The following is a 144,179-nucleotide window of genomic DNA, read 5'->3' on the forward strand; positions in this document are numbered from 1 at the left end:
GTACATCGTAAGAGCGCAGGGTAAAAATTTGGCTGAACAATTTTAATGTTGAGAGTGTGGTGCTGGAAAAGCACAGCAGGTCAGGCAGCATCCAAGGAGCAGGAGAATTGAAGTTTTGGGCATAAGCCCTTCATCAAGAATAAGGCTTGTGGGCTGGGTGTCTGAGAGATTAAATGGGAGGGAGATGGGGCTGGGGCTGGCGGTAGCTGAGCATGCAATAGGTAGATGAAGGTGGGGGAGAAGGTGATAGGTCAGAGAGGAGGGTGGAGCGGATAGATGGGAAAGACGATGGAGGGAGGACAAATGAGGAAACTGGTCAAATCCACATTGATCTCGTGTAGTTGCAGGGTCCCAAGGCGGAAGATGAGGCATTCTTCTTTCAGGTGTCCAGCAGTTAGGGTTTGGCGATGGAGGTGGCCCAGCACCTTCACCTCCTGAACAATTTTAATATCTGTTAGAATGTTTCTGTTATCAAACCTTGTTTTGCACAAAATCGTGAAATATCCTAACTTCCCAAGACAGAATCAAAAGTCTTTCATCTTTAAAAATGAGCTGAAGTATCAATACAATAAAATCATTTCTAATGCATTACAGAACACTTATATACTTTATAACATCTTTTGTTTCATTGCAAGTATCTAAGCTTAACTAAAATTGCACACTAAATGTATAGCTTTGTATACGTTAGATGCACTGCTTACCCAAGTAGTTTGACTTTTCTAACTTAGTGCTCAAACATTCAAAAAACTCATTTGAAGAGGCTAATATTCTTTCACACTTCAAAAAATGGACCAACTGTCGCTGAGTCAAAATCTTGGAATTCCCTCCCAGAGGGCACTGTAGGTCAACCTACAGCAGATGGACTGCGGTGGTTCAAGATGGCATCTCACCACCACCTTCTCAAGGGCAACTAGGGACGGGCAATAAAATAGTGGCCAGCCAGTGATGTCCTCATCCCATTAGTGTCTCAGATTGTAGAAATATTGCTAGGACAAGCGAGAACAAATTAGCAGCAAATAAAATTGGTTCCACCTGCCTATCTTTTCCTTCAAGTAGTTTTAAAAGAACTAATTAAATGAGATACCCAGTTCTCAGTGTAGCAAGTTTGAACTCAAATTAGAAATTAAATAAAATTATGAATAAGGGAAATTACATTCACTTCTTAAACAAATCTCAGCAAAATTGATGAAGGTTTCGAAACTAGGAGGAACTTTAATGTTTGTACTGAAATGATGGATGGGGAAGTATGGAGTCATAGAATCTCATCACAGAAGATGGCAGACCACATGTCCAGGCAGAAATTAGATTAAAAAAAAAACTGGAGTATAACAATAATTAAAACGTCTTTTAAAAATTGGATATGGCTCAAGTACTAAATTCTAAGTTACGTGTGATTTGGGATGCAATTTTACGACATTAATGTTTGTGCTCGAGAGAGATTTATAAACTTTATTAACTACAGATCTACTCTGTGCAAAATGATTTTTTAAAAGTCCATATATTTAATATTAGATAGCTTCTGGAGAGATATAAATAAATACTGCGAATTCTCCAGGGATAAAGTGCAAAAGTAATTGAAGTGGAAACAAACTGACAAGATGATTTGTAGAGGAACTAAGAATGTTATTGCAGACTGCTGATACTCTCACTTGTGACACCAAAATGATTAACGCAGCATTCAGGAAGTTCTACTCTGAGCTGTGCAGGTCAGAGACTAGAAGGACAGATTGGTGAAGATGGAGTTTTTTTTTAAGACCCTGGACCTCCCAGGTGTAACTTCAGAATGTGTCTCTTTTAAATCCCCCTCTGACAATTGAAGGAAAACAGGAGGCGGTGAGGTAGCTCCAGAGTGGTAAAGCGCCCTGCCCAGACAGATTTCAAAGTGAGTTTTACAAGGAGTTTATAAACATGCTGGCCGGGCCACTGTTGGATATGTACAATTATTCATACAGGACTACCTCCCATCCTCTCTGAGAGAAGCAAATATTTCTCTTATTGTCGAGAGGGAAAGCCTCAGAAGATTGTACTTCATACAGGCCCATATGGTTATTGAACATGGATTTTAAAGTTTTGTCAAAAATGCTGGCATTGAAGTTGGAGAGTGTTTTATCCTTCTTCATAAAAGAGGACCAGACAGGTTTTATTAAGGGGCACAGGTGTTCTAATAATATTAGAAGAGTATTAAACATGGCCCAGGTACATATACCAGCAAGGGTCAATTCTGGGCTTGGTAGTCTCCCTGGCTGCAGAGAAAGCATTTGACTGAGAGGAGTGGCTGTACCTCTTTTATGTACTGGCGGTTTTTGCCAGGTGGTGGCAGTATGATATAGTGACCCGAAAACAGCATTCTCACTAATGGTATATGGTCTGACAATTTTAGTACTGGTAGAGGCAACTGACAAGGGTGTCCCCTTTCACCGCTACTATTTACATTGTTGATTGAGCCATTGGCAGAGACCCCAATAGAACCACCCCAGAGATAGGGTCAGGCAGGCATAAGATCACCCTTTATGCGGATGACGTTCTTCACTTTTTAACTGATTCAATGATATCTGTGCCCTGGTTAATACGAATGATTGAGTTATTTGGTTCTTTGTTGGGATATAAAATCAATTTCATGAAGTCGGAGGCCATGCTTGTGGGGAAGCTTTATCAGAATATCTGAACTTGTGGGTGGAACTCATTTCCCTTTCAGGTGGTCACAGGGAGGTATCTTGCATTTAGGCATTTTTATCACCCCACCCTTCGATCAATTATATAAGGCCACCTTTGTGCAGTCGCTACAGAAGATAAGACAGGACCTTCGGCGCTGGGAGGATCTTCCGATAGCCTGGTTGGGTAGAATGGCTCTAGTCCAAATGAATGTTCTCCATCGTTTATTATATCCCATACAAATGCTCCCTTTGATGCTGCCCAGTCAAGCGCTATGGAGGCTTAATAGTTGGCTCGAATTTTCATCTGGCATTACAGGTGGCCTCTTATTAAGCTTGCCAAATTGCAGCTTCCGTGGTGTAGGTAAGTTTTGGAGCACATCCCCCTGGACTTCCTTAAGAGTATGGTGCAACAGAAAATGAAGCTTTTCTTGGCCTATATAGATGCAGACCTGTTGGCTATATTGGTTGGAGCCTTTGTGTAGTCATGAGGGCTATGTCTGGCAAGCCAGGGGCTCCTGGGAGGAAGAATTCCAAACAAATACAGGTAAGCCTACTGAAGCTCCTGGTGTTGGAGAGCTTTGCTGGGATTGCGCGGAGTCTGGTAACTTAATGTAATTTAATTTGCCTTAGTTCAACTCAGTTTAATTTAGTTTTTTTTAAGTTACTTATTGAATTATAGTTGCGTAGATTTGTTTTTCTCAGTGGTTTGTGGAGAAGAGTAGTTTATTTACTGTTATTGTTGTTAGAATAAGATTATTATTATACTGCTTTGTAGTGATTTTATAATTTTGTAAAAAATTTAAAATCTTTTCTCAATAAAAATATTTACAAAAATTGTTACTTGCTTCTTAAGCATTTCAAAAATTAAAATAATAAACTAAATTCACATCTTTAGTGCTTTATGCCTCTCGAAATATCCCAAAACACCAAAATCATTAAGTTTCCTGGAGTGAATAAAGCTTGTATGTTAATAAATACCATAAATGTTAAAATTAATAAGGTTCACACTTCCTAACCTTACATTAATTATTGAGGTAATACAGTACACAAAGTTGCTGCTTGGATAATGGGTAAATCCAGCAACACATTTCTGCTGAGCAGTAAACATGAGCAACAGGAAATCAAGTGCTGCCATAAAATATATTGGAGTACAAAATGCATTTGACCTTCATGGTTGATACAGCCTTTATCAAAGTCTATTACCAATATAGATTTGGGTTAGCAGGTTATCTTAACTTTTGATCACAGTGCTTCCACTTTGAACGCTATGTGATTTTCAGTTTCAGAGCACTGACATAGAACAAGAAAAAAATTTTTGAATGTTTTGAACTTTCAGAAAAGACAAATGCATATGAAACATAATAGTTTTCAGGAGACCTTTATTAGATTAATGACATTTTTCATCTACTTTTCTTCATAGTACAGCAATGAAAAAGGTTGTATGCAATAGAAAATTATCAAATAATATGTAGAGTCGTATGTGTTCTCTACTTTCAACATTCCAAGTATTGCTTAAATAGCTGAAATGGAGTAAGACTCCTCTTCGATTTCACCCAGTGGTCTTTTAAGTTTATAAGCAATTGCCTTATCTTTTGCGAAATCAGGTTGAAAACAATAAGTAGTACTAGTGAGAACCACTATTTAAATTATCGACTAATCCGATGACAACAGTGACTTTGCATTTGCAGAGGTTACACTGTACTACAGAGACAGAGACAGAGACAGTCTTTAACTACCTCTAATTGATGTGGTTACAGAAAGCAAAAAAAAATTATCTATCCGTGGCAGTGTCCATCCCCTTCCCATTTTTCTATTGTCTTCACTGGCTGTTCTATATTCATCCAGCATATATAATTCAAATTGTCAGAGAAGGTTAGATCACCAAATTCACAGTTACAATTCTGCAGATACTAAAGTTAACATTAAACCGTGATGATTGCATTGCTTGCACACATTATATGTGGCAATCTTCCATTCCAAATTAACCCACAAATTGACTACCACCAGCAAGGTAGTAAGCTAATTTTCTCATTTATTATATATTTATTAAAGTTTAAATCATAAAGGACAAGGTTTCATTATTGTGAAGAATGCATGATAATACTTCAATGAACAGCACAGACTGTTGTGACTATTATTTGGTTTATTTTCGAGTTTGCCTGAACAATGTCAATTTTATCCTACACAGACAATGCTTTAGTGCCAGGGGACAAAAATCAGAATATTGAATGGAGATTTATGAAAGAAAACATATAAAGGATTCTGAATGCTTTGGTTAACCTCCTGTAAAGTATATGGTATGAGTGTGCAATATTATTCTTACAAGCCCGGTATTATTTTGTCACTAAAATAGAACAGAGCTGAGAAGATGCTGAAAACCTGAAACAAAAACGGAAAGTGCTGGGGAAACTCAGCAGGCCTAGCAGCATCCTTGGACAGTAAGCATAGTTTCAGTTTAGAGTCCAGTGACCAGTCACCAGAGGGTTACTGGACTCTGTTTTCTGTACGCAGATGCTGCCAGGCCTGCTGAGTTTCTCTAGCAATTTCTGTTCATGTTTCATTATTTTGTCACTACTCTGTGATGCAAGTGTTGATGACCCTAAAAGGTATAAACAATGTCTTACAAAACAAGCACAAGTTATTTTTAATTTTATCAAAATGCTGTAGAATTTAAAGCAATGGATTTCTCCAACTTTTATCAATTAACAGGTCTCCAATTAAGATTTGAAAACAACAGCCACAGCAAAACCAATTCTGTTCCCTCAGTTATACCTGCTGCTTCACGACCACAATTTTCATATATAAACTAATGATAGTCAATGGGTAGCACCAACTAAATTCACAAAACCTGTTTCTCCCATTTCTTGACTATCCTTCATTAATGAGTATTTAATGAGATTTTCAATAATAACAAATGATAGAGTATATTACTGAATTGGTTTGGTCAGCAATATTGATTTTCTGATCAAAACCACAATAGAGAATTAACTGCCTGTATGCCCCATGACCTTATATTTTATTAGATTAGATTCCCTACAGTATGGAAATAGGCCCTTCAGCCCAACAAGTCCACACCAATCCTCTGAAGAGAGACCCACCCAGACCCACTTCCCTCTGACTAATGCATCTAACACTATGGGCAATTTAGCATGACCAATCCACCTGACCTGCACATCTTTGGACTGTGGGAGGAAACCGGAGCACCCGGAGGAAACCCACGCAGACACGGGGAGAATGTGCAAACTCCACACAGACAGTCACTTGAGGCTATAATTGAACCTGGGACCCTGGAGCTGTGAGGCAGTAGTGCTAATCACTAAGCCATTGTGCCACTACAAACATATACTTCATGTGGAGAAGCCTTCCTGTTCTCAATTTTGATTTTTTTTCAAAATCTTTAACTTTTAATCACAGGATTAGATTATCAAGTTCTGGACACAATTCTGTTTTTGAATTATCTACACTAGAGGGCTGTGGGTGTTCAGTGAGTTATATTCAAGGCCTAGATTGATAAGACTCTAAAAGGAATCAAGAATATCATAAAAACATACAAAAGTGGAGTGGAAGCTGAAGTATATTAAATGGGAGAGCTGCTTGAAGTGGTTTGGTCTACTCCTGCTCAAATCTTAGGATGTCTATGGGGAGAACCATGGAAAGGAGGGATATCCTCAGTGCTTACTGAGCTGTCATCACATTTGGTTCGTACGCGTTTAGGCTTGAGGATTCAAGTAGAGGGTGCATTGCTGAGGTGTGTCTGCCAATATTGCCAGTGATAGTTACTAGAAGGAAACCTGGTCACTTATAATGAGCCACTGTGGAGAATTATTCTATGTATTGGCTCCTACAGTACTGTTAAAAATGGGTCTTTGAGGACTTCAACAGGAAAAGACCAAATTAGTCATTTGTAAACACATTTGGAGTCGTCATGCTTTACGAAATGTTGATCATCCTGGGCCATGCTTTACTAACCTCCATCTCACACCTGTACAAGAAACAGCTGCATGAAATAATCCATTTCTCCAGCTCTGTAAGGTTGTTGCAAACCTGTTTCTGTATTAGTTATCATGGTTCTTCATTGGGATTTACATTTACACATACCGCATAGATACAAGGAGTTCAAAAATCCTACTTAGAAGAAATTGGTATCACGAACAAATCTGATACAAGACTGAGTTGTATGACCTATACTTAAGTTGAGTTTTTTTTTTAAAAATCACTTCAATACAAGTAAACAATCCTTAAAGCACAAAGAAATTCTAATAGAAATAATCTTTCACAGATATACCAAGAAAAGTACTGATTAGGCTGAAAGATGTTAACAGTACTATAGCAGCCAGCCAGCCAAACCTTCAAAATAATTTATTAAAACAGAAACTGCCTACTGACTGAAGTATAGGGGTGGGTTTAATTAGTAAACCTTGTTTCTTTTTGGTCAGTAATATAATAAGGAGACAGATACTAAGAGCATATGAACTACAAGCGGTGTAGGCAATTCATCCCCATGAACCTGCTCTACCATTCAATACAACCACGGCTGATCTCACCTCCGCCTCAACTCCACTTTGCTGCTGCTCCTAACAACCCCTCAATCCAGTACTAATTAAAGATGCTTATCTCCTCCTTAAATTTACTCAATGTCCTGGCATCCACCACACTCTGGGAGAGTGAATTCCAGAGATTCACAACCCTGAGAGAAGTAATTGCTACTCATCTGTTTTAAATCTGCTGTCCCTTGTCCTAAAACTATGTCAACTCACTCTAGAAACCAAAACAGAAATTGCTGGAAAAACTCAGCAGGTCCGGCAGCATCAGTGTAGAGAAATCAGTTAACATTTCAGGTCCAGTGACCCTCTTCCAGAAGTGACAGTAGCTAGAAAAAAAAAGTGGATATTTGTGCAGAAGATGAGGTGGGGGAGAAGGTTGGGAGTGTAAGCCATAGGTGGAAATAGAGGCCAAAGTGGGAGGTAAACAGTTGGACAAAGGAGTGGGTAAAGATAAATCTAGGAGAATGAAAAGCTGCTAATGGGGACGATCAATAGCTGACAATGGGTTGTGTGTGGTAGCAGTTCGTGTGATGACAAGGCCTGGTGTGTGAGGGTTAAGGATGAGGAAATGGGAGAAGATTCCTCAAATTCTAAAATGATTGAATTTGATATTAAATCCAGAAGGCTGCAGAGTTCCTATGTGGAAAATGAGATGCTGTTCTACCAGCTTGTGCTGAGCTTTGCTGGAGCACTGCCGCAAGCCAGAGTCAGAAATGGTGACCAAAGAACACGGTATTGTGTTGAAGTGGCAGGCAACAGGAAGCTGAAACCTTCTGTTTGCACAAAAGGTTAAGTGTTGTGTAAAGCAATCAACCCAGTCTGCACTGTTTCCCCAAAGTAGAGGAGACCATACTGAGAGCAGTGAATGCAGTAGACTAGATTGATTAAAGTGCAGCTTTAGCAGAAAAGGTCTGGAGCCTTGGACAGTGAGAACTGAGGAAGTAAACAGGCAGGTGTTAGACTTTCTGCGACTGCAGGAGATGGTGCTGTGGAGGTTTGGGGTTATATTGGGAGTGAAGGAGGAGTGGACCAGAGAGTCCTGAAGGGAATGGTCCCTACTGAAATCTGACAATGGAAGGGAGGGAACTGTGTGTCTGATGGTGGCATTGCTCTGGAGGTAGTAGAAACTATGGCGAATGATCCAACGAATGGAGATGCTCTTGAGATGGTAAATGAGGACAAGGGGGACCTTAATGCTGTTTGAGAGGGAAGAGAGGGGGTGAAGGCCAAAAATGCAAGAAATTGGTCAGATCTGCCTGAGGGCCCTATCAACTATGATGCTGCAGAATCCTCAGTTAAGGAAGAAGGTGGACATTTCGGAGGCCCCTCTTGTCGAAGCTTGTATCTTCAGAACAAATGGAACAGGACGAGGAACTGGGAGAATGGAATAGAACCTTTACAGGAAGCAGGATGTGAGAATATATAGTCAAGGTAACTGTGGGAGTTTGAGAGTTTGTCGGTAGTTTTTAGTGGCCAGCCTATCCCCTAAAATGGAAACAGGTGTTGAGGAAGGGAAGGGAAGGGAAGAGTCAGAGATGGACCAGGTGAAGGTGAAAGCAGGTGGAAGCAACATAGTTAAATTTTTCCAATTCTGGACGAGAGGGGGAAGCAGTGCTTATGATGTCATTGATGTACTGGAGAAAGTTGTACATTGTTCTCGATTGGAATTCTGAACCACGGTAATATGGTCATTCTAGATTGCCCCATGAGAAAACATCACTATGTCGAATTCATCAATCCCCTTCAGCATCTTCTGTACTTCAATTAGATTTCCTCTCATGCTTTTGACATAAAGGCAAAATGGCTAATCCACTAAACCATTCTCTTGCCACCTCCTCTTTTACTTTCTCCTGAGGGTATCTGAATAGTTTTGGAAACAAAGGGACATCACAGCCAAAGCAGGAGCACTTATCAACGCCACTGATAAATTAATATCTTTAGAGATACACGCAAATTTTTCCACAGGGTTTAATCCATTAGCCTTCATCGAATATTAAACTTCAATACACACAGGGTAAAGTTAAAATGCCACTTTGTTTGCTGGTAATTAAAAAGAATTATTTACTTGATGTTGACACTGAAATAGGACTGCAAGGAGTCAGTTAATTTGTCCAGTAACACAGCATGTATGATGGAGGGGAAGATAGCTACATTTATTATTAATCAAAGTTGGAGGTACAATATCATCTCGTATTTCTATAGTCAAGAATTCCTAATTTAAAAGCAAGATTGGTCTACTAATGTTCACCACCATGCCTTTATGCCCTACTTTAATCCTTAGGGCTCTGTGCATCAGACATCTCAACAACTGACCTCTCATCATTGGCACGGTTGGTAAGACTGCTGCTTTGTTTCCCTCATGACAGAAAGCCTTCAAAAACATATATACTTAGTACTCAAGATCAAATAACCTCTTTCCCAACAAGGACAGACACAAGTCCAGTACCCCACTGTTTAAAGGCACCAATTCATTCCACACTCCAAATTCCTCATTTAGCAATGTGCTTCACGGCCCATGACAGAATAGTGCCCAACAACCTATTTTTGTAGTGGTGGCAATAGAAACAGAGTGTTTGTGTGTCCACATCATGAAAAGAAATCCACAAGAATAAAGCATGGTCAAAACATTTTTAGGAAAGGCTGGGTTAGACCAATCAGAAAAGGCTTGTAAATTCAGCAAGGGAAGCAGATTAATATCTTGGGTTGGTGGGGAGAAACAAAGCTTTTTTAAAAAAAAAGCTGTTGCTTTTGATCTGGAGCGTGGTGTATAAATTGAAACCTAGTTGAATAGAAGCTTTTCAAACAAATTGATAGATATTTTTAAAAGCAAGATTTGCAGGGCAATGAAGGAAGAGTGGAAAGCAGCGGGCCTGATTTAATAACTCCTCCCAGAAAGTGATGTTCAGAATGAGCTCTCCATGTACTCATTCTTTAAAATCATAAATCAGATATAGTAAGTTAGTTTTGCATGTTACTCCTAACTCCGACAATGGCAATCATAAAAATATTGTAAGGGAGATTTACTCGCTCCTCCTTTCCTGTACAATAATCCAACATTAAAATACAAAAGAACACAAAATAGGAAGCACATTTCATCAGAGTTCTAATGTTTCCCATTTAAGATTTAATATCATGTGATTCAAATTTATCAAATCAAAATATCCTCACTCAGGCAAATTCCCATAAGACAACACAGAAGCAAATTTTGATCAAAAAATTGGTCATGTTTCTACAGTGATTTTTAAATTCTTTATTCTTTTTTTTAAAATATATCTTTTTCACGTAACTGGAGTGAAAGTATTTTCTGGTCCCACTGTTGGGTATACAACCTTAGACAGGCTCATTGGCACAAAACCCACAAGTATTAAGAGAGAGGTCACCAACAGAATCCAGTGTTTGTTCATGGTCCAAAAAAAAGCATTTGCAAAATAAAAAGCCTTATCACAGAAGTACATAATTGCAGAAATGCTTGGTTTGTTTGTTATACAGCAAGTGTTTGTGGAATATGAAGCTATCGAGACTCAACCAGAAATTCATGCTTGTCACCACAAACTCCATTTGGCACAATCTTATGATAAACTTGCTCTAATAGGATTCTGTCAAAATGTAACCACCTAGAATTAGAACACTGACACCTTAAATTATGCTCTCTGTTAAATCGCTAGATGTATGCTTCTAATTTTCCTTGCCTGATTGGTAATAATTTGTATCCTGAAGTTTAACATCGAGTGGTGTCAATATATTAAAACGCATAAGTAAGGCGAGCATTGCATGAAAGAGAGGTGAACTCAAATTCTGCATGGACAAAACCATTCACATTTTTTTTGGCTACACAGTGATATTTACAATAGTTTAGTACTGAATCAGGTTTGTTTAAAAGTTGATACTCATCATTTATTACAGTCAGCACTGGTTCCTGAAAAAACATGAGTATCATACAACTACAATGGCAAATACCAAATTGGTTTTGATTGCCTCCATGAAAAGATTTCTTTAAAAAAAAGTTAAAACAAGAGAATCCTTTGGAACATTTTGAATTGAGCTTAAAGCTCAGGTTCTATACTAAAACAAAATAGGAAAGACGAAGCAGACAAATAAAGATTTTCTTTAAATTATTACAGTACTACTTGTTTGCACATCAATCATATACAGGCTCAAGTGATTTCGTGGAGACTGTGCTATCACAATATAACATGACAGCTACCTCTCCCGGCAGTAAATTAGAAAATCAAAACAATCATTTATAATTGAAGGAGTATAGAAAAGAAAATGCAAGCAAAAAAACCAGGCTGATAAAGGAATAAGATGCCTAGGGTTGCAGAAATGCTCTTTGAATATGTTTGTTGAGCATTTAAACAGCTAGGCTAGCTCCTACTATACATTCTTCTACTGAGGTTTCAGACAAGTTGGTCCTTCTTCGGATCGTTTTGGTTCTGCTCCATCTAATACCTTCAAAGGGAAAAGAACCGTTGTATGAACAGTTATCTTGAAAATTCTGTTAATGGCTATCATATGTATAAGTTCTGCCTCTTTCATTTAAACGCAGATAAAATTTACTTATAATTCTACTCCTTACATGAAAAATTGCTAAACCTAAATCTGTAGGCGAAGCAAAAAGTATTTTTTTTTATTACAGTCATTTGATTACTGACCAAGCAATTAAGGATTATAAAGTATACGATGTAACTGATAGCATAAGATAGCTGAGTAATGTAAGGAAACTGGAACAGGGCACGGAGCATTAACTGCCGATTTAGTACCAATACAAATGCTGCTGTTCAAACATAATGTCCCCCCTGCAGGTAACTTCACAAAGGTTTACAGGTTAAATAGAATGACCTGGGAGTTTTTGGTTTATTTTGGTACAGCGATGCTTGCAGTGTGTGGTGCAACTCAATGCTTCAAATGTTTCCACCAGTTTATTTAATAAATCTGTGTGTTAATATTTTCCACCCTCTGTAATACGATTTCCACATGATGAGGTGAGCCTGGGCGTCAGAATTCTCTGTAGACTTGGTATTAGTCACTGAATGAGGTGATGTCAGTTCTTTCAGGAATTCTTCAGTTAATCCAATGGTTTCAGATGCTAAATGGGGGAACTGGCCATTATTTTGTGAATATTCAAATTTCTGAAGGAAAGCATTATGTCAAGCACATGCTGACATAATGCTTTCTGATAAAGTAAAAGTTAAAATACTACACTGATAAAGTAAAAGGTAAAATTTAATATTTGGACTTCTGTCAATGAAGGACCGTCACACATCAGAAGGCATTTGGTGCTTTTTCCTTTATTGGTCAGAGTATGGAGTACAGGAGTTGGGAGGTCATGTTGCAGCTGTACAGGACATTGGTTAGGTCACTATTGGAATATTGCGTGCAATTCTGGTATCCTTTCTATCGGAAAGATGTTGTGAAACTTGAAAGGATTCAGAAAAAACTTACAAGGATGTTGCCAGGGTTGGAGGACTTGAGCTACAGGGAGAGGCTGAACAGGCTGGGCTGTTTTCCCTGGAGTGTCAGAGGCTGAGGGGTGACCTTATAGAGGTTTATAAAATCATGAGGGGCATGGATAGGGTAAATAAACAAGGTTTTTTTCCCTGGGTGGGAGTGTCCAGAACCAGGGGGAATAGGTTTAGGGTGAGAGGGGAAACATATAAAAGAGACCAAAGGAGCAATTTTTTCGTGCAGAGGGTGGTGTCTGTGTGGAATGGGCTGTCAGTACAATTGCAACATTTAAAAAGCATCTGGATGGGTATACGAATAGAAAGGGTTTGGAGGGATATGGGCTGGGTGCTGGCAGGTGGGACTAGATTAGGTTGGAATATCTGCTCAGCCTGGACGAGTTGGACCGAAAGGTCTGCTTCCATGCTGTACATCTCTATGACTCAGAGTCACAACAGCAATGGAAGATTTATACACAGAAAACCACAAGATGTTCAATTTTTTTGCAATGCCAGAATCTTATGCTCAGGAGCAATTTTATTTCTTCAAGTCATTATCACATGGTGAATCTTAAACAATTTCAATAAATACATGCAATGAAGATACATTATACACAAATGTACCTGTAGTAATTAGGCTTGAAAGGTCCATTTTTGTTCAGGCCAAGATATTTTGCCTGATCGTCAGTCAATTCTGTCAAGTGCGCATCAAAGGTTGGCAGATGCAAACTGGCAACATACTCATCTGCAAGGAAACAAGATTTTTGTACAGAATTAATTACTAGAAGTAGTGAGTAACTGATACAAGTAACTGTGGGGACTCAAAATTGCATCTCTGAAACCTATTCTAGAATTTCTAGTTATTTAGTGTCATGGTAAAGCTATGCAATGTATTACTGCAGTCCTTTTGTCTAATATGCAGCTTTACAATGTGAAACACAACACTACATACCCATCTTTTTAGGCAGAAGATACACATCTTGTTTATAACGTCCCTCAGGGGCATTGTAGAGCTCTATTAGAGCCAGTGCCTGTAAAGATATCAGCAAAGATTGTGAACTTAGATGATATACAGGATTGGTTTAAATTCTTATATTTGCCAACTCACCTGGAATATTCACTTTTGTAAAACATTGCTCAAATCCTATTGCTCATCTTCACTGTCCATTAAACAGAGATTTACTACTTCAGTAACGATAACGCACCAGCACCAGGTCTTGTGACAAGGAGGCCAGAGATCTAGTAATTTAAACTGGTGCTTGTTTTTGAACTCATTTAACCACACTGTTATCACTGAACAGCTGTCCATGTTTGTCATATGTAACATTTTAAGAGATTTATCATCTCTAACCAGAAGTAAAGGGAAGACCGTTTAGAACAGAGATAAGGAGAAACTTCTTCAGCCAGAGAGTGGTGAATGTATGGAATTCATTGCCACAAAAGGATATGGAGTCCAGGTTATTGAGTGGACTCAAGCCAGAGATAGACAGGTTCTTACATATCAAGGGGATCAAGAGTTATGGGGAGAAAAAGAGAGAATGGGGAGAAGAAACCTATCAGCCATGATTGAATGATAGAGCAGACTTGATGGCCTGAATGGCCTAATTTCTGCTCCAAGGCCTCATGGTCTAAGCACTGCCCAAGAGGTGAGTAAAGTTAGCCCATCATGTTTCACATGGTAAGAATAATGAAGGGAGATGGTGATGCATTTGTAATGTCTCTAGAGTAGCAAGCCAGAAACTTAGGTTAACACTCTGTGGATGTGGTTCAAACCTCTCCACAATAGCTGGTGGAATTTAGAAATTCAATTAATACATCTGGAATTGAAGTCTAGTTTCAGCAACGGTGACCACATCATTGATTGTTTACCAAGATTCTTTGGAGAAGGTAATCATCCATCCTTTTCTGATCTGGCCTACATGTGATGCTAGATCTACAGCAATGTGATTGACTTTCAACTGCCTTGTAAAATGGTCGAGCAAGCTAATCAGTTTAGTTAGGGATGAGTAACAAGTGTCAGCCTTGGCAGTGACCTTGACATCCCAGAAAATTTAAAAAAAAATAGATTAAATACAGCAGCATTCTGAATAAACCACTGATATATTAAAGGAGACCTTTGCTACACTGTAATTAGGCTTTTTTTTGTGAAATGACCATCCAGCCACCTACCTGAGTGGTCGCTGTGATTGAAAGCACAAACGTGGGAACAGTTGAACAGCTCAAGTTCAGAAGGCGACCCTTAAGCAAGAAAAGAAAGAGGAATTGTTAAAATAGAATTTTATAATGCACATGGATGTTCACTGAACACACCTTTTTTTGATCAGATGACAGACAAGTGAGTTACTGGCAAGCATCACAAGCGATTCATAGAAAGCATGCAAAAGATGCACAAAGGTACCATGTAATGAGCTACAGTAGAATTCTTGTGAGCAGCAATAATGTCAATTCGTCTCCTGGAATACTTTACTGCAAGTTCCAGACAATTCCTGAAAATCTTATGATACAAGGTGTCATCAGTTTAATTAGTGCTTTCATTTCTCAAGAACAGTTTGTTTCCCAACTCAACCCCAATGCACAGAATTCACTCCAGAGCAAGCGCCAACACTCCGCTTTGAGACTTTATTTTATCATACCCTATATGCTACTTACTAGGAGCCAAGCAGTTATCCAAATCAAATTGATTTTTCTATCTCAACTCTAAAAGGTTCCCATGACAAACCTACAAAACTGAATCTTTACAATGGCAAATTTCATTCCCTGAATCATGCTACAGATGGCTCCCCCTCTACAACAATGGCCTGTCAGCTTTATTGTGTGGTCACACTTTATTTTTATTCATACTAATGTTTTCAAAAGGTGACCACACCGTGAGATGTCATGCTCGCTCTCTCTCTCAGCTACACTGGCAGCATCCAACTCTCCCAGTGATGGTACTAGCCAATTGCCCAGCACAGCTCCTGTCTTTAGGGTCCTAGAGATAAGCTTGTTAATTAGATACTTCCTGGAAATGCTGCTGTCAGACACCATAGTCTTCAAAAGGATGCTCCAAGAATTTGATCCAGCGACAGTTCAGTGATACCAGTACTGTTCTAACATAGTTATTTAGTTAAACTTGCAAGACCGTGATTGTTGCTCCTCATTCCCTCGCTCAGGCATGACTAATAGGTTGAATGGCCTCACTCTGTACTATTAAACAACAGGCAGTTAGCAAAACTCCTCGAACCACAGGAGTCAAGATCCGGAATGGTCACAGCCAGCATTTAAAAACTAACTCTGTCGGAATCATTTGCCTTTGCCATGATTCAGAGGATTAAAAGTGACAGCCTTAAAGCTCCAATTTTGTAAACTTTTTTATGTGAACTTTGTGGTGATGGTGGCGAGGGTGGGAATGGAAAATCAAGAAGTGGATTAATATGGACAAGTTCACCTCTTAGCAATTGGTTAAAGTGCCCATCATGTTTGTTTTTTTTTTAAATACTGTAGCTTACTAAAATGTTGCTTGAGGGCTGCCTCAAGCCCAGATTAAAAATCAATGTCTTCAGTAATAGAGAAAATAAATGCCTTCGTTGTGATTTCCAGCTGTTTGTACTCACAATATTATCATTCTTAAAGCTGGAAAAAGCTATCTTGGGCCATTCTTGTACTGATGCTAACTTTAGAAGAATAAAGAACACAAACCTCAGCTAAAAGTACAACACGTTTCCCATCAGGCCAAATCACGTGATCAACTTGAGACCGTACACGCTCCCATGTCAGTTCTGGAGTACGTAGGCTTGCCTGCATTAGATAGTGTACAAAAAGAAGCAGAAACAAATATTACAGAACATGGGTCGATAAAAACAATTGGACAAAATGAACAAAACATTCTGTTTTACGTGTTTAATTACTTGCATTCAAAATTAAACAATCTTCTGTTTAATCAATATTAGTATTTCGGCAAAAGCTTTTAAAAGGTGGCAAGTTGCGATGCTAATGTATTTGTTTTCACAAAATAAGAACAACACTCAACATGCCTGAATCACATCAAATTCTCAGTCATTATTAGACACTTTACTAAACAAAGATTACAGATAGGTACAGATTAAAAACAGAATTAAGACTCATTACATTTCGTGAGCAGCATCGCTCAGGTCTACAACATCCACCACCTAGACAGGCAGCAGTTGCAGTGATGCCTCCAGGGTCCACCCCAATTATGTCCGTATATTAGAATTTCTCAAATTTCTTTGGGTTGGAGTCCAGTAATTGGTTGACCCACAGCACTGCCAGAGGAGGGCACTTGTGAGGAAGAAAAAACTTGCAGGGTTGTGGGGACTGAGCAGAGGAGTAGGCCTGAACTAATTGCTCTATGGAGCACTGACATGGAATCAATGGACTCCTTCTGTGCTCCTGTAATTCTATCACACTTGTAATAATCTCAAAATAGGACGAGACAGGTCAATTGTGCCAGACTGCATGCTGTCTCCACATACAAAATACTTTAGTTTGCTCTTTTCATATAACTTCAATCCTTTTTCAAGTGTTCCAATGTCGCAGTCTAAGTTTATTACAATTTTACCTTACCACGTCAATTTCTGTATTAGAATGCCCCATATTGCAGACAATGCAACCATTTTTCATTCGGTCAAGTTGTTCCCTAGTAACAACATTCTTGTTACCTAAAAATAGAACATATCCACTTAAAAAGAAACTATACAGTAGGTACAGCCACAGTCACTTATGCCATTAATATGAACTAAAGCGTAATTCACAAAATGCATTATTGTTAATTATAAACAAGAGTGTCTATTCAGAGTTGATGACTGAGGAACATAATTCTGCCATCGTTTAATCATTAAAAAAAACAAACATTTGACAACTTGACATGTGTTACTATGCATCAACTAGCCAGAATGTACTGGACACTTGCTTCTTATAACAAAGAAGAATTGAGAAAGCAATAAAAGAAAAACACAATACATCGGTGACTTTTAAAATAATCACATTCAATTGTGCTTTTTAACCAAATTAAATATTCACAAGAAAGACTTCCCTGAACAATTGCCAAATTCTACCTCAACCCACCTAGTTCACACCTAATAGGTACATTCAGAAAATTATTTTCATATCTGTCACCATTTTAAATACCTTCTTCATTCCATATCTCATTTTTAAAACAATACTTACAATCACAGTGGTAAACTTGGTCGCTAAATAAGACATTGTGCATGTTGTAACTATAACTGCATCCCTCCAGTACCTGTGCAGGTAATGATCAAGTCCCCCTGTCGTACAACTTCATTCAATTTCATCACACGAAATCCATCCATACTACAGGGGGAAGAAAATTCATGATAAAATAAAGCAGTAAATGCCTTAGGCTGAGAAGGCTTTGCTTTTGACAGAAAGGTCAGCTACTTACAATTTTATCAAATAACTTTGAAACTCACAAAGGTTAATGGAATTTTTGCTTTTGTCATATGAGGTTTGAAGTATAGGAGTAGTGAAGACTTGCTTCAACTGTATTGAAGCTTGGTTAGGTCACTCCTGGTGAATTTTCACAGAATCATAGTATCCCTACAGTGTGGAAACAGGCCTTTGGCCCAACGAGTCCACACCGACCCTCTGTAGAATTGCCCATCCAAACCCATTCCCCTGACTAATGCACCTAACCTACACATCCCTGAACTCTTTAGCATGGTCAATCCACCAAACCTGTACATCTTTGAACTGTGGGAGGAAACCGGAACATCCGGAGGAAACCCATGCAGACATGGGGAGAATGTGCAAACTCTACACAGATAGTCACCTGAGGCTGGAATCAAACCTGAGTCCCTGGCGCTCGAGGCACTGAGGTTTGCATGGCTTTGGTCACCTTACCACATGAAAAGGTATTATTGGCATAGAGGGAGCACAACAAAGATTCAACAAACTTATTCTTATGATGGCATAACTGTCTTATGAAGAGAGATTGGGCAAACTGGGCTTGTATTTGCTAGAGTTTTTAGATCTAATAGGAAGCTACAAAATACTTAGAAGGGATTGATGGGGTAGAGGTGGTTAAGTGGCTTCATTGTTGAGGAACTCAGAACCTGGGGACCATTTAAAAATAAAATGCGAATGCCAATTAGGACCAATATGTGCAGAAATCCTTTTATTCTAAGTTGTGAGTCTTTGGAATTCTCTACCCCAAAAGTTTACCCTCAATCTGCAAGTACATTTGAAGTGGATTGATTGATTTTCAATCAATCAGTGACGGCAAAAAGGTTATGCCTTTTACCCACTGAAGTATTTGATGAATCATGATTGTATTAAATGGCGAAGGAGGCGCAACAAGCTGAATGGCAGATTCCCAAGACATTTTAACGTTAATAATAATGTTAATTAATAATGATAATTATAACCCTAGGTGATCCATTGACCACTTAGGTTGAGATTCAGAAAATTTACTTCGTTAGTCTTGTCAGTTGGATTGAATATTGCTGAGTAGCATACAATGATGAAAATTAGGAACAGAAGCAGATAATTTAATAAGATGATGTCTATATTTGTAGATCAACTCCACTTTCCCACCCTATTCCCATATTTCTAGATTCCTTTAATATCAGAAGTTGTATCAATCACAATCCTGAATATAGTTTTTGACAGAGCAGGCAAAACACTCAAGGGTAGAGAATTTCAGGACGCAACGGTCAATGAAGAAACTTGCCCTCGTCTTTTTACTAAATGGTGAATTTTAAGCCTATTTTAAACTAAAATTAACCCACGACTCTGATTTCTAGTTCCATCCTCTTTAGCCAGGGGAACCTTTTGGTAGTTACCTTGCCAAACCCTCAGTTTTAGATTTTTAATGAAGTTATTTTTCCAAACTCAACGGAATATAGGCCCATTCTACTCCATCTTATCACAGGAGTCATTCTAATGAACTTTTGTTACAATATTTTAAGAGGTAAAATATTTCTTGGCTAAAAGTATACACAGTTTTGCACAATGTCTCACCAGAGTTCTATGTAATTGCAGAAAGGCTTCCTTACTCCTATACTCTAAACACTATGCAATAAAAAGTAACATACCATTGCCTTCTTAAATTTGCTTTATGTACTTGCAATTTAACTTTGTGATTTACTTGCATCACCAGAAGTTAAATGTAGGTCAACCAAATGAAACTGATTGGTTAACAGAAAAAGTGGCTAACAATCCAAGGGATTATTTAAAAGTTAACTGTACAAATTTTTGTCAGAACTTCTATCACCTAATGAATGTTTGGTTAAATATCAACAGAGCATTAAGTCATTTTATCATGTGATGTGGTGATGCCAAACATGATCTAAATATTAGTTATTCTATTATATTCTTCAAACTTGTTTTCGACCTGCCAGGATTCTCTTCTTCACAACTGAAGTCACTAATTTATTCAGAGATACAATACCACTGGTGCCAACTGCCTCTAGCTCACTTCCCAAGTGACCATTCCTCATGTTACCCATGAAATCACCTGCATGGAGAATTACTGCTGAACACTGTCTGACTCAACAGCAATCATTGGATTGTGCTCAAGAACAGGATAATGTTTCTCCACCTCTGATCTAGGAGAAATACTATGGCTGACCATCAACTAACAACAGGGGCAGAGGGCTGAACCTAGGAACATGATAGCTAAACAGCATTCAATGAATAAGAATCACCTTTCAGATGTAAAGTGGGGGCAAGTTAAATCCTTTTCCCATTACACATGGTATATGGAAGCCTATTTTTCCCTAACAACCTCTTGTACTGCTCCATAAATCCTAAAACAGCAAGTGACGGTTCAAGCTTCAACCAGAAGCGAAGTATTCAATCAGTCCTAGAAGCATTTCATGGATCAACCGCATTTACTTGTAAGTAAGTGAAAGATCTTCTATATGATAGATTGATGGCCAGGTAATTTATTGAACAATTATTTAACACAGTATCAGTGTAGGTGCATCATTCAACATGACAAACCAGAGGATCTAAGGTCTGATTGCTGGTTTATGTACAATTAGCCAATGTGTCTTCTTTGGAGCATTAAAACTGGCTTAGATAGGTTGGCACAGAAAGAAAAAAAAAAAACAGCAAATGGTTATCCATAGACACCTTTTCGAAACAGGGCTTGGATTTTAGATAAGGAAATGCCACATTTCAGCAATGATGTCCTAGACGACGAAACTCCACTTTGACCTCACCTTCCGATAAGAGCAAACACTCACTCCCCCACGACCCCCTCAAAACAAATCTACAAAAATTCATAAGGAACAAAGTGCATCTTTTATATGTAGACTCTCACAAACAAAAGCTTCATGTACTTTTTAAAATAATCCTTTTCTTTTGTATGATATCTGCAAAATTGCTTGCTGTTCAGTAGCAGATACAGACCGAAATAAATGAATCTAACCACATCATTTGCAGCCTACAGTATTCTGGGAATTAAGGAAACGCTCTTTTGCTGAATATTTCCTACACAGTTCAACTATGATCAGAATTGGGAAACATCAATTAGTTTGACATTTCTCAGAAGAAAACACAGCTAAAAATCTAGTTGGCTAAATAATGCAGAAATTAATTCTTAACCAAGTATCCACCATATCAAATGCATGGAAATAAAATCTCATCACCTCGGTGGGTGGCTCAGTATCACCCTACAGGCTCTATTAATCCCCAGTTCACTTAGCGAAAACAGATCAAGTTTGGGCACGTAGCAGCAATTAACTTTGAAAACGGTCACCTTACCAGGCCTGTAAAGCACAAATTGGATCAATTTCTGTCACATAAACGATAGCACCCAGTGCCTTCAGAGCAGCGCAGCAACCTTTCCCAACCTATCAACACATCAACATGAAAAAGAATTGCTTTATTATTAGTTTTTCCTTCAGAGTCCTTGGCCTCAAGAAACAGCAGATACAGGCTATAAAATTATCTTATTGCCGCCAGGTTTACTGCATATGATTTCAAAAGCAAAGCTTAAAAGATATTTGAGGTAGCTGCAGAGAATAGAAAGTTTAAAAAAAAACACAGAACAGAAATTTGAAATGAAAACTGCAAGTAGGGAAATGTGTAGTGTCAGCCATTACCTACATAGAATTAAAGAGATGATACAGCAAAGAAAGTGGCCATTCAGCCCAAGTGATCAAGGTCATCCCTCTTCATCTAATCCGGTCAGTCAAAACTTCTATTCCTTTCACACTCATTTATCGACCACCCCCTTAAAAACATTGGAATGAAAAAGACAAGCTAATGGATAATGTAAGAACTTCTTTCTTTGCACTCAATGTTAAAGTACTTCTTTTTTAACAACTGAATGACAGCATTTGTTCTTTATTTTCAAACAGCAATCTGACATTCCTAACCACAGAGTTAATAACACTGCTTTTTCTCCCCTCTCCAAGATCCAGTAAAGCAAGATTCTTGCTGTTCTAATAGTTCTCCCTGCACAAAGAATACGCTACACCTGCAGCTGTGTCTGCGTTCCTCGGCTGAGTGACAGATACAACGTGCCCAGTTTTACAATGATCATTCTGTCAAATCTGGAAAATAGGTCAGAGGGTGGGAAACAGGCTAATATTTCTTTTGAAAATGTTGCATTCTTTTTGGTGGACACGCTCACTAGGTAAAGTATGCGAAAACAAGAAAGAGACACATTAGCAATAGGCTCCACACATGGACATTGACAAAGAAGGAAGAGGTGAGTGAATGCTTAGAAGAACCTTGAAGAACACTCCTAACACCAAAAATATTACTGGGGTTACTTCAGTTTTGCATCATCAAAGAACATAAGGATATTAAAAGCATTGCAATAAATGAATCATTTTGCTACCTGTTTGTGACAGTTTCTTTCCTACTCGCAGAGGAACATCAACTTTCAATACTTTAATGTACTAACAGCTTGCTCAGACATCACAACACTTTTTTCACTTCTGTACAATTGCTGAAACAGCACCAATAACACTTTCCACATCAGTAGGAATGTGATCTGACAGCAGCTTACAAATCAGATAGTGCATGTTTACACAGTGATCACACAAAAACTAAAACAATCAAGATCAGTAAACTATAGTCAACTGGAATTGTGTAAATCTTTTAAATTTTACAAAAGCTAAATTGCAAACAGGACTATGAAATTAAAAAAAACCATCAGATGAATCAGGGTAAAATAAAAAGCCTTTGAGTGAGTGATTTTTCAGAGTCTCTATTTACGGAGAGAAGTAGCAGGGCTTAGGTTTGAACATTACCTCTCCGTATCCACACACGACCACTTGCTTCCCACCAAACATCACATCTGTTGTTCTCTTTAAGCTGGCAACAGAACACAGAATAAGAATGTGAGATTCATAGTCATTGAACAGAGAGCACAGCAGGTTTGTAACTTTAATCAAAATAATGATACGAGATCCAATTGTTTTTAACCATAAAAAACCCCTGTGTACCAAGAGGAATTTAAGTTGGTTACAGTGTTAAATGATTTCTGACTCCCCTAACAGCAGGACGAGCTGCTGTTAAGCTGGTACAGTAGAATGGATGCCAAGAAGGCTTATGTCCCTGAGCTGGAGAAGAAACAGTGTGTGCTGAGTGTGTTTGTAGTGGCGGGGGGAGGAAAGTCAGGGTATGGAAGGACATACTAACACTCAGCAAACAACTGAATAGACCCCCAAAATCAAAACTGGGCCTCCCCCTCAAAAACACGAAGGGATTTCTAATCAAACAATCAAACCATGTATTACCAGGTTCTGCTTGGTAATTATTGAAATTATTCAACATGCCCCAATGCTATGCAACATTTTATCGACCCTGGAGATTACAAACTCTCCCTTGGATGGCTAGGTAAAGCAGAGTTCAAGGAACATGGGCACAGACTGGATAGTTGAGAATTATTCAGGGGACAAGAAAATACTTCCTCCTCCACCTTCCTTCAAAGTAGTGGTCACAAAGTGAACAAGCACACAAGAGTCCTTAAGACAAATCATGGTTCATCTTATTGTACATGCATTGATCATCTTAAATTGTCAACATTAACAGAACAAGCAAGCCTCATCTATTCAAGGTTTTTGCTGTAGATTTGTAAGCAATCATTTCAGTTTGTAACATGGAAATATATTTATACACAAATGCACTCCTGTTTCTTGTTAAGAGAATGGCACACATACAAAAAAAAGTTAATTATATATAAAAACTTCCCAAATCAAAAAATAAATAATGTATTCCTTACCCATCCAAGATGGACTCTCTGCAGCAGTAGAGGTTATCAAATTTCTGTTTGGTAACAGAATCATTCACATTCATGGCTGGCACACATAGCTTGCCTGCTTTAGACAATTGATACAGTCTGAAATAAAACAAAGATAAACCTTAACGCACGGGTATTTTTTCTAATCTATGATATATGCTAAGGATATAGTTATAACGTGAATGCCTGTGATACACAGCTGATATCGTGTCTTATTCCATGTTCCTTTTTAGCCCAGCTTGCATATACCAGAATACATTCACAGCAGAATCAAGAGAAGCCATTGTGTTTCTCATGTATGCAGACCCATTATCTCACCCCAATTTTTAACCTCAATAGGTTCTATCAAGTGCCTTTGCAATCCCCTTTGGGTCAAAGCGAACAGAGAAGGCAGTAAACAACTGCAGATGCTGGGAGTCAGAGTCGATAAAATGTGGAGCTAGAAAGGCACCACAGATCAGACAGCTTCAGAAGAGCAGGAAGAAAAAAAGAAAAAAAAAGATAAAAAAAACATTGATGTTTCAGGTCAGGACCTTTCATCAGGACTTTCCTGTTCCTCCGATGCTGCCTGAACTGCTGTACCTTTCCAGCTCCACAGAGGAGATCTTTGCTGACCCACCGAAAGGAGAGTTAGCAATCTCCACATTAGGTAAAAAGTTGCACAGGAGGAGGAGATTATTCAGCCCAATGAGTCTGCACCTTTTCAAATTCCCAAAGAGAAATCCAAATCAGTCTTACCGCCTCAGCTCCCAGCCAGTCAGTCAGTGTCTTACCACCTCAGCTCCCAGCCAGTCAGTCAGTCTTACCGCCTCAGCTCCCAGCTAGTCAGTCTTACCACCTCAGCTCCCAGCCAGATTTTCGTTACTATTTTCTGTATTTTAAGGCAATTTCCTTCAGAACACAAATTTGAATCTGTACCCATTAAATCAGGGAGTGCATTCCAAATCCTACTCATTCATCCTGTAAAATATTTTCCTCACCTTGTCTCTGGCTCTTTTACTAATCAATTATTAAGTTAAATCTGTAACATCTTATTTGTAATCAGCCACTGGAAAAAATTCTATTTTTGTTTCCTATCTAAATCTTTCAAAATTTTATATATCTCTATCAAACCTCCTCAGGCTTCCTGCCTCCAAGGAGAGTACACCCAATCTACAAAGCCAATATATCCTTCTGCTGCCGAGAATGGGAAATTAAAAACACAGCAGGGTCAAACTACACAGATTAAGCCAATTTTCTTTTGTTTTTGCCTCTTTTAAGAAGGACTATTGAAATCCCACATATTAATGTGAAACATTTTACAACCATGGTTGCATCCGACAAATGTACGTAACTTAATTATATAAACAGTTCCACTTTCTGAGCCTACAAATTTACCAAACCCCTCCACCAGCCCTTCAGATGTTCTCAAAGGCTACCTTTTCATTCTCACAAAATCATTTATGAAGTGATAGTCATGTTTTACTAGTGCCCTATCTATTTATGCCCACAGATATGGTATTTCTCTCAAGAGACAGAATTAAAGTAATTCAATATCCTCAGTTGTCAATCCCGACTAAACCAAAGAAATCACTAATCTCCTAAACACCATAAAGAGGCAGAGATGTTTGGGAGAAAGGGTGAATTACTGGCCCATGTTTCAGGAGTTGTAACAAGGATTATGGGAACTAGTTCAGGGATTGCTTTCAATTACACCAAGGGAATACCACCTGCTTGTAGGAGTTGATGAGTATTTGCAAGAAAGATGCAAGTGTAAAGTGGAAGGGGAATGCATGATTAAGGACATCTCAAACATGCCTGAGTTCATCAGCCTTACCTATAAGGCCCCTTGCATCGAAATAAATGCAATGTAATTCTTCACAGTTACTTCATTCTGACTTACTCTTGTCTGTCTTTTCTAATTAACTTGATCTTTTCAGAATCAAAATCAAGCTCATCTATTTGTCTATTTACTCTGCTTCTTTCTTCTCTCCATGCCGCCTGTCTAATAATTCACAGTCACCCTTAACAGAATTAAATTTCCACTGGGATATTGGTCCCTTTTCAGAACAGGTGAAACCCATCCTTTTTGAACAGGTCATTTTGCCCCAGAAGAAATCCCAATGATCCAAGAACCTGAATCTTTGAATATTACGCCACCTCTTCAATCATTGATTTATCTCCTTTATCCTTTTATTTGTTCCCTCATTCAAGCTTGGCACCAGGAGTAAACCAGGAGTAAACCCTCCATCCCCCATCACGAAGGACTCAAAGCACTCCGCTTCTTCCTTTCCCATAAAGTTTCAACGTAAACCAGATATTACCACTCTGGAGGGTTTGTTTTAATTTTTTTACCTAACCTCTTATATTCACTCTGTAAAGCCTTATTCTTTTTCCCCAACAGTATCATCCCTACCAATGTGTACAATAACATCCAGTTTCTCACTCTCACCTTGAACAATATGCTTCAAATGTTTTGAGATGTTCTTAACCCAAATAAGGCTAAAGATACTCTAAGAGATTCTAGAAGTACATTAACAGTAAAAGAGCAATGAGAAAGAAGGTAGGACCAGCTTAAAGATTAAAGAGGTTGTCTTAGTGTTAAACCTCAGGAGATGGGAGAGATATTAAGTTAATATTTCAGGTCAGCTTTTACAGTGGAGAAAGAAATGGAGGCGAGAGAACTCAGGGAAATAAATATTGACATTTTGGAAACAGCTTACATTACAGAAGTAGTGCAGGAGATCCTAGAAAATATAAATATAAAAGATAAATCTCCAGCACCTCATCTAACGTATCCCAGGATGTTTTGGAGAGTTCGGAAAGAAACTTCAGGGCCTCTTGTAGAAATATTTGGGGTGAAGTGCCAGATGCCTTTGTTTAAGGGTTGTTAGGAGAAACCTGGGAACTATAGATCTGAGAGTCTGACTTCAGTTGTAGTTAGGTTGTTGGAAGTGATTCTGAATGATCAAATTTATTTGTATTTGGAGAGGCATGGAATGAGTAGGGATAGTCAACATGGTTTTGTCCAAAATAAATCCGGACTCAAAAACTTGATTAAGTGTCTTGAGCAAGCAACCAAGAAGAGGGAGGACAGAGCTGTAAACATTGTTTACTTAGACTTCAGTAAAGCCTTTGACAAGGTTCTGCATGGTAGACTAAATTACTAAAGATAGATCACATGGGATTCAGGGTGAGCTTGCCAACTGGACACAAAATTGGGTCAAATGGCATGAAACAGTGGTGGAGGATTGTTTTTCAAATTAGAGGCCTCTGACCACTGGCATTCCACTGGGATCCTTGCTGGTTTCACTTTTGGTTGTCATTTGTATAAATAATGTAAATGAGCATATAGAATGCATGGTTAGTATGTTTGTAGATAACACCAAGATCGGTGGTATAGCGGCCAGTGAAGAAGGTCATCTAAAATTACAAAGAGATCGTGACAATTGGGTCAAGTGGCTGAACAGTGTCAGATGGAGTTTAACTTCAATAAATGCAAAGTATTGCACTTTGGTAAAACAAACAAGGACAGGACTTATACAATTAAAAGTAAGGCCTCGGATAGTTTTGTAGACAGAGAGACCTGGGATTCAGACAAATAATTCTTTGAAGTTTGCATCACACATAAACAGAATGGTTAGGAAGGTGTTTAACATGCTTGCCTTCATTACTCATAGGAGACGGGTCATTGCTTTTGAGGTTGTGCAAGACACTGGTAAGGACTCTTCTAGAATACCATGTCCAGTTCTGGATGCTCTGTTAAGGTGAAGAGTTTCCAGAATGGGGTGTTTGAAGGAAAGACTGGGGGATTGGCTAGGACATTTTTCACTGGAGTACCAGAGGTCGAGGAATGACCTTATAGAGAGAGAGTTATAAAATCATGAGGGCTATGGATAAGGTGAATGGTAAGTGCCTTTTCCCTAGGGCAGGAGATTTCAAGACTGGGGACATTATTTTTAAGGTGAGGAGAAGAAAAATTTTAAAAAGACAAAGGGCAATGCTTTTTTTTGAAAGCCCAGAGAGGTTCATGTGCCGAATGAGTTTCTTGAGGAAATGGTGGATGCAGATACAGTTACTATGTTTAAAAAACATTTAGATTAGTACATGAATAAGAAATGTTTGGAGAGATATGGGCCAAGTTCAGGCAGGTGGGACTAATTTAATTTGGGATTATGGCCAGTTATGGAATAAAGGGTCTGATTCCATGCTGTACGATTCAATGGGAATGACGGGAAGGAGGAGGCTGCAAAGGAATTTGGTGGAATGGAGAATGCAACAAGTTAAACGGGCTAAGGAGGAAGCTACAAAGGAGATAAAGTACTTTTAAACCTGTCAACAAAAGTATATTCAACCAACTGAAAGTCAAGAAAACTTGAAATCACTCCTGAAATAATTTCCTTGTCAATGAATACAGAATTTCTGGTTTAAGGCTAAATACGCTCAGGAGCATATGGAAAGATACTACAAATGATGAACTGAAAAGGGTAGGAATTGCTCATTAAAATGTTTCACATATACAATTAGTTGTGCAGAAGGTGTTTTCGGGATGATACTTTATTTTCATAGCACAAATAATCTACGTGCATTTTAAAAATCTGAGCTAGCCTAGCTTCAAAGATTTCGTCTTGAAGGTCAACTTATTTTTAGAGAATAAGTAAACAAGCATTTTAATTGCTTTTCAGAATGATTGAGTAAAGGAAAATTGACTGCTCTATCAAAAGCACACACTACTCAATAAGGTAACCAGGTAAATAAACAGTGTGTTTTGCCTTGTATAAATTTTCAGTTTGCCTCATGTCTGAAGGCAAGGATTCACAGGTCTCTTTGTTCTGCAGCACTCCCCAGGAGCCTACCATTAAGTATATTGAAGTCCTAGCCTCATTTGCCTTACAAAAATGCAACACTTCACATTTATCGAAAGCAAACTCCATCTGCCACACCCTTGGCCCATTGACCCATCTGATCGAGGTCCAATTGTACTCTGAGGTAACCATCTTCATTGTTCACTACACCACTAATTTTGGTTCCATCTGCAAACTTACTAACCATTGCTATGTTCATACCCATATCATATATATAAAATGACAAAAAGCAGTGGACCCAGTACTGATCCTTGTGGTACACCGCTGGTCACAGGCCTCCAGTCCTTCACGCCAGTTTTTATACAATTGGCTAGCTCTCCCTGTGATCTAAACTTACTAACCAGTCGATAATGCGAAGCCTGGTTGAATGCATTGTAGTCAATATAGGCAACATCCACCATTCTACTTTCATCGATTTTTTTTGTAACTTCAAGTAAAACGCGATCACGTTAGTGAGAGATGATTTTGCATATATAAAGCAACATTGGTAATGGTAAAGTCATCAAATGAGAGAAAACTATGTATCATTCATCCAGGAACGTAATAAGTCATGCCATGATAAATGTTACCTTTAGAATGAGACAGCTCAGAAAGGTTGCATAAAAGCTGCCTATACAAGAACAGAGTCACTAAGCTTCCCATTGCAAGCTGCAATTGGGATTTCACACCTTGAATACTTTAGAAGCAGCTCAGATCCTTAAACATTAAGCTGCAGAGAGTGAGTGGCCTGGTGGTATTATCACTGGGCTATCAATCAGTACCTAGGTCATGTTCTGGGAATCCAGATTCAAAACCCATGATGACAGAGCATGGAATTTGAATTCAATAAAATTTTTGGAATTAAGAATCTAACGATGACCATGAATCCATTGTCAATTGTCAGAAAAACCCATCTTGCTTACTTCAGGGGAGAAAATGCCATCCTTACCTCATCTGGCTACATGTGACTCCAAATCCACAGTCATATGGTTAACTCCTAATTGCAATCAGGGATGGGCAATAAATGCTGGCTTAGCCAGCGATGCCCTCATCCAGAGAATGAATTAAAAAAACACTAAGTTACTTATTGGTACATTTTTGGTATTCTTGACAGCAAACTTGAGCACCAGTGATCTCAGCCATTTTGTTCCCCCATTAATTATGGATAGCACCAGTATTTTCTATCATTACTGCTCGCTCTCTTTTTTACTGAAGATTTCTGATTATGAGACAAGATTTTCCTTTTTAGCTGAAAACTTTCAACATTCCCACCTGTGAACACCAGTCACACTCTCCTCTACAATGCCTCTGATTTTCTTAAAAACATTGGGATATTTCTTATAGACCCAGTGAGTCAAATCTCCACCATCGTCCAGTATCTAAGAAAAAAAACAGAAAAAGTTGTGTCACTGGCTTTTGCATTTGTAAGAAAATGTATTGAACGTTTAGGCTATGAGAGAAGGTTAAGGAAATTAGGTGGAGCTTAGCTGTAGGAAAGCAGACAAGGTGAATATGTGTTTCAGCTCATGACTTTGATCAAGTTTCTGTTGCATTACAATTATACATCCAACACTTACTGGACAGGAGCTTGGAAAATTTTACTTGCATACTTTATAACCTAAAATTGTCAACAAAAGCATTTTCTTAAAAAAAAGCAGTTTACTAAATCTTTGATATTGCCCGACTTTGCACAAGTGTCTCTGGAATCAGTTATCTCAGTCAATGTTATTCAACAGAACAGAAAAGGAATAATAAACTTTCGATGTTTTACTTTTCCAAGGTGAAAATTAACAAAGGTTCAGGGGCCTATAAAATAATTCTTTGATAAGGTATACTACAAGAACACATTCAATTAATCTCAAATCCTAGAAGGTCAATCCTCTTTATACTCCTCTTTTAACACAACCCCTCATTCCCAGATTTTACAAGTCTTAAATGGTAATACAACCTGAAAAATCCCTATTTATGAGTGCATTCCATAATATTTCTATGCAGCAAATTTGATGTAATAGCAGAATATCTCCTCCTGAGGGCACTATTAACAGCTACTGTATTTAAAATTTTGTACTTTTAGGATTGTCGCTCAAATTCCCAATGGTTAAGGGTTTTTTAAACATGAAAATACAACGTTTCAATAAATTTATTTCGGGGAAGTATATAGAAACCTGCAATGAAGTGAAATGGATACCTCAGGTTTCAAAATGCCTTTGCATATCTTTTTGCAGCCTAATTTTAAAATCAATAATTACTGTATTGTGAAACCTATTTATCTTTTGTAAAGTTCAGGCTATCTAATCTCCTTATTCCAATCAAGAAAAGCTTAGTCACTTCAGAAAGTCTGAAGAGTCAAATAATTGGATGTTGGCTTTCCACTCCTCAGGCTTATTCCATCAAGGCCACATTACCATTTCAGAAAGGGAATGTGAAAGGTTTCAAGAGTTGTAACTGCTTGCATATTTCCTAATGGCTTGTGAATGACAGGATGTACAGAAAGAGAACAAAGGGTATCATAATGATTTTTCAAAGAAGGATTTAGTACTCATTAAAAAAGTTGAAAGCTGTTTGATTACTACAATCTTGTAATTATCAAGAAAGCACATGAAACACCAGGGTGATTTGGAAAGGTTTACAGCTCATTCACCTCAACTATAATTTTAAGTACATTGTCCTTTAAACTCTGGAACCTGAACTTGAAATTTGTCCTAACTTGTGGTACGAAAATCCTACTTCAAACACATTGGAACCATTTGCACCCACATACAGATACGTAACATCAATATCATTTGGTGCAGATCAGCAACCCAAGTGTGAGAACATGAGTAATTGTTGTGAAAAAAAAAACAGAAAATTCCATATTGCCACAATCTTTTCCAAATGGATTTAACAGAAATGCAGACAAAAAAAAAAGTTTCCCAACATAGGCACTTTTTTCTTTGTTTAAAAGAAGAGAAAGGCATGTACATATAGTCATTAAAAACAGCCTTTTCAGTATTATCAATGGGGCACGTGCTATAAGAAAGTAGTAATAATTGCTTAAAAAAACGGACTTGCTTTCAAAACTTCTCATCTTTCACCCATCAGAACACATGTGAGAACACCACATTCACACAGAGTCATAACAACGTACAACACAGAAACCGACCCTTTGGCCCAACTCGTCCATACCAACCAGATATCGTAAACTAATCTAGTCCCAATTGCTAGCACTTGGCCCATATCCCTCTAAACCTTTCTATTCATATGCCCATCCAGATGCCTCTTAAATGTTGCAATTATACCAACCTCCAACACTTCCTCAGGCAGCTCATTCCATATACGCACCACCCTCTGTGAAAAAGTTGCCCCTCAGGTTCCTTTTATATCTTTCCCTTTCGCCCTAAACCTATGCCCGCTACTACTGGGCTTGCCCCACCTCAGGGAAAAGACCTTATCTATTTACCCTATCCATGCCCCTCATGATCTTATAAACCTCAATAAGGTCACCCCTCAGCCTCCAAAGCTCCAGGGAAATCAGCCTCTCACTGTAGCTCAAACATTGTGGTAACATCCTTGTTAATCTTTTCTGAACCCTTTCAAGTTTCACAACATCCTTTCGATAGGAGGGAGACCAGAACTGCACAGCCGCAATGACCTCCCAACTTGTACAGTCTTGTACAGCCGCAATGACCTCCCAACTCCTATACTCGATGCTCTGTCCAAATAAGGAAAGCATACCAAACATAGCCTTCAATAGCCTATCTAGCTGCAACTCTACTTTCAAGGAACTATAAATGTGCACCCAAAGGTTTCTTTGTTCAACAACACTCCCCAGGATCTTAGGATTAAATATATAAGTTCTACTCTGATTTGCCTTTCCAAAATGCAGCATTTCACATTTGTCTAAATTAAACTGCATCTGGCATTCTTGAGCCCATTGGCCCATCTGTTCAAGATCCTGTTGTAATCTGAGATAACCTTTTTTGCTGTCTACTACACCTCCAATTTTGGTGTCATCTGCAAACTTACTAACTGTACCACCCATGTTCACATCATTTATGTAAATGATGAAAAGCAGTGGATCCAGTACTGATCCTTGTGGCACTCCTTGTGGCACAGGCACCCAGTCTGAAAAACAACACTCCAACACTACCCTCTGACTTCTACATTCGAGCCAGTTCTGTACCCAAATGGCTGCTTCTCCCTGTATTCCATGAGATCTAACCTTGTTAACCAGTCTTGAGAAACCTTGTTGAATGCTTTATTGAAGTCCATATAGATCACATCCACTGCTATGCCTTCATCAATCCTTGAAAGGGTTCAGCAATTTACATTGCACGGTTTCTCATGCTGTGTAAATCCTTGTTTCCTTTGAAAACTGGCATTCTGGACTCTTTCCTGATGAATGCAAGATTAAACTCTTTGATAATAATCTTTGATAGTATGTCTCCTTCCAAAGTAATACTCAAGAAGTGTCTAAGCAACTACAAGTAATGATAAATTTGTAAAATTAAAAAAAGGGTTACAGCTCAGAATAGGGTGTACAGTTTTTCATAGTTCATTTTGTAAAATGGTCTATAAAGCCAGCATATCAAGGATCAGAAATTATAGCTGCCAAAAGAGGTCTGAACTATTGGGACTATTCCACAGAACAAAGGCAGCTGAGAGAAGATTTAAGTGAGGCTTTAAAAATCTGAAAAAGTTTGGTATAGTGAGTAGTGAAATACTATTGCCTCTGACTGAGAAGTTAGTAATGAAGAATCAACTTCAAATTGTTAATGAGAAAGAGTGGAAATTTAGGAAAAAGTCTCTGAGCATGGAACTCTTTCGTGAAAGAAACTCCAATCAGAACTTCCTATAGTTAATTAGAAAAATAACACATTTACCATATTTGGTTGCCAGCCATTCATGTTAACACAACAATCGATGCACCACCAGAAATCATCTTCGGACTCCCCTTTCCAAGCAAACACCGCAAATCCTGAGGCAGTGGGTATGAGGGTAGGGAGTGAAAGAAAATTAATAATTATGGATAAATGCTTGGATATTTGAAACTTAACAGTAACAAGCTTAAAATAATTCAAAACTGGACAGAGTTTGATTTCGTGACCATACATAGACAGACACACACAGTTGACTGAGTGACCGTACATAGATTTTCCATGATTATCAGATCACCACTTCCAAAATATGTAATGCAAAAAGCTTCACAGCAGGAAGGGTAATAAATGAATTAGGCTCCCCAATGTTCAGTGTGAGAACTTAAAAAGGATCAGCTGATGATATTACATGGGTGAGAGCACTTTACTAAGCTTGTAAAGACCAACATAATTAAATTCACTGTTCTACTCAACATTCATTAGATGACATTTTATAAACGCCAAGCATGCCTGTTAACCATATCTAGTTGGTCATAGCACAGAAATTTTTATCAAATTGACAAAGAGAGCACTAATGCAACACAACACCAAAGAGTCAAATTTGATTTGAAATGTTAACTCTATTGCCTTCTCCATAGATTCTGTCAATATACTGCATTTCTCTACCACTTTGTTTTAAAATACATCACTATTATTTTTTTTAAAAATATAGTGGATATACTGCAAATGATATAGTCAAATTAGAAATCAGCTGCACTTTAGGAACTCATTTAACTGGACAAAAGTGGTCAACTGCAGGGTATTTGATCTTGGTATTGAAGAATACTGACTCTTCTTTTCTTCCTTAAACCTTTAACAGTCATTATAAATAGACAGGACCATACATTCATGTCTCTTCTGATACAGCATCATTGTAATGCAGCATTGCAAAAGTATTATACTCTATCAACCTCAAATGCTTAATTGGGCAAATGCACGCTTTGATTGTTTAAATGTGTTATGGTCATAAGAGTTGACCACGACTTTATACACAGACAAGGTATTTTAAATAAATGAAGACTTGCTTGTAATAACATTAGGCTTGTAACAAAAGTAGAACAAAATATTGTACACAATTTCAAAAAGTTTAATTTAAAAAAAGAGCATGCAAATGAAGAATAGATTAGCTCTAATAACAATTGATGAGCAGTCTGGGGAGTCCTTGGGGGAGAATTTTTGTATTAATGAAAACAGAAAATTGCTGTTTATATTGCCTTAAAGGCCCATTTGTAAAATCATATCTCAGGTTAGCATGCTCGAAAGTCAAATATTGAAGTAGGTTCATTAAGTGCCTTTAACAGAGAAGAAAAATCAGAAGTCTATCATCTTCATGAAAGGAATTTCAGGCCAACAGATCTAACCGATTCACACTTACTTATAAGGCAATATATCATCTACTAAAATCACAGGACTAGCTGCCCATATAAAATTTAATAGAAAGAATTATGCCGAGACAAACCATGCCTCTGTTCAAAAGACGTGTTCATAATTTTAGTGCAGCTACACGCATAACCCTGCCCACGTTTTTTACCAATAATTTCTGTTTACACAAAGTATTTTCTCTCAAGTACACTCCCATAATTTCACCATTCCTTGATCCAGTATCGAAATGAAATGGAGTGGCTTTTTTTTTTGCCCTTCAAAAGAAGAGCAGCAGAATCTGGATCCCAGATCAGGGCTACTGCGTAAAGCTGCAGTTTGTTGCTGGGCTAAGACAATGGATTCCCCCCCACCCCCCTGCCACGCACTGACCTCAGAGGGTGTGGGAACCTCTGATATCTGTACATCTCGTGACAACTTAAGATAAATTTGCCTGCCTCATCAAATACTGAAGCGATCGGGATCTCTTTTTCTTAAAGAAAATAGATCCTCCGCTCAATCTTAGGAATTTTAACAAATGTCACATATGGAAAATAATATTTGGTTCTCAGCCACTGCAGTTGGCTACCAAACCAGTGTTAGTTGCCAAAAAGCTCAGAGGACATTACTTCCTCAACAGATTCAATTTAAAAAATATATCTTTCCATTATTCTTGCTTGTCATTTCTTGACTACTTTCTAGTTAGCCTTATGCCAACTTCTTTTAAAAAAAACAAGAGTGGTATATGCTACGGGTGAATGGGGTCATCACTGCCTTCAACTTTTTAAAGATGCTTTTATGTTAAATGCGTAAATGGAGACAAACACTCTGAAGCTCATTACAGGCAAGGTAACTATATTTACACTACATTAGGAGCCCTACAGTTTGTCCCTACAGGTCCTGCAGATTTTGCTTCAGTGGTGCTACTGCAACCAATCTGTGACCTGACAGAGCATTCACACACAATTTTCAGCATTGTATTTAAAGTGGACACCATTGGTATGGTTAGAACCCCACTGAAGTCAAGCCTTGGGATTGGACTGTTTCCAAGTCCACATTTCAGTGCTTGAGATATACATCAACTGTTATGTCAGTTAGTTGGGCACCCTTACTTGGGAATGCTCACGCAAGCCACATAGCAACTACAATTAGAAGAAAATATTTTCATTGAAATGAATAGAAGTTGTTGTTAAGCATTCAGACAGCACAACGATATCACAGAATTCTACAAGTGACAGCCACAACTACGTTTGCCTTCTCCACACTGAGGCATTTCACTGCAACCCAAATATGGCAGAGAGAGCGCTGCAAAAGAAGAGAATGGTATTGGAAATGTTAAAGAATCAGGAAGCATTAGGGAGCTAAATTAGTATGGGCAGGCACAGTTTTTTTTTTAAGTTTAGCTGTACATGTTAATTCAATTCCAATTCATTCATAATGTAGATTTCCAAAGCACCTTTAATAGTGAAATGCCCTGATGCAGTTCACAAAGGGTATTATCAAACAAAATTTTACACCAACTCACTCAAAGAAATATTAGGATAGATTAGTTTTCTTCAAATTCATTTGAGATGTGGGCATCATCAGTTGAGCCAGCAGTTACTACCCTTTCTATTTGCCCTTGAGAAGGAGGTGGTGAGTTGCATTCTGGAGTTGCTGCAGTCCATTTGCTGTAGGTAGACCAACAACACTAAGGGAGGGACAACTATGCTTTTGAGCTAGTGATATTGGAGAAATGGGAATATATTTCCAAGTCAGGATGGTGAGTGCTTGCAGGAGAATTTTCATGTTGTGGTATTCCCATTAACCTGCAGCCCTAGTCCTTTGAGATGGAAGTGGTTGTGGGCTTGGAAGGTGCTGCTTAAGCAGCCTTGGTGAATTTCTGGAGTGCATTTTGAAAATTAAACACACTGTTGCTAATGAGCATTGGTGGAGAGACCGGATATTTGTGGATGTGGACCCATCAAATGACTGCTTTGTCTTGGATTTTATCAAGCCTCAAGCATTTTTGGAGTTGCACTCATACAGAATAATTCGGAGTATTTCACAGTTCTAACTTGTGGATAGTGAACAGGCTTTGAACTGTCAGGAAGTGAGGCGGTGCAGAATTCCTAACCTCTGACCTACTCTTGTAGGTGCTATTTATACAAGTCTGAATTCAAAGTTTATAGTCAGTCAATGGTAACCCCCAGGATGTTGATAGTGGGGGGATTCAGTGATGACAATACCATTGACTATCAAGGAACAGTTAGAAGTTCGGCACAACATCGTGGGCCGAAGGGCCTGTTCTGTGCTGTATTGTTCTATGTTCTATGTTCTAGATTGTCTCGTTAGAGACAGTCATTGTCAGGCATTTGTGCAGCTTAAAATATTATTTGCCACTTTTCAGTTCAAGCCTGGATTTGGTCTGGGTCTTGCTGCATTTGGACATGGACTGCTTCAGTATCTGAGTAGTTGCTGAATATAGAGCAAACGTCCCCTCTTGTGCTCATATTAATGAAAGAGTTGAAGCTATTTGGGCCAAGGATATCACCCTGAGGAATGCTCCAGGGATTCTTGGAACTGGGATGACTGACCTCTAATGACCATACCCATCTTCCTTTGTGCCATGTATTTCTCCAACCAGCAGAGGGCTTTTGCTCGGCTCCCATTGACTCGAGCTGAAAATGTGTTGCTGGAAAAGCGCAGCAGGTCAGGCAGCATCCAAGGAGCAGGGGAATCGACGTTTCGGGCATGAGCCCTTCTTCAGGAATGAGGAAAGTGTGTCCAGCAGGCCAAGATAAAAGGTAGGGAGGAGGGATTGGGGGAGGGGCATTGGAAATGCGATAGGTGGAAGCAGAGGAAACTGGAGAAATCTGAGTTCATCCCTTGTGGTTGGAGGGTTCCTAGGCAGAAGATGAGGTGTTCTTCCTCCAACCGTCGTATTGCTATGATCTCCAGCATCTGCAGTCCTCACTTTCTCCTCCCATTGACTCTAGTTTTGCTAGGACTCTTCAATGTCAGACTTGGTTAAATGCAGCCTTGATGTCAAGAGCAGTCACTCTCATCTCATCTATGGAATTCATCTCTTTTGTCATTTTGTTTTATCCAAGGCTGTAATGTGGAGAAAGTGAGGACTGCAGATGCTGGAGATCAGAGCTGAAATGTGTTGCTGGAAAAGCGCAGCAGGTCAGGCAGCATCCAAGGAGCAGGAGAATCAACATTTCGGGCATGAGCCCTTCTTCAGGAATGTAAGGCTGTAATGTGGTTAGGGGCTGTGGCCCTGGTGGAACGCAAACAGGGCATCAGCAAATGGGACTGAGTGGGGGAGAAATTGGAGGAATACGGATTACTTATTGTTGTAGATTTAGGGGAGATTGCAAAAATAGGGAGGGGTGGAATTTTAAATAAGACGGGGAATTAGAAAATCAAAGCAGTACAGAACAAGAAGTTATTTGAGGTTAGTGAGCAAAAACTGATTAGCAAAATCTCTTTACCAAAAAGTTTGGAAATGCATACACAGTATTTTGGGCAAGCTCAACCTTACAGAAGATCAGAAAGTTTTATTTTGACAGATTGCTGATAAAATTAGCACAGTAGATTATTTAATTGCCACGTTACGTAGACTCGCTGCAGCTCATTTTAAAATGGATAGATAGGAGTGGGAGAAGGAAGGAGGTAACAGGCAGATGAAAAGTGCTTTCAGGGACTAAACTACAGATTTGTTATTTTCCACATTACTCAAGTCTGTTTTTTTTTTACACAAACAGCTGCAAGGTATTTTTAAATATACATAGCCATGTAAACCTTTTACTTATGATCTATAGGTCACTACCTGGTTCAAGATCATCAGTGGAACAGGCAGGACAACACTCTACATGATTGCCCCTGAGATAAAATTAAATTAAATAGACCATGGAAAAGCAAATATTGCAACAAGCCCAAATATGTTCTGTGCCACTGCAAGGTTTCACATTTTGACACAGAACTTGAAATACTACAATCCTAAACTTCACCTTTTTTTTAAATGTTTATTTCTCGATATACTGATCAAGCAGAGCTTGGTAAGCAGGCAGTTATCACCAAATTGCAAACACAAAAGCTTTATTTAACTCGGTTTTGTGCGATTAACTATCAACATCTCCCACTTCTACAGTACACTGTTTTGCACTCTGATAACAGCAATTTGCTATTTGATCTGGAAACCTGCATAATATCACAATTCCAGCAGTGAGGGCTGATTAGCTCAGTTGGCCAGATAGGAGAAAGTGAGGACTGCAGATACTGGAGGTCAACATCAAAAGAGTGGCACTGGAAAAGCACAGCAAGGAAGTAGGAACATAGAAGCATGAATTTAGTCCAAATAAAATATGAACATACCAGCTTCAGCAAGTGCAGCTGCAACCTCATTCTGTGTGGAGTAAATATTACAGGCTGCCCAGCGACACTGTGCTCCAAGAGCTCCCAGGGTCTCTATGAGAACCTGCAGCAAGCATATAAAGAAGGGTACATCTTGAAGTCATGAAAAAAAAGCTATATAAATGGAAACTTTTATTTTAGAAACACAATTAAAAATAGATATATTATAATGAGACTCACAATGTGGATATAATACTTTAGCTAAATCCAATAACCAATTCTGCCAACAAAGAACATTGATAGGACATTAAGAGTATGGCACTAGTTTAGTGGAAGGACCGAATCATTAAATGAATACAAAACAAACACGTTTTATTAGGAACCCTTTCATTATACATAATGAACAATAAAACAGCACTTATAAAGGTGTAAATAAAACTGGTTTGAGCCTTTGCTCTCACTGTTCTGAATGCCATTTGTTGCTCTTTTTTGGATAATTAGTACATCAATGGAGCCACACGAACTGCTTTTATTCTGGATTTATGGTGGGATGATTTACTGAATCCAGTTCATTTAATTATGAGTTAATGATGACTAGGCAAGAGCCCAGCTTCCAGAGCTAGGGCATCCCTCTAAAGCCAACAGAAAAAGCACGTGAATTGCTGTTTAAATTTCAAAATAACTGGAGAGTTAGACTGACCACTTCTGTGCAGTGAAAATATTTATTAGACACCTCTTTAAAAAAATACAATTCCCATATGTGCCACATAACCGAAGATAGCAACTTTTCAATGTAGCTATAAGATCCACTCCTTATGTTTTAAAACCCATTTATTTCATTTGTGTAAAGCTGCTTTGAGCCCTTTTTTTTTTATTTTGTCTAAATCTTTCTGCCCTTGCAACTGAGCTTCTCATAACTTGGGTGTAAATATCTCACTAAAAACTGATCTCCTGACAGAAAATAACCACAAAACTGAGATATCAGTTCTGAGGAAGGGTCACTCAATGCAAAATGTTAACTCTGATTTCTCTGTACAGATGCTGCCAGACCTGCTGAGCGTTTCCAACAATTTCTGGTTTTGTTTCTGATTTACAGCAGTTTTTTCCATTTTTAAACGACATCTTTCTGACTTAAAAATTACTGAACTCTAAGAGAAAAACTTTTTTTTTCAATTACATTAGCTGCTTTCACGCTGATAGAAAGCACTTTTGCTGTGTGGGCTTCTCAATTGAACCTGCTTCAGCACCCTATTTCTCCATGTCATAAAAGATCAAGTTAGTAAAATACTTCAGCAATTGTCTCAACAAGTAGCTTGTCTTGTCATTTATCTCAAGTCACAATTTGATAGAAGTGCTGTTTTGAGGCACTTAAAATTTTGGTTCCTAAAAAAAAAGCAACTTTCAGAGAAGTGAAAACCAAAAGCCCATTGACCTTAATTTTAGAACAAGTTCCAAAATAATACTCTAACTCTTCATTATCTTAACCATGGCGCTTGTACAGCTAGTCCATTTCACTCTGACTATCCCTGAGTCTGTACAATTTCTGATTTCCTCAGCAACGGCTTTCTGCACCAGACAATTTGGGAATCTCAGAAATAAGTTTATGACGTCTGACAGTTTAATCCACTGACAGCTACCCAAGTTACTGTACCAGTTACTTACCGCAGTTTGAGCAGTGATGTGGGTGCAGCCCACAATCTTGGCTCCAGCCAGTGGTTTTTCGCCCTGTGCTCGTTTTCGAAGTGCCACAAGAGCTGACATTTCTAGAAGAAATAATTAGCAATTATCAAATAACCAGTGGAACTAGTTGAAAGAAGATAATTTGCTAATTACACAGTTTAGTTAAATTAGATAGAAAAAGACATCATGGCCCAATGCATCGGTGCATAATATCATTATTACAAAATGTATTCTAGAAACTTTTTAGCCAAAAACCTAGAACAACAAAAACTGCAGACAATCAGCTGACCTGAAGAACAGTGTCGGGTGGTAGAAAAATTGGAACTTCATCCAACAAGCCCCAGAATGCCTGATTATTCTATATCACTGCATTTTATTACAGTCATCAACTATTGCAATACCCATAACTTTAGGGTTTACTTCTTTGGTTTCAGTTACAACGGTCCTGCATTTGAGTGGTTTATTTTGCACATTGTTGAAGTGTGAACAGCAGATCAGAAACCTAACACTAGAAAAGCAAATGCTGCTTCACTTGTCCTAACTTAGTGTCTCAGTTATTAGTATTTACAATGAATTGCCCAAAACACCGCAGGAAACCGAACAATTTGACTTCACAGAAGGTCAATCAGATGCTGGCATTGAGGGTTAAATGGAAAATAAGTTTCATTCATCCTTCACTACCAGCCCATCCTTCCCTTTCCTCTGCACCTCCGCAGGAGTATTATGGTACTTGTGTGCACAGAGGCATTGCAGCGAGATATTAGCCAATGTATTTACATTGGGCAAGGATGTGTTAGAGGATGCATGAAAATTGCATCTGTATGGTTCTGTGGTATCAGCACACCTGGTTTAATTTTGGGGATCAGCAATAAAATCAAAATCACTCAAGCATCGTGCCAGGAATAAGAATCTTCAGTTATGAGGACAAATTAAAGTTGGTACGAATCTCTTTGGAGGCTGACAGGAGATCTGGTAGTTTTCAAATCTGCTGGATACAGCAGATATAGAGAAGCAAGTTGTTACGATATGGAATGCACTGCATGGACACAGGTTCAATTGCGGCATTCAAGGTGTTGGATAATCATTTGGATGGAAATGCTGTGCAGAGATAGGAGGAAAAGACAGGAGATTAACAGGAGGCAATACAGCCAAAAGAGCCTCTTTCAGTGGCGTAACAATTGAGACTCTGCATGCTGAAACAAGCAGGTATTAAGCAATGCATCAGTTTATACCCTTTGGCTAAAATAACAGTATCACTGAAAATGCAGTACTTCAATCAGCATTGCATTAATGTATCAGCCTAGATTATATATACAACAGTGAGGATCAACCACATGATATTTAACTCAAAGGGTTAACTATTGAAAGCAATTTACAGGAATTTAATCCTGTACATAATCTTAGTAAAATGAAGAAAAGTTTAAAATTCTAACACTAAAACTCCATGCAATGGTGAGAGCCTGTGAGAAATGAACAGTATCTTGAAGCATGAAATGAATAAGCCTTTTGAAGTCATATAGTGACCAGCAAGTGTACTGATGTGTTTGATGTGAAATACTGTTTGGAATAAAAAAGGCAAAGAGTCCCAGACTCTGCAGTTTCACTAACAAAAAATTCTTAGAGTAAAGTATCCATGAGGTCATTCCTAAGTTAATTTTTAATTACTTTCACTTTCCCAAATTATCTCAGGGATTTTGATCAGACGAGCCAATGGGCTGAGGAGCAGCAATTTAATTTAGATAGCTGCATTTTGGAAAAGCAAATCAGAGCAGGACTTATACACTTAATGGTAAAGTCTTAGGGAGTGTTTCTAAACAAAAAGAGACCTTGGAGTGCAGGTTCATAGCTCCTTGAAAGTGGAGTTGCAAGTCAATAGGATAGTGAAGGTGGCGTTTGGTATGTTTTGCTTTATTGTTCAGAGCATTGAGTTGGGAGGTCAATGTTGCAGCTGTACAAGACATTGGTTAGGCCACTTTTGGAATATCGTGAGCATTTCCAGTCTCCCTCCTATTGGGAGAATGTTGTGAAACTTGAAAGGGTTCAGAAAAGATTTGCAAGGATGTTGCCAGGGTTGGAGGGCTTGAACTATAAGGAGAGACTGAATAAGCTGGGACTGTTTTCGCTGGAGCATCAGAGGCTGAGGGCTGACCTTGTAGAGGTTTATAAAATCATGAGGGGCATGGATAGGATAAATAGACAAAGTGTCTTCCATGGGGTGGGGAAGTCCAGAACTAGATGGAATAGGTTTAGAGTGAGAGGGGGAAAATTTAAAAGGGACCGAAGGGGCAACATTTTCACAGAGGGTGGTAAGTGTATGGAATGAGCTGCCAGAGGAAGTGGTGGTGATGGCTGGGACAATTACAACATTTAAAACGCATCTGGATGGGTACATGAATAGGAAGGGCCAATGCTGGCAAATGGGACTAGATTAGGTTAGGATATCTGGTCAGCATAGGCAGATGTACAGCTTCCCTGCTGTACATCTCTACGTCTCTAGATGGAATTATTTATGAAGTATGACGTCAAAAATATTCCACAGGTCAGCTGTCAATCATGTAACCACCATGTTAAGCACAGATTTACACCAACTTTAATGAAAACACATCTACCCTCTTTCCAGGTCTAGCTTAAGCATTTTTTTTGGAATACATCCATGGTCTGAGGTTTCTTAACAGAGGCCAGCACAGCTGAACCAACTATTCAAAATAACAACAATGAAAAAAGCTATGCCCAAGATATAATGTGCCTTTTTAAGCATTAATGCTTTAGTGAGTTCACATAATTCTTCATACATGGCGATTCAGTGGTTAGCACTGCTGCCTCACAACCCCAGGGACCTGGGTTCAATTCCCACCTCAGACGACTGTCTGTGTGGAGTTTGCATGCTCTCTCCGTGTCTGCGAGGGTTTCCTCCTGGTGCTCCGGTTTCCACCCAGAATCCAAAGATGTGCAGGTCAGGTGAATTGGCCATGCTAAATTGCCCATAGTGTTAGGTGCCTTAGTCAGGGGTAAATATAGGTTAGGGGATTGGGTCTGGGTGGGTTCCTCTCCAGAGGATTGGTGTGGACTTGTTGGGCCAAAGGGCCTGTTTCCATTCTGTAGGGAATTTAATCTAATGTAATCTAAACAATTAATTCTAGCACAGAAACAGACTAAACAGGGCAGTGTGAATTAAGCATATTTTCTTCTCAGTCTGAAATTAATTAAAAATCACAACACCAGGTTATAATCCGACAGGTTTAATTGGAAGCACACTAGCTTTCGGAGGGCCGCTCCTTCATCAGGTGGACTATAACCTGGTGTTGTACGATTTTTTAACTTTGTGCACCCCAGTCCAACACCGGTATCTCCAAATCATGATATTAATTAGCACTAATGGTGGTACTCAGCACAACTTTGGAGACTGTACAGCCACAAGTCCCACCAGCTCCAAAGGTGTGTAACAAATTTTCCAAACAGGTTTATTTGAAAACATCCAGAATTCCTTGCACTCAAATATGAGATCTTCACTAACACCACTGTGTATTCCTTCTCACTATGACAGTGCCACTGATTTCAATGGAAAGTTTGCAATTTATGACACTCCAGAGAAGTCAATAGCAACGACTGTCATTATTAGTGTAAACATTGTCTATTTGGGCTGGTGACACCAAAGTGAAGATGCTGTCACATGGAGGGAAAGTTTATAGGGTCCGATCCAGCTATCTTTCTCAGCACATCACCTAGAATCAAGGAGATGTGAAGCACACAAACAGATCCTTCAGTCCAACTCGTCCATGCCGATTAAATATCCTAAAACTAATCTAGTTCCATTTGCCAGCACTTGGCCCATAACCATCTAAACTCTTCCTTTTAAAATGTTGTAATTGTACCAGCCTCCACCACTTCCTCTGGCAGCTCATTCAATACACGCACCACCCTCTACATGAAAAAGTTGCCCGAGATCTCTTTTATATCTTTTCCCTCTAGTTCTGGACTTCCCCCAACCCAGGGAAGAGACCTTGTCTATTTACCCTATCCACACCCCTCATGATTTTATAAACTTCTAAGGTTCACCCCTCAGCCTCCAATGCTCCAGCCTACTGAACCTCTCATTGTAGCTCAAACCCTCCATCCCTGGCAACATCCTTGTAAATCTTTTCTGAACCCTTTCAAGTTTCACAACATCCTTCCAATAGGAGGGAGACCAGGAGGGAAAATTCTCCATTTCATTTGTGACTGAGCAACACCTCTCAAATCTATACAGATTAGTAACAAGGCAGAAACCATGATCCAATAAGCACATTGGTTCTGCATGTACTGCAAGTATCAAATTATTGGGTGAAGTGCAAGACTAGAGGGAATTTACCAATCAAGTTCAGCCCATTGGCCATTAGAATATAATAGCAATAGTACCCTATATCTCACAAAATGAGAGACATTTGTTGAAGGACCAAGAAAAGTCAGAGTATGTGAAAGAAATCAGTAAAGATATTCATGTTATAGTGCATTTTGCCTGACTACTTACTGCCAAAGAACTTCAAGTAACCTCTAAAACCAATTCAGTTTACATTTCAAGATAACATTTCTAAAAGGATAAGCTACTGCTGCACCCAGTATAATCTCTGCCCTAACGTACCTTGCTCAGCAATTTCAATCTCTCTGCGACCAAACTCTGCCTGCTTGATGTTCTTCACACAAAAGTCACTACTGTTCTTTGAATTAGTTTGCTGCTTGTCTCTTGGGGAGGTCTCATCATCAGAACTGTCCGTATACGATGCAGCTAAAAGGGAGAAAGGCAATGTCAGAGAGATACATATAATAAACAAAAAATGTAAATGGTCCAACAGTAAAGGAATACAAAACACAGTTGAAACAAGATATAAAGGGACCATCGTTGACTGACGCACATGCCACAAATTCCGCAGAAAAATATTGTGCATTAGAGAATTTACATGTATTATGCTCAAAACAGAGCCTTTACTAACATCTTGACCAGCCCAAACTGTGCAAAGAGTTTGGTTAAGATAATTCTCTGCCATTTTGTGGGACTGTGAAATGATGCAGAAAGAATATATCCATAATCACCTCCAAAACTAATCATTCCACTAATTCATTAAATATTTTGTCATTCTAATCCTCTCTTCTGGAGAGGTGCAACAGACTCAGGGACAGAAGCAAGGGCAATACGTGAAATGTTTTCATCCAGACCTCTCTTTTCTCGTGACAGAAATGTTTGAAAATAAATCCTGCTAACATGTAATGCATTCCATAATTAGACTGAGCTTCACAGTTTGGTTTTCACTTTGACCATCCCATCAGGGAGCTGCCAAGTGTAGCTCGGATACCTGAAACAAAAAGGACAGTAGAAGGCAGAGATAGATGATTGCACTCCTGAAAATGATCAGGACAACAGCTGTGGAAACCAGAATATCCACCCTAGGTTTTTGATCCTAGAAATGCTCAAACTTACGAACAGATGTAAAACAAAGGAACAGAATTAGATCATTTAGCTCCTCAAATACGTTCCACAATTAAATAAGATCGCGGCTGACCAGCTTGTGTTCCGAATTCAACATTCCAACCCACCCCAATAAGGATCGATTCATTGGTCAAACAAGAATCCACCTGTCTTAAAAGCATTCCATGACGCTGCTTTCACCACTGAGGCACAGCATTCCAAAGTTTCACAACCCTCAGAAAATATTTCATTTCATCTCATCTCATCTCTACACTAAAAGGTGACAATTTCTGGGCTCACCCACATATCCCACTTATCAAGGCCATTCAGGATCTTACAAAACTTCAAATCAGGTCACCAAAGTTCTAAACTCCAGTGGAAACAAACCCAGCTTATCTTCATCTGGAAACGTGCTTATTTCAGATGAGCATAAAGCCAACAAAAATGAAGACTGCTATTGAAAGAATGCACTTACTACATACTCAATTTTTATTATAAGCTATGTAAAGAGAGTTACATAAAGCTATATAAAAGACTGAATATTGTTATGCAACTATAAACTCAAAAGCCAAAATGCACAGTGGAGAAAACGAATAACAGGAAATGTTGGGGAAGAAGAAAAAAACAAGAAATTAATGAAGATAAATAAAAAAGGTGAGGCTCGATTATTACCTGAGCTGTAGCTGTCTGTGGAAGACTGAGAAATGGAACGTGATAGAGACCTCCGACCAGTCTTGGTGGGGAATCTGCTGAACTCCTGCTTTTCATCCGCAAACTGGATTTGCTGCAAACAAAGATCATATGAATGGAAAAGAACTTAATAAACACATAGGTAAGCTTTGGAACTACTTAAGGATAGGTAAGCTTAAGCGTTTGCAATAAGTATACTGAGCTGGACAGCATAGATGTGTGCAAGCAAAAAGAGATAACTCACCCACCCTTCTTCAGTTTGCAATCTTGCTAAGATTAGATGGCGGTATAAAATGCCACTTCTCCAAATAAAAAGGCAGAGAAAACAAATGAGGTACAAATTGCCTTGCATCTGGGAAATTATTTACAGGTTCTAAATAGAAATAAAACAGCTGTAGAAAGCCCCACTTTTGCCACTCCAATCAGGTTGCAGCCCAGAATATAGTGGCAATGTGCAAATACCAGTTAGTTACCAACAGGATGATAGCTATAATAGAGAAAAACAACTAAAATCACAATAAACTAAATTGTGTGAAAATAATCGCATTAATCCTGACCAATTATGATTAACTTTGATCAATGTATAATGTTTCAAAATCATCCTGCACATTCTTATTTAGTGAGATATTTAGATTCAGTACAACATGAAAATTGTCTCATGATTATGCAGATTGAGATTCTAATAAGCCTACATCTGCGAACACATCTTACAGTAAATATTTAATATGTTTTTCTGCCACACGAAATGCAGAATTATTCATAATGTATTTAAATTGCACTCATCGGAGGCATCCATATGTGCTTAATAACGACAGCCCATTTATAACATAAAAATCTCTTTACAAGTTAGTCATAGAGATGTACAGCACGGAATCAGACCCTTCAGTCCAACCTGTCCATGCCAATCAGACATCCGAAACTAATGTAGTCCCATTTGCCAGTACTTGGCCCATAACTATCTTAACCCTTCCAATTAATAAACCCATCCAGATGCCTTTTAAAATGTTGTAATTGTACCAGCCTCCACCACTTCTTCTGGCAGCTCATTCCTTACACGCACTACCCTCTACATGAAAACGTTGCCCCTTAGGTCTCTTTTATATCTTTCCCGTCACCTTAAACCTCAAGTTCAGGACTCCCCCACCCCAGGGAAAAGACTTTGTCTATTTATCTTATCCAAGCCCCTCATGGTTTTATAAACCTCTATAAAGGTTACCCCTCAGCCTCCAAAGCTACAGGGAAAACAGCTCCAGTCTGTTCAGCTTCTCCTCCAGAAGCAAAGCAAAATAAAAACTTTCTAAAGCATTGTGGAATAATCAAAAAAAAAATCTCCTTTAGTTGAATGGAATCCTAACAGACACATCACAAGCTCTGGGTTTTTAAATGTTGTTTCTCTGAGCACAATGCAATCTTCTTCCCGACCTCTCCACCCCATCACTCTCACCTTAACCTCCTTCCCACCTATTGCATTCCCAACGCCCCTCCCCCAGGTCCCTCCTCCCTACCTTTTATTTTAGCCTGCTTGGTACACCTTCCTCATTCCTGAAGAAGGGCTTATGCCCGAAACGTCGATTCTCCTGCTCCTTGGATGCTGCCTGACCTGCTGCGTTTTTCCAGCAACACAGTTTTCAGCTCTATATACACCCTTTCCCTGTGTTAGTCAAAGTTGCTTCTATTCTAGCACTAAATATGATAAAAAACAAATCTGCAAATAGCTCCACTGTAGGTCACAACAAATGACAGAAGAAACAAATGCAGAAATTTAAAGATGACACTCAAACAAACACAGGCACACTAAAGTATAAGAAACTTGCTAAATATTGGGAAACTACAATCAATTTAGTGATCCTGAGAGTCACATTGTATTAATTTCCAATAAACTGTTAAGCATGCTGAGCTTCTGCTCAACAGATCCAGATTCATACCACGTAGAGAAGACAAAAACCAAAAAAATTCAAAATATTATCACAAAGGAATCCCCACCACTATACTATTAGTTGCCATTCCAATTAGACACCTCCAAATTGTACAGAACGTGATTTCAGTTATTTCATTGTACATTTCCTTTAGTTAGTATTTTCTTTTTTTCCTGATGCAGTAATCTACAAAGTGTTACGATTCTAGCTGATATTACTGGACAAGTCAGATCCCAGACTGAAACCTGGCTTGACAGCTATTTAGTTTGATTTTGGTTTTAAGGAGGTGGTCTTTCACTGAAACACAAGCATGTAACTTTGCAAAATACGTTTTAACAATGGAAGAGAAATTTAACAACCAAATAAGAAGATAAAATAAACCAAACTAATACATTCATATAGTTTTAAACATACAGTAAAAAGACACAATCCTATTATTAATTCCAAAACACTCCTTTATAAATTCCAACAACAAAAAATCTCTTGTACCACATCCAAAAGCACTAAAGCAAACAGATCTTTTCCTCATACTTCATCAGGCTTAAGGTAACAATGGCTTCAATTCCAAGACTGGAAATGCAGTTAGCTCCAAGAAGCAGCTATCATACTGCTAAGCTTAAAATGTTCTCAGCTTCAAGTAACCTCTTCAAGGTTTTCTCCTAACACTTCTGGTTTGGAACTAACACTTTGCTCTAAAAGGTAATATAAATTTACTGCATTATTCATTTAGAGCACTGGTCTATACAACTCCTTCACAGAACTGCCCAAAACAATTTTTTTTTTTTAAATCTGCCCCTCGAAGTCAAAGGGTGATTTCCCTAAGCTTAAACAGAAACCAAGTATACAAATTTCTAACAGACCTTGAAATCTAATAGTGTGCCTTGATAGGTTGGAAAACATCCCAAGGTAAAGCAGTGCTGCCAATGTATCTCCAACACGGTCTTAAAAAGAAACCACCATGGCTACAGAAATACAGATGCATAAAAATTCATGCGTCACCAATTCAAACTTAAAATAAATGATACTAAAATATATATACAATCTCAGTTTATATCACAACATTCATTTGCCTCCAGGATCAGAACACTATTGTTTTACGTACTGGAGGTTTTTAATGCATGTTTTCCACCATCAAGAGGAGGTGTGGCTCCTATCCTTACAATAAACAGTGGAGGCTTCACTGTACTTATATTCTTGCAAGTTGAAAAATGGTCTTACTGTGGCTATATCTTACTTTGGATTCTTAAGAAAAAAAAAGATGCCCCAAACATATAGTCAAAAATACAATTGCCACATCATGGCAGCAAATCCATGGATCCAGTTTTTTTTTTAAATCTGTAAGATACCACTTGTGTTAGATTTAAGAGTGCGAATGTCATTGAGATAAGTGATCTCTTATTTCAGGAAATGGCAATTCCAGAGATTGAAAAAATGAATTACTAACACTGCATCATCAATCACAAACCAAAATGCATTTACAGACGCAATCCCAACATCATGAAATAACAGATTCAATTTTTGGATAGTCAGATAGTGGTCTCTTAAGTATTGTTAAGAGTTGCACATGTGGGCCCCGTGAAATCCCTATCGTAATAGATTCTGAAGGAACTGCCCAAGAAACTCAAGAATCTATGAGGCAGTTCATCTACATCTGAAACCCAAAGTATTCATTTCAATCAGAGATTGGGAAGAGACTGCTACAGTTACCCAAATAGTTACTCAGAAAAAGTTAGACAACTAAGTACCTAGCCAAACCCCAGCACCATCAAAACTCTTTCAGCCTTAACTCTCTATGTCAAACACTTTGCACAAATCTCCCCTGCTCCACCGCTGAACCCGATCGCCCAACCGCCCAGGATCATACCCCTTCCCCCCCCCCCCAACCTGACTTCAGTAAACACATACCTAGCCCTTTCATCATTGTGCACCCTTGCACTTTATCCTTACCAGCTTAGCAGCCATACCCTCACATTTAACTTGCATAACTACCATGCTGTGAAAATATGATGTGAAGGTCTGGGTGTTGAACTGCAAGGTCAAGGTCAAGGAAATGGCTAAGATCACAGTCGAGGCCCTGAGTTCATGTCATGCTACACATGATCCACCAAATCTTCCTTACTGTCTTGTTTTGACACCATCATCTTGATAACGTAGGTTTGCTGCACCTTAATTAGTTTGTACAGCTTTGGATTACTTGCTACTTTGGTCAGATCCTCGACATGAGACTCTTTTACCTAAGATGTTATCCCAGTCATTCGATTTGTCTCCAGTACCACCTTATTTTTAATTTTTTGTAATTATCTCTCCACCTCAATCAGATTATAGGTCATCCCTTCACTCGTTATTCAGCTGTTGACATTTTACTCACACCATCTGACACTCTTGATCACCTGCAGAGACCGATTATTCAGCTCGTCAACACTCCACTCACACCGGGCAAAAGTGAGGACTGCAGATGCTGGAGATCAGAGTCTAGATTAGAGTAGTACCGGAAAAGCACAGCAGGTCAGGCTTTGGCCTAAAACGTCGATTTTCCTGCTCCTTGGATGTTGGCTGACCTGCTGTGCTTTTCCAGCACCACTCTAATCTAGACTCCACTCACACCATTTGTACCATCTTTTGATCTCTGATTATAAAGTCTGTGCCTGGGTGCTCTCTTCACTTCATCTGATGAAGGGCAGCGTTCAGAAAGCTTGTGATTTCAAATAAACCTGTTGAACTAAAACCTGGTGTTATATGACTTTTGATCTTGCTGTCAAAACATCAGTGACTGGTTATGCTGCCAAACATTTGAGTTCAAAATAGTTTCAAAATACTACAGGTGACTGGTGTGAAAAAGGGGACATAACCCCCTGACTGTTCTCAGCTATGAGTGACCTGGCAGTACAGCTTCACATTTCTGAAGAAGCCCTGATCGGAATCTCCTGTCAGAAAAGCAGAGTTTTTTTATAAAATAACAAAGGGACAGAGGGGAAACTGCACAAGATTGAGCTGGATTTTCCATAGGCTGACAATGTACTTAAGGCATATCACTGAGCAGCAGGCAAGAACATGGAAAGAAAATTATATATAATGTCAAAGGTCAGGAGAGAGTCATTTCTGCTATGGAAATCAGCTGGTAATTGACAGACACAGAATTAAAGTGGCCAATCTAGCCTCATCTGTTTGAAGCTAACATCGGAGCTTAGCAAAATCCTAATGACTGAATGATCACTAAAAATATTAGCAGATTTCAAGAAGCTTAACAACTGCCAATTTGCACAAGGCTGTTGCTTTAGCTAAAAAGGAACTTAAATTAAAAGAAAATAGAACTGTGGATGCTGGAAAACAAAAAAATTGCTGGAAAAACTCAGCAGGTCTGGCAGCATCTGTAGAGAAGGCAGAGTTAGAGAATTGTTCTGAAAAAGGGTCACTGGACAAGAAACATTAAATTGAAATAAATTGTGTTCATTTCAGTGCTGGCATTCAGCGTACCCAAGCTGTTCTGCAAGAATGTTCTCCAAAATGAAATGCAAAATACAAGTACCAATTTTAACAGGACTGTATTTTTTGGAAAAGTAAATCTCTCCATCTAGGATATTATAAGTGGGTGAGCAGACAGGAAGAAGGATTGAAATATTTACCCTTACATCAGAGGTCTGTGTGGTCTCTGAAGATGCTCCGGCTAGCCAACACTTATGATGTATGCATACCGTACTTTCTGATTGGGGAGTGGTGGTGTTATGTGACGGCCTTTTAGTATTCATTTAGCATAAACACAAACCAGCATAATCGCCATTTGCAGACACTGGACAATTTGCCTTAAACATATGCCCATAAGTTACACAAATCGGAAAATTGCTGTTTTTATAAAGCAACAGATGATTAAATTAAAAATAAAAATGAACTACTGTTGCAACAATTTTCCACAAACTTAAAGGTTTATTTTTGCCTACCCTTAAGATGCCACAGTTTTATAGCTAGAATATAGCAAGAACGATGAGCATAATTGACGTATCACAGTTTCAGCTCAGTGAGAGAATCCAGGCATGCTAAATGATTGAAGTTGCTTTATTTACATTTGAATCTGGTTATGTTCATTACGTGCTGCTGCCTTACTTACACTGAGCCCTGCATGTGGCAAAGTCAATGTACGAATCCAGCATAAAGCTTGCCCGACCCCCCTAACTACTCACTGAACAGAGCCATCACAAAGCCTCCCTTTCATATGCACCTCAACCCTAGAGATCAGTCCTGCTATATGCTAGCATATTGAAACTTGGTATGCATTCACAAACCTTTTGCACTCTAAACTTACAGGTAATGGTCAGGCCACATCCAGCCATAAATCTTCAAATTATATTTGTCAGCATATTCTGACTACATTTGAAGCCACAGAGGATTATGGCATATGGAATTCAGAGATGATGAACGCAGGCTGAATTCTGAGTTATAACTAGCCTCATTCATAAAGCTTTAATAGCTTCTGCTGGATTCCCAAAATTAACAATTGCTCTTTTGGTAAGATGATGGTTTCTGTTGCCGTATAATGCTTACACCAAAAGGAGAGAGAACTCTCTCCCCATATCTTTGTGCTTTCCCCAGCAGAAACAGGTTTCTTTCAAAGCTCTCTGGAGCATTTAGCCAGTCACAACCAAAACAAGCCAGATGGTACACAAAACAGCAAAAGCAAACAAGATGAAAACAGAAAGTAAGGGCTTGCCAAGGTGTAAATCACAACCCCACTGCGGAAAGCTTGGAGTGTGGAGTTCAGAAACAGCAATGGCTGTTCTGGAGCTTTGACTGAGCGCTAAAGGTTGTAAGGCCCCTTGAAATTGTTATCATTGGGTCTAATATTTAAGGCCTAATTCTTGCTCCAAAAGTCCCAGTGAAAAGGTAGGATTTTGTTTATTTAAAACTGAGTTTGTGGTCTCAATGCCTAAAATGGTCGCCAGAGCCCATACGAGTGCAGATCATCCATGACATCAGTCAACCACAACAAGACATCTATTAATATAGTATTTGCACAGATGATGCCAGAATAAGACCATAAGAAACAGGAACAGCAATAGGCCATTCAGCCTTCCTCCACCATTTAGTAGGATCATGGCTGATTCAATATCCCTCACATCCGAAATCCCTCGATTCCCTTACTGATGAAGGATCTATCTCAGTCTTGAATGTACACAAGCACTCTGTCCCTATACCTCTCTGAGGTGAGGAGTTCCAAAGAGAAATTCCTTCTCATCTCAGTCCTAGACTGGCATCCCTTTATTCGGAGACCGTGGTCTGTGGCCTTGGACCGTCTCACGAGAGGACACATTCTCTCAGCATTTACTCCATCATGCCCATTAAGAACCTTCTATGTTTCAATCAGGTCACCTCTCATTCTTCCAAATTCATACATGCTTCGTTAGGTTCCCTCTGTGTTACACCTGCCCATTTGAGAATGATGCTCCAATGCACGAGCACAATGATGTCACCATTTGTAAAATGTCATTAACGATGCACACGGCATTTAAAAACCTTGCACTCTAAATAGCATTTCTTTCTTACAGTTGTCCACTCTCTGGGGATCACAACTGATATCAAGCCTCAGAAATGGGGTGAAAATATGAAAATTGGGTAAGCAGAAGGTAGATTACAGTGCCAAGATTGGGTTGGCAAAACATGTTTATTGGACAGCAATTTCACATGTACGTTGAGCTTTATATATCATTTCTTCTCACTGATCTCTGTGTCTGGCCAATGCATGAGCAGTTTGAGCTGCATTTTCACATCCTTATGTTTTATGATCAATTTATTAAATACACTTGGTGTTTAATCTGCACTTTCCCATATAGTCAAATACAGGGCTGCTCAAAAAGAAGTGTTACTTTTAAATATTACAAGGCAACACAAGCAAACAAGTGGCATTAGCTGTAATAATAAAAGCTATGACTGTACTATGTGTACAGATGTGATGAGGGTATCTGCCATCAGAGATCTGTCAGCTGACAATTCTAATTCCCTTTTCAAACTATGCTATTTTCCAGGGAGAGTACAGCTCAGCATGTATAAGCACCACTGAACAGAATTTTAATATTTTCACTATTATCCCAAAAGGATAATCAGCTGTTTTAATCTTTAAACCATTTAAATAAAAGTCTGGAGCCCACCTGCGTGCATTTTAAATTAAAAGGTAAGCTTTACTTCATAAAGCCCTTGTTTAATCAAAAGAAAGATGTAAAAGCCATGTTCAATCAACAAAGTTTGAAGTATTACTGATTATTTTACAACCAGTTAAGAATGTAGATCCACTCCAAGATTTTAAGCTTAGAAGGGACAATAACATAGAAGCTCTGTTTTTACACATGCTGAATTTGGGTTCCTGACCCAAGTACCTCAAATAATCATGCAACAATTGTTCATGTTGTTGCCCCATCAGCTTAAATTCAGGTTTCTTAATACACTTAGTTCAACATCAATCCAAGTCAAAATCAAACCAAAAACAATTAAGTTTATTTTAAAAGTTCCATGGATTAGAGCTTTGAATCGGTGATATCTTTTGACTAAGTTGTTGACAGAAATTTGAGAAGTCATTTGCTTGACATGTTTATTGGAAACCATACATTTCAGATCCAAATGTAATATTCCATCATAAACTTATTTATGACTGTACCCTGTAACTTTATGTGCAGACAAGATACTAATATAGTAAGAGATGGTGGTACACAACTAAAATGCATAAACTGCAGCATTGTGAATTATTGCAAGCCAGATTGTCAACTGTAGTTCAAGATCACAGTCACACCAACATTAAAAGTATTTAGCTAAAGGTAACAAAGAGGGAGGCAGTACTGTAGTGTAATGTCACTGGGCTGGTAATCCAGAGGCCCGACTAATGCTCTGAGTCACTGGTGAGAACATCTCTCAGATATGTGTATGATATCCTGTCAAAGGCTTTCTCCTGGTCCAGGCTGATGAGGCAAGTGTCCAACCCTCTGTCCTGCACGTAGGCGATCATATCCCTGATGAGTGCGAGACTCTCAGCGATCTTCCTGCCCGGTACAGCACAGGTTTGGTCAGGGTGAATCACCGACCCCAGAGCAGATCTGACCCGGCTGTCGATAACCTTTGACAAAATTTTGTAATCCACATTCAATAGTGAGATCGGTCTCCAATTTCTGATTTCCTCCCTCTTCCCCATTCCGCTTGTAGATGAGGGTGATGATGCCTTTCCTCATAGATTCACTCATGGTACCTCCCCGAAGCATACTGACATACACCTCCAGCAGGTCCTGGCCAATCAAGTCCCACAGAGCGGAATAAAGCTCGACTGGTAAGCCGTCGCTTCCGGGAGTTTTATTCTTTTCAAAAGGACTCAAGGGCCTTGGTCAGCTCGTCCAGAGATAGCGGCTGGTCCTGCCTCTCCCGGGAATCTGCAATTGGATCAGACCGCTCTACACCAACATTGTCAGTGCAGGCTCAAATCAATGGATGGGAATCAGATAGCTTCCCAGTCAGATCTGGAGTCAGGCAGGGCTGCCCTCTCTCTCCTGCCTGGTTTTTGTGCTGCATAGAGCCATTTGCCAAGTCCATCAGGAAGGATGCGATCCTGAGAGGGGTGACTATTCGGGGCCTACAAGTTAAGGCCTCCCTGTACATGGATGACGTCGCTGTTTTCTGTTCAGATCCGCTGTCTGTGCACAGACTCATGTGCAAATGTGACCAGTTCGAACGGGCCTCGGGGGCCAAGGTAAACTGAGGCAAGAGCGAGGCCATGCTCTTCGGGAAGTGGGCCAACCAATCCTCGATCCCCTTCACCGTCAGGACCGACCACCTGAAGGTGCTGGGTATTTGGTTCAGAGGGGCTGGGGCGTGTGCCAAGTCTTGGGAGGAGCGGATCAGACAGATGAGACAGAAACTAGGTAGATGGGAGCAACAGTCACTCTCCATCGCCAGGAAAAACCTGATCATCAGGTGTGAGGTACTCTCAGTATTGTTATATGTGGCACAGGTCTGGCCTATCCCCAGAACCTGTGCCGTCGCAGTCACCCGGGCCATCTTCCACTTCATGTGGAGATCAAAGATGGACCGGGTCCGAAGAGACACAATGTACAAAGACCTGGGCAATGGGGGAAAAAACACGCCCAATGCCACTCTCACCCTGATGACCACCTTTGTGTGTGGCTGCATCAAGCTGTGCATGGATCCCCGGTACGCAAACACCAAGTGTCACTACATACTGAGGTTCTACCTGTCCCCGGTGTTGCGAAGGATGGGCCTGGCCTCGCAAACAGGATGAACTTGTTACATATTTTCTCACAAGCTGCCTGAATACTCTACATAGAAATCGTGCTACAACTCCCCCAAAAACCAAAGACTTTGGAACCAAAATGCTCAAGGATTTTCAGGGTGTTTGAAATAAGACAGTAAGACATAGGAGTAGAAATTAGGCCATTAAACCCATCATACCGGTTCCACCATTCAATCATGGCTGATAAGTTTCTCAGCCCCATTCTCCTGCTTTCTCCCCATAATCCCTGATCCCCTTGATACTCAAGAATCTATCTATCAATGATCTGGCATCCACAGCCTTCTGTGACAGTGAATTCCATAGATTCACCACTTTCTGGATGACCAAGTTGCTCCTTATCTATGTTCTAAAGGGTCTTCTCTTTATTCGAAGGCTGTGCCCTTAGGTCCTAATCTCTCCTACCAATGGAATCATCTTCCCCAACATATACTCTATCCAAGCCATCCAATATTCTGTATGTTTCAATTAGATCCCCCCTCATCCTTCTAAACTCCATCGAGTATAGACCCAGAGTCCTCAAACGTTCCTCACATAGAACATTGGTCCCAGGAATGTGTTCTTTTAGTGAATAACTCATGAAATAAAAATGGCCTAGAGGTATTATCGGTAGATTACTAATACAGAGACCCAGGAAACATTCTGAGGATTGGGGGTTGAATCCTACCATGGTAGATGATGGAATTTGAATTTAACTTTAAAAAATCTGAACTTAAGTCAAGCAACCATGAAAATGTAGTCGATTGTTTGAAAAACCCATCTAGTTTCCTAATGCCTCTTAAGGTAAAATCTGTCATTCTTTACTGGTCTGGATTACATATGATTCTAGATCCATAGTAATGTGGTTGACACTCAACTGCCATCTGGGTAATTAAATGACAATTAGGGGTAATTAGGTTCTAAGGCTAACCAGAGACATCCACATCCTGTAAATGAATTAAAAAATAGAAATCCCAACCTCTCAAAAGTCAGTCATAAACACCAGACAATCATGATACTTCCTGCTCCACAGCTTTACAAGGAAAAAAAGGGAGTGTTCAAAACATGCACGCAAGGTAAAGTCAATGTTGTGTGCGTAAAGAAAAAAAACTTGTTCACTGTAAAAGTTGAATCCGTTGACTGAAACTATGGCCCAACCCAGTTGCCATTTCTGACTTTTAAATTTCTTTCCCAGGAAAAAGACTCCAGCAACTCCTCGGTGTATGTTTCCTGACTAAGTACATTTTTTTATAAAACGTTAGAAAACTGATGTTATATAAGCAACCAATGCTATAATCGCAAAAGTATGACCTCATGGCTATTCACAGTCCACCCATCCGGTGTTCCTATGTAGGAAATGGCACACACGTACCAGGTTTCACAGTGCTAAACACCAGACAGGAAGAATTACTTTCCTACTCGTCACTATTTTACACAACTGTATATACAGTCTCTCAAAAGATTAAAGATTACACTTCCTCCTTCTCCAGGTCTTCATTGTGTAGTCATCCACCATTAGGAGATCAAGCTGTACTGAACATCCAACCAAATGGAATTGCTATGTGCTTCTGACATGGGGCTGTATAATTGATGGACAGGCATTTAGAAGAGTTTAATTTGTTTGATTTTAGGAATTAGAAATTAACATTGACATCTCATCACTGGAATGCTCTTACTACATCAGAAATGTACTTAAATCAGTTGTTCCCTGAGAAATGCCCCTCACAGGCTCGGTGGGAAAGCTGAATCAGAACGTTTGTAAACCTGACATCATGTTTGACCAAAGATGAATTTCCAACCACATATGCATCGTAAAAACCACACACTTCCACCTCTGTAAATCATGAGGCTTAATCACTGCCTCTGCTCATTGAAAGCCGAAACTCTTACCCATGCCTTTGTTATCTCTACTAAACTTTAGCATGTCAATGAACCCTGACTTAAGCTTCCACATTGTATAGACTTAAGCTCATTCAAAACTCTATTGTTCACATCCCAAATCACACTATGTCCTGCTCGGCCATCATCTTGCGCTGGCTGACGAGTTTTTTAAAAAATTCTCAACCATGTTTACAAATCTTCCCATGGCTTTGCTAGTCCATACTTTTGTAACCTAAACTTTTGCAGCCCTGCAATCCTTCATCCGCCCTTTATCAGCATTTAGCACATCTTGAGTTCAGCTGATGTGGAGAGCACATGAATTAAAGAAATGGCCTATCAGCCACTGTTACGTATCAAATAAATCAAGCTGAGGCACGTAGCATCAACGGATCATTCAACCTTGGGGGCAATCACAAGTGAACTCCGTACATTCTTCAACTGGCATTTGCATGCAAGCACACTTAAGAACAGCATTGAAAATTTAAAAACAGCAATTCACCATTCAATATGATCATGGCTAATCCTACATGTCAACATTATACTCCTGCTTTCACTCCATTCCACTTGATGCCTTGAAGATCTGGACAGTTGACAGATGGGGCATAAAACTGGTCTTACACAGAAAACTGTGGACTAAAGCACCACAATGACTAGCCAAGCAATACAGCCTTGGGAGTGAACATGGGATCTTTCCAATCTGGATACATCAATGCGACACTGATTATCACTGTACATCTAAACTATTTGACGAACAAAATTAAACATTTTATCTAAAAGCATGCATGATGTTGAAGAAAGCATATATTAAATTAAAACAATTAAAAATGATGGGACATTTTCTCCAAAATCAACTGGGACTTTTTATTAAAAACACTAAGCAGTTCATCAGTTGTACATATCTGGAATCATACAGATTCAAAATGAACCTCTCTGATGGGTTTGCAAGTCAAAAAAGGGAGGTAGCTTAAATTGACAAGACACTTTAAAAAAGCAAAAAACAAAAACTGTGGAAGCTGAAAATCAAACAAACAAATTCCTGGAGAAACTCAGGTCTAGCAGCATCTGTGGACAGAAAGCAGAGTCAACATTTCAGGGCCAGTGACCCTTCTCCACTGGTCCCAAAACATTGACTTTGCTTTCTCTCCGCAAATGTTGTTTGTTGAGTTTCTCTCGCAATTCTGTCTTTGGTATAAATAGACAAGAATCTACTTAAGAGCCTCAAAACATTTAGTGCTTATTGAAAAATAAGAAACAAAAATTTAAAAAATGTACCTTGCTCTTCTGAGACATTCTTCCTTTTGTATTCTGGAGAATAATTCCCCAAGCGTACTTTTTTGTAATTTTGTGTTTCACAGCCAACTCATTTCCGAAGGATTGAATTTGGTTTAACCCCCACCCACAGCTTTAAGTAAACTTCACTGTTAAACAGATTTAGTCACCTGATCTAATTTCCTATAACCTTCCAGAGGCGTTCACAAAACTCTTTTCATATTAACTGATTGCGAAATTTGATATTTAAAATTCTTCAGCACTCACATTTATTTATGGCCTATGACAAAGCAAAGGTTCTGTTCTTAATGTATCAATTAAACAATTAGCAATGCTTTTATTAGGTATCACCCATGCTTGCAAATCAAAAATATTTATAAGGGCAAGGGCATTCAGCTGCCTTAGCTATCAGCCAGAGGCTAAACTTTCTATCCAAAATCAATACCAACATCACACATTTGTGTCTATTAAAGGGCAATGTCTGACCAAAACATCTTCAACAAGTGCATCAAATGTGTCATCATAACCAAAACGTTGACAAAACACTGAATGACTTTCTGTTCTTTCCTCTATCTTAACAAATACTTCTCCTCTCCTTTAATTGTAATGCAGTGGTTAATACAATGGAAAGTAAGGCATTCCATGGCATTCACAAGTGTTCAGAGCAAACAGTTCAAATACATCTTACTCAAATACTTTAACGTATCTGAGCCAACCAAAACCTTTGAGGGTCAATTCTTTTTTTTTTTAAATCCATACAAGTCAGACTTGAATTCAAGGCACGTTCATCGTACACCTCCTGGCAGATGGATTGAAGTGAGTGTAAAAACAATGAAGAACTAAATCTTCTATGTAACTTAAAAAAAGAAATTGCCAATTTCTGCACAATTTGCATTAATCGTATTGTGACCCCTTTTCAATTCTACCCTTTTATTCTCACTACTGCTGTTGCAGCAGTCTGCAGCTAAGGGCAATTAACTGATTCTGTTCCTCAGGAGAACGAAGGGCAATTAAATGATTTTTTTAAAACTGAGGAATGGAATCATGAGAAGGTAACTGTACTTAAAAGGGGTCCAAGTCCTCATTTTAATGACCGCTTTATTTCAGTTAACCACACTACGTAGAAGTCTCACCCCACTGCTTACTAGCTGCCCCCCCCTTCTCAGGGCCCTTCTCAGGATGGTAGCCCATGACCAGGGGTGTTCTGCAAGGATCAGAGTTGGGACAACTTTTCTTCTCGCTATAAATTAACAATCTAGATGAAGGAACGGAGGGCATTCTGGTAGGTTTGGAGATGATACAAAGATAGGTATAGGGACAGGTAGCATTGAGGAGGAGGGGAGTCTGCAGAAGGATTTGAACAGGTTAGGCAAGTGGGCAAAGTCGTCGCAGATGGAGTACAATGTGGGAAAGTAAGGAGGTCATGCACTTTGGTAAGAGGAATACAGACATGGACTATTTTCTACACGGGGAGCAAATTCAGAAATCTGAAATGTAAAGAGACTTGGAACTTTAGTCCAGGATTCTCTTAAGGTAAACTTGCAAGTTGAGTCAGTAGTGAGGAAGGCAAATGCAATGATGGTATTTATTTTGAGAGGACTGGAGTATAAAAGCAGAGATGTACTTCTGAAGCTATGCAAGGCTCTGATCAAGCCACATTTAGAGTATTGTGCAGAGATTTGGGGCCCATATCTCAGGATGGATGTACTGACCCTGGAGCGTGTTCAGAGGAGGTTCATGAGAATGGTCCCAGGAATGTGAGGAACTTTTGAGGATTGAGTTTATACTCAATGGAGTTTAGAAGGATAAGGGAGGCAGAATCTAGTTGAAACATACTAATGAATTGCCCGGACAGAGTAGATGTTGGGAAGATGTTTCTATTGGTAGGAGAGACTAAGACCTGAGGGCATAGTCTTAGAATAAAGGGAAGACCCGTTTAGAATGGAGATAAGAAAAAACCTCTTCAGCCAGAGGGTGTTGAATCTATGGAATTAAGTGCTATAGAAGGCTGTGGAGGCCATGTCATTGAGTATATTTAAGACTGAGATCGATAGGTTCTTGAGTATCAAGGGGATCAAGGGTTATGGGGAGATAGAGGGAGAACAAGGTTAAGAAACTTATCAGAACTGAAAATGTGTTGCTGGAAAAGCGCAGGTCAGGCAGCATCAAAGGAGCAGGAGAATCGACGTTTCGGGCATGAGCCCTTCTTCAGGAATGAGGAAAGTGTGTCCAGCAGGCTAAGATAAAAGGTAGGGAGGAGGGACTTGGGGGAGGGGTTCAAGGAAGGCATCGTTGCAAGAGGATTCGCAGTAGGTTAAAGGGTTATAGAGAGTGGGCAGGAAAGTGGAGTTGAGACCGAGATGAGATCAACCCTGATCATATTAAATGTCACAGCAGGCTCAAGGGGCTGAATGGCTTACATCTGCTCCGAGCTTTTACGTTCCTATGTTCTCCAGCTCCTGTTTCGTATGTTTTTATTCTTACAAACAGTGGGAGCATAATATAGCGACTTCCATGCCAGGAGTATACATCTGGTATAGGAACTTGTGGGCAGAGATTGCTACATGTTTAACACTCGCAAAACAGGCACAGTGAGTTCTCCCAAAGAATGAGATATTTCAATGATTTCAAATTTGGCAGCATAAGAAAAAGTCACTTATTAATTTAAGCCATTTGCGAAAAAAGCTTGAATGTTGTAACGTTGGTCCTTTTGACTTTGGCTCCCTACCAAGCCAGGGGGGAGAGGAAAGTACTCTTGATTGACACTGATGCCACATTGTACTTCCATGGTCATTTCAACGGTGCAGTCAAAGCTGAACATATGAACTAAAAGCACTAATTGAACATATTATTACAACATGGACCCAATTCCATTCTGGGAAGCGTGCTTTTGTTGACCTGTTAGTGAAATAGCACAATATCCAAGGGCAAAGGATTAAGAACAGAATCCTTCCTAACCTGCAATCTTCTTCCTGACCTCTCCGCCCCCACCCCACTCCGGCCTATCACCCTCACCTTATCACCCTCATCATAACCTTCTTCCACCTATTGCATTTCCAACACCCCTCCCCCAAGTCCCTCCTCCCTACCTTTTATCTTAGCCTGCTGGACACACTTTCCTCATTCCTGAAGAAGGGCTCATGCCCGAAACGTCGATTCTCCTGTTCCTTGGATGCTGCCTGACCTGCTGCGCTTTTCCAGCAACACATTTTCAGCTCTACATTTATTTTCAAGCAGAGATTTACAGTAATCCGAGAATCCACAGCAAACGATGGAACAAAATGAGGACATATGTGGGCACAATATGGACAATATGCAGATGGTAGTTTGAGGATAACTATTCCATCAAAATAGATGCTAACCCTGAATCACCTTTTGAAAAAGGGTATACCACTTTCTTAAAAGAGTGTTCCACTTCTGGGGGAAAAAAAAAACCCTTTTAGACTACTTCCTTTCCAGAAGGCAAAAAAACTCAAATCACATCAAGATTACAAAGTTATGAAACTGACAACCACATAAGGTCAATAGTGTGTGTAGACTCTCCTCTTTTTGGCTCCACCTGCTTCAGTGAGAAGTTGCCATCACCATGAATGAATCCCAAAAGTGCTTACAGACATATTAAACTTTTAATTACTACACATGACTTTTTTTTAATAAATAAAAGGATATGCAAGCAAAAAGGACTGTGGATGCATATGCAGTGGCTGCTGGAGGGAGAGGGGCAGAGAGAGAGCGAGAACGAAAATGAAAGGGGACTTAAGACAGAAAGAAAGAAAGACAGAGATCCTGAATATAATATATTCCTATATATGGTGATGAAACGTCTGAAAACGAACCTTCAAGCTCAGCAAGCAAACTTACATCCAGAACTTCCACCTGAGCTACAAATCTTCTCAAAACTCACTAATATATTCCTCTGCTGACAAGTCAAGGAAGTTTGAAAGGAGATATCATCTAGAAACCGAATTGTAATCTCCTAGTTCTCAAACTGCAAACATGATGGGAGAAGAGTCGGATTTTGCATCTTCCCCTTTCAATGATACACAGGGGTTAAAAGCCAGTCAACTCCAGTATGTTAAGCAGAAGTGGACGGAGGTACGCCTGTGCATGAGTATGCTGTTGAGGTTACAGGTGAAGAACCACCCATTAGTCACACTGGAAGTAGGGGAGTTTCTCGCTCAGTGCTAGACACCAGTCGAAGGAAACAGGACAAAAGAACCGTCTTCTCTGACCACTGCTAGCCAATCATTAAAAGCAAACACAACAAAAGGATAAGGATGGAGGAGCGGCGCTCCGAAAGCTAGTGCTTCCAATTAAACCTGTTGGACTATAACCTGGTGTTGTGTGATTTTTAACTTTGTACACCCCAGTCCAACACCGGCATCTCCAGATCATGACGACAAAAGGATTTCAATTAGCCTGCAAAACCAATAATCCCAAAATCCACTGTATAACTATCAAAGTTGCACTATCTACTCTTCATTAGCAACTAAAGACTGACATCTTAACTTCTACTTGTCTTTGCATTCAGTCTCATTTCTCATCTCTGTTGCATTTTTTTAAACTCACATTTAATAATTAATAAACTGCCTCTTTTGCTAAAATAAAATCTGGCTAAACTGGTTCCTTTTAAAACATGAATTCATTTGGTCTTGTAAAAAGATATTCACAAGGGAGTGATTCTTCATGTACAAACCTTGCTGCAGCCCACCAATAGGACAGATGATAAATTAGGGAACTGCACTTGGGGTCTGGTCATAACAGTAAATTAGGGAAAGTAAATAAAGTTTGCTTTTATTGAAAAAAAGAATCTGAAGACCATTTTTTTGTGGAATAGTGCAAGCTATTCGATTAGTGTTGTAAATTAAATTTAAGATCTGGAGGAAGGTGAAAGAGTGAAAATGGACTAAGTAATAATTGAACAATAGAAACTAGCACTGAAAAATAGGTCCTTCAAAACAAAATTGGTTTATCAGAATCCATGGTGGCGACTTAATGAGCAACCATGTCAGTCAGAGGCCTAAGTGCTATTGTGTAACATTTCCTCCACCCAATGGCTCAATATTTTGTAAGATAACAACATGAGCAAAGTCTGAATGAGTGAGTCAGCACTTTCATTACAGGGAGAACACAAATATGAATCATTTCCTGTTCTTATTTCTATCAGCAAGGAAAATAATAAGGTTCCACAATGCAATTAAATTTCGATGCCAATTATCTCACTCCTACTATTTTAAAAAAATAACATTCAGATGAGTCATGTTCACAACTCAAAACTAGACTCCCATTTGAGGGGCCCAGTATCAACAGCTGTACCAGACTGGTCAGGCTTGTAATTTGTAGCAAACAAATTTCTGCCTTGCCTGAACAGAGCACCATTTCCCAAACTTCTCCAAATCAGGCTATTGACTATACCAAATTTGTGCTCTGCAGCCAAGGTTTGAATTTTTCACCCATCCTGTTCAATATACGAGCTTATGCTTTGTCTGTGTTAGATGACAGATTCACATGGATTACTAGAAAAATTATACACAGGATTAATCACTTTGCTGAGAATGTTCATCTACAATATACAGAAAATGTCAAGTCAGATGACTTTCAACTAATACCCAAAACAGTGGCATTTGAAGAAACAAAACAAAATTTCCATACATTAATCTTGACTGACTGAGGCAGCATTAAAATGGTACCTGCTTCACTAGATGAAAGAAGCAATTAATTCCAGTTATCAAGGAAGGTAAAAATCCTCAGTGCCAGACGTTGGTCAATTATTTAACACTAATCAGAGAATGCAACTTTTTGTAAGTAGTTTTTAATCTAACATAATTAGATATTTACTGCCTTTTGTTTCAGAAATAAATAGAGACTTGGATATTTATGTGGGAAGCCCATTTGAAGTCCAGGATATACTAGAGTATAAGACAGCATATATTCAGTGCTTTTGATAAGAGAATCAAGTAGAAGCTGCAAAAAGAATAATCAGAGGATGCCTCAGTTTCACCTATCATAAACAAATATTGGACAGAAAAATATAAAATCCAAATTTTAGGAGGTACAGTTAGAGGACTGATCAGAAAAAAATTTATTATAAAAGCCCTCTTGTAAAATCAGTGACTAAATTAAGCATAGCGATGCTTATCTCGCCCACAGCATTTAGTGTTCAACAGTTTTTAAAGCAGGTAACCTTTAGTCTTCTCTGCTCCAATGCAAACACGAGCTTCTGTATTCTCTCCTCATCATGTGGTACCTAATCCTAGCTGTTGATATAGTTGTGTCAATGCAATTCCTCAAAAAACTGGATTTTTCTTTGCCCACAATTTGCAGAACAGAAATTGCACATCATTCTTCAAATGCATCCATACTTACATTCTGTGCAAACTCAAACAAATCCTGTGCTCTTCTCTTGCTGTACAACTCAACGAGTCTAATTTGCTTTCTTTTACTGATGCTGCATGTTGTACTGATTGCTGAATCAATCTATCCCACCAGCTCTTTTAAATCCTTCTTCTAGATCAGTGGGTGGCACGGTGGCACAGTGGTTAGCACTGCTGCCTCACAGCGCCAGAGATCTGGGTTCAATTCCCGACTCAGGCGACTTCACAGTTTGCATATTCTCCCCGTGTCTGCGTGGGTTTCCTCCGGGTACTCCGGTTTCCTCCCACAGTCCAAAGATGTGCACGTCTGGTGAATTGGCCATGCTAAATTGCCTGTAGTGTTAGGTAAAGAGGGGAATGGGGGGGTTACGCTTCGGAGGGTCGGTGTGCACTTGTTGGGCCGAAGGGCCTGTTTCCACACTGTAAGTAATCTAATCTAATCTAATCCTGTTTATTACTCTTTCACATTATATAACACCTTCCATTTATCTGTAGATTTCCCCAAGTCTATCCAGATTCTTTTACATTTGAACAAACAGACAAAGTTAGTTAATCTGCTATCAATACAAAACAAAGAAACAAAGCTTCAATGAATCAATGAGAAGTGGACAGAGGTCACACATGAGACAAAGAATAGTGCAAGTTGTCCTTACATTAAATTTTGCAAAGATACTACTTGCCCAAACTTGTCAGCTTCTGATGCTCTTAGAGAGTCTCCTGTCATCATTTTTTTTTTATCTCCCCCATCAATAGTGACATTTAAAAGTAAAAGATATAAGCCTTTGTGATTACGTTGACCAGGCTTATGCGGAAAGTCAGGAGGCATGGGATAGAGGGAAATTTGGCCAATTGGATAGAATACTGGCTAACCGGTCGAAGTCAGAGTGTGGTGGTAGATGGTAAATATTCTACCTGGAGTCCAGTTACAAGTGGAGTTCCACAGGGATCAGTTCTGGGTCCTCTGCTGTTTGTAATTTTTATTAATGACTTGGATGAGGGAGTCGAAGGGTGGGTCAGTAAATTTGCAGATGATACGAATTGGTGGAGTTGTGGATAGTGAGGAGGCCTGTTGTCGGCTGCAAAGGGACTCAGATATGATGCAGTGCTGGGCTGAGGAGTGGCAGATGGAGTTCAACCCTGCCAAGTGTGAGGTTGTCCATTTTGGAAAGATAAATAAGAATGCGGAATACAGGGTTAATGGTAGGGTTCTTAGTGAGGTGGAGGAACAGAGGGATCTTGGGGACTATGTTCATAGATCTTTGAAAGTTGCCACTCAGGTGGATAGAGCTTGTAAGAAGGCCTATGGTGTATCAGCGTTCTTGGAACGGTGAAGGATGAGGGGTGACTTGATAGAGGTTTATAAGATGATCAGAGGAGTAGATAGAGTAGACAGTCAGAAACTTTTTCCCCGGGTACAACAGAGTGTTACAAGGGGACATAAATTTAAGGTGAAGGGTGGAAGGTATAGGGGTGGGTTCTTTACCCAGAGAGTGGTGGGGGCATGGAATGCACTGCCTGTGGGAGTGGTAGAGTCAGAATCTTTGGTGACCTTTAAGCGGCAATTGGATAGGTACATGGATGGGTGCTTAAGCTAGGACAAATGTTCGGCACAACATGGTGGGCCGAAGGGCCTGTTCTGTGCTGTATTGTTCTATGTTCTCTATGTTCTAGGCTCTAAATTGGTCCCACCTATATTGTAAAAGGCATAAAAAGTTATATTTACTCAATAAATATCTGGATATTAATAAGTGCCTCTTAACATGAGACAAATATTCAATAGTAAAGAATGCTACCATTTCCTCAACCAATTTTGCGTTGCTGACTCAGGCTCGAATTACTTTTTTCCCCATTTGTTCAGAGGACTTCAGTGTCACTGGACCAGCATTTATTGTCTAACCCTCATTGTCCTTGGCTCTGGTGATGATGAGTCCCTTCTTGAACTGCTCTAGTCCTTTGGTATCGGTAACTCCACCATGCTGTTAGGAAGGGAGTTCCAGGATTCTGACCCAGTAGGACATATTTTAAAGTCAAGATGGCATGTTGCTTGAAGAAAAATTTTCAGGTGGTGGTATTCCTAAGCATGGTGGAAATGGTGGAAATTGCAACTTTGGAAATGTTATCCAAGGACCTTAATAAATTTCTGCAGTGCATCTTGCAGATGGTACACTGCATCAGTAGCACAACAAGCAAACATTTGTGGATGTGGTGCCAGTCAAGTGAGCCACTTTGTCTTGGATAATGTCAAGCTTCTTGAGTACAGTCAGAGCTGCACTCATCCAGGGAAGTGGGCAATATTTCACCATTCTCCTAATGGGTGCCTTGCAGATTGTGAACAGGTTTTGGAGAGTCAGGAGTCAACTTACTCATTCTAGAATTCGTAGCCCCAGACTTACTGATAGATATGGCAGGTCTAGTTGAGTTTTTCCTGAGGTAATGCCCAGGATGTTGATAGTGGGGGGGGATTCAGCAATGGAGGTGCCATTGAATATCAAGGAGTGATGGTTAAATGCTGTCTTATTGGTGATATCATTGCTTGGCATTTATGTGGCACAAACATGTGGAGTTTGGACATTGTCTCTATGTCTGCATGAGTTTCTTTCAAGTGCTCTGGTTTCTCTCCACAGTGCAAAGATGTGCAGGTGAGGTGGATTGGCCATGCTAAAGAAGAAAGTGAGGTCTGCAGATGCTGGAGATCAGAGCTGAAAATGTGTTGCTGGAAAAGCGCATCAGGTCAGACAGCATCCAGGGAACAGGAGAATCGACGTTTCGGGCATAAGCCCTTCTTCAGGAATGAGGCTGAAGAAGGGCTTATGCCCGAAACGTCGATTCTCCTGTTCCCTGGATGCTGCCTGACCTGCTGCGCTTTTCCAGCAACACATTTTCAGCTCTGGCCATGCTAAATGCAAGGTTACAGGAATAGGGTTGGGGAGGTGGGTCTGGGTGCGATGCTCTTCAGAGGGTCAATGTGGGCTTGATGGGCTGAATGGAATGCTTTTACATTGTAGAGATTCTATTAAATGCTACTTGCCATTTGTCCAGGTCTTGCTGTGACTCTGAGCCATAAATCAATCTTAAAACTCTTAACACGTATCATTTTCAGTGCGTTATGACCAAGTTTGAAAGAATGCTTTTTCTCTCTCTCTAGTCCCACTATTCCATCTAACACAAAAAGTGCGGCATGGTGGCTCAGTGGTTAGCCCTGCTGCCTCACAGCGCCAAGGACCCAGATTCGATTCAAGCCTCAGGCGATTGTCTGTGTGGAGTTTGCACATTCTCGCAGTGTCTGCGTGGGTTACCTCTGGGTGCTCCAGTTTCCTCCCACAGTCCAAAGATGTACAGGTTAGGTGGTTTGGCCATGCTAAATTGCGCATAGCATTCAGGGATGTGTAGGTTAGGTGCATTAGTCAGGGGAAATGTAGAGTAATAGGGTAAGGAAATGGGTCTGGGTGGGATACTCTTCAGAGGATCAGTGTGGACTTGTTGGGCTGAAGGGCCTATTTCTACACTGTAGGGATTCTAATTCTAATATGAAAGAAAATGGTATATATTGATATTGCCAGTTATTTTATTATATTAGGTTCAGTATTAAAACTAGCAAATTTAATAAATATAAAAATCAGTGACTAATTATTAAAACAAGATTTATTCAAGTATGTAAAGCCGATTAACCATTTGAAATATTACAGTACAAATATTTAACCTAAATAATTCAACACATACACACCAGCTAAATAAAAAATAAAGAAATTTGCCCAGAGATTAAAGTTGATGAAATACTTGTATAATTTCAAAGAATAAAAAGGCTATGAAATGAGATGTTCTAGACAGCTTCTAATCTGCCATCCTTTCACACAGGTGTGTTGCTAATTGTTTACAGGCATTACTGGGATCTCCTCAGAAACAGTTCTTTCAGAAGATGTCAAGAGCAAGAATCATCTCAGGGAGAATGGGTATTTTAGTTTTTATATTTTACATTCCTTTTTACACCTTGAAAAGCTTTTCTCATTTTTTTGAAACTCTCACATGGAATCTTCAAGAATTTCTCAGAAAAGTAGCAAAGACTGAGGTAAGAGATCTCATTTCATAGGCTAAGTCTTAACTGATGTCAAAACAGTATCAAATAGCCACTCCTGACAGCCATAAACGCAGACATGTAACTTCCAGTATGTCCAAGTAGTTCCAGAGGCCAACAGCCTTGTCTGTTTACATAGCTTAAGACAACACCTGACTTCCATAAAGCAGTTTTGGAAAGTTAAAAAAAAAGTGTCCAACAGCCATTTTTTTTTTTAAAAAATCAGATTTCTCCTTAATGTTTTAAGTGAATTTTCACAATCCTTTAGACATGAGTAATCAGAAGAAAATTAATAATGAAAGCACCTGCAAAGAAAAGCTAAATTAAAGATATTTGATTGGTCACTCTTTGTTGGTTAAAAATGTGGTTGCTTGTGTTCCTGTATCTTTATGACTGAACATCAGTAATCCATGTAAGCAGGTCAGGTAAGGAACTGAAACAATGCTTTCAGACGCTGGTACTTTGCACTAAAACTTTGTATTGTCAAAAGCAAATGTTGAATCTCATTAAAAATTAGTTCACTTCAATACCTGTCCAAAACTTGAAAACTGCTCAAATCACTGATGGTCAACAATTTAGTAATTATATATGCAAAGTTCAGACAACAAAACATTAAAAAGGGCTCCCTCAAGTCTGTCAAGAGCAGTAAATTATTAAAATCACTATTTAGCACAGACAGCACTTACCAAAGCAAATCAATACAGGAAGACCACAACTGTAATCCATTCACACTCAAAGTGCTTAAATCTACTGACCCTTGCCTTAAATTGGATCAATTTTCCTGCCAATCACAGTTACTCATACAGGTTTGCTGCATAGGTCTGAGATGTAGGCAGATATGGAAATGTGTTGCTGGAGAAGCGCAGCAGGTCAGGCAGCATCGAGGGAACAGGAGAATCGACGTTTCGGGCATTAGCCCTTCTTCAGGAAAGGGATGTAGGCAACCAAGCTCAAAAAAAGGCAGCAAGCTCAGTAAACTGGAAAACAGGTCAACCACCACTGGCTGGAGATCCATCAAAAGGAAAAGGGTGAGAAGAAAGAAGGGCTGGTCAGTCTCCTAGAAGGTGGAATTGACCCAGTGATTAACCAGTTCTCCAGTTTTCGGAGCTTGCTGCCAGTTTAGAAGTTGGCTGCCTATAGCTCAGATCTACTTAGCAAACTTGCATAAAAGTCGATCAAAACTTGAAAATTGATCAAAATTTAAGAAAAGGTCAATAGGTCTAAGCACCTCGAGTGTGAATGTCAACACATTTAAAGAAAAAAAACATTGAGTATTTTCTTCTTTAAAAAAAATGCTGTATGTCTATGACTCTAAATGAGGAGTAAGGAGTGAGGGAGCTATTCTACCTGTCCTCATCCCATTGCAAGAGATTACCAAAAAAAAGTTCAAATATTGTATGTCCTTACTGAGTCTTGGAGCTAAAAACACCAAGATGCACACTCAAAGAACTAACAAGGTTATTAAAGCAAGATTAAAATGAATTGTGCATCACAAAATATATTAAGACTGCATGGCACAGGCATGCTCCTTTTGTCTTTGTACTAGATAAGAGTTGTACCTTTATGCTACAATTTATGAATATAATAACCTCTAAAGATGAAGTGGAGCTACTATTGTTGCCAAGAAATTTATAGGCTGCTTGGTGGAATGTACAGGAGTGAAATACTATTTATAGAACAGAATATACAATTGCTTTTATGACTTTCTCCATACTCAATGTGTGAACCACCAGCCTAGCTTTATTAAAATGTTGGAAGCACAAAAGGGGTCAATTAACAGGAATCAAGAGATTTTCATTATAGTATACTGTGAAGAAACAAGTCATAAAAAAGATTAGCACAGCATTGGGGACTCAAAGTATTATTATTATTATTAAGGTGACAAACCTGCAGTTAAGCAGCAGCAGCACAGAAATTGAATATACGCACACTTAAGTGAGTATTCCAAACATTTCTCAATTCACCACAGACTTTACACAACACCTGGGAATACATTAATGACTGACCTTCATGTAACTATTCCAAATTTTCAAAACAATGCAAAAATTTGTTAAGTTCTGGTCCAGTGGTGCACAACACTGTAATGCTAAAATGAGGGCACCATCAGCTGCACTCCCACCACAGATTACTACTCAGTGACCTCTACAGGAAAGTAGGAATCCAGAAACGTTTGATAAGCACACAGTCAGATATAACCCCATTGTTTCCCATTTAGTTTGGATAAATTAGTTAGTCATTTTAATTCCTCAAACATAAATGACGTATACATACTGCAGCCTTATGAGTACTGCAGATTCCTGAAGGGCTCATGCCCGAAACGTCGATTCTCCTGCTCCTTGGATGCTGCCTGACCTGCTGCGCTTTTCCAGCAACACATTTTCAGCACTGCAGAAATTCAGCAAAGGTTGTCTGACAGGAGCTTCCATAGCCACAAACACCACTACCTAGGAAGGACAAGGGCAGCCGATACACAGAAACACCATCACCTGCAAGCTCCCCTCCAAGTCACAAACCACTTTGACTTGGAAAAATATCACCATTCCTTCAGTGTCTCTGGGTTGAAGTCGGAGTCATGCAGCATGGAAACAGACCCTTCGGTCCAACCAATCCATGCTGACCATAATCCCAAACTAAACTAATCCCATCTGCTTTTTCCTGGCCCATTACTCTCCAAATCTTTCCTACTCACGTACTTATTCTAATGTCTTTTCAACATTATATTGTTCATTCCACACACAAATCACCATCTGTTTAAAAAAATTACCCCTGTCTTTTTTTTTTTAAAAAAAGTCTCTCTCCTCTCACCTTAAAAATGAGCCCCCTACCAAGTCCTGGAATTCTACCATTGTGGGTGCACATCAAATAGGACTAGTGTTTCAAGAAGGCAGTGCATTAAGAGGTGGACAATAAATGCGGTCTAGCCAGCAAACCCCACACACCTCTCCTGAATGGGTACTAAAAGATGAAAAGAAATTGGGAATTCTGCATCCAATTCTGAATCAGAAGTTTTGAAGTCGTAACTCAACTACATAAGCCTGAATGACATTTTTTAATGCTGTGCTGAGGTACTGCTGTATTGTTGGATATGGCATCCTCTCGATGAAATGGCAAACTGAAGCTTTATCTGGGTGAGAACAAGATCTTACAACATGGTTGATTCTTAACTGCTCTGGGCATCTGGGCAATCATAACTCAAATAGATTAACAACTCACAAGGTCTTTACTATCAAAACCATCCCCAAAATGTTTCCAATCGGCAAAAGCAAACAAAAACTGAAATTGACTTAAAAGAGGAAGATATTAAGAGAGGAGAGGGGAAAAAAGTTTTGGTCAATAAAGCACATCAAAAGGAGTGACTGATTGATTGTTGTCACATTTACCCAGATAAAATGAAGTGTTGTTTTACATCAAAAATGAGTGAGGGGAGGTGAACAGAATTACAGAGGGAATTCTAAAGTTTGGTCTTAGCAGCTAAAAGTTATGCCAAACATGGTGGAGCAAAATTGAATGGGGGGGGGGGGGGGGGGGGGGGGGAAAACCTACATAAGCAGTTTTCCAGAGAAGTCTCTACTTTCCCCCAGAATCTATGCATTTCCTCAAGTCTGGTATCTTGCAAGTTCCGTATTATAAACTGATCACTAACAGCAGCTGTGTTTCAGGTGTTCGGGTTGCAGATTCTAGAATTTCCTCCTTAAAGCTCTCTTCCTTCTCTATCCTTTAAGATACACCTCACAGCTTAGCTTTTTAAATAAGCATTTGGCTAGCTGTCCAAATGACTCGTGTGGCTGATATCAAATTTTACTTACTAACACTCTGGTGAAGTACTTTGCAAGGTTTTAATACCAAAAGGTGTCAAATTGCTGTGTACACAGAGAAGGTTTTGGGAGGGAGAAAAGTTCAAAAAGCAGTAGTATTTGAGCAAATTGATGACTACAAAGGAATAATGTAAAGCTAAGAGCCAAGAGCATATTAACAGGTTCCTGATCTCAGCTTTACTTTACTGAAGGTGAATCAAAAGTATTTTTGGAGCACATCATGTGTTGGTGCAACCTTTAAGTGGCAACACTGAAAGCTACACGTTCCCCACATTGGAATAAACATGCACATTTACTACCTTAACAGCACACCTCATTATCTCCTTAGAAACATTGATAGCAAGGTTAATTTTGACGCCTGAATCATCTCTGAAGACAGCGCCTCATTAGATACAATGCAAGGAGATTCATGCTGCATTTCATGTTAGCTTCGGGAATGACAAAAGGAAAATCGGCATGGTCTTAAGGATGTATTGAACTGTGTAAAACATACTTCTGGAATACAACAATATTCTGATGAAACTTTCAAACCATATTTGCAGTTTCTTTATTGCTCCAGGGCACGGGGATCTACCACACAATAGAAATTTCAAACTGTTTTGTAATGCAAACTCAGCAACACAAACCTCATTAGCTTGGTCCTAAAATGGAGTTTCTGGACACAGTGAGAAAAGAGTAATCTAGAAAATGAGCAGGCTATCTGTAATACTGTCAATTATCCCTTATCGCACAAATATTTGGGATTTGAGCAAAGTCACACATCCTTCGTCCAGTATTTGCCTTTCAGGCACCTTCTTACCCAGATAAGCTCACTCTCTCATTACCACTATTTCCAGTTTTTCCTGTGCAGGTATTGTTGCCTGTGTAATCTCTTACACAGTTTCTTTGCATGTTTTTGACCTGCCATAGAGATCTGGAAGGAGAGTCCAAACACTGACAAACTGTTTGCCTCAGACAATCTCTCACTGATTCAAGTACAAGACACAACCCCATTTTCAGGCAACAATTCAAATCTCTACATCTCTTCAGAATATCCCAACATTTCAGTCAAGTCCAGCACTTTGAACAGTGCAGAAAGAGATCAATGGAATGACTTAAAGGGTAGCACACACAATGTGTAACCCACTTGAATTTTGCCATTGAAATACTGTGGGGTACCAACGAACAGAAACTGAATTGGACCGGCCATATACATTCTGTGGTTAATGGAACAGGTGAGAGACTAAGAATTCTGCAGCAAATAGCTCCCTTCCTGATTTCTTGAAGCCTGTCCACCTCAAGGCACAGGTCAGAAGTGAGAGTGAATACTTTTAATGATTGCAGCTCCATCACTCGAGGTTTTATCCCATCCAGAACAAAGCACCCGCTTGATTGTGGCCCCAACGACCAACTTAAGCATTCATTCCCAATGACATACATTGGCAGCAGTGTGTACCTTCTACAATGTGCACTACTGCAACCCACCAAGGATTCTTTCACAGCACCTTCCAAATCTACAGTCTCTAGTAACTAGTAGGTCAAAGCCAGTGGTGCACAGCTAAACCACAACCTGCAAGTTCCCCTCCCAACCTCCACACTATTTTGATCTCAAACTATATTACCAATGTCACTGGGTCAGGATCTTGCAACTTCCTCCAAAGCATCACTTCAATGCTCTACACACCACAGACTGCAAAGTTTCAACAAGTTGGCTTGCCATCACTTGCTGAAAGGCAATTCTGAACGTTCCTTCTAACCTACATAGCAAGGCATTAACCCAAAAGGTCACCTAAGCTGGATCTTTCAAATTAGACGAGCAGCTGTGCCAAAAAAGTTTGAAGAGCCCAGGCATGTCATCAAATAGTCCATACATTCCAAAAGGAAATTAGAGGCTGTGTTCACCCTCCAAGTTACCTGCATTTCTCCAATTGTCCCTTTCTACCCATTTCAACTCTACCATTGTTGGCCTTACGTTCACAGCTGCTAAGCCTAAATTCTAGAACTCCCTATCGTTCACTGCCTCTTGAGTTTTCTTCCCTCCTTCAAGATACTCTTTCAAAAGATGTCTCTGACTACGTTTTTGTTCATCTGTCCCAACATGTGTCAGATTGTGTTTATAGCTCTACTCTATGGTAGCACAACACATTTTATTGTGTTAAAAGCACTATGCAAATGAAATGTCACTATTGCTAAGATTCATATCTATTATGATTGCTTCACTCAGTCATATCACAGAAGACAAATGGAAGGAGAAAAAACACGTGCAACTGGAGACAACTTGAAAGATTGAGGGTTGGGGTTAAATTATAGCATTGGGATAACAGAAGGGACTTTAACCTTGAACCAAACATGCGACACACAATCATGTGCTCAGCATTAAGTGCAAAGAACAGAAAAATATTTAATTCTTCACTAAAAATATTCATTTCAATTAGAAAATTTTGAACCAAACACAACAGGAGGGGAATTAAAAAGGAAAAACGCAGAAAAGTTAACAAACATTTACCTTAGATTTTATCCAACGTCATTCCATTAAGTACAAACAAATCAAAGATTAACAGGTTTTGCTTGGAATGTCGCATTGCAATATTGTTGTATATTTTTCTAACCTTGGATGAAACACCACTTGGAAATTGCTTATCAAAAGGGTGCAGCCTGATGCTGTGATATTACCCACATAAACAATACAATTGTCAACTCTTTCAAGACCTTCTTTGACCTTGATGGCTGGTTTCTTCTACTGCCGCAAGACCATTAACAGGATAATTAAAAATCTGTTCCTGTGAACGAGTCATAGGATTCTTTGAGAAAAGAATTCTAGCAAACAGAGTCAGAAATGACTTAAATTGTTTAAATAAAAGAGTACAGCAGAAAAAAGACGAAACATGTTTTATTCCAACTGTATTATTTTACAGTCACACAAGCAGCGTATTATAAAACATTGCATTACTCTAAGCTACTCAAATAAAATGTTGGCAAGTGGCGTTTGACCACCTTGGAGATGGTATTCTCCAACTGGTCTGAGTTTAGCAGCAATAGCATTTTTCTAGCAATGTTAAATAGCTTGCAAGTTGAAGGAGGTTATCACTTTGAAATACAAGTGATGGTAGCTGCCACATTTTTGACATGGCAATTCTAATTCATTTAATAAACATAGTCATAGCCAATGGTCATACAATTCAGCACAGATTTTCCTGAAGATTTATATTTAGGATAAATGGGTGTGCCTATAACTTTAAACATGTGTTCTTGCAATGATCCATGATAGAGAAGATAGAAAAATATGCAGATGCCAAGTACAAGGTAAAAAAAACACTTTCTGCAGCACACTGAAGCACATACAGAGTCTGGGAATCAATCACCTGTTCATATTACTATTCATGAAAAAAAATCTTAGAAGCTATTTTAGAGCTGACAATATTTTTAAAAGGAAAAACAGATGAACAGGATAAAAATACATGGCCTAACAAATGATCAATCCTTACATTCATTACAATGAGCAAGAACTAGCAGGAATTCAGAGGTCAAACTAAAGTGGCTTATTAGTCAAAATTACACTACTGCCAGTTTGTGCTGCTCCTCATCTTCCACGTGAGTTAGCGAGTTTCCATTTGGAAACAGCAGAATGCTGCAATTTGCCTAATCCAGATGATGGAGAGGAATTTAAAAAGTTTAACTTCAGTCTCTGATCAATATCAAATATCTCTGAGAGGAGAGTGTGAAGCCATCAACACTGGGTTTGGTTGTGACACCATGACAGTCATACAATACTGTGGTAATCAAATATCCCAGCTTCCATAAGGAAATATAAAAAGGTCTGTACATGCTCTGAAAATGCACTCATCAGAATTCCAAAGCTTTATGAAGGAATGAAAGGGATTTTTCACGTAAATTTGCACTTCACAGTGTTTCACCTGAAAAGTAAAAAATCACAACACCAGGTTATAGTCCAACTAGCTTTCGGAGCGACGCTCCTTCATCAGGTGATAGTGGAGGGCTCGATCGTAACAGAATTTATAGCAAAAATTTACAGTGTGATGTAACTGAAATTATACATTGAAAAATTGATTGTCTGTTAAGCCTTTCATCTGTTAGAATACACAGTGATAGTTTCACTTCTTTCATGTGTAAATCACAAAACCTTTTTTTTTAAAAAGTTGCATTCTCGGGTTAGCTGTTAACAATGGTGATAGCTAGACAATATGCTGAAGGTGTTGCCCCCCCCCCCCCCCTCCCGTGTTCTCTGTCTATGCCCTGATGTTTAGATTGATTCTAATCTAAAAAGTGAGATAACAGATTTTTACATAAATTCATGCAGTTTTTGAGCAAAGTACAATGTAACTCTGCAAGTACAAACTCACCCCACAAAATGTGTGTGTGCATGTGTGTGTGTCTGTGTCTGGGGTGGGGGTTGAGGGGGAGTGTGTGTGTGTGGTGAGTGTCTTAAGCCTGTGAGGGGGTGCATGTGGGAGTGTGTGTCTATAAGGGTGTGTGTGGGTGTCTGTGTGTATGTGAGTGTGTCCGTGTAGGAATGTGTGTGTGTGTGTGTGTGTTTGTAGTGCAATGGTGATCACCTGTAATGTGACATGAACCCAAGGTCCCGGTTGAGGCCCTCCCTATGGGTACCGAACTTGGCTATCAGCCTCTGCTTCCAATTAAACCTGTTGGACTATAATCTGGTGTTGGGTGATTTTTAACTTTGTACACCCCAATCCAACACCGGCATCTCCAAATCATGACTTGAAAAGTAAGAATGCAATACTCAATACAACAGGTGTTCTGCTCGAGATCTTCCATGAAACTACGTAACCTTCAAAATCCAGTTTAATCTTGGACCTTGCTCACACGCTGGGTTTTTCAATGACTCTGCTATTGATTATTCCGCTCTAGCAATTAAAAATACACCATCCTATCACAAAAGAATGTCACACAAAGTAATTTAGGAACATTTATGCCAATAACTTCATACAGAAATCCAAAGGAAGCATAAAACAAACTGCAACCATTAGTTGGACAAAAAAAATCTCAATTCATAGAGGTTTTCAGCATCATACAGCAAAAGATACTTTTTAAGTATCTCTTGTTTTTCTTTGCTCATTAAATTCATTTTCTTAACATTAGCATGCAGTTGCACTAGCCTCCACCACATCCTCTGGCAGCTCATTCTATACACTTACCATCCTCTGCATGAAAACATTGCCCCTTAGGTCTCTTTTATATCTTTCCCCTCTCAACCTGCAACCTATGCCCTCCTGTTCTGGACTCCCCCACCCCATGGAAAGTACTTTGTCTATTTATCCTATCCATGCCCTTCATGATTTTATAAACCTCTATAAGGTCACCCCTCAGCCTCCAACGCTCCAGGGAAAACAGCCCCAGCCTATTCAACCTCTCCCTGTGGCTCAAATCCTCCAACCCTGGCAACATCATTGTAAATCTTTTCTGAACCCTTTCAAGTTTCACAACATCTTTCTGTTGGGAAAGAGACCCTACAGCGGTGGAATTATTTTGGCCAATGAGTGCAGTAATATCAGATGCTTCTGTGTGGTGTTCTCATCAAAATCATAATTTTCTTTTTCTGTAACATACTTTCAAAAAGGCTACATTTTTTTTCATTGTTGCACTTAATATTCCTACATCAAACAAGCACAAAGCAGTTATCCCCCGCTACACCTACATGTCAATGATGCAGTTATTTCAGCAAATTGAATGTGAAAAGATTCTTTATACTGGTTTAATTTTACTGAAGACGCCTGCACTGCAGCTTTGTGCGTGAATACACTGGCTTACGTTTTTCACCACGTACACCTCAACATGATTGACAGTTGTTTGTCGTCATCATAGCTTTAGTGGAGACAGTTATTATCCTGCTTTATATTGGACTTTGAATACTCCCTCAATCGACATCTCAGTGTTATTTACACATCAGATTTTTCTTCCTCCTCAATTTTTTTAATCTCAATTTCTTTGAGAAAAACAGGATAAGATTGTCAGGTCCTCATTTTCAATGTCCACGCTTGGCTGTCTTTCTCTTGCTAACTGCACAGAGTGACCCTTCTGAAAAAGGTCATCCCAGATCTATCAAACTAATTTTTAAAAAGTCACTTATATATAAACACAAGTCCCTCTTTAAGCATTCAAGACAACCCTGGACAATTTAATTGGATAAAAATATTTGTAAAGATATGAGGAAAAAGCAGAGATTATCTATTGCTAATGACACATGTATGAAGTGTAGGCACAATGGGCCAAATGGCCTCCTCCTGCACTGTAAGACTTCTGAGATTTACTTTCTACTATTTTCATTTATGCAGGCAGCAGCAGAATTAACATTTGGTTCGGAAGAACAGAAGATCTGTACCAAAGTAAAATGCTCCAAAAGCAATTCACAAGGAATGAGAATCTCAGTTCTAAAGTTGCAATTACATTACAGATTAGATTCCCTACAGTGTGGAAACAGGCCTTTCGGCCCAACCAGTCCACACTGACCTTCCGAAGAGTAACCCACCCAGACCCACTTCCTTCTGACTAACGCACCTATCACTATGGGCAATTTAGCTTGGCCAATTCACCTAACCTGCACATCGATTTCCTCCCACAGTCCAAAGGAGCCCCAAAGGAAACCCACGCAGACACGGGGAGAATGTGCAAACTCCTCACAGACAGTCGCCTAAGGATGGAATCAACCTGGGACCCTAGTACTGTGAGGCAGCAGTGCTAACCACTGAGCCACCATGTTGATTGTCTACTGTAGACAGAGTGGCTTTGCTTGTAACTTTGTAAATTCTAGAGAATACAGGCCTAGTTTGTATAATCTAAACACCACCTTAGAGAGTACAATATAGGTTTACAGAAGGTCTTGAAGATATTAACAGGTCAAGACAGGTTCAGACAGAACATCCCTTAACCTTCTAAATTCTAGAAAATAATTTGCATAGCCTCTCCTCATAACCTAACCTCTGAAGTCCAAGCATCATTATTATAAACTTACGTTGTAGCTCCTTCAAGGCCAATGTATCCTTCATAAGGTGACACCTAGATCTGCTCACAGTACTTCAAGTGGGGTCTAACCAGAATTGTATAGAACGGCAACATAACCTCTGTGTACTTCTCCAGTCCTCTACTTGTAAAAGCTTTCTTGATTATTTTCTGCATCGGTGTGTAACACTTTAAAGATCTGTCTATCTAAACTCCCAAGTCTCTCTGGACATCCATTGTATTTAACTTTATGTCATCTAGATAGGATAAGTTAGAGTACTTTCAGTTAAAGTTGGATTACCACACCTTTGCCTCAACAGTTTAGTGTAACATATTGTGTGGTTCTACAACTAAGTAACTAGCAAAACTCAGCATGTCTGGCAGCATCTATCTATGGGAAGAAAGCAGAGCTCATGTTTCTACTCCAGTGATGCTTCAACAGAACTGACATCAAGTATTGGTAAGGAGTACACAGCTTCTTTAAGGCGATGTCCTCTCACCAGTTGAGCTTTACATGTGCTGCACTCACTTTTAAAAAAAAAACAACTTTTTAATCCAAATTTAAATGCTTGCAATTCGGAATTTAGGCAAGGAAATCATCATCTTATGTTATGTATGATTCTGAAATTCCCACATCCCCCAGCATTTAATTACATGAGTGTATGCGGTCAAAAAGCACAGTTGTAATTAAGAAGGACCTGTCCAATTCAGCACAGACTCTCTGAAAAAGATTTATATTTAGAGTAAGCACATATCTATAATTTTAAATAGGCTGAGAAATCATTCTTGCTATAAAAAGGTGCAAAACAGGATAAGGAAGGAAAAATAAACAGTTTTAGAATCCTGAGGATGATCCGGTGCAATGCAACATACCAAGGGTCTTTTTAAAAAATATTACTGCTTCTTGGAGGTTTCTCTCCAATACATTATGGGTTAGCTTGCAGCCTGCCCTTCAGCTTTATCTACAACATTCAAACCATACACTAACATGTACTGTCAACTTTTCTTTGCCCCCAGCAATTCTAAATTTTGACATAATCTGCATACATTAAAGTTACAATGAATGCAAATCTTCCTGTATGTGAAGTTAATACACAAAATGCCTGTTTGAAGTGAGACAATTTTTAAAAAAACTGCAAAAACTTACATTAAACAACAAAATAACAACTTCTGCATCTACTGTACACGTCAATCCCTGTGATGTCCAAGCCCACCAATGGGCCCCACATACACCATTTCCATTTGGTGCAGAAAGGGCTGCAAAGAAAAGCGAGCATCCCAATCTTCTGAATGGCCACTATATCTATTCTCAGCACAGAGATGCAGGAGGGGTTTGATGTTTTGCCCATCACTTGCCAGCAAAAGCACCTTCACCCATTCCCACCTTCTTATGAGCAATTAGGGATGGGCAATAGATGCTGGCCTATCAGTGATGTTTGGATCCCATAAATAAAGATGAAATGCACCAGGTCACTGGGCTCAGGCAGTAGAGGATGTAGCTCCAGTCACCCATACCTCAAGTCTATAAAAAGATTTAACTTTTACAATGTAATAAAAGCTGTACCCAATCTCCTGAGGTTTAATAGCCCTGGGAGCCAGATTCCTGCTGGCATTACCCTCAGTGAATTCGGTCTTGTGATTTTTTTCCCCACCTCTCCTTGATAATTCTGATTGTTAGCATGTTCATTATCACTGTATTTCACTCAAATGGCCATGAGGCGGAGATTTATTATTCAACACTGAATCCTGCCTTATTCATTTGCAACAGTGAATTCTAAACTCACATGAAACAAAAAGAAGAGGGATGTTTGCATTAAGGAGACCTTGATCCACTTGTATATATTTTGCCATATCAAAGTCTAAATAATCGCCAGGGTGAAACAATGCTTCTTATCTTAAGCTCATAAAAAGCACCCTTTGCTCCACTATTGCAAGATTTCCATTTATGAAGGATATCTACCGTTAAAGCAGTGATAATGCACTCATGAAGCAACAGCATTAAATTAACTTATGTTGAGATTGTCCAAAATTTGAACAAAAGCAAAATACCATGGCCTAAGAATCCTGCAAGTGCTCAGCACATCAGGCAACATTTCTGTGGAGATAAAATTAATTTTATTTCAAATTGATTAGCTATTATCAGACCAGAGATGTATTTTCGGAAACAGACGAGAACAACAGGGAGGGACAAGTGTCAGACAAGGATGAAAGCCAAATATTGCTGCTAGGCAAATGCAAATACTAAAGAGTTGATAAAAGAAATTTTAAAAAAGCAATTGAAAATGAAAAGCAGAATCATTACCAATGTCTGCAGTTCAGAAAAATCTTGAACATTGGCTCAAACCTGAAATTGTTGAACTCATGTTGAGCTCCAAAGACTGAAGTGCCTAATCACAAGAGCTGCTGTTCCACAAAGTTCAACTTAGCCTCATTAGAACTCTCGAGGAGACGAAGTACAGAGGTGGTCAGAGGGAGACTGGTACAGAAAATTAAAAGCCAAGCAAGTCAAGGAGATAGCCTTATGGTACTATCATGCGACTGGTGATCTGGAGACTCCAGTCCTGTTTCAGGAACCTGGGTTCAAATCCCACCACAGATGGTATATTTGAATCCAATAAAAATCTGAAATTAAGAGTCTAATGATAACATAAAACCATTGCCGATTGTCAGGAGAAACCCATCTGATCCACCCTCCCTTAGGAAAGAAAACTATTGTCCTAATCTGGTCTGGCTACATGTGACTCCAGACAATGTGATTGACTCTTAGCTGGGCAATTAGGAATGGGCAATGAATACTGGCTTTGCCAGTAGGGCCCACATCCTGTGAATGTTTTTATTTAAAAAGCAGCAGCTTAATGTCATGCTCAAAGACCAACCCCTCCACAATGCCCTTGTTCATTCTTCAATCACTGCACACAAGTGTTCCGGCTCGTTCCTTGCTAACTCCCTGGGCATGCCAAGAAATATCCCCTCCAAGAAGATGAGGATGTGTTTGCTGGGGTATTATGTTTGAAAAGAAGCCCCAAAATACTTCTTCCAGGTGAAGCAGAAATTTACATGAACATCTTTCAATTTGGAACACCCTGTTCAGTGCTTCTAATATACAGCAGAATCCTATGTCACCTGTGGAGAGTTTGGTGGCAAGCATTCAACGCGATGAGCAGGAGCAGATAGGAGCTCTGCAACCTTCACACAGCACAGATTAGATCTGACCACCAAGATGCTGGACACCTGCACAAGATTCTGCACAGCACCGGGGACTCCAAACACATACTCCATTGACCACTCTGCTTGTGTACCTTATCACAGATCCCTTGTGTGTCTCCCCCCAATCAACTTTTGTTACTTCTATATTTGCTTAAAACGCATTATACATTTCTCTGTTTTCTTACTGCTCCTCTCCTCATGGATGCTGCCTGAGCAACTGATTATTTCCAGCATTTTCTGATTCCAGCTCAACAGACATCTCTCATTTTAGAGTCGGCAAAATTGGCAGAAGATAATTTGCATCAATTATGGGCAATATTTCACCAGGGTCCAGAAAATGAAAGGTCACTGTTCAAAATTCTACCATAACCAGAATCCTACAACACTTGGCTGTTTTAACATATTGTGCAAAATCACAGCAGAAAAATGTTTACACCTTTGGGCTCAGTGGTTAGCACTGCTGCCTCACAGCATCAGGGACCCGGATTTGATTCCCACCTCAGACAACTATCTGTGTGGAGTTTGCACATTCTCCCAGTGTCTGCGTGGGTTTCCTCCAGGTGTTCCAGTTTCCTCCCACAATCCAAAGATGCGCAGGTTAGGTGCACTGGCCATGCTAAATAGCCCATACGTGTTAGGTGCATTAATTAGGGGTAAATATAGGGTAGGGGAGTGGGTCTCAGTAGGTTCAAAAGAACAGTGTGAAAGTGAGGACTGTAGACGCTGGAGACCAGAGTTGAAAAATGTGGTGCTGGAAAAACACAGCAGGCCAGGCAGCATTTGAGGTGCAGGAGAATTCCTTCCTGAAGCCCTTCTTCAGGAATCTGAATCAGGAACAGTGTGGCCTTGTTGGGTCAAATGGCCCGTTTCCATACTGTAGGAAATCTAATCTAATCATTCTCAACTAACTATTCAAGAACTCAAAGTTACAGATCAAACTTTCACCCCTCACTTACAGATAAAGATAATAGAGATTTCAAATTACTTCTTGATGCAATGATGTCTCTTTTTGGTTTGAAATTCTCCCATTTTGACCAATCTTACTATCACAATGAATTATTTATTCACAATTTACCTGGCTCACAATGACATTTATTCAATAAGATGCATACTTTTGATATTACTCCTCATCGCAGTCAGAAGCAGCCTATTATTCTGAAACTGTGACCCAACGTTCTCATGTCAACCCTCAAGCTTAGAAAACAAAATATACATGAATCATTGTTTTGAAGTACTTTTATAATTCACGTAATCATTTAGATTTCTGCCACGTTATCCAAACCTTCCAAAGATAGTCAGTGAATCCCCTCCTCTTATCCAACCCCCCAACCAACACACACTCCCTCCAAACACAAACACAAAGCACTCTTCTCAACCCCAGCCATTCCACACACACCCAAAACACTAATTAGCCCTCTAGTCCAGCCCACATTCCAATCCCAGAGATACAAACCTCTCTTCCCAATCTCTGCCTCTCCCACATACCAGCCCCTCTCCCCTTCCCCCATGTTGACATAGTTGTCAACGCCTGCAAAGTTAACCTGGGGTAAAGAGCATGTACAGCAGACAGATAGGAGCAGAAACACAACATAGGTAAAGGTCAAATAATCCACTCTGCTCATCCGCATGAATTCACGGTTTATTCAGTCAATGACTAAGTTACTTTTGCTTGCCTCTGGTCCCACTCAAACACCTCACTAGAAGTGGATTCTGATGTTCAATGTTGATTCATGCTCATTGTTCACCCTTGGCTGTTGAACTGCATTAATCTTGTGGAACCAGCACTAAGTAGCCTCTGTCTCAAGACTGGGCAGTCTCCTTTCCACAGTTCGTACTGCAGCCTTAAAGAAAGGGAGCTCATGACTCCAAATGTGACCATGCATCCCTCAGGGGTCACAACCAACAGTCTGGGGACGTCTGAATTCTTTCTAATAACCTCTCCATTCCCTATTTCTCCAACATGCACCTTAAAACCCACATCACAAACCAAGCTTTTAGTTGGCCGGCCCTAATAGTTTTATACAGCTTGTGTCAAACTGTGTCTAATAATGCTAATTAAAAGCATTATATAAATTTATTTAACCAGTCAGAAACACCTCAAAGCTATCTGAATTTTGTTGGCAGAAATTCAAAGGCAGCAAAAGGAACAAATAGCAATTAAGGCTCATTTATTCACAGAAGTTTCTTAAGTTTTTCCAGACAAAGTAAATCACATGGATCATACATTAGATAGCTGAAGAGCTTGGTTTCAGTGTCAATCATAACCCCACATATTTTTCTATGAAAATGCTGATACAACATGACCTCATGCAAGTATGACAAAAAGACTACATGTTTCATTTAAGTTAGTTGCATTGCCACTCAAATCTTACGTGCAAACGTTAGTAAGCAACTCCAATTGGATGTTCCAGCAATTTTCAAAAGCCTGTTTTCCATTCTAGTTTTAGACACCCAAAGCCTTTGTATCTTGTGTCAAAATCCCAATTTTGACAGGGATGATTATAATCTAGTATTGCAGAAATGCAAAGTTGTTTGTTAAGTGAGAGTTTCCTTCACTTTGATAAAATGAAATGAACTAATTCATTGCACATAAAGATACTACTGACAATTATGACACCTGCCTAGAAATGACAATCTACAAGAGAATGACATTATCACCTTGTTAATTAAAATGTTTATTTGCTGTATTCAAGCAAAATTTGAGGCCTCCTTAGTACCCTTTCACACCCAGTCTTGGAAGAACAATGTTATCAATTTCTAATACATGGTTCATACAACTGAAGTAGCTTGGAGTCTCTTACCCTTAAAGTTGGGGCCATGTTGAATTAAAGAGATTAACAGATTGAAAGGCAAGATCACAAAACAGTGGGTGGGCTTACTTAGCCAAAATACTGAAGATGTGACTCACAGGCTCTGGTGGAACAGTGACAGCATCCCTACCTCTAAGTGAGGAAGCCTAAGCTCAAATCCCATCTGTTTCAGGGGTGTCTAATAACAGTTCTGAACAGGTTGATCTTGAAAGAATATTTTATAACAAGGTGTGACACCTGGAGAGCCCTTGTAGCACACTGGTAGTGTAGCTTTGTCTGAGCTAGAAGATCTAGGTTCAGATCCCTCCTGTCTCGGAGATGTGTCATAACACAGATGAATAGGTTGATTTTTTAAAAAGTCTGACACCTTCTATGTTTGCAGTAATGGTTATCCAGAAATACATTTTTATTTTTGAAGTTAAAGCTAAATTAGCACTACAAGTGTTCAATTACCCACATTGTAATTGAAGGATAATTTATCTAAAGGTTGGCTTGAAGACAGCCTAGAGAATGCTACCTTCTCATGAAGTCGATTGGAAGTGGCCTGGAAGGGTTCTCTAGTTTCAATTTATCTGGGTGTTTATGAGAAACATTAAAAGCAGTTTGGATCTCATGTGGCTTGTTGCTCATTAAAGAGGTTGCCAGAGTAAATGATAGTTTTGAACCATATGGAATGAGGCGGCAGTTTAACGTCAGTTTAAATTCCGAAAAGAAATAGAGCTGGAAGATTGTCTAGTTTAAGGCCATTGGAAAAACCTAGAGTGATCCTCCCAAGGAAATAAACAAGTGCATAGCTTTTATAGTTCTTCAAACTAATCAGAACAAGGAGCTGAGGCATGAACAGTCACATGATGTTAAAGCTTATCTCCAAGAATATCGAAATCTGCAGAATTCGTGAAAACAGTACAGCATATTTACAGATATTCCTACTTGAAGTCAATAACTTTAAGATTTATATATCTTATAAGAGAATCCTTGGTGGTCACAGTGCATTATCCAAACAGTCATCAATCATAATGTTAATAGTCCTTGCTTCATGTAATGCAATAATGTTTGTGCTTTGTTTGCAAAAGTGAAAACTCATGGTGTCGTTCTATAAGTTAAATAAAGGTGCTCAGTTTTCTATTAACAGTCCCTAAATAGATCAAAAAAAATGTATGCGTAAGCCATCATTGTGGAAGTTACATGTTAACTGACTTACCACATTTCTTATTGAAACTTGCTTGTATGCACAATGCAACACAAACTATGAAAACTCAAACCGGTTTCAGACAATCCAACTTCTCTTAGCAGGTACGTCAAGGAAAAAAATAAAAGTACTTCAAAAAGTGAAAAACCAATCAGGCATAGAGCGAATGCAGCAAAGGTTGACTAAACTGATAGCAGGGACCGGAAATAACAAGGTAAACCTCAAGGTTGAATTTATTGAAGCATACATACAATTACAGAATGTTTTCAGCACTGGAGGTGATCATTTGGTCCATTATTTCGATGCAAAGTCATTGAAAGAGAAACTTACCTCGTCCCACTCTCCTGATCTTCCTTCATATCCCTGAAAAGTATACATTTTCGAAAGTGACAACTGAATTTGCCACCAACAAAGGCAATGCAGTCCATTTCCTAAGCACTTGCTACAGAAAGATTTTCTTCACTTTGCCACTGGTTTGCTTGCCAATCACACTGGAACTTTCAGCCAACATCCCCAAATCCTCCATTACCACCCTTTATCCGGTATGACCAGCAAGGCAGGTCTACCAGAGGGAGAGGTAAGAGTGTGCCCTGGGAGCCCTCAACCTTAGAAAGGTCAAACATCTGCAAGAAAGCTTCTTACAGATGTTGGTCTATCACACCCCTTCAAGTGATGAATCAGTACTCGACATTTAACCCCACTTTCATGAAAATCAAAGAGTAACGAGAGCACAAAATGTACTCTGGATAGGGACATTAATCCTCAGTAGGACTACCCAGGTATCATTAATACTGAGTTAGTCCTGAAAGACGCAGCTGGTCATTCTGGGCCTGTGCAGGTGATTAGAGAATTAACACAAAAAAAGAAAAAAATCCAAAGCTATTTTATAGGTATATTAATGGCAAGAGAATAATCAGGAAAGAGTAAAGCACATTGGCAAAGAGGAAAGCCTGAGACTACAAGATGATTACACGCAAGCTAGTCAGATGCTCTGAAAGTCGATAGTGTGGTGTTGGAAAGGCACAGGAAGTCAGACAGCATCCGAGGAGGAGAATTTATGTTTTGGGCAAGCGCCTCTGAAAGTGGCAAGTGGAATTTAATCCTAGAAAGTGTAAGATGATAGATTTAGATCGACTAACAAAGGAACATGAATACATGTTGAATTGTAAATCCTTAAAAAGTATGGAAGATCTGAAGGAATTGGCATGCACATCCATAGATCCTTGAAGGCATTGGGACTAGTCAATAAACTGGCTAAGAAAGCATACTTGATTAAACAAGGCATTGAATACAAAATCAAGGAGTTTATGATGAAGCTACGCATAATATCAGTTGGCCACAGCTAGAGTATTGTATGCAGTTCTGGTCACCACACTGAGACAAGGATGCAAGGGTGAGGGTGCAGGAAGGATTAACCAGGATATTGCCTTGGCTGGAACAATTCAGCTCTGAAGGGAGACTAGATAACTCAGGGTTGATTTCTTATGAGTAAAGAGAGCTGAGGGGGCATCTGATTGAGGTGAACAAAATTCTGAAGAGCATAGACAAGGTAGATAGGGAGAATGTTTTCTCGTCAATAACCGGGGGCACAATTTCTAAGGTAAGGAACAAGAATTTTAAAGGGAATTTGAGGAAACCTTTTTGTTTTTTTTGTTTAACACAGAGGACTATGGCTAACTGGAACTCAGTACCTAATAGGGTGATTGAGGTAAGAACCCTAAAAATAGTTAAGTATTATTTAGATCAACACCCAAAACACCATAGCGTACAAAACTACGAACGAAGAGCTGGAAAATTGAAATTGAATGGACGGACATTTGATAATCAACACAAACACTGATAGGCTGAAGGACCTCTTTCTGTGCTGCAAAAGCTCTGACTCTGAGGTCACTGACCTCATCCTCATCGATTTATCTGTTGGGAATGCAAATGTACATGACAGCAATGGTAGGAGTGGTCACCATGCTTTTGACACCTGTGGCAGCTCATTCCATACATGCACCACTCTCTGTATGAAAATGTTGGTGTGTATGGAATAAGCTGCCAGAGGAAGTGGTGGAGGCTGACATAATTACAACATTTAAAATATATCTAGATGGGTACATGAATAGGAAGGATTTAGAGGGATATGGGCCAAATGTTGGCAAATGGGACTAGATTAATTTAGGATATCTGGTCAGCACTGACAAGTCAGACCAAAGGGTCTGTTCCCATGCTGTACAATTCTATGATACTCTCCTGTGTTGAGAGATTCGACCACTGTGCTATATGGCTTAGATCCTAAAGATGCAGCAGCTAAGAACTAGACAATGTAAGGCTGAAACTTCGATCCTCATGCTTGGGCATAGGCTTCAAGCCAGGGACCAAGCCTGATTCGAGGAAGAGTGAAAGAGAGTATGGAAGAAGCTGCACCAGGCATATCTAATATAATACAAATCTGGTGAAGTTACTGTAGAGCACATACATGCCAAACAGCAGGAATAGCATGCTACGGGAACAACGACAAGCAATTCCACAAAAGAAGGTTGCTTCGTAACTGTCCCTTTCGTCAAACTGTGGTAGATTCCAATATGACAATGGAAAAAAAAAAAAAAAAGATTTGCAACCAACTTTAGCCAAACATGACAAGTGGATGATCCATCAGTGCATCAATCATGGCTCAGTACTTAACACACTCACTTCAAAGTCATAAACTTGTGTGTTCAAGTCTTATTCCAGGTCTCAACAATAAAAACCAACTATGACATTCTGTGGCAACAATGAGTGAAAGTCACACTGTCGGAGGTGACATCTCTCTGATGTTACAGTCAGATTTGATTTGCTTTCTTAGATGGACATTGAAATATTGGGACTTTTCTAAGGATAGGGGAGTTAACAAAAAACAGATGTGGCCATCATAATTTTGCTTGTAGGAGTTTTTTGTATGGAAACTAGCTGCAGTCTTTCCTACATTACAACAGCAACTACACTTCTGAAAGTATTTTGTTGAGTATGATTGACTTTGAGGCATCGGGTAGCCATGAAAGACCTTCTATAAGTACTTGTCTACTTTTGTTTCAAATCACAACCTCCTCCTGAAGTTCCAAAAGTCAATTTAATACACCAATAAAGGAAATTAACAGTAGTTTAATAAAACCTGCAGGACACCCCAACAATTTCCCAGCAGTGGTGCTGATTTATAGGCTCCTTAAATCAGCCAATGCCACTAGCTGGCTATTTCAAAATAGCTACAATGCTGCCATCTACCCAATAACGTGTAAAATTGTCCAGGTTCCGCCTATCCATGAATAGCAGATCAAGCTCAATCCAACCAAATACCACTCAGTTAGACGACACTGAATCAGCAAAGAAATAAAAGAAAATGCTATCAAATGATACTTACTCAAGAAAACCCGCTCATTCATATGGAGAGATTTACAAGCCATCATTTCTCCAGATCCCATTACAAAAAGGATAAAGAGCTAAATTTCAGGGGTGAGGTGAGATGACAGTGTCTTCTAACAAGTTCAAGACGGCATTCAAATGAATGCGACATCAAAACGTCCTTGTAAAACTTAATTTATGGAAAATCAATGGAAATCTCTCCACAGACACAAGGAAGATCAGCTTCAGTTGTTGTTGGAGGCCAACCTACACTGAGGGCTCCTCAGAAAAGTGATTAAGGCTCAATCATCTTTGACTGCTTCGATTACATTCTCTCCATCCTAAGATAAGAAATGGTGATGCTCCCTGATGACGACACAGCATTCATAACTCCTCAGACACTACAGCAGTCCATGCCCACAAGCAGCAAGGCATGGACAATATTCAGGCTTGATTTGAATGTTAGGTGGAATGTGCACCCTGCAAAAACCAGCCACTGACCACTTCCAATAGGAAGAGATTCTGATCATTTCCACCTAGCACTCAACCACACCATCAGCACTGGATTCCCCACCAGTAATGTCCAGTGTGATCACTAAAGACCTGGGGACCACCTTAGCTAGATCAGCTACATACTTATACAGTGGTTACAAAGCAGGTTCGAGACTCAATTTCAGCAGCATGTAATTCACCTCTTAACTCCTCAAAACCTGATCCACACTTACAACTCAGAAGAGACCTGGAACACTCTCCTACATTAGCTGGTGAAGTACAGTTCCAATACTCAAAGCGTATCTCATCCAAAAGCTAAAAGCCACTTCACTGGCCCTCCATTCACCATTTTAAACATTTATGTTCCAGCTGTAAACCAAAGCTGCATTGCAGCAGCTTGCCAATGATTTAATAGTACATCTAAAACTTGTTGACCTCTACCACCCAGAAAGTCAAGGACACCAGACATATGGGAGTACACTCCACCAAAGTCCCTCCAAATCATGCACTATCTGACTTGGAAATATGGATGTTGTTTCATTGCCGTTGGATCAAAATCCTTCAACTCCTTACCCAACAACTCCTAGTCAGTACCTTTACCTCGTAGACTACAAATGATTCAACACAAAAGCTCACTACCACCTCCTCAAGGACAATTAGCTTGGGGAATAAATGCTATCCTTGCCAACGAAGCCTACATCCCATTATGGAACAAAACACTAACAATTCCAAAAAGGCCAAATGCATACACTTTTAAGAATTGAACATAAAATTCCACCAAGGACATAAAGACTAACTCAGCTGAAATAGCAAAACAAAACTACAACTCCAAGACTCTGGTGCACAGGAACGAAGCAAATTCAGCTGGCAATAAAAATAAAAAGCAGTCCTATACAATGTTTGTCTTGATTACATTCACTGTTTTATGAATAAACCCAAGCAAAAGACCAAAGTACAAGATGTGATACATCAAAAGTTGAAATTAACAGATCAGATGAATAAATTAAGAACTAGCCATAGGAAGTGGTAACAATGAAAGTAAATAAGTTGAAATCAACAGAATTCTTTCATTTTCTCTGGAAAGGATTTAGACATAGGTTTCAAGAAGGTTAGAATATAACAGCAGACATGTACTGCTAAGGTTGCATAAGGCTCTGGCCAGACCACATTTAGAATACCAATTTTGGGTCCCTATCAAGAAAGGATTTGCTGACTTTGGAGGAGGTCTACGAGGATGGTCCCAAGGATGAATGGCTTGTCATATGAGGGACGATTCAGGACTCGAGATTGTACTTGACAGAAGGATGAGGGGGAATCTCAAAGAAACTTACATAAACCCGAGAAACCCAGATAGAGTGGATATAGAGAAGATGTTTCCATAGGAGGGGGGACTAGGACCCGAAGACGTTGTCTCAAAGTGAAGGGACAACCCTTTAGAACTGAGATAAGGAGGAATTTCTTCAGCCCGAGGGTACTGAATCTGTGGAACTGTTTGCTGCAGAAGTTTGTTGAGGCCAAGTTATTGAGCGCATCTAAACATAGATAAGTACGTTCTTGATCTGTAAGGAATCGAATGTTACAGGGAGAAGGCAGGAGATTGGGATTGAGAAGCACATCAGCCATGATTGACAAGCAGAGTCGATGTGATGGGCCAATAGCCGTAAATCTGCTCCTATCTCTTATGTTCTTAACATCTCTGCTGGTCACAAAAATAATTTGCAAGAGCATGTCAAATAATATAACAAATGGATTTAATACTCCTGTTCAAAAACAGGACACTGTCTTTTGTTCTAAGATCTTTTTCAAGGGCTGCAGGCATAGCTCACGAGGCCAGCATTTGTTCCTAAACTCTAAGTGCTTTTGAGAAGGAGGTGCTAGTGAACACTATCTTCTTGAACTGTTATGTGTGGTATGTACATCCACAGTGCTGTCAGTCAAGTGGTGTTCCACAAGGGTCAGTGTTAGGACCACAACTCTTACCGTTATACATTAATAATCTAGATGAAAGAACTGAGGGCACTCTGGCCATGTTTGCAGATAATACAAAGATAGGTAGAGGGACAGGTAGCATTTAGGAGGCAGGGAGGCTGGAAAAGGATTTAGACATGTTAGAAGAGTGTGCAAGGAAGTGGCAGATGGAATACAATGAGCGAAAGTATGAGGTCATGCACTTTGGTAGGAAGAATAAAGACATGGACTATTTTCTAGATGGGGAGAAAATTCAAAAATCTGAAGTGCAAAGGGACTTGGGAGTTCTAGTCCAGGATTCTTTCAAGGTAAACTTGCAGGTTGAATCAGTAGTTAGGGAGTCAAATAAAATGAAGGCATTTATTTTAAGACGACGAGAATATAAAAGTAGGGACGTACTTGAGGCTTTGTAAAGCTCTGATCAAACCACATTTAGAGTATTGTGAGCAACTTTGCATCCCATATCTCGGGAAGGATGTACTGGCCCTGGAGCAGGTCCAGGGGAGGTTCACAAGAACAATCCCAGGAATGAAAGACTTAAAATATGAGGAATGTTTGAGGACACTGGGTCTATTCTCGATGGAGTTTAGAAGGATGAGGGGGGATCTAATTGAAACATACAAAATACTGAACAGCCTATATAGAGTGGACACTGGGAAGATGTTTCCATTGGTAGGAGAGACTAGGACCTGAGATCACTGCCTTAGAGTAAAGGAAATACTTGTTAGAACAGAGATAAGGTGAAACTTCTTCAGCCAGAGAGTGGTGAATCTATGAAACCCATTGCCACAGAAGGCTGGAGGCCAGGTCATTGAGTATATTCAAGACAGAGATAAATAGGTGTTTGATTGTCATGGGGTTTAAGGCTTACAGGGAGAAATCAGGAGAATGGTTTCTCAAAACCAATCAGCCATGAATGAATGGTGGAGCAGACCCAATGTGTCGAATGGCCTAATTTTTGACTCTATAGCTCATGGTCTAGTCAGGTTGTTCCAGGCTTCCGGCACCATGGCACAAAGGGACAGTAATCTAGTTCTAAGTCAAGATGGCGTGTGGCTTCGAAGGGAACTTGGAATTTGCATGCAAACTGCAGCAGACACACAATATGGCAACAGACCATTCAGTCCAACTATTCCATGCAACCATGTTCCCAATCTAAACTAGCCCCATTTGCTTGCATTGGCCCATACCCTTCCAAACCTTTCCTATTCATGTAGTTATCCAAACATCTTTTAAAAATAACAACTGTATCTGCATCTACACTTCCTCTGAAGGTTCAATCTCCACATGAATCACTACTTAAGAAAAAGTGACCCCTCATGCCCTCTTTAAAACTTTCTTCTCTCACCTTAAAAATATGCCTCTAGTTTTGAACTCTCCTACCATAGAGAAAAAGCCCTTCCTTTCCAACTTATCTATGCCCCATCGTGATTTTATAAACCTCTATAAAGGTCACTCCTCATCCACTTAAGCTCCAGCTAAAAATCCAAGCCTATTTTTATCATGCAAACCTTTCATTCTCAGAAATATCCTGGTAAATCTTTTCTGAACCCTCTCTAGTTTAACAACAACATTCCTACAACAGGGAAAGCAGAACTGCACACAGTACTCCAGAAAGGGCCTCACCAACACCCTGTGCAACCTCAACACGACATCCCAACTCCTATATTCAACGGTCTGAAAATGAAGGCAAGCATGTTAAACACCAAAACCACCCTGCCTGTGACACAAATTTCAAAGAATTTCATACCCTCACGCCTCAGTCTGTGTTCTACAACACCATCCAGGGCCCTACCATTAATCTTGCCATTGTTTGTTCCATCAAAATGCATTATCGCACATTTATCCAAATTAAACTCCATCTGCCACTACTCAGCCCATTAACCCAATTGATCAAGATCTTTTTGTAATCTTAGATAACCTTCTTCACTGTCCACTACACCATCAAGTTTGCAGATGACACCAAAGTTAAGATGAGCAAGGCGGCCTTTGTGTGGAACCGCAGAAAGTGGAGGAGATACTAAATGAGTATTTTGCATCAGTATTTACTGTGGAAAAGGATTTGGAAGATGTAGACTGTAGGGAAATAGATGGTGACATCTTGCAAAATGTCCACATTACAGAGGTGGAAATGTTGGATATCTTGAAATGGTTAAAGGTGGATAAATCCCCAGGACCTGATCAAGTGTACCCGAGAACTCTGGGAAGCTAGAGAAGTGTATGCGGAGATATTTGTATCATCGATAGTCACAGGTGAGGTGCCGGAAGACTGGAGGTTGGCAAACGTGGTGCCACTGTTTAAGAAGGGCGGTAAAGACAAGCCAGGGAACTATAGACCGGTGAGCCTGACCTCTGTGGTGGGCAAGTTGTTGGAGGGAATCTTGAGGGACACAATGTACAAGTATTTGGAAAGGCAAGGACTGATTCGGGATAGTCAACATGGCTTTGTTCGTGGGAAATCATGTCTCACAAACTTGATTGAGTTTTTTGAGGAAGTAACAAAGAGGATTAATGAGGACAGAGCAGTAAATGTGATCTATATGGACTTCAGCAAGGCGTTCGACAAGGTTCCCCATGGGAGACTGATTAGCCAGGCTAGATCTCACAGAATACAGGGAGAACTAGCCATTTGGATACAGAACTGGCTCAAAGGTAGAAGACAGAAGGTGGTGATGGTGGAGGATTGTTTTTCAGACTGGAGGCCTGTGACCAGTGGAATTCCACAAGGATCGGTGCTGGATCTTCTACTTTTTGTCATTTACATAAATGATTTGGATGCGAGCGTAAGAGGTACAGTTAGTAAGTTTGCAGGTGACACCAAAACTGGAGGGGTAGTGGATAGTGAAGAGGGTTACCTCAGATTACAACAGGATCTTGACCAGATGGGCCAGTGGGCTGAGAAGCGGCAGATGGCGTTTAATTCAGATAAATGTGAGGTGCTGCATTTTGGGAAAGCAAATCTTAGCAGGACTTATACACTTAATGGTAAGGTCCTCAGGAATGTTGCTGAACAAAGAGACCTTGGAGTGTAGGTTCATAGCTCCTGGAAAGTGGAGTTGCAGGTAGATAGGATAGTTTGGTATGCTTTCCTTTATTGGTCAGAGTATTGAGTACAGGAGTTGGGAGGTCATGTTGCGGCTGTACAGGACATTGGTTAGGTCACTGTTGGAATATTGTGTGCAATTCTGGTCTCCTTCCTATCGGAAAGATGTGAAACTTGAAAGGGTTTAGAAAAGATTTATAAAGATGTTGCCAGGATTGAAGGATTTGAGTTCCTGGATAAATAGGCAAAGTCTTTTCCCTGGGGTTGGGGAGTCCAGAACTAGAGGGCATAGGTTTAGGATGAGAGGGGAAATATGTAAAAGAGACTTCTGGGGCAACGTTTACGCACAGAGGGTGGTACGTGTATGGAATGAGCTGCCAGAGGACGTGGTGGAGGCTGGTACAATTGTAACATTTAAGAGGCATTTGGATGGGTATATGAATGGGAAGGGTTTGGAGGGATATTGGCCAGTTACTGGCAGGTGGGAATAGATTAGGTTGGGATATCTGGTCGGCATGGACGGGTTGGACCGAAGGGCGTGTTTCCATGCTGTACATCTCTATGCCTCATATATTCTCATTCACATCGTTCACATAAATGACAAACAAAAGTGGACTGAATACTGATCCCTGTGGTACACTGCTGGTCACTAATCCAAAAATCCCTCCACCACCAGCATCAGTATCAAATGTTCAAGCCAATTTTTGCATCCGATTGACAAGCTCACCTTGAATCCTGTGTGATCTAACTTTAGATCGGTGGCTCAGTGGTTAGCACTGCTGCCTTGCAGTGCCAGTGACCCAGGTTCAATCCCAGCCTTGGGCGATTGTCTGTGTGGGTTTCCTCCCACACTCCAAAGATGTACAGGTCAGGTGAATTGGCTATGCCAAACTGCCCATAGAGATAGGTGCATGAGTAGGGGAATGGTTATGGGCGGGTTACTGTTTGGAGAGTCTGTGTGGATTTGTTGGGCCAAAGTGTTTCCGCACTGTAGGTAATCTAATCTAATCTTTACTGATTAGTCTACAACACAGAACCTTGTCTTTCCTAAAGTCAAGCCCGAGGTACTGAAAAGGTCAGTCATTCACAACACGTTTCACAGTAGACAATCAGTCGCTCACACAGGCAGGAGAAGGAAACAGGGAATCAATATTACAATTACAGGTCATACCCTGGAATGTAAAACTTTCAAAACTCCAAACTAGGACTAGGGAGGGGCTTCCCCCGTTGTCAGCTCACTCACCAATTGGATCCCAACAATACTATTTGGAGTTGGGGGCGGCGGGGGGGTGGGAGTAGAGACTAAAACCGCCCACCTTGAGGGGGAACAGAAACAGTGAGGGACGCAGGGAGATACACTGCACTTGCGCGGCCTCGCAGGGCACGCTGGGAGTTGTAGTACCAGCGTCGCGCCTCTTACGACAAAAGCGCTCCGTGGAAACTACACTCCCTTAACGCATGCGCAACTAGCTTCCCGGTCCGCTGGAGGAACCGATGATTTTAATTCTGCCCGTGACCGACCAACCGCCCCCCCCCCGCCAATAAAAATCACACCGTCTCACCTTCTTCACGGGTTTATGCGACGCGACAGCACCGCCGTCGTTGTTGAAGACGACCAGAGAAGGTTCTTTCGGCGCTGCCGCCTTGCTGAGGGGGTACCTCTCGGTGTCAGCCTTGGTTTTCTCGCCGCTCTGCGCTCGCTCGGCGTTGGCGTTCTCCTTCACCTCCTTGGCCTTCAGAGCCTCCCTCACGTCCTTGGTCTCCACCGGCTCGGGGGCTCCCTTCTTCAGCAGTTCGGCCATCGTCGTCTCTCCCGGCACTAGCAGCACAACTCAGCCGCCGACTTTCCAGCTCCGTTTGACTCGAGTGCGGGGGCTGGCGCAGTGACGAAGGGGGACAGCCTGGAGTGTTGACGTTAAAGGACGGCCCGCCCCCACTTCCCTGTACGCCTGCCCCGCCCCCTTCTCGTGCCTGGCCCGCCCCGTCTATTGTCCCGCCCCCGTCATTCACCCCGCCCCTTCGATACCAGCCCCGCCCCATTCCGCGCAATCCCCGCCCCCCCTCAAGTATTTCCCACGCCCCTCAGAAAATGGCCATTCAGCCCTTCTCTTCCAGCATGCTCCAGCATTCAACATGATCCTGGCTGCTCATCAGACTTTGGTAGCCTGTTCTCACTTTTGAATTGGAGATGCTGGTGTTGGACTGGGGTGTACAAAGTTAAAAATCACACAACACCAGGTCATAGTCCAACAGGTTTAATTGGAAGCACTAGCTTTCGGAGCACCGCTCCTGTACAACCACCTGACGAAGGAGCAGAGCTCCAAAAGCTAGTGCTTCCAATTAAACCTGTTGGACTATGACCTGGTGTTGTGATTTTTTTTTTAACTCCCTTTCAAAGTAACTCCACAAAAGCCGGTATCCCATCACCAAATCAGCCTTTATTGGCACATGATGACTCTCTTGACACTGATCCAGCTCTGAGTGAACAAAACCTCTGACACAAAAACAGAAGTCGCTGGAAAGGTTCAGCAGGTCTGGCACCATCTGCAACGAGAAATCAGTGAACATTTCAGGTCCAGTGACCCTTCTGAGAACGGTTCTCCAGACCCAAAATGTGAACTCTGATTTGTCTTCACAGATGCCAGACCTGCTAAGCTTTTCCAGCAACTTCTGTTTTTGTTTCCAATTTACAGCATCCATCTTTTGGTTTTCAAAATCATAGAATCTCTACAGTGTGGAAACAGGGCATTTGGCCCGACAAATGCACATCTATCCAGACTCATTCCCCTACTATCCCTACATTTCCCCTGACTAATGCACCTAACCTCCTCATCTCTGAACAGATTAGATTCGCTTCAGTGTGGAAACAGGGCCTTTGAACCAACAAGTTCACACCGACTCTCTGAAGAGCAACCCACCCAGCCCCATTCCCCTACATTTACCCCTGACTAATGCACCTAACACTATGGGCAATTTAGCATAGCCAATTCACCTCACCTGCACATCTTTGGACTGTGGGAGGAAACCAGAGCACCCAGAGGAAACCCAGTCACAGGGAGAATGTGCAAACTCCACACAGACAGTTGCCCGATGTGGGAATTGAACCTGGGTCCCTGGTGCTGTGAGGCAGCAGTGCTAACCACTGAGCCAACGTGCTGCCCAGCACTATGGGCAATTTAGCATAGCCAATTCACCTAACCTGCACATTTTTGGACTATAGAAGGAAATTTAAGAAGATTAAAAAAAAACTCATGCCCTGAAGAAAACCATCACTCTCACTTAGCAAAGTCTTGTGTCTGCCATTGTCATCCTGATGCCATTTCACTACACACCCACCCCTCCTCCCCCACCCCCCCATCGCCGCCATCCCAAGATGTGGGAAGGTCAGATTTAACCTATTGCAGAATCTTCTCCCTATTAGCAACTCTGCTGGGTCTATCCCTATAGTTGCATGAGGGGTGGTCTTATAATCAAATAGGAATCGGGATAGTTTGGTATCTAGTGACTATTGTAGACTATTTCTTTAAACCTGCCCTCAAAGTTTGAACTGCTCTTTCTGCCACACCATTGGATGATGGATTGTAAGGAGCTAAACTCACATGATGAATATCATTTGACTTCAGGAAATTTCCTACTGGTAAACGATGGCCTGTTGTCTGCGACCAATATTTCCAGGATTCCATGTTTTGCAAAAGATGCTCGCAGCTTTTCTATCACTGTCCCCATGTTTGATGAATGAACTCTATGCACATCCAACCACTTTACGTGTGCATCCAAAATGACTGAGAACATAGAGCCCATGAAAGGATCTGCATAGTCGACATATATCTTGGTCCAGGGTTAACCTGACCATTCCCATGAATATGGGGGAGCTGCTGGCAGTAATAGAACATAGAACAATACAGTGTAGAATAGGCCCTTCGGCCCTCGATGTTGCGCCGACATATTTGTCCTTGTTCGCACAGCGGGCACTGCCCACCAATGTGGCTAAGTCTGTATCCAATCCCGGCCACCAGACAAAACCTCTCACCAACATTTCCATTTTGGAAACCCCTGGATGACCCTGGTGGAGATCAGCGGTATCTAGCAGTGACCTTAGCTCAAGATAATCACTTTTGCTCCCCATACTAATAAGCCATCCACTACTGTGCAACAGTCCCTCCAGGTCCAAAAACATTCCAATTCTGGTTTTGATGGCCCTTTGGTTTCCCCCATCAGCACCAGCTGTTTCAGATATGCCAGGGCCAGATCTTGCTGCATTCAAAGTATGATATTGTCAGCTGTGACAGGAAGAGTGTCAAAAGATTTAAAATTATTATGGCCTGTTTCAGTGGCAGTACCACCAGGTGGTGTATCTGTCAGCGGTAGGCAGCTCAATATATCCACATTTGCTATTTGCTCCCAGTATTGCCGACCCTGGCCCACTTAGGTCTCTTGGATTGCCTGGAACATACATTTTTTTCCCTTCTAGTGTTAGGTCAATTAGTCAGAGGGAAATGGATCTGGGTGGGTTACTCTTCAGAGGGTCGGTGTGGACTGGTTGGGCCGAAGGGCCTGTTTCCACACTGTAGGGAATCTAATATAATCTAATCTAAAACGTACATCCACCTGGGAGAAACATCTAAGGTCTATGTCCAAGTTCTTGAAGTGCTCATTACTGGTCTTCCCGGTTATTAGTGCATCATTTAGATAAATGGCAAACTGGGGTAGACCTTATAAAATGTTGTCTAGCATCCGCTGAAAAAAATTGTGCAGACTGATGATACTCTTTTCAGGTAAGAATAAATTATGTTTTGCTCAATGTTGATGCATCAAATTGCATCTGTAACACAGCACCTCACATTTACCTTTAAAATAAGAAACAGTTAGGGTCTAGGCTACCTTCTCAATATTTTTTTGAGGGGGTTGTGGTTCCTTTATGAGGTTATAACTCATATCATCGTTGTATAAATTCTGTGGTGAATTGAGAGATGTGTGGAGTACTCACTTAAGTGTGCATATATTCAATTTCTGTACTGCTGCTTAACTGCAGTTGTATCTCCTTAAACATAATATTACTTATAGAGTCACCAGTGCTGTGATGATCTTTTATGACTTGTTTCTTCACAGTATACAACAATGAAAACTCTCGATTCCTGTTCATTGACCCCTTTTGTGCTTCCAACATTTTAATAAAGCTAGGCTGATGATTCACACACATTGAGTACAGAGAAAGTCATAGAAGCAATTGTATATTCTGCTCTATAAATAGTATTTCAGTCTTGTATGTTCAAGATGGTGGTGCCAGCCCAGTAGGTAGTATTCAAGCTGAGCCTGTCCACTGCAGGCCAGCCACATTGTCATTTTTTCTTTTTCTTTCCTTCATCTTCCTGATGGCATGGGTAGGCCAGGGCAGTGTTGGCGGAGTTTACTGGCTTCATAGGCCTGATGTGAGGACTCCTGGAATGGGGTTAGAGTATCACCTGCAGCAATGATTTGGAGCCGCCAGTGTTGGACTGGTGTGTACAAAGTTAAAAATCATACAACACCAGGTTATAGTCCAACAGGTTTATTTAGAAGCACTAGCTTTTGGAGCGCTGCTCCTTCATCGGGTGATTGTGGAGACTAAGATTGTAAGCCATCAAACTGACCATGGACTACTCTACTATCTGTCTCATTCTTGGACACATGCATCTCCATCAAGGAAGGTCACCTCAGCACCTCACTCTACCGCAAAGCCACAGATAACCTCATGATCTACAGTTCTCCAGCTTCCACCCGAAACATATTAAAACAGCCATCCCCTACGGACAGGATCTGTTCAGATGAGGAGGAATGTGACAGGCACTTGGAAGTACTTAGGGATGCCCTCATAAGAACAGGGTACGATGCTCAACTCATTGACCACCAGTTCTGACGTGCCGCAGTGAGGAACCATAATGACCTCCTCAGGAGACAGATATGAGCTGCACCCGACAGGGTACTCTTCGTTGTCCAGTACTTCTCGCAGCCTGCAACACATTATCAATGAGGATGAGCACCTCGTCAAGACCTTCCCCACACCTCCACTTCTCACCTTTAAACAGCCACCAAACCTCAAACAGATCATTGTTCGTAGCAAACTACCCGGCTTTCAGGATAATACCATACAACCTTGTCATGGTAGACGCTGCAAGACGTGTCAGAGTGTTAAGACCATAAGACATAGGAGCGGAAGTAAGGCCATTCGGCCCATCGAGTCCACTCCGCCATTCAATCATGGCTGATGGGCATTTCAACTCCACTTACCCGCATTCTCCCCGTAGCTCTTAATGTTGACATGGATACCACCATTACATGTGGGGACATCTCCCACCATGTATGTGGCATGTACTCATGTGACAGAGCCAACATTGTCTATCTCATATGCTGCAGGCAAGGATGCCCTGAGGCATGGTACATTGGCGAGACCGAGCAGAGGCTATGGCAACGGATGAATGGACACCGCACAACAATCAATATACAGGAGTGTTCCCTCCCAGTCGGAGAACACTTCAGCGGTCCGGGACATTCAATCTCGGACCTTCGGGTGACAATCCTCAATGGTGGACTTCAGGACAGGCTGATAGCTAAGTTCAGTACCCATGGGGATGGCCTCAACCGGGACCTTGGGTTCATGTCACACTACAGGTGACCCCACTGCACGACACACACACTCAGACCCGCTCTCATATGCTCACAAATTTCCCACACAAACCCTCTCATAGACACTCATAATCCCTCCCAACACACACTCACATACACATAAGTTTGTGGGGTGAATTTGTACTTGCAGAATTACATTTTACTTTGCTCAAAAATGGCATAAATCCATTTAAGATTCTATAAATCCATTTTTTAGATTAGAATCATTCTGACCATTGTGGCATAGACAGCCTCACAAGGAACTAACACCTTCAAGATCTTAGCTTGGCCGAAATGATACCAATTGTTACAGTTCACTTGAGAATGTAACTTCTAAAAAAAGTTTGGCAATTTGCATATGTAAGAACTGAAACCAACATGGTCATTCTAAAAGATGAGAGACTTAACAAACAATCCGGGTCTTTTTCAATGTATAATTTCAGTTACATCACACTGTAAGCTTTTGCTATAAACTCTGTGTCTTACAATCTTATTCTCCACAACCACCTGATGAAGGAGCAGCGCTCTGAAAGCTAGTGCTTCCAAATAAACCTGTTGGACTGTAACCTGGTGTTGTGTGATTTTCAGCCTGCAGCAATGGCAGAGTGGGGACCTCTGGATGTGTTAGGCCCAGAGCATGAACCCTTGCAGCAGCAGCAATGAGTCATTAACTGCATTGGTGTTGGTACCCAGAGTGGAGGCTCCCGGCTGTGCTAGGCCCAGAGTGGATACCTTGCAGTAGTTCCGGAACTGCTTTTGGGATCCCGGCTGGTGAATATGAATTTGATTTAAATACTTTATTTCTTCTTTTGTATCTCAAATTGGCCCTGGATTGTGGTGACAGATCACTTTCACTGTATCTCCCTAGATAGATGTGACAATAAATCATTCATTCATAAACCATTCATGTCAGTACTAAATGATTTACACCCACATCTTTACACCGTGATCCTTGATTCTGGAGTCCCTCAGAGATCGAGAACATTCTTTGCTTACCTTGTCCAATCCTGTCAGAATTTGATAGTTTCTGTAAGATCCCCTCTCATTTTCTCAACTCCAGTGAATATAGTCCTAACCAATCCAGTCTCTCTTCATATGTCAGTCCCAGCATTCCAGGAATTGGTCTGGGAAACCTTTGTTGTACTCCCTGCATAGCCAGCTATCCTTCCCCGGGTATGGAAACCAAACGTTGCCAGTCCCCTGTGCGCAATGTCCATGCATTTGTTCTGTCCCTCTGGTAAATTTGCCCGTTTCATTGGAAAACCTTTAGCATTTACATAGCTTTTTTCACCACCACTGAATTTTTTTTTTTAATTTATTCACAAAATTTAGGCATCACTAGTTAAGCCAATATTTTGAGAGTTTGGAAGGTGCAGTTTCCGGTGGGTTGGTGAACTTCTACAATCGAGAGTGTAGTGCTGGAAAAGCATAGCAGGTCAGGCAGCATCCAGGAGCAGGAGAATCAACATTTCGGGCATAAGCCCTTCATCTTTGTCCTGGATGATGTCAAGTTTGTTTTTGTGTTTCAGAGCACCACTCTTCCAGGAAGGTGAGGGGTATTCCATCACACTCCTGATTTGTACCTTGTGGATGGGAGACAGGTTTTGTGGAGTCAGGAGGTGAGTTACTTTTTTTTTCTTATAACCCGCACACTACCGCCTAACCGTGGTAGCACTTATATTTTCCCCCGCACCCAGCTTGTCTGTGTGCAGGTGTGAGACAGTGAAAGACAACAGGTGTACAAATCTTTATTCTATTTTCACCACCAGAAGTGGCCAGTGACAAGCAGTGCCCTTCTCAGAGGATAATGCTGCGTGATCAAATAGTGAGGGGGAGGGCAGGGATCAAATCAGAGTTGGAGGGGGAAATAATACACTCCACTCCCTGTAGTGCCCACCTTTTCCTGAAAATCTCGAGGGTTTTGGTGGACACCCAGGCTCTGACATGACGACGGAAGGGGGGCAGGCAGTCGGCCATAATGACCCCCTCCACGGCCCGCTGCCTGGACCTGTTGTTACCAGTTTGGCCAGGCCCAGGAGCAGACCCACAAAGAGGTCTTCAGACCTGCCCTCCCCACTCCGTAGCAGGTGCCCAAAAATCAGAGGTGTGGGACTGAAGTGCAACCAAAAACAGAGGAGCAGGTTTTTAAGGAAATCAAAAAGGGAGGCAAGCACCCACACCCAATATACACATGATCCATGGACTCCACAGCACCACAGAACAAGCAGTTGGGCTGGGTGTCCATGAACCACCACAATCTGTGGTTGCAGGGGACCCCTGCATGCATCACCCTCCACCCCAGATCCTCAAAAGGGGGAGGACTCCCACAGAGAGAGCCCTCCCCTGGGAATCTCCACCACTCGGTGAGGAGGTGAGTTGCTCACTGCAGGTTCCCAGCCTCTGACTTGCTCTTGTAGCCACAGTATTTGCATGGCTAATCCAGTTGAGTTTCTGATCAATGGTGTACCTAGGATTTTGATAGTGGGGGGATTCAGTGACGGTAATGCCATCGAATGGCAAGAAGTGATGGTTAGCCCCTCTATTGTTGAAGATGGTTATTACCTGGCATTTGTGTGGCACGTTTTTTGCAAACTGTCAGCCAAAACATGAATGTTATTCAGGTCTTGCTGCATTTCGATATGAGTTGCTTCAATATCAGAGGGATCATGAATGGTACTGAACAGTATATGTGGTCAGTGGTGTCGGCCATGAGTATCAAAGGTAGTCAATGAGATATTAGTCAAGTTGGCTGCTTTTTCCAGCATAGTATAATTGGTACCCCATACTGTATCACCACTAATTAAATACCTTTGCTCACACCTATGTTATGGGAAACTTGGCACTGGGATTTTTTAAGAGAATGCCTCTTCTATTCACTGTCCATCTCGGTTCTTTAAAGGAGAGGACTGCTAGCGGCAAAAAATATTCTGGAAGTCTTAGTTGATTGGCATGAATGGAAGTCTGAAAGTTGGCTGAGAGGATGATGTGACTCCACAAGGTAACTTCTGAGCTTAAGTTGCTTTAAAATCTACCAGGCCATAGTCAGTGTTTTTCACTCCATGAGGGCCAATTGCCTGGTCCCAGCAATCCATTTATGCATAGCAAGCTGCCACAGATCACAATGGGAAGAGCAACTAATTTCTTTTGGGCGGCTGGTGATGTTGACTGAGGGACAAACACTGGTCAGGGTATCAGGAAGGAATCTCTTGATCTTTGAAACAGTACGCTCACTACGTTTGTGTTCATCAGAGAGCGTGGACAAAGACATGATTTCAAAAGATGGCACCTTCAACATTGAACTGGAATATAAACTTTGTAGGTGTTTTTCTGGGATGATCATATCGAAGTTCTGTTACATGAGTTGAAACCATGACTTTCTGATTCCAAGTTGTGTGTGTTATTAAGTCACAAACTACTCTGCACAGGATAACGTTTTGGTTTTAAACAGTTAACACAATCTCCTTAGACCGTGGCAACATATAATTACACAACTGACAAAAGGGAAAAAAAGATCTCAGAGGGAGGGGAAACAAAACTTCAGTGGAAGTGTTCAGAAGTATCCCAGGGTATAGGCCCTCCAAGAGGTGCACTGGGGATCTGAATCAACAGTGGGAACAGTATCATAACACGGGCTGAAAGTAACACCGGGAGGTCCAGGCACTGAACAGATTGGTGTTCAAAGAGGAATTTTTAAATCAGTAGGTTAATGGATAGATGTGGGTCACGCTTGACAGGAAACGAAACTCTGCCGATAGGAATGTGGACGGATGGGTTTTGAAAAAGCAACAATCTGTGAAGAGCAGCCACAGCTTGTGAAAGGTCACCAGTATTCGAGCCCAGAAGGGAGAAGTGCAATGCAGCAACAAAAAGTAGCAGGGATGACATGGGACTGACAGGGGCAGATGGTCTGCAGAATGAAAGGGGTTCGAGAAATAGCTCCAGACTGAAATAGACACGACCATTACAAAACAGTTTCAGCATCAAACCACTCAGGGGAAGGAATGGAGTGAAGCTAAAGCTGGAGAGATTGTGTTGAGGGCTGGAAGGTCGTCGTAGTAATAGTGGGTAGACATAGTATTGACTGTGGTGGTTCTGTTGTGATATATAGCAATGGGAACAGAGCTGGACAGTGCCAGAGGTGGACAATAAAAGTAAAGTAATGGGAGAGGATTTACTAGTTACTAGTGTCAAATATCACAGAGGAATTATCCCACCACAAAAGGAGATGGGGATTTACTGGTGATCCTGACCGCAGTTGGGCTGGGCAATGGGCTTGTGTGGACTCCCATCCTTCATTGCAACCCACCTTACAATATCTACTCCACCCTCAAACTCTCTCTCTCTGCAGTAGAAATCCTGCAGGAAATACTTGATTTCTTCACTAGACTGTCCTCCCTCACAGTCTCAAAACACACAAGGCCACACGACGACTTTCTTCCATCTCCATTAAAGTCACAAACACCAGCTCTCCCTGAAATTGTAATCAAATTACCAACTCTAACTTCAGAGCTTCTACTCAACACACTGTGATTGAAGCGTTCTATCGTTCACAGGATGTGAGCATTGCTGGCGAGCATTTATTTCCCATCCATCATTGCACTCCAAGGTCTTGATTAGCTCCCATCTGAAACAACTGAGCAACCTGCTAGCCCATTGCAGCAAGATGAGTCAATTAAATAGCTTCAGGCCTGGAGTCACACATGGAGTATAGGAAACAAAACCTGTTCTTTAAGAAGCACATCAGTGAACCAGATTCATTCTTAGAAAAAAAAAAAGAGATGAGGGGGGGACCTGATTGAGGTTTACAAAGGGTATGGACAGGGTGGATAGAGACAAACTTTTTCCCCAGGGTGAAGGATTCAATAACGAGAGGTCACTCTTTCAAGGTGAGGTGTGGAAAGTTTAAGGGGGATGCACATGGTAAATACGTCACACAGAGGGTGGTGGGTGTTTGTAACACGTTGCCTGCAGAGGTAGTAGAGGCAGGCACGGTAGATTCATTTAAGATGCGTCTGGACAGATGCACGAGTAGGTGGGGTTCAGAGGGATACAGATGCTTAGGAATTGACCGACAGGTTTACACAGTAGATTTGGATCGGCTCAGGCTTGGAGGGCCGAAGGGCCTGTTCCAGGGCTGTAAATGTTCTTTATTCTCTGTTCTTATGGTAATCCAATAGCAGGTTTTAAAGGGGGGGGCAAATGGTTTAATCCAGTAAATACTTAACTTTTTAAAACAATCTGTATTAAACAGCCATGCTTAAAATAACTTCTACAATTAAAAATTCAAATTTGCATTTATCTTAAAAGAATGTTGCAAAACTTGAAATGGTTCAGAAGAAAAAAAATTCAAGGATATTGCCTGGGTTGGAAAATTTGAGCTATAGGGAGAGGTTAAATTTCCCTGGAGATTTTCCCTTCAGTTAGAGGCTGAAGGGTGACCTTATAGAAGTTCGTAAAATCACGAGGGGCATGGATAGGATAAATAGACTAGGCCTTTTCCCTGCAGTGGGGGAGTCCAAAACTAGAGGGCATAGGTTGAAGGGGTAAGACTTAACCAGGGACCTAAGAAGGAATTTTTTCACATAGAGAGGAGGGTGGTGCGTGTATGGAATGAGCTGCCAGAGGAAGTGGAGAGTTGGTACAATTACAACATTTAAAAATGGCATCTAGATAGGTATATGCATAGGAAGGGCTTCGAGGGATATCACAAATGCGACTAGATTAATTTAGGACATCTGGTTAGCATGGATGAGTTGGATCTGGTTAGCATCGATGAGTTGGATCTAAGAGTCTGTTTCCATGTCTCTATAACCAGGAACCATCATAACAGCACCATCTACTGGACAAGAGTGTGACAACAAGCTTTCCCTCATGTCTCAAGTTTCAATTTTCAGAAAGTGTTTGGAAGATGCAAATCCCAACAGGTTGGAGTGACCAGGGAAGTAATAAATCCATGTGAATGTAATGTACATGTTTCCAACCAACAAAAAAAAAATGTGGAACTGGAAACAATTCTGAAATCCCCTCCTGGTTGTCAAGCTTCCCCAGCACCACATCTATCAGAAATATACAGAGTTTCTGTTTTTTGTTCACTCATGCTATGTGGGTTATTGATGATGGGCAATAAATACTGGCCAATCACTAGTTGCCCCTGAGAAGGTGGTAGTGAGCTGCCTCTTAAACTGCTGCAGCCCACATTACCCTAACTTACAAATATTACTGTTGTTAGCATCTATGTGATGTAGACTCATTCATCATCTCTTTAATAGCTCCTTTCTATGTTCATTCCCATGAAGAATTAATTTAACCACATAGAGGAACCTCGATTATCTGGCAAGATTGCAAGGTCCCGATGCTCAGCTAAACTGTGCTATCCAGTATTCAATTATCCAGAATTTGATTAACTGAATGAAATACACCCCGCCCATATCCTTTGGATAATCGAGATTCCTGTCTGTCCTAACAATAATTTTAATAAATTTTTCTTGATGGGCTGAACACAAAGGATCCCATTCATTATACTTTATAAAAGCATTAAATTAAAACCAGGACTGGATGTGCAATATTTTACAATTCATTTGAACTTTAATTAAAGTTTTCCAAAAAAAAGCCTTTTTTACTGATGCATTTCAGTAGCCTGAGAAAAATGTCAAATTCTTCATTACTTGTGACCCCATTTGGCCATTTTATTATTGAACGGCCCCTTCATAAAGCGGTCAGATTTCATATATGCTGCGATCTTCTCTAAAGCCTGTAAAAATTAATTTTTAAAATTAGATAGCTATCGAAACAATAAATCACTACATATTTTGAAATGCAAAATTAAAAGCATGAAGAATTAAAACATAAGAGCTGCACAGTTCCCCTTAAAAGGAACGCCTCATCATTGTCCTCAACAGCCAGTGCAGACAAGAATTGAGCTTCCAAAAAAAATTGGTGCAACTTTAAAATCTAATTTCAGGGGTCATTGGTGAGTGGGCTCAGGACTCACGTCTTGAGGTGACGCAATGAAGATTGACTCTCTTGCAGCTACATCTTTTTGTTCTTACTGGATTACAGCCACAGTTGAAGGTTTTTACTCTAATTCATTGTAGAGTACAAGTAACAATAAATCATCATCAGTTTAGCTCCCTTCTTGACTAGGGCTCAGCTTTTGCTCAACCCTTGCATAGCTGCACAGCTGAGGCCAGGAACTGCAGGGGGCTGCCGAACACAATACGTTTTATCAATCTTAGCTTGCATTATTGCGATAATTCAGCTATTGTAGAAGATTCACTTCCCACGTTACTCCCATCGCTACAGGTCAGCAGTTCAATAATCCTCTCATTTTCAAGTTATCACTGATGAGAACAAAAACGATCAATTCAATGTGAAACATAGCAAGTTCAAAACGTAGAAAGTGATACAGTAGAAATCTTGACTTGCAAAATAGGAGTTGGTATGTATATTAATTACGCCATGAGTAGGTCACTCAATTTAACTTGTATTTGTCATACAAGCTTTCTCCTGTATTTTTTCATTCAATCCCATCAAAATCCTATTACTTGATCCCTCACCCCTTCCTTTCAGAAGGTCTGAACTATTTGCCTTAACTACCTTTGTGGTGGCACATTCCCGATCTTAACCACTCTTGGTGAAAAGGTTTCTCCTCAGTTACTCACTTGGATTTTAGGACCCCTAATTCTGGGCAATTCTCCTCTCATCAAACCACTTCATTTTATTCTTAAAAACCCCTTTATTAGAACACCCCTCAACATTACATTTCAAAATACAGCCCTAGACTGATCAATATGTCCTAATAGTTTTACTAACACTGTTTTTTTGGCACCTATATGTACGTAAAGCATGAAGATTAGAGACTGTCTGACCTAAAATAATTACAAAAAAAAAAGGAAAGGACCAGTTGGTCTGTTAACTCCTTTCTGCAATGGCATGGTGCAAACTTCTCTAGAGCACTACAGATCTGGAGAACTGCATGACTATTCGTAGGTTCAGGAGGGCAATCCCAACAAGTTAGATAATTCAGTTCAAATGAACATGCTGTACATTTGTTTTAAAGACCTACTACTGGAATTAGAATTGCATTGTGGCACAGCAAAGTGGTCCACAAAATCCTTCAGGTTTATTACCTCAAAGTGGTCCACAAAATCCTTCAGGTTTTGAAACTCATCCAAACACTTGGATTCAAACACACGATGCTCATCCAAGAGTTCATACATTAGGAAATCCACAAAAGTAATCTGTTAGGAAGAATTTAAAAGAAAAAAAAGTTTAAAAACCGTTCTCTATGAAGCTTACAATGAGATTCTGAATTCAGAGAGAGTGGCTCCTCCTCATAAATTCTTAACACCGTCTATTCATTGGACAGTCAATTCTATTGGTTAAAGTAACTCAGTGGAATGCCATAAAGTCCAAATTAGTTTCTTTATCCAAAGCTGCATTTTTTATATTTGTTTTACTTCATTCACAGAAAACGGGCAAGGCCATTATTTATAACATCCTAACTTCCTTTTTTTTGCAGGGAGTTAGCTGCCTTTGGAACCAGTTACAGTTCATGTTGACAATGATGCTCTCACACTGCACTATGTGGCAGGGAGTTCTCTCAAACATTTTTTGTCAAATTTCGAAAGGACTCACAAGGGTCTTCTTAAGCTGTTAACTACAACTCAGGTGGGACATTGAACACTCAAGTAGTACAAGGGATTCAGATCCTTTTAGGGTGGCTCAGTGGTTAGCACTGCTGCCTCACCGCACCAGGGTCCCAGGTTAGATTCCAGCCTCAGGCGACTGTCTGTGTGGAGTTTGCACATTCTCCCTGTGTCTGCGTGGGTTTCCTCCCACAGTCCAAAGATGTACAGGTCAGGTGAATTGGCCATGCTAAATTGCCCCATTGGTCAATTAGTCAGAGAGAAATGGGTCTGGGTGGGTTACTCTTCAGAGGGTCGGTGTGAACTGGTTGGGCTGAAGGACCTGTTTCCACACTGTAGGGAATCTAATCTAATGTCAGTTGTCTGACAGGACTCCCTGACTAAATTGAATACTGAAAACAGAGAGAATATGTAATTTGGATATTACTGATGTAGAAACAAATACCTCACTTGAAAAGGGTGGACATTGGCAATCTGTAGCAACCTTTTCACTATTTACATTTGGAAATCATTCATCTTCAGTAGCTTCAGGGCAAGGGACTGGTGCTGCTGGTTGTATTATACTGTAGCTCAGCATGTTACTGAACCAAATCCTGTATATTGCCCAGTCAAAGTTAACTAATGCCCAGAAACATATGTTGTTCCACTTCAGATGGACTTCAGTGAAGGACAGTACTGGAACCTAAACCTTTACACACTTAAGCCTTCTATGTACAGGAGAGGCACACTGCTAAATCCAACAATCTCTCTCTCTCTCTTCGTCTGTTACTATAGATTGCTTGCTCTTCAATTTTGGGGAATGATTTGGGACAAGCAATGCTGGACCCTCAAATTAAAGTCCAGTGTGATGGGAGCACAAGATAGATCTCGTCAACTGGTCATTATACACCTCTTGAGCAAATGGGACTTGAACCAGGCATTTTGGCTCAGAGATACGGCCACTACCACTGAACCAGAGAAGCCCCCTTCCAAGCAATGGATTCCAGGCCTCGTAATCCAGCGCCACAGAAGGAGGCTACTCAGCTCAGCATGCTTTCGCATTTTTTCAAGCAATTTAGAAAGATTTTCTGTTCAACTGGTTCAGAGACATCATTACAGACCTCTGGAGCAGATGGGATTTGGACCAGAGTGTTCTGGCTCAGGAGGTTGGGACAGTGGTATTATCACTGGTCTGTTAATCTTGAAAGGGCTCAGAAAAGATTTACAAGGGAGGGTGAAGAGTTAGCTATAGAGAGAGGCTGAATAGGCTGGGGCTGTAAAGCATCAGAGGCGGAGGGTGATCTTGTAGAGGTTTATAAAATCATGAGGGGAATGGACAGGGTAAATAGACAAGGTCTTTTCCCTGGGGTGGGGGAATCCAGAACTAGAGGGCACAGGTCTAATGCAAGAGGGGAAAGATATAAAAAGGGACCTATGGGGCAACTTTTTCCACACAGGGTGGTGAGTGTATGGTATGAGCTGCCAGAGGAAGTGGTGGAGGCTGATACAATTACAGCATTTAAAAGGCAGCTGGATGGGTAGGTGAATAGGAAGGGTTTAGAGCAATATAGGCCAAATGCTGGCAAATGGGAGTAGATTAGTTTAGGATCTCTGATCGGCGTAGACAAGTTGGACTGAAGGCTCGGTTTCCATGCTATACATCTCCATAACTCTAATGACCCAGGCAATGTTCTGGGGACCCAGGTTTGAATCCAGCCATAGCAGATGGTGGAATTTAAATTCAATAAATATCTGGAATTAAGAGTCTAACGATGGCCGTGAATCCATTGGTGATTATTGGAAAAACCCATTTGGTTCACTATGTAGTTTAGGGAAGGAAACGGCCATCCATACTTGGTCTGGCCGACAAGCGACTCCAGACTACACACCAATGTAGCTGACTCTTAACTGCAATCAGGGATGGGCAAGAAATGCTGGCCTAGCCAGCGATGCCCTCATCCCGAGAATGAATAAAAAAAATTACCACTGCACCACAAAAGCACCTTGTAAACACGAGCACGCCTCAGGTATTTTCAAGGATCAATGTTTTCACACAGGGTGAAACAGCTTCAAGAAAAAGGTGCTGAAATACCTTCACAGAGACTGGTATCCTGTCACCAAGTCACCCTTTATTTACATGTGCACAGCTAAATCAGAGCCAGGCCCTAGAGTCATAAGTATGTCTCAACTTCATGCACAGCAGCTGAAATCCATTAACATACAATTACCAAATCTTATTCAGCTATTATTCAGCTTTTTAGACATGCTGGAGAAAGGTTTTAATCTTAACAGTGAGCAAACAAGGAATTCTGGGAGCCTCGACACAGAATGGGCTAAGAGAGAAGGGCAAAAAAGTAAAAAGAGGACTAATACTGAACATGACTGTAGCTGGAGCTTTAACAAAGGGTGTACTAAACCATGGTGTATCTTTAAAGCTGCAAATAATGCCACAAGACATTCACTGGTTTTGTTCAACAGCAGGTTTCGAATGCCTTTGAGAGCTGATAGTCTGAAATTTATTATTCTCTAACCTGTCCAGATCAGCCTGGGAGCAAGTTATTTCTGGGGAAGAAGATTGCATTACAATGCTTAACCAGAAGTTTTAGAATTAGAAAGAAAAATGAAAAAAAAAAAAAACTGGTAAAACATTTTAAATCCATTATAAAAATGGTTTTACTTTTACAAATTAACAGCGTCTGTTTTTCCTGCACCCAAAGTACAGAATTATTTTTTATTCACTTGTGAAGAGTCCTTAAGTTAGTGGCCATTTGCCTTCTTGATCCACTGCAGCCTGTTTGGTATCGGGACACCCACAATATATTTACAGAGGGTGTTCCAGGAATTTGACCCAGTGACGCTGAGGGAATGGTAACATAAGAGCAGGCGGTACAGTGGCTCAGTGGTTAGCACTGCTGCCTCGACCTGGGTTCGATTCTAGCCTCGGGCAACGGTGTGGAGTTTGCACATTTTCCCTGTGTCTGAGAGAGAGTTTCCTCTGGGTGCTCCAGTTTTCTCCCACAATCCAAAGATGTGCAGGTTAGGTGAATCGGCTCTGCTAAATTGCTCATAGTGTTCAGGGATGTGTAGGTTAGGGTTGTTAATCAGGAGTAAATATTGCTAATAGGGTAGGGGAGTGGGTCACTCTTTGGAGCGTTGGCGTGGACTTGTTGGGCAGAAGGGCCTGTTTCTACACTGTAGGGATTCTAATATGTCGGGTGAGGATTATGAATGGCTTGGTGGGTTCCTTGGAGGGGTGGTGTTCCCTTGTACCTGCTGCCCTTCCAGGTGGTAACAATCACAGGTCTGAAAATTTGTTTTTGCAGAATTACATTTTATTTTGTTCAAAAACTGCACAAATCCATGTAAAACTCTATAAAACTATGCAGAGGGTTGTCAGGAGAAAAAAGGTGAGGACTGCAGATGCTGGAGACCAGAGTTGATAAATGTGGTGCTGGAAAAACAAAGCAGGCCAGGCAGCAGAGGAGCAGGAGAATCGACGTTTCAGGCATAAGCCCTTCTTCAGGAAGGGTTTATGCCCAAAATGTCGATTCTCCTGCTCCTTGGATGCTGTGTGGCCTGCTGTGTTTTTCCAGCACCACATTTTTCAACAGAGGGTTCGTCAGTCTGACTTAGCATTAGGACACAGACAGACTTCACACCTATTGTTAGAAAAACTGAGCTATCTTGAGAATGTAATTTAATGGTAGTTCTGGGATTTACAATCAAAGAACAGAAACCAGCATATCCTATTATAAAAAAGGTGGAAGATTTGATCTAAAATTATTTAATTTATTACATCACCATGACACCGGACTCCTTTGGCTATAAATTCTGTGAGCACGATCTTAACCTCCACAACCACCTGATTAAGGGGTTGTGCTCAAAAGCTGGTGCTTCCAAATAAACCTGTTGGGCTATAAATCTGGTGTGGTGATTTTTAGGTTTGAAAACAATGCTCTTAAAAAGGAGCCTCGAAGCGTGTTCTCAAGGAGCAGCTTGTAGATGTTACACATCACTGCTACTGATCTTCAGGGATGCAGAGAGTGGATTTTTGTTGATGTGGTGCCAATCAAGCAGGGGCTGCTCTGTTCTGGATGGTGTCAAGCTTTTTGAGTGTTGCTGGAGCTGTACATATCCAGGCAAATGGGGAGTGTTCCATCACACTCCTGACTCATGCATTGCAGATAATGGACAGGCTCTGGGGAGTCAGGAGGAGAGATACTTGCTGCAGGATTCCCAGTCTCCATGCTGCTCTTGTAGCCATTACAGCCAAGGAGTGATGACTAGATCATCTTTTGTTGGAGACAGACACTCCCTAACATTTACATGGAGCATGTTTCTTGCAGCTGGTCACCCCAAGTCTGGATATTATCAGAGTCTTGCTGCATTTGGACAGGAGTATCTGGGGAGTTATGAATGATGCTGAACATTGCCAGAAGCAGGGACGTTCACTGCACATTCTGCTGAAGGGGACAGTGAAGCAGCAATTTTCTTTTAAAAAAAAAAAATCAATCATTCACAAGGTCAGGACATTTATTGCCCATGCCTAATTATGCAGAGAGCAGTTCAGAGTCAGCCGTATTGCTGTGGGTCCGGACTCACACATGCATCAGACCAGGTAAGGATGGCAGTTTCTTTCCTTAAAAAGCATGTCAGTGAACCCCAGATGGGTTTTTTCCAACTATGGTTTCCATGGTCATCATTAGACATTTAATTCCAGTTAAATTTTACAGAATGTAAATTCCACCATCTGCCTTGGCTGGATTTGAACCAGGTCCCCAGAAAATTACCTGGGTCTCTGGATTAACAATCTTGTTATAATACCACCAGACCACTGTCTCCCCTTGAAGATGGTTGGGCCTAGGACACTAATCTTGAGGAACTCCTGCAGAGATGCCCTGGAGTGGAGATGATGACTAACCTGCAACAAGCACAACTATCTTCCGAGGTGCGAGATCAGACTCCAAAATCAGCAGACATCATTCTCTGATGCCCATTGATTACACTTTCATTGGGCTCCACAGCCAGGCTCAATATAAAGTCATTCACTTTCACCTCCCCTCTCGAATTCAACTCTTTTGTCCATAATTTGGATCAAGGACAAAGCAAGGTCAGCAGCTGAGTGACCACAGAAGAACCTGAATAGAGCGTCAGTGAATGTGGTTATTGCTCAGCACCTACTGCTTGAATGGACTGATGAGCAAAACCAAACTGGAGGGAAATGGCTGGGTTAGACTGGTCCTGCTCTTGGTGTACAGGATATAGCTGGGCAATTTTTGACTGTCAGGTAGATGCCAGTTTTTTCGCTAAATTGGAACAGTGGCTAGGATCGTGGATATTTCTGGAGCACCAGCCTTCAATATTATTGCCAGAATGTTGTCAGAATCCATTCCTACTGCAGTATCCAATTCTTCAGCCAATTTCTTGACATCAAATGGGAGTGTACCAAATTGACTGAGGACTAGTATCTGTACTGCTGTGGACTTCCAAAGAGGCCAAGATGGATCATCCACTCAGCACTCCTAGCTGAAGATTATTGTGAATGCTTCAGCCTGATCTTTGCACTCATGCTGGGCTCCCAATCATTGACAATGGGGGTACTTGAGGAGCCTCTTCCTTCAGCAAGTTGTTTAATTGTTTCTCACAATTCACAACTGGACGTCACAGAACGGCAGAGCTTAGATCAGACCTGTCAGCTGTGGAATCGCTTTGACTAATAACTCTACTGGACAGCTTTGATCTTCTGAAAAACACCATCTGACAACTGGTGTTTAAGAACAATAGATTTCCAAATGGAGGAGTTACCATATTTACAAATATATACTGTTTTCTACATCAGTGAAATTTCATTCCTCGCCTTCAAGTGTCAAAGTACAGCCATAACTGGACAACCACCAAAGACATGCCAATAAAAGTAACATACCAGAAAAGGTCTCAACAATGTTACTGCAGCAATTACATGGACACAAACTTACCTTGTCACCAGCAAACCAGGGTCTCTTCCCCAGAAAGTCAGAGAACTGCTTCAATAGGTTTGGCAGGCCTTTCAGATAATCCCCCTTCAGATCCTCCTGCAGCAAGTTTGAAAACAAATTGTTACTTTCTCAAATCCCATGATCCAGATTATCATCTGAATAACAAACATGTGGTTGCACAAAGGTCACAATCTTGCAGATACTAAAGCTTTAGGAAACCCATTGCAGAGAGGAGTAAAATGAAGTCGGAATCTAGCTGGGAATTATTCATCTGGAAAATCGACAACACTGTTCAGGTGTAAAGAAGGCTGCAAGTCTATTTTTTGTTTCAAATTCTCATTTTGCGCAGTGACCCGAAAACGGTGTGTTTAATAAAAAGATCAGACTAGACAAAACCGTGACTTATTAAACATTTAATTCATGCCGCAAATTAATCTGCGGCATAACTCAAATGCGAGAGCATCTATTATACAAGAGAGTTTAATTACCAAACACAGCCATCAGAGCTGAGCCAAGCTAAATCACCCAAGGCGCGCGCACACACAGCAGTGCTAGATTCAAGGACAAATTTTAAATTTAGTGCCCACTGGAGAACTGAATGAATAAATTCCTAATTTATTAAACCAGTAGACACAGCTGCAGCACCAGAACAGTTTCCATTAACAGCTGGTCACTGAGAAGTAGAGTCCACTTACAGAGACCTCTATTTCACCAGCAGGATAGCCTCCAGCTGCCTAAACGTGGCAGGGCAACTTCCCCCCCCCATTCAGTATGTGGCCCAGTTCCCAACATGTCACTTTTTTTCCAACATGAACAGGAGATTGGTGAAGTCTCTTCCGGAGTACAGCGAGTTCTTCCATAACGTGATGGTTGTGTTCCTGTGCAATCCCACATTTTAGAAAAATCACGCTTTAGAAACTGCACTGAGTGTTGGCAAAACACATTTTAAAAAATTCATGCTTAAGAAAAAGCTTTCCCAATTTGTCACTCATGTTACAACAAATTCACATTGACAAAATGCACGTTTTCAAAGAATGACCTGTACTGTATCCAGTTCCAGTCACCTAGTTATAGGAAGGATATTAATTACGCTGGTGAGGGTTCAGAGGAGATTCATCAGGATGTAGCCAGATATGGAATCTCTGGGTTATAAAGAAAGGCTGGAACTTTTATGGTCCACTTCATTCCACTTAATTGTAAGCCAACCAAAAATGACAATATTTGCATAATAAATGTAGTTGGAGTACTTTCACATTTATTTAACTCCATGTTGACCAGTATGTAGATGTGTTAAACTGCAGCTTGAGGTGCATAGGGATCTACAACATTTTTCTCCACATCTCCCTTAAAGTAAGCATTGTGAAACCTCAAAGCAAAACCTAGAGAAGGTCAATCACTACTGATTGTTCACTTCAAGTCAATGGATGGGCTATACCTCCTGCAGTGCACTGTCCGGCTGTACGTGCACTATCCGGCTGTACCTCCTGACGTGCACTATCCAGCTGTACGCAAACTATCCGGCTGCTGCACAGCAACAGCGTCCCTGGAAAAGTCTAACTGGTAAAAAAAAAAGACAAATTCATACAAAAATAACCCAGCGAGCTAATATACAAAAATCACAGCAGGTCAGGCAGCAACCGTAGAGACAGCAAGCTAATGTTCTGAGTCTAGACGACTCTTCAGAGCTGAAGTGAGCTCAGACAGCTCTGAAGAGTCACCTAGACTGGAAAGGTTAGTTTGCACTCTCTCCCCACAGATGCTGCCTGACCCGCTGGTGATACCCAGTATTTTTTGTTTAAACAGATTCCAGCATCTGCAGTAATTTGTTCCAATGAGTTAATACTGTCGCTCCAGTATCAGGTATTCCATAGCCTTTTCTACACTGAGAAGGATCGGGAACTTGCACATATCATTCACAACACCTGAAAGGTGACCAAAGTGTCCAATGGCAAAGCTGGGAAGCTCTCTGTGGGATTTACTTTTCAAAAAGCTGATCATTTCTTTCAATTAAGTGTGATTACTGCAGAATGACTAAGTATAAATGAGAATGCACCTGTTAATGATGTTAATCTGACACATATACCCATATGCTAATCAAGACTGATGAGAGAGTCATAGAGCAGGCAAATACAGAACCTTCAGCCCAACCAGTCCATGCAGAACGCAATCCCAAATTAAATTAGTCCCACCTGCCAGTTCCTGGCCCATATCCCTCCAAACCTTTCCTATTCATGTACTTATCCAAATGTCTTTTAAACATTGAGATTGTCTCAAATCCACTGCTTCCTCAGGAAGTCCATTCCACACGCAAACTGAGGAATGATAGAACCGTGCTGAAGACCTGTTATCACTAAAATCTGCACCAAGAGCCAGACAATAGTCACTTAGAGAAGTTAAACACAGAAACGCTACAGACTCAGGAACAGGGACATATGGAAGCAGCTTCAAGAACACAGGACAGATACCAACAGCTGAGACCTCCTGCCAGGCAGAATCCGTGAAGATTAAAACTATACAGGATTAAAGCCATGGAAGCAGCTCAAGCCAAAAATTACATCACCATCTGAAAAAGTTAACATTTCTCTTTCTGCAGATTCTGGACTTGATCATTCTGGTATTTTCTACTTTTAAAGTTGCATCACATCTGCAGCAAGGCTTCATGTACTGTATGAATTAAAAAGGTTTATAGCACCATCCAGTGGCTGCTGTTAGTCCTGCAAGTGTTACCATTACAGTCAGAATTGCTTCAAAAGAGCAATTGATTGATATCAGTTCAATATGAAAACATAAACACTGAGGGACATAAGGAGATTTGAAGACAATTGATTTAAAACTTGGTCAAAGAAGTAGGTATAGAAAAGGAGAGGAATGAATGATGGAGATTAAAAGGGAGGGTAATCCAGACCACAAAACCTGGACACAGCTAAAAGTGTACAATCACCAAAGGTGGAACAATTAACTTCAGGGGTGTTCTGGTCCAGTCAGAGCAGCAAGAAGATTTCAGAATGATTGACAGGCTGGAGGAGATGCAAGTAGTAGGAAAAGGAAAGGCCATAGAGAGGGATTTAAAACAAAAGGTAAGTTTTCCGGCATTCAATTAACCAAATTTCGGATTATCTGAACAGTATCGCAAGGTCCTTATGCTGGATAACATGGTTAGCAAAGCGTAGGTTATCCAGCATTCGATGAAGCAAACAAATACTCCCCACCGTGTCCTCCGGATAATCAAGGTTCCTCTGTATTTAACAAAAAGGGGAGATACAACGAGGAACTAAATACCTGTTAACCTGGCATCAGTTGTGCGGAAAATATGAGATCTATTACAATAGACGTAATAACAGGACACTTCCAAAATCCTGAACTGATTGGGCATGTTGTACAAGCCTCTTAACAGGATCTGAAAATGTGTTGCTGGAAAAGCACAGGAGGTCAGGCAGCATCCAAGGAACAGGAGAATCGACAGCAACACATTTTCAGCTCTGATCTCCAGCATCTGCAGTCCTCACTTTCTCCTCTTAACAGGATCTTACTTGCAGATAGCACAACGGAGGAGATTATCTGGATAATCAGAGAGCTTTCAAGAAGATCCAACACAGAACCAGTCAACATAATTGGAGTACATCGGATTGGCGTGTAATACATTACCATAGTTAACCAAAAGGAAGCAGAGAATAGGAATACATGGGTTATTACGTCAACAGACTGCTTCTCATGATGCTTGGTTAGTCAATGATTTGGTTGTGGAGATCAATATAATATTTCCAACTTTGCCACGAACAGAAAACTTGTGAATGGAAGTTGTGAAGGTGACGCAAAGAGGCTTCACAGAGGGGATATGGACAGACCAAGTGTTTGGTAAGGACATGGTAGACTGGAATATAATGGGGATAAGTGTGAGGTTTTTAATTTCAGCAGAGAGTATTTCTCTCGAAGTATGAGATTGGACAGCGTTGGTGTCCACAGGGACCTGTACGGCCTTGTTCAGAAATCACAGAAAGCCAACATACAGGTGCAACAAGCTATTATGGCAAATGGGTGTGCTCGTCTTTATTGCAAAATGATTCGAGCACAAGAGTAAATACATCGTTTTTCCAACTGCATGGCGAGACCAGACCTTAAGGAGAGCATGGTCAGGGCTGTCCTGCCAAATTGTGAAGTGCAATGAGCTCTCAAGCAAATATGTTGAGTATGTCATTTCTATTACTTTCCCTGCTCCCACTTAATCACTGCAAATCGCCAAAAACGATAGATACATGATAGAGACTGGAAAACCTCAGAGTTGCAACAGGTACCTCAAGTTAAAAAGCAGATTACTACAAAGCCAGTCCAAAAGTATAAGTAAGTGAGATGGATTGGCCATGCTAAATTGCCCTTGGTGTCCAGGGATGTGTATGCTAGGTGAATTAGCCATGGGAAATGCAGGTTACAGGGATGGGTGGGATGTTCTTTGAAGAGTCAATGTAGACTTGATGGGCAGAATGGCCTGCTTCCACACTACAGGGATTCTATGATTCTTACTCACAAATAAGGACAGACTGAGGTAGGGACTTTCTTCGGAGTGTAGAAACCTACCTTTAGAACCAATGCAAACTGTGGAGGAAACTCAACTTGTACCAGAAGGTGCCGAGAATCCATTGGTAAAAACATCACCCCCTCCATTTGCAATCTAGCACTTGCTGTAGCTGGGGGATTCCAGAACATTCTTCTGGGCTCAGTCACAAGTCATGCTTTGCTCACTAGCAGCCTTGTCCCCATCACTGGAATACCATCAAAAGATCCAACCCCACAGCCCCAACCAGAATCACAGAGCCCCCCCGACCGAAAGCCGCATAATCAGCACTGAGGGAATGTGCCGAGACCAGGTCTCAGTGAAAACGAAGGGGTGGGTGGAGGGACAGGGAAACACGTCAGACAGTCACCAGTTCAGCATCAGGAACTTGCTTGAGAAGACGATTAGAAATAGAAGCAATAGGCCATTCAGACCATTCAATAAGACCATGGCTGATCTGACATTCCTTATGTCCACTTTACTGCCTTTTCGTCACAATCTTGATTCCCCGAACATCTACACAGAGGAACCTCAATTATCCAAAGGACACAGGCAGGGAATATTTTGTTCAGTTAAACGAATTCCGGATAATCAAACGTCAGATAACAGTTTAGCCGAGTGTCAGGACGTTGCGATCTTGCCGGATAATCCGATATTCGGATCAATGAATGCGGGATAATCTAACCCTTTCCCCCACAGCTCTCTGTGGCAAGGGGTTCCAAAAGATTCTCAACCTTCAGAAAAAATTCTTCTGGCATTCCTTTATTCGGAGACTAGGCTCTCCCAGGAGGGACAGCATCCTCTCAATAAGTTATCCTCATGCCCCTGGAGAATCCTGTATTTCAACGAGATCATCTCATTCTTCTAATCTCCCAAGAGTTGGGTTGCACAGGATGAGTGATGAGATGGAGCGGAGACAGTTTCTCACAGCACATGGGGACGTGGTGGAACCCAAAGACGAGAGGCCAGAGGGGAGTCCAGCTGAGCTCCCCTCCCCCGACACCACCAAAAAAAGAGACTCGCAAAGACCAGAGATGTTGGGGAGCAGGCACTTTACTTTTTAACTGAAACACAGATCTTACTCTGCGCCCTTGGACATTTGAGGAGAAAGTGAGGACTGCAGATGCTGGAGAGCAGAGCTGAAAAATGAGTTGCTGGAAAAGCGCAGCAGGTCAGGCAGCATCCAGGAAACAAGAGAATCGACGTTTTGGGCATAACTGTGGGGAAGTCTGACTGACCCGGATGCCCGAAACGTCAATTCTCCTGTTCCTTGGATGCTGCCTGACCTGCTGCGCTTTTCCAGCAACGCATTTTCAGCCCTTGGACATTTTGTCATTTTTAGCCCAAAGAACAGCCAAGAGCGTTCACAGAGTCTTTCAAGTTCAATGGCAATGCTGTGAAAATGGGGAGTGGTTTCAACAATATCCGCCAAGTGTCCAGGACTGGTGCACGTAAACATTTTATTTCTAAAATCCCAAGGGACTGCAACTCCACTCAGCTTCTCCACAGCTACATGCACAGCCTCAAGTTCTTTTTTTTTTTATTTCCCCCCCCTTATACTTCACAGCCTCAAGCTTTTCACTTGCATGCAAAACACCTGCAGCAGATTCTGGGCAAAAGTAAAATTGTTCATCCTCACTGCTTGAAGGTGTGGTTATCACATGTCTGAACAGCTATGCAGCTGGGAGCCTGCGTACAAACAGGATATACATCCAAGTAGGAAAACAGGGTCAGTCAGACTTCCCCACAGTTGGTGACTCATGGTGCTCAGGCCTTCTCTCGATCTGAACCAAAAGGATCTTGAAGCTGAGCCATTCAGGGACAAGAACGAACTGACAATCTTATAGGTGCGTGAGGCAGCTGTCCCACTGCCCTCTCACCTGGTGTTACCAAACAAAGAAAAACAGTAAGACACTGGGAGCCAGGAGAGATGGAGGCTGAGGGAACCAGGTTTTAAAGAAGTACACAAAATAGTTTAGCCAATAATGGACCAAACAGCTTTCTGCAAATTATGTTCAAAACCAACCTGTTCGGATGGGCCACGATATCCCCAGCACAAGGTGGCACTTGAACCTCAACCTTCTGGCTCAGAGACAGGGATGCTACCACTCTGCCAGAAAAGCCCACAGATTGGCCTTCCCTAGGCTGGAAATATTGAAAGCTGTTGAGATCATTCCCTATTAAAATGTCAAAGAAACCTGCTTTAAATCAAAGAGAGATGAAAACAGACCAACAAAATTCGTGGGAACTGATCTCCAGCTTGGAGGTTTAAAGCATTCATTCGCCTGGGAAGTGGCATCATCCATACGTCACTAACTAAAAGGTTTCCCAATTTGCAGAATGCAGTTTGCGGTTTTCGATTGCAGTGACTAAGACAATACATTTGGCTACAAATCGTACCAACATAACTCATTCTGAAATGAAAGCTCTGGCATTGCCTGTTGTGTGTTTCATGATCCAACGTAATTTTCAATTGTAAAATAAACCGTAAATACTCAGGCAGGAAAATCCAAACAAACAATCTGAAAGTCCTCCTCGCACGGGTTACTCTTGTGGTTTCGGCATCTGATAGAAGTTCGCACAAATGCAATAGTTAACACACAGTCATTGATCAAGGTTTTGGAGATTTGGAGCTCAGGTTGTAAGTTTGCTCGCTGAACTGGTCATTTGTTCTCAGATGTTTCATCACCATACTAGTCATTAACAGCTTTAATAATCTTTCTGAATAATTGAGTACTCGTGTGGATTTTTACAATGTCAGTGTTTGATAATGGATTCAAGGGATACCTGCATGCACCTGTTCAACACAGTACTCTACAACATCAGATGCTTGTGCCTGAAGGATATCTCTCTGGTCTGTTATCCTACATCAATGAGCTGCTGATTGAGGAATTTTCCCTTAGGCACCAGTGTCTCTGATGGGAGAGGAACATCCAACAGGAAAATCAGAAGTTTGCCTCAAAATGAATTTATTCCAAAAAATTAAAAGCAATCAGCTACAATTTCAGCCTAGACAGGAGAACCGGTTCAGAATAATTATATTAGATGATACAAATCTGAAACAGAGAAGGAGTCCTCAGGTCAGTCAACATCTGTGGAGAGAATAAGGGGCAGAGAGAGTCTGCATTTGGGAGAGGTTGTAGAACCCTTTGGGAATGATGCTTCACTCCCAGTCTGTTCAGTGCAAGAAAATATGGCTGAGAAAGGGCTTCAAGGAAGAAAAATGCACTGGAACTGTAACATTTGTCAGAAAGCAAGCAGTAAATTTAATGCTGATTAAACCAGACTGGATTTTACAAAGAATTTTCATTCTGTTATGCAAAAAAATTCATCCTGCAACCAAAACAAATTATACTGTAACCATCTGATGACAAACACGAGTCCATGTCATTCAGAGTGGTTAGTTCTAGTGAATTGTAGGTTTGAAATAGAGGAGAGATCCTGAGGAACGGCCCAGTCACTTGTGTGCACTCTACAGGGGCAAAGAGGCGGGGGATGGAGCTGAGGAGAAACAATCAATGGTCACCAACCTTACCTTATACAGGCACCAGCCATGTCTGAAAATTAAAGAGGAAACAACGCTCAATGATGATAGGACCCTGAGAGAAGTCCCCAATATGGGCAAGAAGAGACTGGAGAATCTAGCACAGCTCATTTGGCTAAATCATTGAGTTTCCAAATAACTGTAGTCATTGGCCAAACAGACTTTCAAATCTGGATGGACCATGTATCATAACAGCTAGTTTTTCTTTAAAAAAAAAAAACACATTGGCCAAGGAGCCAGTCATTTGGGACAAGTCAATGAGTCTGAGCCAGCATGGACACAAATTCTTGTTTCCAGATTTTTTATTGAATTCAAATTTCACCATCTCCCATATCAGGATTCAAACCCAGGTTCCCAGCACATTAGCTGAATTCTGGATTAATAGTCTGCAATAATATCACTAGGTGCCTTGTGTAATCTTTTAAATTGTTTTATACATAGATACTTTCCTTTGTGAAATAAAACAAATGAAGCTAAGTTGTGTTTTATTTGTCTGTGTGTTGTTTATCTATGCTGTCCATTTATTGGTGTGATAACTCAGTCAAAGACTGTCCATTCGGTCCTTCTAGTGGAGTTAGGTCCATTTCTTTGTCCTTTCCCTAGTTGTGCAATTTTCGTAAAAAATGTGAATTAGTCACTTCTATGTTGCGAAAGCAGCCTTACATTCCTCATCCCGAGATACCACAAACTACATCTTTTAAATATAGCTCTTCCTCAATTTCAAAATTAAGGGACAGCCACTTGAGATGGTTAAAATAAAATATTTCTAGACTGTGCAAAACTGAAGATGAAACAACTTTCTCTCCTGCATGATGGATTGCATTCACTCATCAATTTGAAGTGAATTGGTCAGAGTTAAAATATACAAACCTGAATCAACAGCACCCTCTGCTGGCTGAAAATTAGTGAGCTAAAACCCCAACGTGATGTTTAGGTAGTGACTATTATAATAGCAGAGACTCAAGATGATTAGCAAGTTGAGAAGATTTGTAGCTCAGGTTGAGATTCTGGATTTAAGTTGAGCTCAGCGAGCAAACTTACATCCAGAACCCATGATGATTATTGCATTAAGAATGTGGAAAGAACACTTGCCAAAAGAATTGTACAAAACTTACACGCTAATAAATGGAATTTTTACTGAAGGAGAGAATAGAAGGATGGTTAGAAATAAAAGACATAATAACAAATAGGCAAAGATTTCAAAATGGAAAGCTAGCTTGACCACATTAAAAAAAAAGGGAGTAAAAGAAAGATTAGACAGTGATAATGCAGTATATGTAAATACCTGTGTTTTTGAATCAAAGATCAGAGAGAAAGGTTAAATTAGTCAGTTGGCATGGAGGAATAAAGCAGAGAGAGTGGGTGCAAAAGGATGGCGAAGAGGCAAAGGTGCAAAGTGATGTTCCACAAACATCAGTTACTTTTCACCTTTTTCAATAATGATTTACACTTGAAATGAAAATCGCAATTTCTAAAATTGTGGATGACACCAAGTTGTTTTCCTTTGGGAGGCAGCACAGTCAATACCGAGGGGGACAGCAAAATAAAAACTCCTGAAGGACATGAATAACTAGCAGAATGGGCAAACCAACCTCAAAAGAAGTTTAACACAGATAAATGGGAGATTACTTATCTCAGCTTGGTGCGGGGCTAAGGATCAAATAATCTCAAAGTCCAAATCTATTGTTAAGTAGGAAATTATACTGTAGGTTAGCAAGCTGCAGAGAAAGAGCAAACTGACCACGAGGTGTTATTTCTTGAAGAATAGAATTCAAAACTCAGCTAAACTTACATGGATTGTTCATTTGATAACATCAAGAGTACAGTATACAGTCCTGGTCACCACATTACACAATAATAAAAAGGCATCTTTCCTTATACAAGGGGAATACAGTTCACAGTATTCCATTTGTGTTCTGACTAGTACCTTGCACATCTTCAGCAAGACCTCACTACTTTTACCCTTTGATTTCATTTGTCTTCTGTATTATCCACTTGCATTAAGAGATGACCGAATGTAGATCTCTAAAACTGAAATTGATACAAAGAATATTCCCTTTCATGGGGAACTGTACATCCAAAAGGTCAAGGCCTTTGATAAGGTGCCACACGGGAGGCTGCTGAGTAAGGGGAGGGTGTTCGAGGTGAGTTACTGGTATGGATTGAGGATTGGCTGACTGGCAGAAGGCAGAGAGTTGGGATAAGAGGTTCTTTTTCGGAATGGCAGCCAGTGACAGGCGGTGTCCCACAGGGTTCAGTGTTGGGGCCGCAGCTGTTCACTTTATATATTAATGATCTGGATGAAGGGACTGGGGGCATTCTAGCGAAGTTTGCCGATGATACGAAGTTAGGTGGACAGGCAGATAGTACTGAGGAAGTGGGGAGGCTGCAGAAGGATCTAGACAGTTTGGGAGAGTAGTCCAGGAAATGGCTGATGGAATTCAATGTGAGCAAATGCACTTTGAAAAAAAAAAAGAACACAAGCATGGACTACCTTCTGAACGGTGAGAAAATTCATAAAGCCAAAGTACGAAGGGATCTGGGAGTGCTAGTCGAGGATTCTCTAAAAGGTAAACATGCAGGTTGAGTCCGTGATTAAGAAGGCGAATGCAATGTTGGAATATAAAAGCAGCGATGTGCTACTGAGACTTTATAAAGCTCTGGTTAGGCCCCATTGCTGCGCTTTTCCAGCAACACATTTCCATCTCTGATCTCCAGCATCTGCAGACCTCACTTTCCCCTGGAATGGTAGGTCTAACATACAAGGAACAGCTGAGGATCCTGGGATTGTATTCATTGGAGTTTAGAAGGTTAAGGGGAGAAACTTATAAGATAATACATGGCTTGGAAAGGGTGGACGCTAAGAAATTGTTTCCATTAGGCGAGGAGACTAGGACCCGTGGGCACAGCCTTAGAATTAGAGGGGGTCAATTCAGAACAGAAATGCGAAGACATTTCTTCAGCTAGAGAGTGGAAGGCCCTGTGGAATTCATTGCCGCGGAGTGCAGTGGAGGCTGGGACATTAAATGTCTTCAAGGCAGAGATTGATAAATTCTTGATGTCACAAGGAATTAAGGGCAACGGGGAGAATGTGGGTAAGTGGAGTTGAAATGCCCAGAGGAGAAAGTGAGGACTTGACTGAGACAAGGTGGGGGGAGGAGGGGAAATGAGGAAGCTGGAGAAATCGGAGTTCATCCCTTGTGGTTGGAGGGTTCCCAGGCAGAAGATGAGGCGCTCTTCCTCCAACCGTAGTGTTGCCATGGTCTGGCAATGGAGTCGTCCAAGGACCTGCATTTCCTTGGTGGAGTGGGAGGGGGAGTTGAAGTGTTGGGCTATGGGGTGGTTGGGTTGGTTGGTCTGGGTGTTGACTGAGACAAGGTGGGGGGAGGGGAAATGAGGAAGCTGGTTGAAATGCCCATCAGCCATGATTGAATGGCGGAGTGGACTCGATGGGCCGAATGGCCTTACTTCCACTCCTATGTCTTGTGGTCTTAACACACAAGAAGATAGTTACCAAGAAACGCAATAGAAACTTCTTTGTCTGAATCACAAGCACAGTGATTGGTTGAAGTGAATTGTATGGACACATTTAAAGGGTAAACAGACAAGCAGTCCAGCTGGAGGGACTAATTGACTATGGTAAGTCAACTTAGATGATAAAAGATACGGGGAGTTACAAGTGGAACATTAATACTGGCAAAGAGGTGGCTAGGACAAATGGTCTGATTTTTGTGCCATTTCGCCGATGTAATCAAATTCAAGATCAGCACAACACCATCTGAAACCAATACACTCAAGAGATCAATCCCACTGTACATCTACTAAAAATCAGATGCAAAATTTAGTAATTGATTGATGAAATAACAACTCACAAAATCAGGGTTGTAGGCAAGTCGGACAAAGCCCATGCGGAAATCCATCGACTGGTTCTCCAACATATCAACACGGATCTTTTCATCCTCTGTCTCACCCACTACGAGCAGAAGGTCAAACACAGATTCATCCGAGTGCAAATAGAAAGCAATGAAACATTGACAAATCTACAGCAGGTAACAGGACACAATCAAATACCAGAATACAGTAGGAGAGTGGGCATTTACAGTCAGATGTACAGCACAGAAACAGACCCTTCGGTCCAATTTGTCCATGCCAACCAGATAGCCTAACCTAATCCCGTCCCATTTGCCAGCACTTTGCTCATATCCCTCCAAACCCTTCCTAATCAATTACCCATCCAGATGCCTTTTAAAACGTTGTAATTGTACCAGCCTCCAACACTTCCTCTGGCAGCTCATTCCATACACACACCACCCTCTGCATGGAAAGGTTACTCCTTAGGTCCCTTTTAAATCTTGCCTCCCTCACCCTAAACCTATGCCCTTTAGTTCTGGACTCCCCACCCCAGGGAAGAGACTTTGTCTATTTATCCTATCCATGCCCCTCATGATTTTATAAACTTCTACAAGGTCACCACTCAGTATCCAACACTCCAGGGAAAAACAGCCCCAGCTCAAATCCTCCAACCCTGGCAACATCCTTGTAAATCTTCTCTAAGCCCTTTCAAGTTTCACAACATCCTTCCTACAGCAGGGAGACCAAAATTGAATGCAGTAACCTCTTTATAGTATCGTTTAGCGTTAATGAGTGGCATTGTATAGGGGCCCAAATGAGATGGTGGCAGCATCAGGAAACATGAGAGATCCATCCCAATGTCAGGAGCACTTTGCATCAATTTCAGATTTTCACAAGCAAAAAGTGATGAGAATCTCACTACACAGTGCAAGTTCCCAACTGCGGGTGAGTTTTGAATGTTAAATGACCTGTAAATGGCCACTCACCTCTTCAGTATTCAGCTACCATTCCTACCAAACACGCTCCACAAAGAGAAAACTCAACTTAGAAAGCAGCGAGTTTCCATGTTGCAAATTTAATTCACTGCCTGCTGCATACAATTACTATGGGGAATTGCCTAACTAGTGACACCAACATCCCATGAATGAAGTTTTAAAAAATTCAGAAGAATGCCTTTTTGTTTCAAGTAATATTATCAGACTGTAATTTGACAAGCGTGTCCTGAGGGCGATTACAATACATATTACTTTCTAGTTTAAACAGGTTTCAGATGGAAACAGAAAAGAGAGTCAAAAAACACCTAACCTAGCAGATGGGGAAGAGAAAAAAATAAGTTAAAAGCCCGACTTGCATCCTTGTTATTGTATTTTCAAGAAGTCCACAGTGCAATAGCTTCACCTGAAATTAAAATTCAGCTGAAAGAACCAATATTTTTAGTCAAAGTCACTAAACATTTGCTGTTATTTTGGATGGCAGCAAAATCATCTGGCATTAATGCAGTATTTCTTTTGAATATAATCGATTCTGAAAGTTACATCAGCTAGGAATACACAGTACTGTACACTTAGACTACAGTATTACAACTTGTACATTAGTTTATCAGAGCAGGAAATGTACAGGAAAAATAACCTATCTCTGGTTTTAAATATTGATCTGCTTGGAAACCTACAACTCAAAAGTTGTTCCACTTACAGTTGAGAGAGCGTAACTTGAACATCTAATAAGGAATGATTATAAACTTTGCATTGGAAGGGTTAAGAGAATTATTAAAATATTACTGCAGTTCTTGGATATTTACAAAATATTAAATTAAAATGAGATTGAAAATAACTTAGTTTAGGCTAAAATTAATTGTACAAGTCAAATAGCTTTGGAAGAAAAAAATTACAAATCACAAATGCAGACCACATTTTAAAAGGAGCGATGTCTCTGTGCATGCTACAAGCTTAATTGTACAGGAACACAAACCAAATTTTGCCAAGCTGCAAAGAAAAAGACCCAGGTTTGGAACCATTGGTCAAAGCAAACTTACCAAGATTATGTTTCCTTGCAATATAACGCATGATGGCATTGCTCTGGGTAATTTTCACATCCCCACTAATTAAGTATGGGAGCTGAAAGAGAGAGATTTTACACAATCATAGATTTTAAACACGGATGCAATTAGCGAAAGATAAAACCAAAGATTTCCGCTATTATAATCAGCATTTTACTAGGGCTAATCCTTGGGATCTTTGAACAGGTTGTTTGTTTAAATAAATTCATTTGCAAATCCATATTATTGTGCAGGCAAATTTAGATTAGATTAGGTTAGATTCCCTGTAGTGTGGAAACAGGCCCTTCAGCCCAACCAGTCCACACTGACCCTCTGAAGAGTAACCCACCCAGACCCATTTCCCTCTGAAGAATGCACCTAACACTATGGGCAATTTAGCATGGCCAATTCATCTGACCCGCACATCTTTGGGACTGTGGGAGGAAACCGGAGCACCCGGAGGAAACCCACGCAGACATGGGGAGAATGTGCAAACTCCACACAGACAGACGCCCGAGGCTGGAATCGAACCTGGGACCCTGGTGCTGCGAGGCAGCAGTGCTAACCACTGAGTCACTGTTCCACCCAAACTTAAAAGCAATATCAAACAACTATTAATTATTGTATTGATCCCTTTGACACGTGGATGCTGTACCTGAAAAACTCTGAAAAATTATTTACCACAAACCCAGCAGATACTATTCAGTGACTGGGAATTGAAACACCATTTATAATGAGATCAACCAGCTATTTATGAATTTTCTTAAAAATCTTGATGTTTCTACAGCTCAGTTGCTTAAAAAGTGTGAATGAACAAGATACCAGTAATATTTTTTAATTAGTATTGATGTTATTTTCAAAGTATTCAGCATTCGCTGGTATTTCAAATCTTTCAGTAAGGAGATAAGGTAAGCACATCTTAAACAGAATTGGAGACTGATGATTCCTTGTAAAAAAAAGAGGATAGAAATATCAGCAATCCAAATCTGATGAAACAAAGAAGGATAGCAACTGCATTCTTTTAGTGAAGAGACTGAACAGGCTGGGGCTATTTTCCCTGGAGCATCGGAGTCAGAAGGGTGACCTTGTATAGGTTTATAAAATGAGGAATATGGATAGGGCAAGCATGGTCTTTTCCCTGGGGCGAGAGTCCAAAACTAGAGGCTGTAGGTTTAAGGTCAGAGGGGAAAGACTTAGAAGGGACTGAAGGGGCAACCTTTTCACACAGAGGGTGGTGTGTGTATGGAATTAGCTTCAGAGGAAGTGGTGGAGGCTGATACAATTACAACATTTTAAAAGGCACCTGGATGGGTATATGAATAGGAAATATTTACAGGGATATGGGCCAAATGAAACTGGAGTTATCTAGGATATGTGGACTGAAGGGTCTGTTTCTATGATCAGCCACCCAGAAGCACAAGCCAATGTCCAGGGGCGTTGGTTAGAATCTCATTATAGTAAATGGTGAAGTTTGAACTAAATAAAAATATGGAATTAAAGCTAGCTTAATGGCAACCAATGCTGATTGTTGTGTAAAACAAAAAAAACACCCATCTGGTTTATTAGTATCCTTTAGGGACGGAAATCTGCCATCCTGTGCTTTGGCTCAAATATGAACAGCAGATGCACAGCAAAGAGATCAACTTTTAACTGCCCTGTGGGCAATAAGTGATAACCACATCCTTTGAAAGAAGAAGGATTAAAAAGCTTGGACAATCACAAGAGTTAAAAAAAAAATTACAATTCCCTATTTTCAGTTTTACAACAATTTTCCCCAAGAAAGGGCAAAATCAGAGATTGTGTCAACACTTACATTTGGGAAATCTAGTCCAAGCGTGTATTTCACATCAAACCAGCACGTTTTGTCATAATTGGGAGCTGGAAAATTTGAACATATTTAGGAAACACCAACACATTGATTTATTCATAAGCTAAAATTGCACAAATACCTAACCCGAATACTCAATTCCTAAACCCCCAAGGAAAATAGATGGACTAAAACAGTTCAGATTGTATCTCAGTTCATGCCTAATGTTATCAGGAAACAAGAAATAACATAATTTCCTCTCCTCCATACAGTAAAAACAAGCAAGTTAGAAACAGTAGCAACACGCTGCACATAGTTATGGCAACACAGTAACATTTTTATGGTATCAAAGGTCATTTTAATATGTCAGGATAATTAGTTTCTTTATCAAATGTTGCAAAGTGACCTGGAGTTGGGCAAACCACTGCAAAATAAGGTTGTGAATGTAACAGTTTTATGATAGCATTTGAAATTATCAACCCCACAGATCTTAATGCTAAATTTGTCAAACATATTTAAGGCTGGAATAGACAGACTTTTGGTCTTTCAGAAAAATCAAGTGAGATGGCTCTTGGACAGGAAAAAAGTAGAGTTGAGCCAAACGCAGACTGTGGTGAAAGGACCAGAAGGGACATACTTCCCACTTATTATCCCAAGCCCGAATGCAGTCCAAGTCTGAGCAACAATGGTATCTCTGTTTCTACACATTTTCAATGCAATGGAAGTCAGTTGATTGGCTCTTTGTATAAGTTGGCAAAGACCAAAAACAACTGGAATACAACAGCTGGGACATGCCAACAGCAGGTGGTTCAAACAACCTTGGGCAATCCCAAATCACATTATCTCCCACTTTAATTCAACAGGCATAAAACTAGGAAGAGGAATAGACCACTTTGCCCTTCAAGCCTGCTCTCCCATTCAGTCCGATTTTGGGTTCTCCCACAAGGGGGAAAAACCTTCCCATATCCACCCTGTCAAGACCCCTCAAGGTCTTGTACTGTAATCAAGTTGTCTCTTGATATTCCAAATCCCAGCACAAATAAACCTATCTTATCCAATAGTCTCAAAACATTTTCCCAACTACTTTGAGCATATTTACATAATGCACACTGTATTCCACACGAGCCCTGAATAACCAGAAATTTCATATAACTTCACAAACAGACAAAAATTACCTTCTCCACATGAATATAACTTGTCTTCATATGCTGTTCCAGTATATTCCAAAAGCAAGCGAATTGGCTGGGCCAACTACATAAAGATTTAAATCAGAGAGAGATCTTAGTGTCATTAACATAGTCAAGTAAAACAATAATGATCCATCATGGGTTCCTAAAGTCACTGCTTCTAAAAGATTTTCCAATCATTTGCAATGCACAAAGTCACATTATACAGAATTGCTCGAAGCAATTGAAATTGTATCAAAAAGACAACTGAAGAGAAATAAAAAAATTCTGGAGAGACTCAGCAGGTCTGGTAGCATCTGCGGAGAGAGAAACAGTCCGAAATGGCTGAGTATGCTTTGAGACAAATTAAGAGGAATCATTGCTGCATTGGGTTTCAAAAATCAACTGGCTTCTTAACACATGTAATTGTGAATGTGATTTAAGCAGATTACACCTCTGGCAGCAGAGGTCAAGGTTGTATTTGTGGAGCCTCTCCAGGTCTATTTTAGCAATAGGGAGATTCAATTCAAAACTATTTCTCGTGGGTGGGAAATGGGGTGAGAGAATGTTAATCTCTTGAATGCAACACGTAGAATCCCCAACAATCTCCATTTATATTACTGGTACACCTGGCCAAATACCAGTATCCTAAAGCACACAGCTAAACCACAGAACAAGTGCGGACAGATTCAGGAAAAGGCCATGGTGGAGGCATGGGGCAAATATCTCTCAATACAGAACAAACCTGTACATGTTGTTGGAGTGTAAGGCAAAGAGCTAGACATCTAAAATAAAATCAACAGGTTAAATTTTAAGAAGGGAAAACCAGCTGACTTGGAAAAAGCAAAAAAAAAGTGGTCGGTGTGGACTTGTTGGGCCTGTTTCCACACTGTAAGTAATCTAATCTAAATGTTTTGAGTCAAACCCTATGGGGGCACAGTTTGTATTTGGAACTATGATGCCTCCAACCAGAATAAAAAGCAAAATCCTGACAATCACAAAAACTCAGCACGTTAAAAAAAAAGTACCTATGGAGACAGAATGAGATAATATTTAAACACAAAAAAGCCCTCAAAGATGTGTCCAGTTCTGAAGGAAAGCTGAAGAGTTAAATGCAGAAATTGCTGGAAAGACTCAGCAGGTCTGGCAGCATCTGTGGAAATGATGCTCCACATTCCTGACAAAGAGCTCATGCTCAAAACATCGACTCTCCTGCTCCTCAGATGCTGCCTGACCGGCTGTGCTTTTCCAGCACCATACTTTTTCACTCAGCATCTGTGAAAAGAATACACAGAGTTAAATGTTAACTACTGGAATAGCTAATAAAAAAAAATTTCCAGAATCTGCAGTGCTTTTTTTGTCTAGTAGTTGAAAAGTTACCTGTTTCACTTTCCATAAACGCTCCCAGACCTGCTAAGCATTACCAACCACAAACACAGAATGCTGGAGAAATTCAGCAGGCGCTAACAGCCCAGACAGAATATTAACTGTTTTTCTCTTGAAAAGGTTGCCAGACTTGCTTAATTTCCCAGCATTCTCTGGGTGTGTTTCAGATTTGCAGCATCCACAGTATTTTGCCTTTAATCAAATTTTAACCAGCAGTTCCTGGTTTTAAAATGACTAACCAGTACTGGTACAGTTTAAAAGATGAACTGAAATAAAAAGGGTGTCAGCACAACTCTTGATCTGTTAGAGATGAGTCATGGCAAGATCCTTGCAGGTTGAGGAAGAAATAGCCATTTCACACTGGTCATTGAAGAACTATCCCCAAGAAAGATGAATGCCCCAGTAACCACACAAATGTATATATTAGCTAGTCCAGTAGTTACAATGCTGTGGGTCAGTTAACTGAACAGCTAGTCTGCAATGCAGAGTTACACTAGTGTAAATTCAATTGCTGCGCCAGCTGAGGTTACCATGAAGGACTCTCCTTCTCAAGCTCTCTCTGTACGCAAGGAGTGGTGACCCTCAAGTTAAACCACTCTCTCCCTATTTACTGAGAGAGTAGCCCTCCAGTCTTGAGGGGCTCTGGCAAGTTTACCCTTAGATCTGCCTCAGAACCCTTCAACCCCACGGCATCAATGTGAATTTCACGAGTTTCCCTCCACCCCACCTTACCCCAGTTCCAATTGCCCACTGTCCTCATGACCTGTCCCATGTCACAATCTTCCTTCCCACCTGTCCGCTCCACCCTATTATCTTTACCCCACCTCCATCCAACTATGGCACTCTCAGCTGCCTTCTCCCCCAGCCTCACACCCCCTCCTAATTATGTCTCCACCCCCAAGGCTCCCAGCCTCATTCCTGATAAAGGGCTTTTCCTGCTCCTCAGATGCTGCCTGACCAGCTGTGCTTTTCCAGAACCACTCATCTTGACTCAGCTGGCGCAGCAATTGAACTTACACTAGCGTTACTCTGCATTGCAGACTAGCTATTCAGTTAACTGACCCCCACCATTGTAACTACTGGACTACCTAATATATACATTTGTGTGGTTACTGGGGCATTTATCTATTCATCTGCAGTACAAACTTTCGCCAGGTTTACCTTTAATTACAATGCAAAAGTCATTGTTATTATGGGTGAAAATTATTTCTTTGTGTGTGTGTCACACACACAGACAGAAGATGGCTTTGGTTAGATCATATGGCCTGATGATCAAAATTCCAGATTTACATCCTGCCAAGTCCTCACAGTTGGCACCACAAGATGTTTCTACTTGGTTATTGTAAACTTGACGAATGTTTTCCAAAGAAGATGGATACATTGCAATACAAAGCACACAGAATTCCGTACCTCTGTTTAAAAGGTTACAGATTTAAAACCGAGCACTCAGTTTAATGCCAACAAGTTAGAGATACATTAGTAATATTCACAGCAAAAGCAAACAGGATAAATCCTAGTTCTGCAAAAATGTTACACAGTTATCACAAAATAAACAAACTGTAAACTCTAAATTTCAGAAGATGAAATATCAATGCAGCCAAGTGAACTGTCAAAGAAATATCTGGAAATGAAATATTCTTTGTATCAAATCTTGAATAGAGTGAAGAATGTAGCAAAGGCATGTTTGGAATTAAAGCAAATCTGATAAAAAGGAAAGTTGAATAAAGTATAACGTTAGCACTAACAATTAATTAAGATAGGCTGAATAGCCTTCATCAAACTTAAATATCTTGTAAACAATGTATTTATTACCATCCTTTTGGATTGCTGCTTTTGTTATTTTGTCATTTCAGTACCGCATAATTATCGGAAAGTTATATTCTGCCCTTTGTAAGAGGGCTCTAGTACAATAATGCTGCAGTTGCACTTTGCTGAGTTGACATCAGAAACAGTAATTGGAGCTTTACCAACTGGCCCTTTGTGTGTTTGCCGCTTTTTCTGGTTCTTCACGAGCTACACGGGGAAAGGAATTCCAGAGTGGGGGAATAATCGCCATTTTATAACCTCTAAAATATAAAACAGGTACTGTGTGTACTGGAAATCTGAAACAAAACACACACACACACACACACAAAGTGCTGGAGAAACTCAGCAGGTCAGTCATTCTCCATGGGGAGAGAAACAGAGTTAGAGCCTCGTGATAAAGGATGACCTTTTGTAACTGGACTCTAAACTTTAACTCTGTTTTTCTCTTCATGCCGAATGCCTGACCTGCTGAGTTTCTTCAGCACTTCCCGATTGCTCGGAGTAGCGGAACATCTAATGCTCTTAAATTTGAAAATGGAGAGAGAATGACGCAAAATACAATTGGACTGGATTCGTGTAAATTCTGCACGAAAGTGCAATTCCCCACCTCCCGATTAATGAGATTGCAGAAAACACAAAGCCCGACTTGGGCACCGTCCCAGAGCCCGCGCTCGGTTTTCTTGCTAATCTGGAGAAGGGCCCAACGATGAAATGTGCCCGGAGCTCCAGGCACCGCGAAAATGCAGCGAGTAGCCCCTGGAGCTGGGATCCTGCGGCCGGGCTAGCTTTCCCGTCTGCTCCCTTACCCCGCGGATATCCCAGTAACCGAGTGTCACTGCCATGTCCGTGCTCCCAACTTCACACAAGGAGGATCAGCTCCAGCAGCCCTCAGTGCAGGCCAAGTCTGAAACACACGCTCACCGAGCTTCAATCCCTCCCCTCTTCCACCCACACTGCTTTATATATATATCCGGCTGAGTCACAGTGTGCCTCCAGTTTATCACTTGTTCCGGTTTGATTAGAAATGCTTTCATTCACAGCCTTTAAGTTAACGTATATTTTAATGTGGGCATTAAAGGAGAAAGCGGTTGGTTAAACAAAACTCTTATTCTCTTGAATTGTGCAGTCATTGCTTCCAATTTCATCCCCATTTAAAAATTAATTTCTTCAGACCCAGAGGGAAAGCAAATAAAATCATCAGTAATACATGTAAATGAATGGTGGAGCTCCCTTATGTTTGATTTGACTTATTATTGTCACATGTACCTAGGTAAGAGATTCATCCCGAGGGAAAAAAAACAGCATGGTACAGGGAGGATGAGGCCACCATGGCTGACAAGGGAAGTCAGGAATAGCAGAAAAACAAAAGAGAAAGCATATAATGTGGTGAAGGGCAGCGGGAAACCAGATGATTGGGAAACTTACAAAGACCAACACAGGGCAACAACAAAAAAATAGTCAGGAGGGAAAAGATTAAATAGGAGGGTAAGGTAGCCTGTATTTATAAATGAAAATAGACTAGCATGAGGCTGGAAGAACACAGCAAGCCAGGTACTGAAGAGTCCTGAAGAAGGGTTACACCTGAAACGTTTACCTCTCCACCTTCTGATGCTGTCTGGCTTGCTGTGTTCTTCCAGCCTCCTGCTTGTCTGCCTTGGAATCCAGCATCTGCAGATTTTTTATTCTAACCAAGTAATATAAATGAAGACTGTAAGAGTTTCTTTAGAGTATATAATGGGCAAAAGAGAGTCAAAAGTGGACACTGGGTGACTGGAAAATGACGCTGAAGAGATAGTAGTGGGGAACAAGGAAATTGCTGAGGAACTGAATAATTGCTTCATGTCAGTCTTCACAGTGGAAAACACAAATAATATCCCAAAATTTCAAGAGAGGGACCAGAGCTGAGTATGGTGGCCATCACCAAGGAGAAGGTGTTAGAAAAACTGGATGGCCTGAAGGTAGATAAATCACCTGGATCAGATGGACTTCACCCAGGAGTTCTAAGGGAGATAGCTGAAGAGATGGTGGAGGCGTTAGTGGTGATCTTTCAGGAATTGTTAGAATCAGGAAGGGTCCCAGAGGACTGGAAAATTGCTAATGTGACTCCCCAGTTTAAAAAGGGTGTAAGGCAAAAGACAAAGACTGCTCAGCCTAACCTCTATCATGGATAAGATCCTGGAATCCATTGTGAAGGTTGAGATTACTGAATACTTGCAAGGGTCCAGTAAAATAAGGCAAAGTCAGCATGGTTTCATCAAGGGGAGGTCATGGCTGACAAATCTGCTAGAATTCTTTGAGGAAGTAACAAGCAGGTTAGACCAAGGAGAGCCAATGGATGTTATTGACCTGGACTTGATTAAGGCCTTTGACAAGGTGCTGCACAGGAAACTACTGAGTAAGGGCCCATGGTGTCAGAAGCCTGGATAGAAGCTGGGCTGTCTGGCAGAAAGTAGAGTGGGGATAAAAGGGCCCTTCTCAGGATGGCAGCCAGTGACAGGTGGTGTTCCACAAGGGTCAGTGTTGGGACCACAGCATTTCACTTTTTACATTGACAATCTAGAAGAAGGAACTGAGGGCATTCTGGCTACGTTTGCAGATAATACAAAGATAGGGAGAGGGACAGGTAGCATTGAGGAGGTGGGGAGGCTGCAGAAGGATTTAGGAGATTGTGCAAAGAAGTGGCAGATGGAGTACAACGTGGGAAAGTGTGAGGTCATGCACCTTGGGAGGAAGAATAGAGGCATGGACTGTTTTCTTGATGGGGAGAAAATTCAAAAGTCTGAAGTACAAAGAGATTTGGGAGTTCTAGTCCAGAATTCTCTCAAGGTAAACTTGCAGGTTGACTCAGTAGTTAGGAAGGCAAATGCAATGATGGCATTTATTTTGAGAGGACTTGAATATAAAAGCAGGGATGTACTTCTGAGGCTCTATAAGGCTCTAGTCAGACCACATTTGGAATATTGTGCACAGTTTTGGGCCCCATATCTCAGGAAGGATGCACTGGACCTGGAGCATGTTCAGAGGAGGTTCATGAGAATGGCCTCAGGAATGAAAAGCTTAACATATGAGGAACTTTTGTGGACTCTGGGTTTATACTCAAAGGAATTTAGAAGGATGAGGGGGGATCTAACTGAAACTTACAGAATACTGAATGGCCTGGACAGAGTAGATGTTGGGAAGGTGTTTCCTTTGGTGGGAGAGACTAGGACTCGAGGGCACAGCCTTAGAGTAAAGGGAAGATCTTTAGAACAGAAACAAAGAGAAACTTCTTCAGCCAGAGAGTGATGAATCTATGGAATTAATTACCACAGAAGGCTGTGGAGGCCAGGTCATTGAGTATATTTAAGACTGAGATCGATAAGTTCTTGAGGATCAAGGGGATCAAGGGTTTTGGGGAGAAAGTGGGAGAATGGGATGAGAAACTTATCAGCCATGATTGAATGGAGGAACAGATACGATGGGCTGAATGGCTTAATTTCTGCTCCTATGTCTTATGGTCTTACGTCTTAAAAGTTGTTTTTTCTGTGCAGTACAGGCAGATCAGATGACACAAAGTGCATCAGGGTAAAAGAACAGAGCGAGGAATACAACATTACAGCTACACAGAAGGTGCACAAAGAGTGAGATCAACATTAAATTTAAAATTTTAGATTTAAAGGAAGATGGGAAGAGCAAGAGAAAAGGCAAATGATGATATTAAGCAAAAAATGGGAGGTTCCAAGAGCACCGTGAGCCCCTGATCAAAACTGCAATCAGTGGAGAGCAGAGGGAATCCTCGCTGCTGAATAGAGTGATAACTCGCAGATGGGAAGATTATTGTTGGCTGTCGGAAGTCAATCATCTTAGTGCCCAGAGTGAATGGGGTTCTCAGAGTGGCATCCTAGGCCCAAACATCTTCAGCTGCTTTGTTGATGACCTTCCATCATAAGAGGTGAGGATGTTCACTCGTGAGATACGAATGCCTGTGTCCAACTGCAGCAAGACCTCACGACTTCGGGTTTGGACTAACAACTGGTAGAGGACATATGTGCCAAACAAGTACCATCAATGACCATCTCCAACAAGAAAAGAACATTGTCTGACATTCAATGGCATTGATTGCAATACAATGGATCCATCACTATCAACATCCTAAAGTTTACTGTTGACCAGAAAGTGAATTGGATCAGCCGTATAAATAATGTTATTTTAGAGCAGGAGCAAGTCAAAGGCTTGGAATTATACAGCAAGTAACTCACCCCTGATTCCTCAAATCATAACCATTATCTACAAGTCCAGAGTGTGATGGATGAGTGCAGTTCCAACAACACTTGACAAGCTTGACATCAAGGCAAAAGGCCATCTGCTTGATTGGCATCACACCCACCACCTTCAATATGCACCTCCTCTGCACTAATGCAGTAGCAGCAGTGTGTGCCATCTACAAGATGCACTGCAACAACTCACCAAAATTCTTTTGACAGGACCTTCGAAACCTATGTCGTCCTCCATCACCTAATGCATTGGAACACCAGGTTTGGGAGGCAAGGTCTGAAGCAGTACACAATGAAGTAAGCCATCAGCACCAACTCTTCCACTGAGATGCATGGGCTGGGCCAGTCTTTATGGAGGAGTAGGAACTTAGCCATGAGTAAAGGTGTACCAGTCATATGCAGTTGAGCAAACATGTAAAGTAATTGCTTGTATTTGATCACTGCATACTAACTTTTCAAGCAACTTTTTGATTTCTATCTTTTGCAGCTCAGACTGAGAGACTTCTACTGTTCTCGACTGTGGACCTTCTGGCTCACACTGACTGTCTGGCAGATCACACGGAGTTGAAGAGTGTGGTGCTGGAAAAGCATAGCCAGTCAGACAGCATCCAAGGAGCAGGGGAAATCAATGTTTCAAGCATAAGCCCTTCATCAAGAATGAGCCTGACTGGCTGTACTTTTCCAGCAGCACACTCTTCAACGCTGATCTCCAGCATCTGCAGTCCTCACTTTCTCCTAGATCACACTTGAAGCCTATCTCTGTCCATGGTGTTGACAAAACCAGAGAGTTTCCAACTGCTTTAGATTAGATTACTTACAGTGTGGAAACAGGCCCTTCGGCCCAA

At 40.6% G+C, this 144,179-nt stretch overlaps 2 protein-coding genes across 3 annotated transcripts; both read right to left on the reverse strand.

The window, feature by feature from the left end:
• Positions 1–10,433: 10,433 nt before the first annotated feature.
• On the reverse strand, positions 10,434–99,620 carry LOC122563087 (S-adenosylhomocysteine hydrolase-like protein 1). 2 transcript variants are annotated; one of them, XM_043716500.1, is made up of 17 exons: positions 99,255–99,620; positions 47,065–47,176; positions 45,571–45,714; positions 40,935–41,035; positions 39,294–39,396; positions 33,543–33,637; positions 29,953–30,059; positions 23,840–23,956; positions 22,866–22,929; positions 21,367–21,455; positions 17,879–17,949; positions 17,203–17,297; positions 16,318–16,416; positions 14,809–14,877; positions 13,592–13,670; positions 13,264–13,384; positions 10,434–11,647 (listed from the first exon to the last, which is right to left on the reverse strand). In XM_043716500.1, the coding sequence occupies exons 1-17, from the start codon at positions 99,492–99,494 to the stop codon at positions 11,641–11,643; spliced, it is 1,713 nt and encodes a 570-aa protein (XP_043572435.1). In that variant the 5' UTR covers positions 99,495–99,620; the 3' UTR covers positions 10,434–11,640. The 2 variants fall into 2 exon arrangements, with proteins under 2 accessions (XP_043572435.1, XP_043572436.1); XM_043716501.1 differs by lacking the exon at positions 99,255–99,620 and adding an exon at positions 60,406–60,481.
• An 11,277-nt stretch (positions 99,621–110,897) lies between these two features.
• Positions 110,898–140,032, reverse strand: LOC122563089 (glutathione S-transferase Mu 1-like). The gene is made up of 8 exons (XM_043716502.1): positions 139,888–140,032; positions 135,899–135,974; positions 134,730–134,794; positions 132,914–132,995; positions 130,902–131,002; positions 118,937–119,032; positions 112,464–112,574; positions 110,898–111,085 (listed from the first exon to the last, which is right to left on the reverse strand). Exons 1-8 carry the CDS (start codon positions 139,921–139,923, stop codon positions 110,996–110,998), a joined length of 657 nt encoding a protein of 218 aa, XP_043572437.1. The 5' UTR covers positions 139,924–140,032; the 3' UTR covers positions 110,898–110,995.
• Between the last annotated feature and the right edge of the window lie 4,147 nt (positions 140,033–144,179).

The sequence above is a fragment of the Chiloscyllium plagiosum genome, chromosome 26 (genome assembly GCF_004010195.1).
Source record: "Chiloscyllium plagiosum isolate BGI_BamShark_2017 chromosome 26, ASM401019v2, whole genome shotgun sequence".
NCBI classification, from domain to species: domain Eukaryota; kingdom Metazoa; phylum Chordata; class Chondrichthyes; order Orectolobiformes; family Hemiscylliidae; genus Chiloscyllium; species Chiloscyllium plagiosum.

Excerpts from the sequence above, each read along its gene's own strand:
- LOC122563087 (XM_043716500.1), bottom strand. The coding sequence starts at position 99,494 with ATGGCCGAACTGCTGAAGAAGGGAGCCCCCGAGCCGGTGGAGACCAAG. Across the intron at positions 17,950-21,366 it reads ATTTGTGCTTTACAGGCCTG|TATGGATGGATTTCGTGTGA; the intron begins GTAAGGTGACCG and ends TTCCCCCTGTAG. Across the intron at positions 17,298-17,878 it reads CTTGATCATTACCTGCACAG|GTAACAAGAATGTTGTTACT; the intron begins GTACTGGAGGGA and ends TTCTATTTTTAG.
- LOC122563089 (XM_043716502.1), bottom strand. The coding sequence starts at position 139,923 with ATGGCAGTGACACTCGGTTACTGGGATATCCGCGGG. Across the intron at positions 132,996-134,729 it reads TTGGACTAGATTTCCCAAAT|CTCCCATACTTAATTAGTGG; the intron begins GTAAGTGTTGAC and ends TCTCTCTTTCAG. Across the intron at positions 112,575-118,936 it reads CCTGGTTTGCTGGTGACAAG|ATTACTTTTGTGGATTTCCT; the intron begins GTAAGTTTGTGT and ends TCTTCCTAACAG.